General features: G+C 41.5%; 1 protein-coding gene across 3 annotated transcripts; it reads right to left on the bottom strand.

Moving 5' to 3' along the window:
- Positions 1 to 23,906: 23,906 nt before the first annotated feature.
- On the bottom strand, positions 23,907 to 87,142 carry NUDT14 (nudix hydrolase 14). 3 transcript variants are annotated; one of them, XM_055803943.1, is made up of 5 exons: positions 86,611 to 87,142; positions 57,702 to 57,745; positions 42,755 to 42,819; positions 37,668 to 37,905; positions 23,907 to 25,824 (listed from the first exon to the last, which is right to left on the bottom strand). In XM_055803943.1, exons 1-5 carry the CDS (start codon positions 86,689 to 86,691, stop codon positions 25,584 to 25,586), a joined length of 669 nt encoding a protein of 222 aa, XP_055659918.1. In that variant the 5' UTR covers positions 86,692 to 87,142; the 3' UTR covers positions 23,907 to 25,583. The 3 variants fall into 3 exon arrangements, with proteins under 3 accessions (XP_055659918.1, XP_027636758.1, XP_027636757.1); XM_027780957.2 differs by lacking the exon at positions 86,611 to 87,142 and adding an exon at positions 85,848 to 86,163; XM_027780956.2 differs by lacking the exon at positions 86,611 to 87,142 and adding an exon at positions 61,271 to 61,336.
- Between the last annotated feature and the right edge of the window lie 57,037 nt (positions 87,143 to 144,179).

The raw sequence follows: 144,179 nt of genomic DNA, 5'->3' as shown, positions 1-144,179 counted from the left end.
TGGCAGAAATCATACCTGGGATCCTGACCCAGGTGTAGCATTACATCGTGCTTCGAACAGGTTTGATTAGTTGCGATGTCCTCGTGAAGTTACCCAGCACTGTCACGTGTGGTGAGGCTCTGAGGGCTAAAAAGCTTTGATTTTGTCATCACAGGCAAAGTGTTGTGTCTTGGGTGCACACAGGCTGCCTGGCAGCACTTTGGGAGCACGGACTGCTCTTTGCTGGGCTGCCAAGCAAAGCACCATCGGCTGCGGGGCTGCGTGTGGCCCATCGCCACTACCTGCAGCATGGAGGTGGGCAACCTGGACAGACGCCTGAGATGCAGCTCTCCCTGCAACTGCCCCTTCTGTGCGGGAGCCCGGCCAAAAGGTCCCCTCTTGGTTGCAGAGCGGGTGTAGCAGCAATGCCAACCTGTGGGCTGTGACTGTGGGTACCAAGCCAGGGTGACCCCATGATTTCCCTCTGCACACATCTCATCACCCCCTCCACCCCTCAGCTCCTACAGCAAGGAGTTTAATGCCCCTCCTTTTGCTCTGGTTTCCTTGCATCTTCTCTTGTTTTCATTTGCGGTACACAAGCACGCTGATGATTTTAAGTGGGGACAGCAGACCTTCAATTCTTCAAACTTTTTACAAGAAAAGAGTGCACTTTGCCTAATATGGGCTGCTCCCTGGGCTCTTTGCTTACATCTATAACTTTAAACAGAAGGAGTGGGTTTTGCTGGTGGCTTTTATTCCCTCCTTGCTCTCATTTGTTTTACTGTAAGGAAAATGTGGCCATGTAGTCTCACTTCTTTGTGCAAAGGGTTCGCATTCAGGCAACAGATGAGAAGTAACAAATTAAGTTCAATAGCACATTTTCATAGACCTGATATGCAAAATCTGAAAAAGCCAGATTCTGCCTTCAGTTCCTGAGCCAGATTGAAGTAGGTGGGCTAACCAAACTAAAATCTAAATCAAACCTCTGACTTTGTTTATAGTAACTACTTTTTCCATCCTGAATGCTCTTAACATAAATTGTTTCTTTTTTTTCTTTCTTTCTTTTTTTTTTGGGTGGGGGGTGGGGTGGGGGTAATGTTTGCCTTTTATGTTTACATCTTAATGCAGCTGGGAATTTATTGGCAGTATCTCTTATCAGAACTTCTGGCATTGTGCCAAAAAATTATTGAGGCATTTTGTAGATACAGAAAAAATAACTTAATCTTGCAAGGACTCTTCCCTGTCCTGTAGCTTAATTTTTCATTAGAAGTCATGAAATCAAGATATCAAGCAGCAAAGTGGCTAATGGCTAGAAGTGGACTAAGAAAATCCTCTCCTTATCTCTTCCTCCCACTTTGCAACTGATATATTTTTAAACAAAATGAAGTTTTAGCTCCACTAAAGTATTTTGGCTTTTGTCAGAAAAAAAAAATTGATGACTTTTCTGGAATAGAGAAATGCTTTTTATGTAAAAATGACTGTTTCTGCTAGCAAAAATGTCTCAGCAGGAATATTTCAACTAAATTTACTAACAGCTGTGTGCCCTCTGTTCCTATTTATTAGTAGGATATATTCCAGTCAGTACTTGAAATTAAATAGGCAGTTATTAATACAAAGTAGTTTCAGCCTCTGAATTCTTATGTTCAGATGATTCAGCCTGAATTTTCTTTGTTCATGCAATAATCCTTATTTTCCTGTTTGAGAGATGCACTTGGTTTACCTTCAGTGTTCATTTTGCACTGAGGACCTAATCAGCCGCCACATGTGAAGAGCATAAACATGCAAATCCTTTTCAGCATCTCATCTCTCTGTTCCCTTGGTTTGTACTGCAGCAATACCCATGTTGTCATTATAGATACATATATGCCCTGCTGGTATATAAAGAGCAACAGCTAAGGGAGCATCAGGCAGTGTGAAGGAGGGGAGGTCACCACCATGTTGTCTCTTTTGGAGACTTGGAAGGCCTGCAGGTGTTGCCTGCATGGCTTGGTGCAGTGGCCCAGGTACCAGCGTGGTACTGCCCAGACACACCAGCCCAGGCCAGCGACCCATCTCCAGGCTCGTTAGCTCCAGCCATGCCGAGTTTCAGTGAAACCAACCCTTCCCACTCCTCCCTCCCCGTTACTTGTTCCTGCCCTGCTCCATCCTCTTGGCCATGCTCGCAGGAGGGTACCAGCATCTGTTGAGGACAGCGGCAGAGATCAGATTTGGCTGCAGGGAAAATGTGATTTATTATTTTTCCTCCTTCCCCACATTATTTTCCAGCTGTATGTTTCCTGAGCTGGCTGACAGAGATGCTGTGTGGGTAGGTACGTGGTGGGAGGGTTTCCCTGGTGCTGGCGAGGGACAAGGCAGGGAGAGATGCAGGGATGCTGAGAGCCAGCTGTGTTCTTGAACAAGACTCCTCACCCCTGCATCTCAGCCCAGGTGGCCAGAGCAGCCTCTGGTGAAACAGAGCCCAGCTGCTCCAACAGGCTCTTCATTAAGCCACTGTACTTGTGACTAATTTCTTAAATATCTCTTTTCCTTCTTATATTCTCTCAAGAGCCTCCTGCCCTGCAGTTGACTCACATGTGAGCAGGTGCTGCCGGCAGAGATGGTGCATGCCAGTTTCTCCACCCCTGCCTCTGTACTGAGCCCCAGTGCTGCTACCCCAGCGTCCCTCGTCTTCAGCACTGGGGACGGATTCTTCCCAGACTTGTCCTGCTGCCTGTGGGGTCAGAGAAATGATGTTGTGAAACATCTCACAACATTCAAAGACCCATCTAGGTGAAGAAAAAAGCAATGTTACTGTTTGCTTTACCTCTCCATGAGGCAGAAAGGGTTTTGCAGTGCACAGGGGGGGCTGGGCCTTGGAAAACAAAGCCTTTTCCACCCAGAGTCATCTCATAATTTCTGTGACGATATTTCTAAAGAAATCACTGTTCTCAGTGCTGAGTACTGCATGGTGCAGTTTATGGTATTGTGGCCAGGCAGTCAGGGTAGGCCTATGAACAAGCTGGTCAGCTGCATAACAGGGATGAGAATTGGATTTAGCCATAGCTGTCACACCACTGACAAATTAACCTGCCCTCCTAACCCAGTCAGTCTTTCTTAAGAGAATGACAGGAGGGGCCAAACTCACACGATGTTGTAATGCAATAATCACTGGAGGACTTGGTCAAAAATTGTAGATCTTGCATTGCCTGAGAGTAAAGTAATTCAGCAGCCTCAGCCCCCTGCATACAGCTCAATGTGCACCGAGAGAAGGCATGGACACCAGAACTGGACCTCATTTTGCATCGAGGGAGAGGTCAAGGAGGAAGTCAAGGGAAGGGGTTGCATTTCCTTGAGCCAGGCATGGGCAAGGGGATTTTGACTGTGGTGCTGCTGTGGGGTGTCCCCTCTGTCTTCTGGCAAAGCCCTTTTATTGATTAATGGTTAAGGCATAATTTGAGGTGCTGTAGGCTATGGGAGAGGAGAGGAGGCAACCGTGTGTCACACACATTCTTTGTATTGAGGTTCCCTTTGGTGGCCCACAGGTCACATCCTGGTGCAGCAGTTCCATCCATCCGGAGAAGACAAGGAACTGTGGTGTGAGCAGCAAACACTGCCCAGCTTCCCGATTGCTCTGCATGGACACTGGGTTTGGCCAGTGAGACTGAAATGGCACAGCCCAACTATTTTGGGAGCTACAGCTGCTCCTGTGAGCCGTTTGCCAGCCTTGCTCTGCCCTCTCTGCTGCTGGAGGCACTGCACGGTGTCAGCGAGGGCCATGAAAACCAGCCATCCCTGCAGCAGCGGAAAACATCACCTCAGAGCACTCTGCACTGCGAAGAGAAAGGGCAGCAGTTGCCTGTCTGCAAGGACCTCACACCATGTTGTTAATGTTTGGTGGCAAGAAAAACATCACTGGGAAAGACTTTCCTCCCCAGTGCAGGGGCACGGCTGCACTCTGTGTCGGAGCTGTGCTGAGCCAGCCAGTGGATCTATACAATTTCCAGACTCCTTTCTTGCTCGTCCTTAGCTTGGGAGAGCAGATGCAGCATCACTGAGCTCATTCCTGCTTTTTCTTCCATATTAGGCAGACCCCTAAGTGTTGTGCCCTTCACAGAGCTAACATGATCTCCAGATAGCAGCAGATGGCACTCGACGGCTTGTGTTGTGTCCGCAACTCCTCATGCATGTTTCACCCTTCTCCAGGCTTCAGTTCCCTCCCCCCAACATTGCGTCCCATCACATCATCTCTTGGGGGTGCACCCGCTAGACCATGCTCTTTCTCCTGTTCAAAGCTAGCCAGCTGGCACTGGTGGATGTGGGCTCCTAATGAGCGGGTACCACTTGGACCAACTACTGATGCTGTGGAGAAACGGTCCCCAAAGAGGAAGCAAAGATGTCTCTTTGCCTTGGCCAGCGGCCTCCCTGTGACCTGTGCCAAATGACAAAAAAAGACAGTGGAATAACTGAAAAATGCCATATAACCTTTGTTCACCTTGGCCTCTGCTGACACGTCGTCCCCCTTCCATGCTGTCGGGCTGCAGGGGAGTGAGATCATCCACGCTCTCACTTGCGGCGGGTCAGCCCTCGCTGGCCCACCTGGTGTTCATGTTGCTAAATATAACAAGGATGAGTGGCACCAGCAAACACATCTAATTGTCATGCAGCAGATTTCTGCAGTAGATGTCTCGTGCTGATTTACCACAGTAGTCATCTGAAAGATGGAGCGTGCACAGGATAAAAGCCTTGGAGATGCCTTACAGACACTTGTCTGTAACAAGTGAAACTCCTACAGAAACCCATCCCAGAAACAGTTGGATTTTGAGCCACCGCAAATGTTTGAAATATCTAGGCTACATATTTATCTTAGCTCACAGCTTCGGCACTGAGTGTGTTCTGCAGTCTGTAACCACGGGCCAAGGAGGTTTTGCCTCTGCCTGGCAGATAAATGACCCAGCGATTGGTTTTGTGTGATGGATTTAACCAAAAGTTAAGTGTGTGCATGATCAAGGCGTTGCTCATGCAACCCCCCCAACCCAGCAATCAACCTGGGTCAAGAGTTGTGAATTCACATGCTGGTAGGCAGATAGATAAAACCTGCTTTAATGCACAGAGAAGTGACTTAACCCCAGGTATGCAAAACCAGGCTTGATTTCATGCAGCTGATTCCCACAAACGAATCCATCATTTTGGCACTTGGTACAAACAAGAAGATGGGAAACAATGGGCTTGCTTGATCACAAAGGGTAGATTACGTGGGTCACCTTCTTGGGTGGAAATATGCCCTCTGCCCGTGTGGATTATCTTTGTTCCCCAGCTGCTCAGGAGGGATCCTCAAGCACAGATCATGGCAAAGACCAGCTGGCATAGCTCCCTGTGCCTCCTTTGCAGACCTTGCCAGCCCCACACCATGCTCTGACTTTGCTTTCTTATCTCTGATGGTATTTGGCTTTGGCACCCATTTCGTCAGAGCCTGGGCAAAGAGTTTTACTGCTACCTGCCAAAGCTCCCTGTCTTCCCCAGCTATCGGGAAGGGTGGTGGCACCCTGAGGTCTTCCACCCTAGTGGGAAGGCCATTTCACACCTTGTCCTTCATGCCTGCAAGGCTAACTTCAACGTGGATGCTGTGCAAGGAGGAATAACCTGAGATCTGGGACAGCATTCAGACATTTACACCTTCCCCTCCCATCACAGAGCAGCCTTTGCAGCCAAGGGGAGATGGTTTGCACTTAGCTCATAAAAATAAACAGTGTTCTCTGCTGCATTCCTGGACGTAATGTTTGCAGATCTGATATTCACTTGTGCTGCTCCGGCAAGCATTAGTTGGCTCAAATACTAAATATTTACATAGCACGTGTCACGTGCAGACTGTGAGGAGGGAAAGCATCATTGCTCCCACTTACAAGGGAGTTAAGTGATTTGTCCATGGCTGCTCTGGAAAGACCCTAGCAAGACCTAAAAACTTGCAGAACCCTGGGTCACAGGGCTGCCGTCTTTCCCTGAGCATTTGGAAGCCATCCTTCTGGGGAAAGGTGTCTCTTGCCAATGTGAAGGGAGCAGCAGGGAATTCAGCACAGGCAACTGGATAAATCTGTGGGTGCCCTGTGGAAAATCAGGCCCTTGCACACACTGTGACGGCATCACCAAGACCAGGCGGCTGGACCTGGTGCACGGCTTAATTCCATGCGGGAGGTGATGCCAGAGGCTTTAAAGAAGCAGCTGCCCCCTAATTCCAGAAATCACCCGGACTTCTGAGAAAACTCATCTTTTCCAGCCTGCACAGAAAACAAATTGTAGCTCTTTCTGTTGATGACATGCCATAAATTATCCCGTTATATAAAAGGGAACAGCAGCCCGAGGAGTTGTGCTCCGGCCAGCTAGCAGGCGTTGTGTTTTAGCAGGGAAGGGCAACCCCCTTGTGTTTAAGTGAGATGCCCCCAGTTTACCCAGGTTGTTGCCCAGCCGCCTGCTGCCTTTCTATAGGTTTCTACAGTAAAGGTCGCATAGATGGCTTGGGAATAACGCTCCCCTTGCTGCGTGTCATGTGGATGGAGCTGAAAGTCTCTCAGGACTGGTTGTCTCCTGCATGTTTATTTTATTCAGCGGTATCATGTCAGTGTGTCTGCCTAAATATAGCTTCTGTGAAGAGCATTTCTAAGTTTCCTGTTACAGTTTCACTCGCAGTTACCTTACAGTAAATGGAGGAAAATCAATGTAATCTCCATTACGCGCTGCGTCTAAATGTGCCTTGCTGGAAATTCTGCCCGGATCGATTCTCCTCTCATGAAAACCACCCATCCTCTCTGCCTCCTCTCCTCCCTCTCCCTCCTTTTTTGTTGGAATAAACCACAAATTTACCATTTAGAAAAACCTTTCCCTCTCCTTTGTCTGATGTGCCCTGCAGATAAGGCTCTCACAGGAACTGACAGTGCAGAAACCATGGAGTCACTGGACAGGGTTGCAACTGCAAAGCCCAGATTAATTGACTCTGTGGCATTTGGACATGACCATTTCAGCAGCTTCTACAGAGCAAATTGAGCAGAAGGGTCAAATTCAAGGTAATCACTGAACAGCAAGCATTAGCCTAGAGCTTGCTTCTTTTGTCTTTTTACAGACTAGACAATCTACAAGTAGCAAGAAAATGATTGATTTAAAAATGTATTCCCTTTGCTGTGGTGTTTAAACACAGCTCTTTTACCCGTCCCCACTGCCTTCCAGTACCATGTATCCACAGATAGAAAAAATACTATTATCAAATCCCTGCAGTGTCGGTGTCAGCTGGTCACCAGTAAACAATCACAGCTATAAAATGATCCAACAGATGTTATGCTAGAGATGAGTAGTCTGAAATAGAAAGTCTAAAAATACATCTGCAGGGCCAAATCACACCCTCTTTATGCTGTGCTCTGCCATTTTTGGCCCACAACTGGCTTCTTGGTTCCAAGTGCAGGTAGTCCCGCAGCCACCAGCACACACTGGGACAGGGCAGGGTGCGGGGATGTTGTCACATGGAGCTCTGCCTGCAGTGACCACCCAAGGAGCAGTCCTTATCATAAACAGGTTCATTTGAGTATTATTACTACTACTGCTATTGCTATTACTATTATTATTATTATTGTTGTTATTATTATTATTTTCCCCTCAGATATATCTGTAATCCAACACAAGGGCTTTGCTGATTCCCATAGACTTTCAGAAATGGTGCATATTCATAATATATATTGTAAAGACTTGGACCCGAACTAGGGTCTAATACCCAGTTGGGCTGTGCTGGTATGTGGAAAAAGAAAACCAAAAGCCTCAGATGCTGTACAAAAGTGGAGTGGGTTATGGCAGAGAGAGATCAAGTCACAAAAGGTGATGGTACCACTGTGCTACCCATGGCAGGATGGAGCTGGAGCCAGGGGTCCTGCACTCTCATCATGGGCCCCCAGTCCCTGAGTCCAGCAGAGATGTTTCATCAGGAGATTTTGTTTTTATCTTGCTTCCACATCCTGGGACTCTGAGCCAAAAGAAGAGCCCTCAGGGGTTAAGCAGCTGCTTTACATAACAGTATCTATCAAAGCCTGGAGGCAAATGCAGGCTTATTTTGTGCTTTTTTGAAAGGAGGGACCTAGGAGATGTGTCAGCAGCATCCTCTACACAGAAGGGTGCTGGGGACAGGAGGACCCCAAAGAGGGACCCTACAGACCTGTCACCATCGGGTCGTCAGGGGCTTTGTTCCTACAAGTGAGGAGCAGATGACACCAGCCGTTTTGGCCTGTGGTTGTACTATCTGGGGCTGTGATCCTATCAGACCTCGTGAGCCAAACAAGACCAGGCGTGGCAGCAGCTGGCTGGGACATTTCCAGGAAAAAAGCAGCAAGCAAGCAAGCAGCCTTTACAAACCTGACCCTTTGCTCAGTTCAGGGCCATGGGAGGAGGACACGGGGCAAGATGGGGCATTAAAGCCTCAAATCCAGGGTCAGTTCAAAGACCCCACTCCCAGCCCAGCTCTGTGACATGGCCTGAGCAGGAGGAAGCTTTTCCCAGCTATTCTGGGCTGTCAGTACAGTTTCTTTGGCTATTTAAAGGTTGTGTCTTCTGTTTGGACTGAACAGGGAGGGATGGACCTGACACAATCCCTGAGCAGAAATGGGACCTGCACAGCCAGAAAGGAGGGATGGGATCGGAGGAAGGGGGAAGAAGCAGAAAAGCTCCTGGGAGAGAGTAATATGTTCTGCTTTCGTCTCTGAAGGCAAGTGGCCAGCAGCTTCGATAAAAAACAGCAACAGCTGGAGAAGACCTGGCAGCTTCCATCACTGCCAGCCTCTGGGGCAGGAGGGATGATCCAGAGGACAGAGGCAGATGGCACAGGGAATATCTCAGTGCCCGGGGATGGGGCTGGCTGCCCCCCAGCCTGCTGTGTGATGGGCTTGATCCTCCCAGGCATACTGGTCCACACCAGCGTGGCACATCCATCAGCCACACATCCATGGACCAGCTGCCCTGTGTGCTGCCACTTCCCTGGAGCAGACATCTCTGCTGGAGGAGGTATGGAAGTGCCTGATCCCTTGGGCTGCAGACACTCCCCTGTTTCTACAGACAGGAGAAATGCAAGTGACAGGACATGAAGGAATGCAATGATGCTGTGTCAGAGGAAGTTGAGATTGGACTTTAGGAAAAGGTTCTTCACTGAGAGGGCAATCAGTCGCTGCAACAGGCTGCCCGGGGCAGTGGTCACAGCACCAAGCCTGTCAGGGTCCAAGGAGCATCTGGGATGAGACTGTTAGTCATATCATTAAGTGTTAGGTAGTCCTGAGAGGAGCAGGGAGTTGGACTCAATGATCCTTATGGGTCCCTTCCAACCTGAGATACTCTATGATTCGATGATTTTATGTGTTTTGATGGCTCTGGGGACATTTGCCTGTAGGAGATGGTCACCGTTGCTCCTCCCAGTCTGTAGTGGCACAAAGACAATTCCCATGTTCCCAGTCTTGGAATGAGATGAGGATCAGAGACTTAGCAGCTCTTTGCAGTCATTGCTCCAGTGAGTGCTGATTTCTTGTTTCACAGCTTTAATAGAGAATCTGATGTGATCACAGGGTCTCCCCCCCTTCTCCGCTGCCTTTGCCTGGTGGTGAACATGCTTGTGTCAGCTCAGTCTCAGAGACTGAACCATGAGAGCCCAGTCTCCGTGTGGCAATACAGGAGCTACCAAAGACATGGAGATGGTTTTGTAATGGAAATCAAATGAGATTACTTCTAAAACACACTGCCTGGTAGGGTCCCAGCTCAGCCCCAGAGGTGTTATATGAGCTCTCTCCTGCCCAAAAGACAGTGCTTCCAGGGATAGTGTGCTTCGACTGTCTGTATCCTTCATCCAACACCTTCTCAAGCTAGGGCACACAGTGCTAGCTAGGATGCTCATATTCCTCTGTGAAAGCAAATAATAAAACCAGAGTGAGTTTGAAGGGATGCCCAGCCTGTGTCTATTTTCTTCTGAGATGGCTGTCACACTTCTAATTTTTCACAGATTAATTCTTGCTCCCTGTGTTGGTTTTTTTTTTCAGTTTTACAGAGACTTGAAACTGAACTCATTTACTCTAGAAAGAATGCTTCTTGCTTCAGCTTCCCGACATGGGTTAAAATCAATAACATTAAAGTTTGTTTTAAACACTTTAGTTTATCAAAGCAATTTTCTTAGCATTCCAGCCTGCTGTCAGTTTTTTCACTGTTATTTGCAATGCATTAGGTGCAGTAAAAGTGTTTCACAATCCCGTCTGCTTTCAGAGACCTTTCTAACAAACCCTGCAATGAGGATATAATTCATTTGATGACCTTGGTCAAAAACAAACACAGGCCCCAAGGTGCAGCATGTGCAAAGGGGTTGATACACTCACAGGTTTTGTTATAGAAAAGGTTTTATGTGTCACCGTCTTGCTGCAGGTGGCTGGCTTTGTGTACATCCAGCAGCACCGCTGCTGCTGGCTGGGCAGCTAGCTATTTCTTTGGCTCATTTGGAAACCTTGAAATATATTTATGCTTTTAAATAAACCCCATAGCCTGGCAAATTTCTGTGCCCATGAGCTGATGTTTGCAAATACATTATGCCGTTATCTCATCAGCTGAATAAATGCATGTGCAAAGTTGCTCAGCTGCAGAACTTGAAACGGATGATCAGGCATTTTTGCGAGTGAGAAGAGTTTGGAGAAGGCAAGGTGGGCAAATAAATCTGCCACGGATGAAACACCTCTGCAGGTCTATGTCCCCTAATGGGAGGGCAGGTGGATTTTACCACTGGTGTCCTCCCGTGTTGCAGACCTGCCCGATTGGTACAAAACAGGGTTTAAGCTGATTCAGAGCTGCTACAGACTCAGCCACTTCCATGGAGTATCAAGCTGTACATGGACCAGACTTTGAAATTTCTTCAAAAAAAACCAAAACAACAGGTCACCTCTTGGGTGCTGGCTGTGGCATTAAAAGTCTAATTTTAGGCTCTTGGCTGCAGCAAGCACCCCTGTACATGCTCAGCTCCTCTGCCAAGCTTCTGTAGACTGCAGTGGAAATTTGCATCAGGGAGGCTTTACCTTCTGCACTCTGAGTTGGGAATGAGAAAACAAGATACAGAAGGATCATCTGGATAGAGCTGCCTCTGGGAGGGCAACACATGCAATAGAGATAGAAATACTTGATGTTTTTCAGCACAGTTTTAGGGCCAAACCTGTGACTTCCCCCATCTTTCCACCCTCCTCACATTAGCTCCTGGCAGCTGCAGGCTGCTGCTGCCCTGACCATCCCCTGGAGCCCATGGAGTGGTCCAGGCTCAGCGCCAGCACCAGCAGTTACAAGTAGAAACAAAACTGAACCAGAAGGGTGGGTATGAGCAGTATGAGATGCTGTTGACTCTGATGTCCCATCTCAAATCTGCTGCACATGGGGAGGGAGATGGGGACTGCAGAAAACTTGTCTTCTTGTGGGAAGGAGGTGGGAGCAGGAATGGATGGATGGTGGATGCTTGGAGGAAGGAGGGGACGGCTGCCTGCCACCCTATACCCATAGTTTCATATACATAACTGATACTCTGAGATGACCTCTGGGTTATCTGAGGATGCAGATTAGCTAAGTACTTGTTTGCAAAGGACAGTTCTTTTACAGTGGTGTGAGTTATCTGAGATGCAGGCTATATGCATGAAAATACAATACTTTGAGCTCCTCAATTCAAAGCACTGTGATGTGATAGTGAGATACATATTCTAGGGTCTTAAATCATGTCTACAGCACTGATTACGAATTCGCATAGTCCTGTCTCAGCATGCACCCGGATCAGGGTCAGACCTGGAAAAGATTCTTTGGGGATGGACTATTCAAGTGCTCTGAATTCCTGCTCGGTCTCTGCAAGAGGGTATTGCTTAAGTGATACCTTCATTTTCCAAGACTTTCAGCTGGGAGAAAGCCTGTGCCACTTGCAGAGAAGGTCCTGCCCATGTCTGGGACACAGCAGTTACATGCAGCCGTTGCTACGCTCCTTACACAGGATTGATTATAGACACAGGGCAGCTGGCACAGACAGATCCTGCCCCTACCAAAACCAGGGACTGACTCGCACATGCCAGCGTTTCACCAGGCACATTTCTGCTCTACTTCGTACCCTTTTTCGTTGTTCATTAGAACCTAAAATCCAACAGAGCAGACCAGTCAGGCACCACTCAGAGAAATGCAGGCATTTTCTAGTGTTTAGAGGAACAAAGATGGTTACCACGTCCCTTTGTCCTGGCTTTCTTGTGCCCATTTGCTAGGCAACATTTCAACAGCTGACTGCATCACCAGCTTCCCTCCAGCTGTTTATTCCACATTTTACAGGGAACATCTGCACCACTCCTGCGTTTGCCCTGACTGAAGGACTTTTTCCTCTCCAGGGATTCCGGAGGATGAACCTGCAACTGAGCTACCAGCCTGGTATGAATGGGTAGGCTGATTTTCAGAGGAGCTTTTTTCTTTCTTTTTTTTTTAATTTTATTTTTATTGTCTTTGTATTTAAATGGCAATATTGAGCTTTTGCCATAAGTTCTGGTCCAATATGTCATATCCAGGGGTGAGATTCATGGAATGTTTGAGGCAACCACTCTGACAAAGGATCCAGAGACAGCAGGTAAGAAAAGTGCTGTAGGTCCATGGAGATAAATTAAACAACGTCCTGACCCCTCCAGTGTGTATGCCAATACAGACCCATGCACAGGGATTGCTTTCAGCAGCTGCATTTTCCAGGACATATTTCTAATGGAGAGAAAAGAACTCAAATCTGAAGACTGTGACTTAAGGACAAAAAGCCTTCATCTCCCCAAGCCTCACTGAAAAAATCCTAAACATGTAAGGCCCAATACTGCTACCAGGATGCTCTTGTTTTAAATGAGCCTTACTTAAAGAAGGCCCAGTTGGTGTGCTGAGGATGACTTTAGATAGGGGAGTTAATTAGTTTGCAACCCACAGCTGCAAATATCAAACGTTGGGACAAGCTCCTTGTTTTACCCAACTCTGCAGCTCTTCAGAGGAAATGATGGCCATGCGCTGAAATGGGAATTGCTGGGGTAGCCTCAAGCCAGGGCTACTGATAAGCAGCAGCAGCAGTAGGGTGGTGAGGCAGGCAGAACATCTCAAAGAGCCGCAGGGCAGGGCCTTGCTGGGGACAGCCATGGGCAGATGCTGGAGACACTTTCCTGACCAGAAAAATGTCCTGGGGCGAGCTCAGAGCCAGGTATGGCTCTGGAAGGAGGGGAGAGAAGTTTCTCTGCACGTTTCCATCCCTGTGTCATTTTTCTGGTTGGCAATGTGGTCAGATGTCCTGGAAACCCTGCAAGCGTTCCTTTCCCTCAACAGCAGATACAGAGTTTGGTGTTGACAGTTCCTTCCTCATAAGCCAGACACGTTGGTTCAGGAGCTGTGCCAAAACAATCAAAGCAAAGAAAAGCCACGCTATCTTCCTGTGTAGTGTAAGTCAACACAGACTCTTCCCTGGCAACAATGGAGCTGTATTTGCATCCAACCTGGTTTGGCCCCGAGGCTGCAAATAAAGCCATGTCATTTCCAGCAGGACATCGAGCAGTTGAAAATTTCCCTCTGTTTTCAGAGACCCCTTGAAGTAGGGATGCTCACATTTCCAAGAAAATCAATGAAAGCTGAAATGCTTAAGCCACATTCCTTTATCATTACAGTGTGGGACACCTGGACTTCTTGTGGGAGTGGCAGGAGAAGGATATAATTTGATATGATCAGAGATGCAACCGTGGTTCCTAACATCATATCCTAACGTTCTTGCACCGGACTGAGGCCACTGAACCTGCAGGTGTGTTTGTGCTGGGCTAGGGGAGCCACCAGCCCCATGGTTGCTCCAGTCTGGACACCTCCATCCTGCAGGAACCACAATTTCACATGAGAATGGAGAAAGGGTTTTCATGGCAGATATTTATGGAGTTATGATCCTTTCTGGGGTCCCTTGGTGGTGGTGGGTGTTTGATTTGTGCTGTGGTACCCATCCATCTCCTCTAGGGCTCTGCAGGACAATGATGAGAGTGCTGTGTGCCGCCAAGCGCTTTCCTCCCAATTGCTGCTTGAGTGGACCGATCATTTGGGATCCTGTGTCTTCTTTTGTGATGATTTTAAAGCAGTTATACGATGACTTCAGTGCAAAAACATCCCCTTAGCTGGGTACCAACACGCAACTTACTGGGGAAAACACCTTCCTGAAAAAGAGCCTTTAAAACACAGCCTGGTTTCATTCTGCCCGCTCTCGATGAGGCAGCAAAGCTCCCACTGATGGCTGTGAGCAAAATGAAGAGCTTTTGGCTTGTGCATCTATAATTGGACTGAGCAGAGAGCAAAATATTCCATTATGACAACTTCAGAGTTGAAATAAATAGGTCTGGGCAAATGTTGATTTGTAGGATAAACAAATTATGTCAATTCAATTTAGCCCCCTCTACTGTTTTAGTCCTTTGTTCCTTGATTTAAAGTGTCAAATACAGCGCTCGTGCTGTATGCATGACAAAAAACACGTACCGGGAAAGACATATAAATCTGCAAATAGAAAATATATCCAGTATCCTGGTAGGTCTGCTGTATCTCCCTACTGTCTTTCAACCTTCCAGACCTCAGCTTTTACGCAGGGCTGGTGTCCTACAAATTAAAACTCCATTTACAAAGCTTGAGCAGCTTGCAGGTGAAACGATGGCCTTCAATGCAGTCACCTCTCGGGATTGCAGCGCTGCAGTCTCTTGTACTAAATAAGCAGACTGAGCTACATTTTCAGGTGAAAACGACATCCCTTATAAAAGGCTGTTTGGTGGTGTGATGCTGGGAGGGAGTCAGCCTGACCTGCACGCACAGGGCTGGGTGCTGAGTCCCTCCCTGCCCGTCCATCTGTTATCACCCGGGAGGGCACAGCCCTCGAGGCTGGGACTTTCCTTGAAGCTCTGGAAAGCCCAAGCCCGTAAAGCGTGTTAATACAAATCACTCGGAAATAAGTTTAGTTGAAAACAGACAAAATGAGGGATCCCTCCTGAAGCCACATACTCTTTCTGAAAAGCCGAGCCTGGGTTTAAAGGGCTTTACTTCCTCCAGAGGTCTCAGGGAGGTCTGTGGCTCCTCTGACCCAAGTTTAGACCGAGACATAATTCAGCCCTTTTAATAACTGAAAGGCATTTGAGTCTTCTTAGTCCAAAGGAACAGATAAGCAGCTTTCTGAGTACTCAAACTCAGGCTGATTTTATAAGGGGCATTAGTGCAATAGTCTTTCCGTGCTTAATAATGTGTTTTGCAGCCTAATAGGAATATTAGTGTACACACAGTCTTAGAAGAATTGTCTAATATTTTTATTGTTTGGCATTTACATTTCTTGAAATGCAAATGACAAACTATTGTAAGTTAAGACAGTATTATGAGCTGAGATTCATGATTTTTGTTGTGAATATGTGGATGCACCGGTACACTAAACGGCAACAGCTAAATATTTTAATTTGGTAAAGAAGAGGTGAGCATATTCAAAAAATCAGTACTCAAACATAGATCCCATGGGACTGTGAATGGATGGATCAAAGAAATGGGTCGAGAGGAAAATGGGATCCCAGCCTTCGTGCTGCAACACAGTCCTGAAGTCCTAGTGCTTCACCAACCACTTTTTACTTGTTGGACTTGTGTACACAAACGTTGAAAAGTTCAGAAATTTTAGAGGAATTAATGTGATCTAGAGCATCCGTGATCTGCACACAAATGGCTGCTGGGTGGGCTGAGCACTGCATCAGTTTAATGACCTGGAATACCACTGAGCCACTCTGTATCAGATGCTTCTGCATAGGATCTAACACCTCTGGGTGGCACAAAGGGGCAGGCACACAGCCCTGTGCCCCAGAACGACCCAGCTGGCCCAAAACTGGTTAAAGGGAAGGAAACAGTTAGTTCCCAACCTGCACAGATGGTTCCTGTTAAGTCCCCTGCCTCATCCCTGTAGCTCAGACTGGTGTTACATGGCAGAAAGTGTGCTGCTTTTCTGGCAAAACAAGAGGAGCCACAAAATGATCCAAGCTGCATTTGATGGCTTTCCTGCAGGCAAGCACTTTGCTTTTGTTTTGAACAGCATTATAGAATGGATATTTGCAGCTGACAGAGGGCTGCAGCAGTAAGCCATGTTGCATGAGATACCAGACTACTGTCCCTACAGCCTTGTGGACTCTTCCCAAGCTCCAAAGGCTTCCTCATGCTGTGGGAGTCTCAGCTAGAGGTGGGACCTGAGCCCCCCGAAGCGTGCAGAGTGGATCTGCCTGGCTCCAGACTCCCCTCCCAGACCGATCTGCTTCCAGAGACTCACCACAGGCTCTCTGCTCTTCTTGAAAAAAAAAAAACCAAACCCAAAATTCTTATGCCACATAACAGATCTAAATATAGTATCTGAGGCAGGGGGAGAAGTTCCTCATTTTTGATTCAAGAGTAAATGCTCTGGGTTAGTTCTGCAATGCTGCATGCACATACTGGAGGTACTTTACAAAGCCAGTGAGGCACAGCAGCTCTGGAAGCGCCAGCCCTGCAAAGCTGAACCACCACCACAGCTCCAGCTCCCGAGACCCTCTCTGACCTTTTCCAGAAACAGGACTTTACAGAATAACATTTCACAAGAAAACAACTTTGCTACATAAAAAGGAGTCACATTGTTTAATGTTAGACTAGCTGTCTTGTGTGTTTCCAACTCCTCTCCCTCCCCACCGGGCAGCCCTGGGTAGGTGCTGGAGTACAGATGGGAGAAGAAACTCTGGGAGAAACGCATCACCCTGTAAGTGGCAGAGCTTGGGGGCTGGGACCGTGGGATGCTTGTGGCTCGTCTCTCTCCAACAGCATCATTAAACCCACCCTGGAGTAACTAATCCATCCAAGAGGCAGAGGTGCCGGGGTGGGCAGTAGCCAGAGTCCCTGCACCTGGAGGCAGGTTTCATGAGCCCTGCTTCTTTGGAAAAGCAGCTAAAAAATGCCAGGGGAGACGTACCACAGCCTATGTGCCCAGTGCCAGGTTTGTTTTATATTGCAGCAGCGTTGGGACTTGGGCCCCAGCCATTCACAACGGGCCAGGCATTGGGGGCATGGGGCCGGACAGCCACAAGCCGTCACCACAGCTGGGCTGGGGCCAAATGCCATGCCCTGCGCTCTGACACCCTTCCCCCAGAGCTGTGGTCCTATCGGGTGCCATCCCAGCTCCTGTGGAACCCCCCATCCCCCCGACCCACACCAAGATTTGCTTGGGATGATTGTTAGACCTGAGGCGCTAACCAGGAGGATTGAGGTGGTCTCAGTTTCTTCATCCCTTGTTAAGAGGGTTTGCACCATAAGAAGATACCTTACTCCAGAGCAGCCTGGTCAAATGGAAACAAACACTATCTAAGTAAATGCTGATCATCCTGCTTAGAGACTTGAATTAAAAAGCTTTGCCAATCAGCCTTGATTGATAGAAAAAGGACAGGGCATTAGGATCAGTCATGCAGCTTTAGAAGGCAAGACCTTCGCTCCAACTGTTTTGCTTCCCCATTGATCGAACTAGGAACAGACCTGTATTGTTAACTGCAGAATATTTACACATTGCTTTGGCAGTGAGAAAAAACAAACCTACACGCTCATGTCCATCTAGGAATTAAATCCTGTGCTAGAGAGAGCTGTCACTCTGCTGTGATCAATAAACCTGTTAGACTTCACTCAGTGCCTTGGCTCTGTGAGAGCCCCTGGAATCAGATCTTATTATTTTGATGTATTGGTGTTATTTTTACTGTGCTCATCTGAGAGACTGGGATCAGATTGCATGGAAGAGCAATAAAAGCAAGAAAAAAATAGAAGACAAAAAACCCCAAACAAAGGCATTAGAGGTAAAAGAGTCATTAGAAAAGATGATGCTGGTAGCATGACTGGGAAGATGCAGCAGACAAGAACATCGGGTACAAGGCTGGTACCTGACTTAGGTGTCTCCTGTGCATTGCTCGGGCTGTGTGCAGCTCAGAAGCTGCTGAGTGTGACGCTGCTGCTGCAAACTGGGGCTGCTGCACATGGGGCAGCCTCCACCCTTACAAAACCAGCTGCTTGGGGATGCAAAGGATGGTGGCTGCTTTGGAGGGCCAGTGTGAGGCCGTGCCATTTCCATACATGCCCAGCATTGGCCTGACTCTTTGAACTAGGAGCCTGTTGCAAGCTCCCCTCCCTGCTCTTTAAAGATATTGCATAAATATTGGACAGAAGTATTGGAGGCAGAGGTTGCTCACCACAGCAAATAGGGTTTCCTGAAGCCCTTCCATGACTAAGCACAAATCTTGAATGTGACCTCGGCTGCTTTGCTTGTTCCTGAGGTGTGCAGATGCTGGTTCTCCAACTTCACCACCCATGATAGGAAAAGATAGGACAGATCCTGACACCAGTCTCCAAGACCAAGGAGACATTTGTGGATGTCCCCCTCCCTCTCCTGTTGCCTCTGGAAGGTCCCAGCTCTGGGGGCTGCACTTAGCCCCCCCACGCTTGGGGCTCCCCTGTGCTGCCACAACCCTGCTGACCCACCAGAGTGGGAGCAAGCATGCTGCAAACCTGCCCTGGGGCTCTGCACATGATTGATAGCAGCACGGAGCGGTGGGGCTGGCAGAGTGGATTAGCAGCTGATGGATTGCTGTAACTCAAGCCCTCGCATCCCTGCTGCACTGCCAGCTTTGGGGTCAGCAGTGCTGGGGCTGCTGTACAAACCTAGCCAGGCCAGTGAGCTGAAAGGCTGCTGAAATCAGGAAGCTGTGGAGGGGCAAACCCCAAGTTATGTCTCTGGGAAGACCTGTGGGGAGTGTTGAAGTCCTTACGAAGTCCCTCGCTTTCATATTGAATAGAAAAGAGGAGCTGGACAGAGCGTGGCATAGGCTTTCAATACCTCTTGGTTTGTTTTCCTGATTTTATTGCAAAAGCAGCACAGTGAAACCCCAGGGTGGGAGCGAGGGGAGCCTGAAGTACAGAATGAAGGAGGTTACGAAAGGAGCGGAGCGGGTTATCTGTGTGAGTGCATTCCTGTGGGGCCAGGCGGCCCTTGCACAAATGCTGGGGAGCTGTTTGCACAGCGCCCGCCGTTTGTACCAAGAACATTTCTTAAATTGTTTCTAGCACTCTCAAGTACGTAATTGAACCTTGTCCAGTTCTTTTAGTGATTGCTGCCACGAGCAGAAGTGTTATCCAAGCACCCCATCCCCACATACACGTGGCAGGGCTGCCGGGGGACCCGCGCGGTGGGCAGGAGCTGGGCTCACGTTTTATTCCCCACCACTTCTGTTGGCCAGGCACATTGGAGACCCAATTAGTGACTCTGGCCCTGAAACCTGTCCCCATCCCCAGGCTTGTGGGAGCAGCTGCAGCTCTGGAGGGGACAGCAGCCTGTAGCATGCTGTTTCCCATGGCCCTGGCCCCTGCCTGCAGCTCCTGGGGAGGCTCTGGAGGTGGTGGCTGGGCTGTGCCACCCACAGGGCACAGCGAGCACCCAGCCCTGCCCACCAGCACCTGTTGAGGGCTTTGGAAAGGGCTGGGGACAGGACCAGCACCATGCCAGACACTCTGAAGCAGTGGGGCAAAGCTCATCGCCCCTGTTTTCATTGCACCTGGAGCCAGGTGGGATGTTACCCTCCTAGGCTTATTTCAGGGACATCAACTAACTACTTCTTTCCCCCAAGCCCCTCTCCACAGCTCCAAGGGAACAGGGATAAAGCCAGACTGTGTTTACAGTGTGACGGACATGCACTTGGATGGCATCGTTTGGAGGGTTCAGGCTCTCGCACGGGTGGCCTTGACCCCAGGAGGTCCCCGCGCACACGTGATGCTCGGGGCTCACACAGCACCTGGTCTGTCCACAGCTGGGTGGAGGTGGCTGAGCCGGGGCTGGCTCCTGGCAGCCACAACCATGCCTGTAGTGATCACAGCGACATTTTCTTCTTGTAAAATGCTAAAATCATGTTTAGCTTCCTGTTGAATGCTCTACCCATTGCACCCATACCCCAAGCACTGAAGCACAGGTGGGCACAAGAACAGCCCAGGGATTTTTCTGTTAATGAGGCTGGGGCATGAGTATAGCCATTAATTGATGACATTTGGCAGCCATTCCCACATTGCCCATTGCCAGCCCATTTTCATGGTAACCAAGTGTCCAAAAGGGGTTTCTCGGAGCACTGCTGCTTTTGAATGTTTTATTAGAGACCGAAGCCAGCACAGGATATTGAGTACTTCAGCAGCAAAGCAATCCAGTGCACGGTTGGCAGGGTTTAATACGTATCTGATTGTATTTCCAATTACGAGAAATGCACTGAAGCCAGTCCTGAGGCAGGCCAGAGAGCTCCAAGTGCTGCAAATCTGGGCCATTTAGTTACATTATGACTTCTTATCCTCCCTCATGATTCATCTGGAGAGCAATTAAAGCCCTTGTAAAAATGTGTTCCCAATTAAAGAGCAAGGCTGGCTCTGAAGGATTAGACAAAATGAGGAGTATCTTTTGCAGTAGCGCAGGATTTGTGTGAGCATCCCTTTTTTTGTTCATATCAAGCAAAATCCTGTGTAAACCAGTGGGAATGGAAACTCCTGTTGAAAACCTGCTCTAAAGTTCACGGTGTCCTTCCTTAAATTAAATTTGAGTCTGGACTGGGGCTGGGGTTTTTGGAGCTCCACCTTACTGCTGCGCTCTTTGAGATGTAGCATCCCAAAGCAGAGCAAGTAAAATCCTTTCTGGAGAGGCTGAGCCCAAACAGGGGATGTTTTGCAAATTGCTGGTGCCTGAGGGGGCAAAAGATGCAGGGTCACTTGGCAGCATCCCTGGGACTGCAGAGATGGGGACCACACTGTACGGTGTCCCTGCACAGGCAGCAGCCCTGCCCTGCCCGTTACCTCCACCCTGGCGCAGCCACCGAGACCAAAGCTGCAAATCCATCCTGAGTGCACAGGCCTTATTCTGATCCCTCTGAAGCCACTACACGTTTCAGGCGGTGGCTCCTAACAGCTTCAAAGAACCGTATTAATCTGCGCCTGCCTCCCCTGCCAGAGCGCGCGGGGCGGCGAAGGCGCAGGGAGCACAACAGGAGCCGCGCAGCCAGGCTTTTATGGCCACAAAGGGCAAGTCGCACCTGCTAACGGTTGTGAATAGACTTGCAGACAGCACCAGGTGTGCCATTTCAACAGATTTCACAACTGGGTGTGCCTTTCATCTATGTATAGAGCCCCGGCGAGGGGATGAAGCGTGCTCGGCAATTGTCCTAATTTAGCAAAAATCCTATTTGTCCAGTGGGTCGCCCTGCTCGGTCGGCATGCGTATTTCAGGAGCAATTATATCACTCGCCCTTGGCCTGGCCCCGGCCATCGCCCTGCGGGGAGTCATCTTTTATCGTTGGGAGGGAGGGATGGTAATGAGGGAGCGAAAAGGCAAGCGGCCGCCTGCCAGGGGAGCCCACTTCGCAGCGCGAGGAGCATCCCAGCACACCGGGGCAGCAAGGGCGGCCAGGGACCCCGCGCACCATCCCTGCGCCAGCCCCCACCTACCCAGGGGTGTAATTCAGCTCATTTGTTGAAAGTGTCAGCCTTCTAGAGAAGGTGTTTTTAAATCACATTGCTGTTCAGTGTTTAATACCGTGAGACTGGGAGCAGCTCAGGGCTTGTACTTTCCAAACAGGGTAATAAACAACAATCATAAACAAGGTCCATGTATTGCAAGGTGCTGGGACACCTCTTCTGCCACCTAATAGGGAGCCTGACAGCAACATTACATTCAAGATTTTGTAATTTCAGGCTTCATTAGAAGCCTGAGTCATAATTTCAGGTTCATTAGATTATGTCTATATCCCAAAGCCATATCATAAAGATGAGAGAGATGCTAAGATTTTTTTTTTTTTTAAATGTGGACCACTCAATTGTATTCAATAGAAGAAAGACGCTGATCTCATGAGGATAGCTGGATGAGGTCAGATAAGAGTTTTGCAGGCTGGAGTCAGGATTCATTAGCAGCAAATGGGGACCCTGTTTTACTCTGAACTCTCTGCTCTCCATGGACATATGTGTGGTGGCACGTCCAAAGGATGTCTAAAATGCAGACGTGATTGCAAGATTCCATTAGAAGCACTTTTTTCCTGCCTGGGCTTGGCCAATGTATATCGGATTTACTCTAATTATGATCTTTGAAATGAGCCCTGAAGAAAGAAGTGGCACCTGCATTGTTCTCATTTTATTTTTATAAATATGAATCATCTACTGTTTTGAAAAAAGTTCAAGCCCTTTCTCCTGTGTTTTCAAACCTTCCTAATTCTTTAGAAAATTCTGCACCAAAACTAACAGGGAAAATGGAAAAGGATGAAGATATTTTTATAATTTATACTGCAAAGCCAACCACCAGGTAACAACATTGCTTTATGTACAGCTTTCACTATTATTGCATCACTGCTTTTCCTGTGGAAAATGCTCGAATTCTGGAAGGAACCCAAAGAAATCCCTTGATCATTTTGTTCCCATTTGAGAATTACAGATTGCAGGGACGGCCAGGCAGAGCATAGGGTGTAGCATCCCTAAGTTTTCAGAGCCGTCACAGTCCCCTGGGATGTTGTAGGTGTCTGCCCAGGAGACCCCTGGGAAGGAATGCACTGGGTGCTGGGGACAACGCTGCTTAGCTTCTTGCAGAGCCTTCTGGATCATGGCCAAGTGCTGAGGGACTGCCCAGCTCAGCTCACGCAACGGCCCATGGTCATCTGGAAGAGGAGCATCAATTGCACAAAAAAGTTAAGCCTGAAGCCCGTGGCTCAGACTGGCGGGGCTGCCTCAGAGCACAGCAGAGGGCTGATGCCACGTGGCTGTCCCTGTCCCCTCGCAAGGGCTGTGACTTCCCTCCCCACGTGCCCCGCTGTGCTCCAGCACTGTGCAGCCCCTCTGCTCATGCCGTGACTTCCCACTGTCACCCCACGCCTGGGAAACCACGGGTGCTGCTCTGGCAGTGGTGGCTCCTCGGTGTCACCTGCACACCCCCAGGGCTGGGCTGTGAAGCAGGCAGGCCTCAGGAACGTATGTCTTGCAAGCCCTCCACCTTGCCCCCCCAGTGATGGTGAACAGCCTTCCGCGGACCAGCAGCAGTAGTTTGGGCCAGATTTTGGCAAGTCTGGCACTGCCCTTGGTGCTCTCCCAGCACACGCTGCTGGGGAGGGACGGTGTCAGAGGGACAGCCGCAGTGCCTTGGAGGGGGCAAAATACACCTGCACTTCCAACTGTCCAGCTCAGACGCGCAGGCAAGGCACGACCGGCTGACTCCAGTGGCGGGATGCCGGGATGCACGCAGAGGTTTCAGGACCTTCACCGCCTGCCTCGCGGGGTACGGCCGTGCCCTCCCCAGCAGCCCGGCGCCCCGCAGCTCACCATGCCCATGCTGTGCAGTGGCACAACAGATCCAGCACTGTCCGCTCTCCCTCCTCCCGGCGTGGTCTGGAGATTTGAAGGCACTTCTAGCCAGACTCACCAGTGAAATGTGTATGTAGTCTGAAGAATCATATCTTGAATGCTTGTCACCCACACGGTTGGGTCAAAGCCACGGGCTCTCACCAAGGCTGTTAGTGCCACGCGAGTGCACCTCGTGAAGCACTGACTGCCGGTCCTGGATGCAGCAGGGGAGGGAATGTCTGACGGGGGAAAAGCTCTCAGCATCACACAAGGAGCCTCATTAGAAGTGGAGTTTTGGCCGTTTGTAATTCTGGGGCAAACAGTATAAATACATAAATGATGCTTTTTAAAGTTTCACGCTTTGACCCCCCTCCACTACACTGGTTTATTCTCCCGAATTACTACATTATACAGCAAAAAAGGTTTTTGACACGTATACACGCAGACTTACTAGTTTGACACTAAAGAGATTAACAAGCTACTGTGTAATAATTTGATGGAATCAAATAGATGCTTTGGCAACTACAGCCTGGAATAAAAGACATAATTTATTATAATAGTTCATAAAGGCCTTAGCAGCAATCAGGACACATTGCACTAGTCACCATAAAGATGCAGAGCAGTGGGGACCCCACCCTAAACTACCTTCCAATGTATATACAACAGACAGACAGAATTAATTTGCTTTTCATAACTCAGCCCTTGACTCACCCCAGACCAGGCACAGTCCAACGTAAATGGGTTTGAACTTTCACAAAAGGTGTCCGACCCCTGCAGACGAAGGCTGTTCTTTCTCCGGTGGCTTTCCAAGACCTTTTCCCTCCAACAGTAGGAAGTACCAGTTCTAAAAGCCTTTTTAAAAAAAAGTATTTATTTATACACCTCTTTAGATATGCAGTGATTTTAAGTCAGCCACTGGATACCATCAGGCATCTGTACTGCATTTATTCCAGTTGCTATATGAAAGTCTGCACATTCGCAGTCCTCATCTTCCAAACATACTTAGCACCTTAGTAAGCCTAGAAGCACATATAATGTAGGCATGTTAATTAAGACAGTAAATAACATAAACCAGTGTGTAATTAAATTGCCAGGCTTGATTCTCTGTCATTCATGCTTTTAACAGTTTCACATGACAAACAGTCCACATCTAAAGTATGCAGACAGAACAAGTAATGGAAGTTCTAATTAGACCACTTTATTAAATCAAATTGTGTTGCTCAGTACGTCTGTGCAGGTTGCACAGGCTTCAATGGAAAATGCACAAATGATGATAGAATCTCAATAAAGCACTTCCAATCATTAGATTGCAGGGAGTGTTATTTGAGGGGTAAGTCCCATTTTTCCCACTTGGGTGATAAGGAAACAGACCACAGAACACCTCAGAGAAATCACTTCTATTAGTCACCTCAGAGTCAAATTAAAAGAATTCAGCCCCTCAAGTCCCACTCCAGAGGACAAAGTTTGATCTAATTAATCAAGTATTACCCATAAAACAAACAAAGAAGCATGTGTTCCAGTAGAAGCCCCCATCATTCATCCCTCTATCACCATCACTGCTGCTCAGCATTATAGTGGGAACAAACAGAAGCACATAATCTTACAGCTGGTCTATTGTCAAAATGACACATTAGCAGAAGGGTTTTCAGACAGGTTTGCTTATGAAATAAAGGTCTGCATGTTCAGAAATGCAAACGTGTTCTCTGTACAGGAGCTGCGCACCACAGAGAAAGCTGCTCCCTGAAAGCTGTGCAGAACCCAGGAACATAGTTAGGATATCTGTGACTATTAAGGTTTGCTGCCTTCCCACCCCCCAAATATCAGAATCCACAGAGAACACACAGCTGCCAGCACATACAGACCACAGTGACAGGCTCGTCTGGCAGCTGCACTGAGGTCTTGAGCAACTCTTCAAAATAGTGGTAGAGCAGTGCCATGAAAAGAGACAAGTGGACACATTTACTTAGCCTTTGTGCAGAAATCAACATTTGCCTCTCAGGGGCAAATCCTGGCCCCTGTGAAGCCAGTAAGTGTTTTGCTAATGATGGAAATTAGGTCAGGATTTTAATTCAGACTTTACTTCCAGATTTATTTCAAGAAAGATTTGCTCTGTGAAAAGTTGAGTCGATCAAGGCAGGAAGGTTTGCAATTTTCTGTATCCACAGAACGAGCAGGCAAGCTTTTCTTAAAACCGTGGTACTTTGATTTTATTTTTTTGGTAGCTTGGGTGCTATGTTGTTTTGGAACCACATGAAGCTGAAGATAACACCCATTGTCTTTGGGAGAGTCTCATCATAAGCAAACTTCATTGAGTCTTCTAAAGGTATTTCTACAACTTCAATCAGCTCTCCTTCTTCAGGCTGGCCACCTCCTTCACCAGTTCTCATCTGGTCTGTTACTTCTGCATAAAATAACGTCTGCCTAGAACCTGTGACACCAACTCCAGACCTGGAAAAAAGCAGAGGAGAAACTCTGTTTTAGATAAAAAGGCGGCAGGTAGGAACTAAGAATGGAAACCTGGGTCCTTAACCTGTGTCACTAAGTTAACAGAGAAATCGATGGCAACTTTCATGCAGAAATACCAACACTTTAAATACAATTGCTTATGAAATGGATTTGTCTTCAAATATGTGCTGCAACTTTGGAAAGATGTTAGTTTGGGAGAAAAAAAAAAGTTTTGAATTGGGGGACTGTTGTTCTATGTATACTGAAGTAAACAGAAGTTTTTTCAGCTGACCTTGGTGAGAACTGGAGTGCGTGATGATTTGTAGAGATTTACAAACAACAGAATGAAACTCCTCAGTGTATCTGTATGCTATCATGCCACATTTGTTTGCTTGTTTTTACACAAATATTTAGATTTTTTACTCTTAAGAAGATTATGCCCATACACAGCTGGAGTCCTCTGCTCATGGAGTAGATGGGTACAATAACAGAAAGGCAGCCTGAGAGTCTTTCTCTATCCCTCCTGAACTTCAGCCTTGACCCAAATGGATGGACCACTGTAAGCACGCATCTATCTGAAGTAATTCAGTCTCCCTGCTAAATTTGCTACAGTGGATTTAGTTGAGGATATTTTAGATTATGCAGTCTTTCTTCAGCTAGACCGCTTGCTGTGTGTTGTACTTCTTATTTGTTAATCCCCTGTTTCCTTAGGACTATTTCATTTAGGTATTATTAAATAAGGGATAAGTACATAATCCACTCATTTAGTCCTTCCAAGAAAATATTCACATCGTAATCACAGCTTCCTCCTTCCACATGATTACAAGCAACTTTTTACATTGAATCTGGATCCAAAGTTCACTGCAACTATGAATGAGGCACTAGGGCAAGCTGAAAAATTAGCTTCTGTATTATTATTATACATGCAGAGGATTCTAAGGTTTGTAGCAGTGTTATGGTCTTAAGAGTGTATATCCGTACTTACCCAACCATTAGTCAACTAAATCTTTCAGTTAATCCAGCATACATCACACCCTATAGCAGGAATTAATCATTTGTCTCTCAATTTTCTAAGAACACTGGTAATTATTTTGTTTGGAGAATAAATAGTGATTATTGAAATTGGTTTCTTACATGAATATACACTTTTTTTTAAACACAGAATAGGGAGCAGACCTGCAAATTCTTTCCTAAAATTACTTCTAATACATTCTGTAACGTTGGACAAGATGTTTTACTCCTCCAGGATCATTCCTGTATGTCTAAGAAGAGAAACTTAACCATCTTCAGCACTTCCAGGAGCTGTGAATGCTGCTACAGGATTCCTTTCATTCTGGGCTCACCACTTTATTTCAGTGTCAGTAGTTTTTTTTAAGACCCATTTTAACCAAGAAAATGGGACCTACTAGCACACAGGAAGATGCCAGACTAATGGTTTTCCATTTTCTCTTCCACTTTCACCAAAGCACATGACCTCCTTCCTCAGTCAATCTGGTTCAATATTTATTCCCCCTAAGGACCTCTTTTCTGCAGCCACTGTCCTTGGTATTTGTACAGTGTTTGATGACCACCAGAGATGGTCTGCCAATAAAAGAGCCACCCAGGGCTGACAATCATCCACAGACTGTAGGTGCCACTGGCACCAGATCAAAGTCTTCTCGGGACTCCTTGTGCCAAACTCCCTTTTTCCTTCTCCGAAAGGGAGCTGCCAGGAAGGGTAATGCCGTTTGCTGGCCGTGCTGCCGCTCACCTCACCTCAAGCGAGGCTCCAGCCAGCAGACAGCACAACACTAACGCAGTCTGAAAGCAGCGGGAGTCGCACGCTGGGCCCACCGTGCCAGCTGAATCATTCTCATCTCATTGTGAAGGTAAGGGCCAGTTTTCATCAAGCTGCTATCAGCAACAAGCTCGCAGAAGTTGGAATGCCATTTTTAAGGTTAATGTGCTCTCAACCAGCGCCTTTTCTGCCGTGAGGATGAAGGCACACTTCACTAGATGCCCTTTGTGTTAAAAGACAATATATTTTTCTTGGTATTAACAAGCAATAATATATAATGTTAAAAAGCAACACTGCAAATGAAATACTGATTAAGAGCAAACAGATCTATTTCACAGTCCACCACGCCTGGCTATTTAAGCTCTAATCATCCACTGAGCAGTCTCCCTCAGCTTAAAAAAAAAGTGAGTCACCTTGGCATCTGTCACTGACCACTGACCCATGTGCTACCCACCCGCTCCTCACTGTCATAGCTACGTCCACTGGAAGGAGCCTCACTGAGAGAACATATTTGTGATGGAATAGTAGATTGTTCATTTTTTGTTTTCTCTTTTCCTTCTTTTCTTGTCTGAGGTGGCAGAAAGGATTTTTTTTTTTTTTAAATCAGCCAGAGATCCAGATCTGTTTTTCTCTCCATACAGTGGTTACTCATTCTTCAGTTGTTTCTGCAAGAATTGCATTTTTAGTAATTAAACAAACATAGGAAGCCCAGGGTTCAGAGACTGGGTTCTGGTAAGAGATAATAAGAATAAAAAACACATGTGAATTTATACTGTAAAATTTGCAAGACAATGAATACAGCTTGCTAGTCTCCACAGGCAGAAAAAAACACGGGACTATGTGTTATACATTTAATGTTCTGCTATTCCTGGTTAAGTGTCAAGTCTGAGCTTCATCTGGGGTGCCCCACCTGCAGAATGAAAATTATCCTAAATTGAGTACACCCATGACCACTTGATACTATGTAAATGCTATCTAGAAAAACAGAATCTTATTTAAGGAGCCCTTCTATAAGAACAGTCTGGCTTGATTATTTATTTACAGCATAATCTCCTTATATACCACCTGTGACCATCTACATATGAAATAGCTGCAGCTGTGGACATCACAGGAGTTCATTTTCCACACCTTTTTTTTTTTTTTTTTTTTTTAATATAAAGGAATATTCCTTCCCAAGGTGCTACACTGCAAGATTCAGTTTCTTGCCAATGCAGCTCAAACTGCACGGAGTGATTTCAATATGCTGTTATTTCATTGTATTTACTCATATGACATTTCTATTAAAGCAGTGTTTCTCTTCTTATGAACTAAATACATCAAAAGTGGCTACTAGCCTGAATATACTTTAAAAGATGAAAGCACAGAGCATCAATGTCTTTCCTTTATTATGAAGCCCAAACTTATGGCATTTCTTCATGTATACTGGCATATAATTTGGCACAGAAACCAATAAAATAATTTGCAACAATATATATTTAAAGGAGGACAGACCCACATGTTCATTTTTTCTTATTTAATTACCTAACTTATCTTTCTCTGGTGCCATTTTGCCATGAGTTATTCATTAAAAACTAATAAAAACTTCCAAATGAGCTATAAATAAAATCAGAGTGTGCTGGTATTAATACTCACGTTATTCGATTCTACTCTTCCCCCCCCTAAACCAGCAACCTAAATATTTCTAAGACTACTTACGATCCCCTTACTATTTAGATGGGTGACTTTGTAGACTATTACATGACATTGTTTATAAACATATTACCGCTTTTATCTATTGTCTAACTAAATGTCCATTTCAGTGGTTTCAGACAGAAGTTGAAAGATAAAGAAATATAACTAATTAAAAAGGCATATTTCTTACCTTTTTTAAATTTGATATTTCTTCCTCTAAATGCTTACTCTGCCAGCTGGTCATTTTTGCATGGATCCACACGGAATGTCCTTTACTAAATTAAATATTCTCCAATACTGCTTACTGCTGTCTGTCTTTCACAACATTTCCAGGCTCTTAGATACTAATGTATCCTGCCTGTCTTTAGAAAATTGTCCAAAAATCAATGCAATCGACATTTTGCTTGTCTTTAGTACCTTTGATTTTTATAGAAATTTGAAGTTAGCAGGTTTGTTTCTTTGAAGCTGTCCTGAGCTTCCAACTTATTGAAGTAATGAAGTGTTTTAACACATACCCTTGGAAAATGTGGATATATTTCAGTGCTTGTGGGTACTGGGGCCAGAGGAGGAAGACAGCAGAGAGGGAGAAGGTGGGTCTGACTGGCAACAGGCAGCTACTATGTTTTCAGTACGCTTTCACACTTACCTGTCACTAGAAACTTCCTGGGCTTTTGCACACTTTCACTTTCTGAGCATGCTGTTTAAGGAATATCGATGTGCCTTTAATTATGGTTACATTCCTTTTTTTCTGCTACCTTCTTCCACTATCCCAAGTCCGTAACATATGCTTTTCTTTGCCCTAGTATTTCACATTACAAATAAAACGCTTTTGCCATGGTCTGAAATGAGTCACCTATTAACAGATTACAGCTATATTCATTAGCTTTGCATCTGTGGAAATCACAGGGGTCAGCACACCCGAACTGCAAGTGATGAGTTTCACCCTGGGAAAACCACCTTCCTGATCAAGGTGCCTTCCCAGAACAAGAGAGGCTTGGTTTGGGGGAGGGCAGGCAGGGTCTGAAACTCACAGCACTCACCCACGGTGAGACTTTGGGCTTCAGCCTCACTCCATGGGTTTAGCACTGTGTTGCCCAGACCAGGCAGGTCACAGCTCATACTGACCCAGACCTACTAAGCCTGGCTTGACCTAGCTGATTGTTCCAGATGTATTTGGATGTGTCTCTACTGTGCTTGACTCTTATTTACCATTGTGGGACAAATGCAAATGATCTATACACAACACAGTTCTGTTTTCCTCATCTCTTTACTTGTTTCAATTAACAGCTACATGGCTGACAAATACCCTTTGTCAAATCTTTAGGGCTTAGGCTCACAAACCCTGTCGCTTCAACAGAGATAGATTTTTAGAACCAAACTGTGAGCACTAAACTTCTACCACTCCTTCACAGACAGTTAGAAATCTCCATTATCTTTGACAACAGCAAGTCTAAGAATGTAAGCATGTCAAAGTAAGGATACAAAAGTGGTATGGTTTTCATCACAACAGTAATTTAAATGCAAGTTTAACACATCAGAACAAGACTGTATGCTGCATTTTCGTATTTCACTTTAAATAAAACACTCAAACACGGTGATTAAATCATGCTATGGCTCTCAAAGCTACAGGCAACACACTTGTAGTCTACAACACAGTGGAGAAGCTGAAGGACTGCAGAATGACTGCAAAGTGCTTCTCCTCACCTCCTGCCCAGGGGTGGGACTGGCTGGCAGAATGAAGCTGTAACTAGAGTATTTTCTATCTACTTCCTTCTTAGACCAGGAAAAACACAAGAGACAGATTGTTACTCCAACCTGTTTTTGAAACATGGCAATAGCAGCTATCACAAAGCCTTTGTTTAGCTCTTCCCTTTTATTAAGTGCACAAGAAAATACTTAGCACATGAACTAGAGCTCACAAAATGAGACTTTTCACTTGTCATATCTAAGTGCGTAAGCATAAAGATACATACACGTTGTTTTATCACAAGTGGGCAACAGTATCTTATTGCTTTAAAAAAAGAAAGAAGTTTAGTAGTGCCTAAAAGCCGCCAGTGATACCGAGTCCACCTTGTATGTTTGCCAACGCTCAGTAACAGGGAGTTCCTTCTTCAAACTGAGCGTGTGCGCACACGTGCACATTTGTAAACAAGGTCAAAATTCAAAGCATATAGTTAAGATTAGCTTTGCCACCTTCTCATGCCTGGGTGCTCACCTATACCAACAAACTCTTACATTCATAATTATTACATTCATAAATATTATATTTTTAATTTGAAGGAACATGCACATTTGAGAAAATAAACAGTATATTATACTCCTCTGCTACAACATGGGGAACAAACAAATTGACTTTCATTGTGGAGAATTCTTAGTTAACTCAGATTTCTGATAGACAGCAATTAAAAGCTAAACTTTTCATAATTTCTTAATATTTAACAAATATAAAATCTATAAGCAATCAACACCTACCTGTTCCTATCAACACAGAAATGTTTTTTTTTGTTTTAACTGACATAGTTAATGTGAAAATTCCTAAATGCAATACATCCTTTTATAAGACGTAAGCCATCTGGATGCAGAGTTTGGGTATATAGTGAATACATAATTCATGTTTATAAATAAATACGACAAATCTGTGTTATTTCTGCTGAAATCAAGAACTATTCAGGCACACAACATGTAAACTGATGAACGGTGACATGCACCTCCTATTGTCACTTCTTAGGACTTCTGTAGAGTTCTGACATTATATGCAGCAGGTGCAGGAAAAAAAGTAGAGAAGTAATTAACATAAAATTATACTACATTATGCCACCACCCAACAGGTGTACTAGCAGGTGATCTTTCTAATTATAATGCACTACAACATTTTCAAGGCTATTATTCTTTCTACATAAAAACCTATGAATACAAACCATTTTTACCTCATTGTGCAGAGACTAATAGCCATGGCACAGTAATTGGAACATCCAAAATTAATTCTCTGAATGCTCTTCTTTGTTGTATAATTTTGGCAAAAAAAAAGTTAACTGTAGGAAGATTAAAGTAAGTACCTATGTTAATATAGTTAAGCCCTTAAATTAATCCACCTGATTTTTGCAACCAGGCTGATAAGCTACAGCTCCTAGTGTAATAAATCTTGGCTATGATACAACCTCTGGGAAAAAATAAAGATGGAATGAAGGGAAAAGTTCTGGTTCAGCTTTGTCCTGATGCTTTGAGATGTTATTTCACTCCAAATAATTTTATAAATATTCTTCAAGACCACCAAAATTTTCAAGAACTAAAAGAAAATACTGTAAGTTGCAATGGCAATAATAACATCTTTAATAGCAACAACAACATATTTCCCTGCCCCTGTCTTCTAAGAAAACAAGTCTCAAGGAAGATAGCCGGAAGTACTGCAACATAAGAAACTAACTCACAACAGAATTTCACATGGGATTCAAGCTGAAAACTGCTGGGATACCATGACAGATAGAAAATCTGTTATATCTGTTATATCTGATATATGAGTAAGTTCGAAGTCGTTCTGACTGGCAACATTTTGCATTTAGGGGGAAAAAAAACCCCAACAAACTCGAAGGAGTTCACAGATTTCTTTTAGAGCTTTGAAAAATGAACAGTTTAACTGGCAACCATTTTCATGGAGCCTCAGTCTACTGACTATATAGTACTATATTATTAGCTGCATTTTATTATTGAGCTAAATGGTTCATTTACACCCATTGCATCTACTATCTATTCTATTTTTGACTGAGGCCATACACATAGTTGACAAGAACTCAACACACTAGCAGGCATCAAAACTTTCAGGAAGCCTTCAAAAGTGGATTAGGTGCTCCCAAAATAGAAAACAAACTTTCTGTAATACCACAGGGTTACTTATTGTACACCAAGCACAAAGTAGCAATTTGTGCAGCCACTATGAGGAAACTCATCACAGAGGTTGCAAACAATAGAAGTATTTTTCAGAATTATTCCTGCCTCTAGCTACACAGCAAAATGAACAATTTGCATTTAAATTCAGCTTCTGGCTAGCATTTTCTATAAAAGGAACAGCTATTTCTGATTCCTCAAAGTGTCATTTCTCTGACCTCCTCCAGTCAAGGCCCTCTTAATATGTTTGTCTTTCTCATTATCTGCCCCAACCGGGTAGTCTCCTTCATTCACCCATGCCATACCGTCCTGCTGCTGGAACAACTTGTTCCAAAGACTCTTACTCACCTAGCGTAAATTCCCCAACTCCTGGCTTCTTTCCTGATTTCTCATTGACTCCGCAGCTACTCTGTGGATCATTCAAGGTAGTTAAGTCTGAGATCTGCTTAATTCAGTGTCTGGCTTCTATGTGATGAGTATAACGTCTCTGGAGCTTTGAAAGAACTTAAGAACAGGGTCCCATGGCTTCTTTGTATGTGCTTTTGAAATATCTGTAGCAATATTGTAGTTAACCTTTTCTGGTTAGCTGAGAAACATTAAAAAAAAAGACATCCCTCAAAACTGCTGCAGGCCCTGATAATAAATGAGGAAAAAAACCCCTATCTTCAGATTACCTCCAATCTTTACTGCTCCCACTGCCTAAGAACACAGCAAAGTTCTGCTTGAATACAGTCTAAGTACTTTATCATTTTGATAAAGAGATTTTTTTCTCTGCCACAATGAATGTACTTTCCCCAACTCCATTTAGTCCTCAGCCCATGTTTTTTACTCTGCATTGTTCTTTCATCTCCTCTTCCTCTTTTTCTACTCGAGGATTTGCTATTTGATTTTCTCCCCTAGCCTAAATCCTCCCTATGCACTGTCCCTGCCCTCCCCTTAATTCATTAGCCGCAGTACTGTACTGACCTCGCTAGCCAAAACTGTTTCTGCCTTTACATTTGGTGTCTCTTCTGCTTTCCACATCCTTCTGTCAGGTCTAGCTCAAGTCCTGCTTTCATTCCAGTCAGGCAGTTTCCTTCTCATGACCACGATTCCAGAAAGGGGTGTTGTCAGAAAAACAAGACAACTCCTTGCTTTCAGACCAAAGGATGTGACAACGCAAAACCTCTTCTTTGTCCGAAAGCCTTTTTCACTGTGCACACAACTCTCAGGTTTTATCTACAAAAATCTGATAGACTTAACTCAGTAATTATTAGTTACAGTTATCTAAATATTTTTATATTTTATTGGCAGTTTTACTGGCATCAAGAAAGGAACAAGAGCTAACAGATTTGTCAGGAATATATCAGGTGCACCCAAACAAATGTCAGCTATAACAGGATTAACAGGTCTTGTGGATAGGGACAATACCACAAACAATACAACTTCAGTTTACCAAGGTTTTAAACATTATCTAATATGACAGTTTCATTAAGAAGTTGGGAGATCATGATATACTTAGAAATCAAAGGAACTGTGAAATAGGTGGAAAACTAGTATGAAGATGGTACTCATGGAATGGATATTTTCAAATTGGAAATACAAATGAAATCAGATTCCACTGGGGACCATTCTCCACTCAATGTAATTCAATATTTTGTTTTAGAACCTGTATGTTGAAATAAAGACTGAAGGTAGCAAAGCTGAGAAAGATTATTTATAAGAAGCTAGATATTAATATTAGAACTTAAAATCATCCCAACAACTTGAGAAACAGTCTGAAAAAATAGGATGCAATTCAGTAAAGGCAAGTTCAAGGTTCTGCATTCAGGCAGCAATAACGAACTGCACAAATACAGACAGGAGGTGAATGTCAGTGCAGTACTGCTGCAGAAAACAGTTTTGAGATAGGGGAGGCATTGCAGACCATAATGACCTTTCAAAAAAGGCCACATCATATAAACAAAATCATCTGTAAGACTATGGAAATAATGCTTCCATTCTATGTGACACTAGTAAAGCCCCTGCTAAAATACTGTGCTCCACTGTGGGCATTATGGTTTTAAGAAATCTGCAGACCAGATGGAAAGAAGGCAGAGGACAGCAGAAGGAATAATCAGACATCTAGAAAACATGGTCTAAAGAGAAAGTGTAAATCAACTCAGATAGTTTTGCATAAGCAAAAATAAAATAAAGAGGAGACGTTCAAACAAGTATGTGGAAGGTGCAGAAGTACTTCATGTCCACTAGGAACAGGGTGGTCAGTCTCAGACTTGAAGTAAAGAAAGGGAAATTTAGGCAAGACATGAGGAAGAACTTGCTCATGATAATTAGATAGTTAGTCAGATACGTACAAATAGTTAAAGACACTTCAGACAGAATGCTGAAACCATCTAAGAGAGGCTATGAAATGATCAGATTTTAGAGAAAGCACAGATGTACATTTGTCAGAAGTGATTTAAATCTAGCTGAGCCTGATCTTTGGAAGAGGAGCAATCTAGATGAGATTCTCTAAAATTCCTTCCAATTCTGTTTTCTAAGGCTCCTCTCTAACCTGATGCACTGGATCAATAAATAATATAGCGCAGCTATTACATCGATCACTGAGATGGCAGATAATAGGAGTGGTGCATGATGTACTGTAATTATTAATGGCATGCATATGCATTGATGTAATGCCTTATGTCAGTGCTTTGCATTGACAGTCACAGCATGAACAGTGGCATAAGTCATTTGGAAAAACCTGTTACATTTAGAAAAAGCTGAGAATTTCTTATCTGTAATACAGCCATAATGGAAAAAAAACATCCTTAGCAGACCATAGAACAAATTAATTCCTGTCTTTGCACCAAATTGTCAAGGATCAGGCAGATAACGCCAGTCTTTGGCTGAAGGAAAAACAGGACACTCCTAATAGGAAGACCTATAAAATTCTAATACAGAGCACAGGAAATCCAACAAAAGAAACTGTAAAATACCATCTTTGAGGCTTCAACCTTTCATATTGATCTAAAAAAGTAAACAGTATAAGGCCCTTCTGACTTCCATGGATTTCCATGGCAGAAAGCTGTACACACATAGACAAAGCAGGACTGGGGGATTAACATATTAAGTGCCCTTTGCATGGGTCTTAACAGAGAAAACTCCAATTGTATACTTTCTCCACAAGTCAGTGCAATTAAAAAAAAAAAAAAAAAAAGAAACTGACAAAAAAACCAACAACCACCTGTAAGATACAAAGGTATTTATCGACCAAAAAATATATGGTGTTTTAGCCAGATGTAAATTGTTAATGTTGAGTCAAACTTCCACATTGAAGCTACAAACTTCTATAGTTGCAGAAATTATAATCTGCTTTTCCTATTTTGTGTTTGTATACACATGCATACGTACATACACATATGCATCTAACTGCATGCTATATAGCCTGTCAGTGTCACCCAATCTATGAAATTCTATAGACAGCTTTTGCTCATAAATCTAGAAAGCGCTTTTTCTTTCAGTAGAACAAACCCTTAATCTAGTTTCAATGAGTTGTAAAAGACAGCTCCTGTGATTCACCCCCTCCCCTCAACAGAAGCACTGCTTGTTAATCCAGCAGGAAATAACATTTGCCAGGATTGACAGCTGTGGATTTGTATTCAATTCCCAAATTAAAAACCAATGACAGGGCCTAGTTCAATGGAGATGTCAAGCAAAATAAAGAAAGTAAAAAACCTGCTGCTTTCTCTGTAAAATGCAAACATACATACATTTTGGATCACAATACTAGAAGCTGGGGAGGAGATATAATGGGATTAAAGCTGTGTGCAAAGTTTCTCTTGAAGGATTTGTGGTTTTGGTGGGTTTTCCCCCCCCTCTAACAACTCACATTTTATATTTTTCCTCTTACATATAGTTTTCCTGTTACTCCAAATATGTTTTAAAACACGTTAAATCTATTTCAATAACTAGTTGAAATTCTGCAAAAAAAAAATACAATGTAAAAATTTTCATAGTCAAATCAACAAAATCTTCATATATATAATTAATTATTGTCCAGTTTCAAGATGACTTAATTACGGCTCAACTACTATGAAGAAATCTAATGGCACGGGTTCTTAGGCTTCTGCAAAATTGTTTTAATGGTAAATCAGAGTCCAGCTTGGGCAGCTTCTACTGCTAATCAGGATAATAAAATCAGAGATTGAAATTGCCTGACACAGTAAAGATGAGCTGTTTTCTAGTGCTGTTAACAAACTGCTCTGTAAAGCCCAATGCAACTTTTCCCAGTTTGAATACTCTTTGGAATAAATTACAACTGTATCATTCTTACTGGGAATTCAATCCCATAATTATGAGTTTCTAATTCCTTAAGTCTCTGTAAATAATCCTCTCGCTTGCTGAAAATTACACCTTTCATATACTTTCAGATGTCTGTGTTTCTCCCAACACACTGCTTAAACAAGGGAACAGGGAATGTTACATTACATTCAGGCCACTTCAGCAATCTGTGAAACACCACCACGCCAAAGTGTTCTACCTCACTGCTATTTACCTGTAAGAAGTGATCCTCCGTAGGTCTGTAACAGGAACACGATAGCCACACTCTTCTAAGACTTCCCCACAGGCAATTTCTTCTAAAGAAAGGTCTGGTTTATCTACGATGCCAGCACAGAGTTCATAGGTCACTCCGACCAAGGCAGGTAAGGGTTCCTCTAGACGAGAGAAGCTCTCCTTGTCCTGATTCTGAAAGACTTCAGGATGCTGCCTTTCTACTTCACACATGTAAACAGCTTTTTTTTTTTTTTTTTTTAAAAGACAAACAAACAAAAAACAACACAAAAGAAAAAGAAACAGGGGGGTGGGGGGGTGGATATGTTAATGTATTCATATTAAATAGAAAGATGGTACACAAATTTTGCCCGGAAATTTTTGATCATCAAAGTATTAAGAGTAACAAGCTGTGTTATCTGTGTAAAATTATGACACACCGAAATTGGAATTTTAGAGAACAAAAGTTCCTTGCCATTTCTGTAAAATTATTCTTTAAACTATTTGTGCTTACATCATTCAGAATGAATCTATACACACCTTAAAAGAAATAAAAAAAGGAAGATAGTTTATCCAAGAAGTCTAAGTCCCAGAAGTGCCATACAGCTTCCATTTGTTGGGCAATGCGGATATCAGGATTTAATTTAAACTATGCAGTTATCTTGCAGAGAAGTTGGGTTGCAAAATTATGTACCATGTGCACAATGATGAGTCTTTCAGCCTGTCAACTCAGCTGTTATTTAGAAAGGGTATGAAAAGCATGTATGTTTGTTTGAAAAAAAAAAATAATCCTCTTTTGAACATATAGCTCCTTGCACAGATTCCTCTGTGGAATCTGAAAAAGACTTCTTGAACTAATCTACAAACAGCTGCCACTGTAAAGCACTCCTAAAGAAAGTGCAAATGCCAGATTTTAGACCTTATTTAAGCAAAACCTCTCACTGATGTCAACAGAAATTTTGCCTGAGTGAGAACTGCAGGACTGGATGTGAACACAGAAAGAATCACTGTTGACAATTTCAGATCATGGTAACTTTAATTTATAGGTATAACCTCACTTGTTTTTTCTTTGAAATTTCTTCATGTCTATCTCCTTGCTTTTCATGAAAGGTTACCATGAGGGTGTTACAAACACCCTGAATAAAACTATTTTAAAATCTGAAATTATTTTTATTCCATTAAAGTATTTTACATGCATATTTCATATACACGTAACACGGTTTTTAAATGAGCTTACCTTACATCTTGCATTCTAAATCTTGCAGAACTGGTATAAAAAAGAGCTCAAGTTTGATGGACAGCATTCTTCCAGTTACTGGATTTAGCTTATTATTTCTTAAAACTCTGACATACAATGAAGTCTCCACAGAAATGCTGTCACATAAAAGTACCACAATGACCTCTCAAGCACTTAGTCTCTGAGGAAGTCTACACCCCAGAGATTTGTGCCAGGGCTCCTTCTGCAATGCTTCTTGCAACACCTCAGAAGTGTAGCATAGCAAGACCAGCACTTGAAAGGGAGGTGTCTAGATCAGTCAAAACCTAATCTTTCTCCAAAAGTTAAAACTTTCAAAGCTGTTTGCAGTAGGTACATCTAGGCCTTTGAGATTCAAACAGTTAAGGAAAGGAGCCTCCATTTCCTACTTGAAACATAACTGGAGCATAGTTTTCTTTTTAAAATGCAGCATGTAGGCAGCAAAACAAATATTCCATGCAGACTCTGAGGGACAGATCCTTGTAGGGTGTCTATTGTCATTATTCCAAAAACTTCTAAAAGCTATGACAATTATCATAAATGACAACTACATCTAAGATCTCTCCAAGATGAGCCAAATATTCTTAAGGTTTTATTGCTTTTTTACTGCTGACATACCCGTATCAGTATTTACAAAAAGGAACAACACATGCATCCCACTAAAGGGCTTGGCCATCAAAACAGGATGCAGGTAAGAGTGTGGGGTATGGAAATATGAAACTGTGATTAAAGTAACCCTCTGTTACAAGTCTGTTGAATCCCTGAAACCCGTCCTGTCATTCCAGCAGGCACCTGCTGTTCTCCTTCTCCCTCAGCACAACTGGGCTCCATGTAGATCAAAACCTACATTCCCAGAAGGACCTAATCCAGCAGTCCTCTTCAGAGCAAAGTCCTGCAATATGCCAGCACTTAAAGCCCAGTAACAGCTTTTCTCTGCAGATGAGGAAGAAAAGCAGCGGTACCAGCCACTTCTGTAAAAGAGTCCAAATATTAGAGCATTCACCAAGGAGTCAGAGTATGAATTCAGGATCACCAGGCTCGCAAAGGTTTAAACTCAATTTATCTCTCACAGATAAGCAAAGCCTTGACCACCAAGCTGCCTGCTAATATCAGGGAGCAGAGAAGTCCCCCATACCTCTTCTGAAGGTGCAAAATTGACTGCACAAGTGATGTACCAGGGGAGATGAAGTACCGGAGGGAAAGCAGCCTGTGGCCTATAGGCTAGGGAACACTCTTCGGAGCGTAACCTGTGACTCTCCTCTTTCTCATTACAGCTTGTCAGCTTATTGCACATACACAGTTTGGGAGAGCAGAAACCAGAACCAAGAGCTTCTTTTTCAGCAGTCACCCACTCACTAGTACTGTGTCTGACTGCTCTTTTGTCTTCTGATGCCTTATGCTACTTTGGTCAGAAACTGCCACTTCATCATCACCAGGTAGTCTCCTCCGTCATCATGTGATGAGCAGCAGCATAGTAAGGACTCAACCAACCATCTAGCGCTCATTAAGCATCTTGACTAATTACCCTGGAGCCACTCAGCTGTAAGAAGTCTCAAAGTGGAACCTGATGTACTTGCCTACCTTTCTGCAAAGCTGGGACAAAGGATAGATGGCTCAACCAAACTCATCAAATAAGATCATAACTGTTATTAAAAGCACCCTCAATAGATGACTCATACAGGGACTTGTTTCTATCCCTAAAAAGAAGAAAACAACAGTATGGACTGAGAGGTTAGCGGGGTCTAGCTGACTGGGGAACATGCTTGCTTTTCTTTCAACTTCTGATTTCTCTTTGATTGCATCTGTGTTTCCTACTTCCTAAAACAGAACACAGCTTACAATTCAAATCTTTGATTCTGTTTATTTTAAATCAGTGCAAAAACATCACAATTCATTGAAAGGTCATTATACTCACAGTGAAAAAAACAGAGCACATGTTCATTGGTACTAATCCTAGCCTTTCCTACCAACACATTATTTTATTATATTTGAAAATGTGTGGTCAATTGGCTACCAAAATGAGCATTGCCCAAGACCATTGCCAGTCAGTCATGTGTGAGGAACTAATATGGAAACTACTGAGACAAATGTGTAACTTTTTTTCTCTCTGCTCCTTCCAAATGTGTGTTTTATGATCATTCAAGATGATCTAAGTCCACAATACATTGAAATTTATGGCCATGTCTGCCTCACCCTGGTTATGTGCTCCTTCCACCCCTCAAGCCTGCATGAACTCTTTCAGGCCAGTCAGATAAAATGCCTAATCCTCATTTTTTTATTATTTTCATTTTTTTTTCAGCCCTAAGATGTCTGCTGTGGCTGCGTAAGGGCAGGTGCTGCCAAAGGGAATGAGGTGGGAATGTACGTACAGGGAGTGATGACTGCCTTTAAAAGAAGCACAGACATCAGTGGGAAAACCTGATCACGACACCACACCCTAAAGGAAGGCAAGCACATATGTCAACCAGCACACGTGCAGGGAGCGTGCCTGGAGAGTGCAAGGCAGCTGTTTGCTCAAAAGTAACGTGCTCTCACCTTCCCGGTGGGACCCTGGTAGGAGCTAGCAATGAAAAAGGTCCCAGCCTTTATTTCTGCTTTATTTGTCTGCTTTATTTTCTGCCTTTTCAGGCACCAAGGCAGACAATAACCGTGCAATGGAAACGTAATTAAAGTGATGTGAGTACTGTCAGGGCATGGTTGTGATCACTGAACTGCTATGGGGTGTCTGACTGACCACTGTCCCTAAGGCGAGGTTTCTGAGCCGCTCCAACCTCTGGAACAGTTTAACTCCAACAACAGTCTAGTCTTCTGAGGCAGATATGACACCTCTGTACAGATGATGTAATGAACACATCACTGTTCAGTACGTGTGTGTACATATATATATGCATAAATATGAACACTTCTGCCTAAGATTGCCTCAAAGGGAGCAACAGCTATATGAGCCATTTCACTTGGCTGGCAAATAAAAAGCACTGGATTATTAATAAACAAATAAACAAACACTTTGTCTTTGTAATAGTCGATATAAGGCTTCATAAGAAGTATGTACTGTCAGTATAACAGTGCTGCACAACACTGAAGAGCCTGTCAATCACTGTCAGTAAGAAAGGACAGCACGACACCACCCAAGAAAGTTTCCTATAAAGTCTACCATGAACAGTCTTGAAATGGTTTCTTAGCAACAGTGGAAAATCTTGTGATTTTCTTTAATTAACATGCAGAGAATATACATTTCATTTTTAACTTCCAGAAAGTAAATCTTGCTTTGAATTACAATAACTAACACAAAAATTCAGAAAAAAATAGTATATTAACCTAAATTCATAATAACTGGTACAATGAAGCTGTCCATGTATTTATGAAAAAGCATGCAGTCCTGAATTTCCCTCAGTTTAAATTCCGAAGTATACAAGACACAATAACACATTAAAAAAAGAAATAAATATTTAAGAACAAAAGAAAAAAAAAGAAATGTGCTTCTGCACAGAAGCTGCCTACTAAATACTACATAGGTCTAGTAGGAACTTCAAATAAAAGCAATCTATTGCATGATCATTGTAGAGCTGTTTGTAATTGCATCCAAAAGATGACAGTGACTAACCCAATAGCAGAATGTAAGGCTACCCTGATCATTGGTTTCATCTGTAATGGCAATTTCCCTGGTGAGAAAATTCTGACCAACTGAAAAGTGGTTGAATAGTGGGCTATCATACAAAGAAACAGAATATAGAACAAAGATTTTATCACCACAGATGCACCAACTTTTAACTGCTAAACCCTGAAAAGCTTGCTTCACTAGAGAGCAAAAGTAAATCTAAAAAAAAGAGGATTACCTGGGCGGAACTGCTTCACTACAACAAAGCACTGCCGAGAAGTATTAAAGATCAGGATTGACACACTGAGGAAAAAGATAAAAAACAAAAGATCAATGCTTTATGAAGGATTAATGCAGAACTATTAAACTTACATCCTGTGAATTTAATGTTAACTACATAAATACACAGATTTATTACTAAAGCCACAATGCAACCAGATCCTTGTCCAAAATCCATCAAGAGGGATAGATAATGGGTAATGTCTCTAAAGCCCATGGGAATTTACCCAAAATTAAGTCATTTTTTTCTCCTGTCATGCAATGTAAGACAACGATCAATTCCTTCTCCCCAAAGCGAAAAAACAAAAGTCCAACCACAGAAACATTGCTACTAGATAGCAATAACAAGGAAAAAAGTCCTTAAAAATAAAAATACTTTCTTACCTTATATCAGTCCCACATTAGGGCAGTCTAACTCTTAGGCACAGCCTAGTCTCATTCAAAGCCAGAGGCACCTGCATAAGCACAGAGCATCTTCTATCTGTGGCTACTTGTTGAGCTTGGGCCTTAAAACGGACACCATCCAAGTCCAATTTTGTACAAATTTAAACCAGAAGCAGTTTCCACTTCTACTACATTCAATGGTTTCAAAGTCACATTTTAATCTTTCCCCTGTCCTCTTTGGTTGTTTGAAATGTATGTCACAGGGAAGCCTGAGAGCCTGAGTTATTTGAAGATGCTCTGAAAGTGTGAAGTACTGATGTTCTCTGCTCACCTTTAAATTACTCAGATTTTACTAGTTTAAAAAAATGCAGACAGAAGTCTGTCTCCTTAGCTGGTAGCCCATTAAAACCTGCAAAAACATGCATATATTTTGCTTATTACCATGGTAGCATTCTTTCTTTTGTTATGCCTCTTTGTATGCAGTTGGAAAGTTAATTCATTATTCTATGAATTCTACAATAGATCAGAATAACAATGGAATATTTGCAGTGTTGAGTCAAACTTTCAACTTTCCATGTAAAAGAGCTGTATATTTATTTTCACTATTTGATTTAATAATGAAGTCTCAAGCTGCCAGAGAAACTGCTGTTTGATGATTATTAAAAATAATGTTAATGTTTATTATAATAATATATAAACCCCAAAACATAAGGGAGAAGTCCAGATGTTAACATTTATATTCATAGTTGCTATTCTCAAAGACCCGTACTGCATATTGATGGCTTCCTGCCCCAGATGTCACTTACAGGCAATTTTAAAGTAAAAGTTTTAGCCTTTAGAGATGCTGGAGGAGAACATTCACTCCGTTTACTGGCATGGGGGTTCTTTCTGACCTAGCACTAGAGTATCTGGGAGTTACAGGGTAGGGCGCTAGAAGAAATGAAGTTAAACCACAGCCTAGCACATTTTTACATTTACTTAAGTATTATTCTTTGATTTTATTTTTTTTTCCTTCGCATGACTGTTCCTCTCCCCAAAGCAGTACTGTCTGAGGGTAGACATTGTGCTAAAAAAAGGGGGGGAAAAGAATTACTGCTACTGAGCCTTTGTTTTTTGTCCACGGGTTTAAGGATGTGGGGTGCTTGAAATTGGAGAGAGCAGCAGTCTAAATCTGAGGTTAAACAAAAGAGTGGAGACTTCCTGAAGCATACGGTTGCCCTTTACCTTTCTTTACATCCACCACTCCAGGCCCAATTTTTCACTTGGCTTGCCTTCTTCAGCACGTCTCATTAAATAACTCATACCAACTCATTAAAAATGGCTCAGCTATTAGACATTATTTTTTCCTAAGAGTCAATCACTTGAGATTTTTATGGAACAGATGGGAAAATTAAAAACAATCTGTCAGAATTAAGGAACAAGATCAAATTAAGCTGGAAAGGAGTAGCAGCAAGTTATTACAATTGTCTGCTTCTCACACCATCTTGAGATGAAAGGGGACAGAAATGGCACAAATCTGTAGAACTTTCTATTTAATTACTTCTAATTTTCTGAGAGACTGACAAACAATTTTGAACATAAATTTACATTTTTTAACAAACCACAACACACAAGTTCTAATATTTCTTGTCAGACTTGGAGAGCCATGGAGGAGAAAGTTCAGAATTACACCTTCTTAGGAGGAGTGTGACATTACAAATGCATTTGGTATTTTTTATTCCGCAAGAAACAATATAATGTGAAATATTTCCACAGGTCACGAGGTATATTACTTCTGAAAACCCATCTGAAGCCGCATTAGGGACAGTTATTTGCATACTATAGAAAGTTATGGCAAGACTCTTCAACTGATTTAAATGGAGGATGCCCTGAGCCACTGCTTTCAATGGGTTTCCTTATTGCTGCAATGACCCAAATGTGTGGGTTCAGCTATAAGGAAAGTATTTATCTTCTAGAGTTTTAAATCATTATACAAAGAATTCACTACAGTATTTCAAGATTACTATTCTTACAGATGATACAGGCTACCAAAAAGGATTACTACAAAAGCAGAATTCCAAATACATCTTTCACTGGTATCATACCACAAGGGTATTTGATGTTTCAAGGCAATTCCCTTTAAAATATTATAGCCAAACCTATTTCAGAATATTACATATGCATCTGCAAGCTTTAAAGTGATAAATAAAGACTAAGCATATAAAATAAAAATTTAAAACATTCACAATGACTTCTGGGAATATCTTCACAAATAAAAAGATACAGAAGACAAACAAAGCCCAGGCTGTATGTTACCAGAAAAATCACAAAGAGCCACTAGAAGGGGAAAAAAATACCCCAGCCATATTTCCTAAAAAAGGCAGGAATCCTAGACAAGGATTTAATCTGAAATGGACATCAGAGGTCCGAATGTAGCAGCCGGTTTCATTGTCCATGTCCCAGAGAGGAGCACAAGACCACTTTCTTGCTATCTTTTACAAAGGAAAAGAATACTCAGATGTGAAAGGATCACGATGGATCCAAAACTTGCCTCCACACCTTAAAAACAAGCTATTAACATGTCTGCACAAGCGAAGCACTGTCTCAGCTTAGACCTGCCAACCTTTTCATTTTGGGTGGCAAATGATTACTTTTTACCATGTTCCACAGCTGTACATCTTCGCTGGCCATTTCTCCAGCAGCTGACGCTCCAGGAGACTGCCGGTGTAAAAGGAGAGGTCATTAATGCAAATGCAATGCCACTGAGCCCCCGACCTGCACCTGGGACACAAAGAGCACACAGCATAACTGCTGCACACAAGCATCATGGTCAGTACCTGCTATGGCCAGTGGGCTTGCCAACGCTGTAGGCAAGAGATGGCTGAGAAGAAAACCCTTAGAAATGTGCTCTATGTGTCAATCTGGAGCTATCATTTGCTTCTCTAAAGACGTAAATCACCTTGAACCAAGGAAGGAGACTTGGCTCCTTCACACTTGCGTTTGTCGGTGGTTGGTTTATGACCAAAACAGAAAGACAACATATTAAGAGATGATGCAGGTTTGCACAGTGTCTTCCAGGGCTGGTGAAGACCACAAGGCTGCTCAGACTTCAGCCCAACCCCTTCTCAGCTTCCCCCTGCAGTAGCTCCTGCTCGCTTTATACATACAATAAATCAATAGTCTATTAAAATTAATTCATTTTCTTTTTCCCAAAGAAAGCATGCATGTAAATAGGTTACTGTGCAATGAGGTAGGATACTGTTCTTTCTGTAAATGTAGGAACAATTAGGGCAGCCTTAAAATATTTTAAGAAAGGTCAGTACTTGAAGCATCAGCAAGACGTACCTCAAAAGACCAGCTACCCTGCACCTGAGCTTTTCTTGTACTCAAGTTTGCAGTTAGTGTGCCTGGTCTTGGTATCTAACACAATGTTTTCTTAAAAGGGATTCCCAACTATTCAGTCAAGGATCTCAGGTAGCATTTAACCAATTAAACTTCAAAGAAAAGGCTGACTGAAATAGGCAAGTATTAGGATTCTCCAGTGGATATTTGGCTTCCCTGAAATGTCAAAGTCAATGTGGAAAAATTACATACAACTGACCCATGGACATCTACAACACAGGAGTCTAGAATTTTAATTCCTCTTCCACCTTTAGAGGTCTCACTGAAAGAGAAGACATCTACCTGAATACAACCTTCACAGTTGAAAACACCTCTTAGAAGAGTTTAGAAAATGGCTCCATTGTGTACCATTGGCCTAAAAACCAATTTCCATATTTTTTCCTTCCCCCAGCATAGCACAGCTGTGTATTTATTGAACTCACAGTAACTGATGCTTTATGACATTCCAGCACAGCAGACATTTATATAGAAATACTGCAGCTTCACACACTCAAACCCCAGAAAGGAAGGTGGTGCTTCTTGGAGAAATGTAACAAACACAGTATTTGACCACAGCAGTTGCAAGGTTGGGGACAGATGCAAACTGACATCCTGTTAAAATGTGCACACACATATGGATGCACAGAAAGTTAATTCTTTTGAAATACATCCTAGCAATTAAGATCAGCAAATCAGCTTTGCTAAAGCTACAAGAACATGCACTTCTGCAGCTCCAATACTTGAAGGAAGGTTTGGGGGGGTGGGGGTTAGGGGTTTGGGGTTTTTTTAGTTCTGGTTTGCTGGGGTGAGGTTTTTTTTTGTGTTGGGTTGAGGTTTTTTTAGGTTTTTTTCTTGTTGTTATTGGGGGGTTTTTTTAGGTAGAAATGTAATTTCACCTTGTAGTCATTGGTTTGGCAATCTATCTTGATGATTTGTCAGTTGTTGACCTGGGCTACAGTTAATCCACAAGCAACTGCTAACACTTACTAATTGCTTTTCACGAGACAAATTTTTAAAATCCTTTAATAAATACAATTGATTCAGTCTTTCATTATTCTTAGATGTGAACTTAATGCATACTTTACAAGTGTAAATTTGCAAAACTAAAAATAATATTTAAAATAATCACAGTACAGTAATAGCAAAGAAAAGGACAAGATTCCCTTGTGACATAAGACTGAAGACTGGAGATGAGGGCTTTTGATGATAATCTTGTGCTAATACTATAGTATGCTAAGCAATTGATGAGGTAATACAGGCAAAGAAACTGACCTCTCTTTAATCACTGTAAGAGCAACTCAGGATCTCCTTGCACCTAGCATGGGTATGTGTGTGTCACACACAAACTGTGATCAGAATTGAATAATGGAAAATAAAGCACCTAAAAAAAAGATTGACATTAACATTGAAAGCCAGGGCTTCCCACTCAGCCACTTAACCTCAGCCACTTCCACCTAATTTTAAAGGCTAGAAATTATCTCCAAATGAGTTTAAGATCTGTAATATTGTTTGCGCTGCTTACAAATGGTAACCTCGGCTCCATATTGGAGACTTTAGGAAGTAATGTTATTTTTAAAAAAGCAACAAATTCTGTGGCAAATCATAGCTCAGCAACCTACTGAGTCTTGCATATGTATATATAAATACATACAATTCTATATGTATGTAAAATATTTAGTAATGTATGCACATACATTCAAACCAAACCAAAACACCAAAACCCCCACAACACTATCAGAACCTGCGAGACTTCAGTTACCATTCTCAAAGATGACAATGAAAAAAGAATGGCAGATTCCAAAAAAGAAACAGAAAAATGACATGCCAGAATAAAAGCAAGTAATTAATTTAATCAGTCCTCTTGACTCTCAACATATATTTGATATTAAAAATCCCTTTGATACAAACAGAAGAAAATAATCAAATGTAGCGCACAACCACAGAAGTGTTTAAGGATGTATTCATCTCAGCTGGAGAGCACGTGAATATATAACATACGTGTAATATTTTTGCCTATTACACTTCATAAGGGAGAAAATGTCAAAACTTACGAATCATACTAGAAGAAAAGTTAGGAAGAAAAGAAATAAATCATTTAGAAGTCCTGTAATTAGTTTAGCTTTAAAATATAAATTTCTTTTTCTTCTTGAAGTTATAGAAATTTGGCTTGCTTTGTTCATACAGTGTTGAAAAACTAATCTTTCATACTGTTTTCCATGTCAAGACTATAATTCCATCTAGCCTTTTTAAAATATGGTTGCAAAACACCTCAGATCAGGATTAAAGCTTGTTAGTGTACGTGTCCTTTTCTTGTTCAAATCCGAAATGACTGCACTTTCAATTTTAAAGTGATAATAAAAGAAACCCTCAAACTTGTTTGAGAGCTAACAATCAAAAGTAATTCTTTGGGAGGATTCATCCTTCAGAAAGGTCTACTTCATCTTTAGTTATTTCAAAATTATTGGTGGTGGCCATGAGAAAGAATTGCATCTAACCACTATGTCACTTGTGTACTCAAATTAACCACCCATTTCACAGCTGGACATGTCCCTGAAAACTTCTGACGTGCTATCTAAAGTGCTCTCATCTTCCTTTTCTCAGAGCAGCACCTAGTATCTTAAGCCAGAGAAAACAGTCCCTTCGTTTTCAGAACAGACATGTAGTAAAGCTGTACCCCTTGATTATTCTCCACTGCAATTCCTTTAGTTTCCCAGAGCTTTAACTATAATGCAGATAGTCCTGAGATTAAATGTATGTGCTTACACAGTCTTTACTGGTTCATTTAAGTCTTCCTTCAAAGCGTTTTACATTTTTCAAAGGCCAACACCAATCCAATTGGCTGCTTAAAATGCAACCTATTACAAAAGCAAAGCTATAAGCTCCTGACAAAAACATTCAGCCTTTCATACTAATGACAGATAAAGTGGATTTGGCAAAAGATAATTAGAGAAGTCTAGAAGACTTCTGTATTCTGATGAAATTTGAATGCTTTCTCCAATATAACATAAATATTTAATACTAAGTAAAACCAGAATAAAGTGGTGGGACACGTATGCCTAAAAAAAATGAACTTTACTGTGGAAAAAATCAAAAGGAAGATTGGTTTCAGTAAACTGAACTGCATCAGGAAGTTGTTCGTGACACCATAAAGGAGGAAGCATATGTTTGGTTAATCATCGGACTGGTGGAAGAATGAATTAAGAAGTGCTAACAAATCCATATACATACATTTTTAAAATATAATCTCCTTGTAAAGTAGTGATTTGTACCCAAACCAGAGAATATGATGCAGGACAATTTCTTTGGAATAAACAATCCTCCCAGCACCCTGTTTTCATATAACAAAGAAAAAAATAGAAAGTAAATTCAACTGCAAAATAAATGAGACATCAAAGCACGTCGCTCTCAATAACATTCTTGAAGTGTCATATCTTGGCCGGTATCCCAGGATACCCTTAGAAATGAAACATTGCATCTCAGTGGGATTCTTTCAACAAAATATTTTAATAAATAAATTCAGGTTTTAAGCTAACTTATTTGATTAAATAAAGCTTTGTGGGCATTATGCACAACAGATGTCAGAGCCTGATGGGCTTTTGTTCCAATTCCTAATTATTTGTGAAACTGCCATTTATAAATACCATCACATAGTAAGACCAATAAATAATCCATCTAAAAGGCATAGCATGACTCCATTCTAAAATGGCAAAAATCAGAAGTTTTAAAACAATATCAGGTTTTGAGGACAACTCACAAAACAAAAAACTCAGTGTTCTGCCCTAGTTAAGGTAAGGGACAAACCAGCAAGTTTTCTTCTTGCCTAGCAAAAGCCAAATATGGAGTGAATAACACAACCTTTTGCCAAGTATAAAAGTATAGTCTCACTGTTATTAGTGAGAAACATAGACTGAGAAACTGGCAGTTGTTCACATTTTACCCAGTTTTCCCATTTCTAGAGTAACGATTTCAATAGTTCCCTCTTTTCCAAGAGGTATTTTCAGATACAATTCTAAAAATAGTTGCAACTCAAATTATAGAACGTTTTCTAGCTTTCCTAAGATTGTTTTTACCAATCCCAAGTGCAGACCATGACCATGCTGCTGTCTTTTAGACCATGTAAAAACCTTTGGCACTCTTCAGAGAGAACTCATTTATTTTAAAACCACCTGGAAGCAGAGGGAAGACTCTACTTGATTTCAGTGACTGTAAGAGAGTAAACACATTCACTTATTTTGTGTATTACTGCAAATACTATAAAATGAAATCCCTAGAAGTTGTAAAGACAAGATGCCTCTGATCTGGATACCAGATTCCTTTATTTAGGAATTTATAACTAATCAGCCAAAACTCTCCTGTACCTGTTAGTTTTAAGAATTTTTATGGGTTACATTCTCAAAATTAGGCAAACATTTAAATTTCCAGTGAAGCAATGCCCTCAATAAACACTTTATTGCCATTTTAGTCTACTTCAGTGATACAGCAGAGAAGAGCTCATATGCTATATGGTGCTTTCATATCACATACTTAAAAAGGTGAAATGAGAATCTTAAAATTTGGGGTTTGATTTTATGTTTTTCTCTGATAACTTTATAGCATCAAATAAATTTATTTTTGCCTTATTGCTATGATTTTATTTAAATCAGATCCTAAGGTAGCATAATAAGACATCTTAAAAGACAGAAAATATGCCTGCACAATTCCTGGCATGTAAGCAGAGGATCTGTCAAGTCTTCACTTTAAAAAGAACCCAAGAACGAAAAACAAAAAACCAAAAGCATTAAGTGAATTTTATTTGCAAATATCATATGCAAACAAATCGTGTAATTACTTGGACTGAAGAAAACTAATAGGCTACTTTGGTTTTTCCTTCTAATACCAGGAAAATTTTCATCATCCAGATAGCATCCTTGATAGACAGTTACCAAGTCTAGACCCGAGTGTTTTCAATGACAGTGACTACAAAACATGCCTTCCTAGCTTGTCTTACTGCCTATTGGTAAAAATGGTTCCTTAGTGTTTAATTTAAAAAATACATTCTACATGAGACACATTTCTTGTTCTGTCATTGACTATTGATAAAATTAAATTATACCAGCCTACTTCGTAACATTTCTTTAAATTTTTGTGATAGTATTTCTTCTCCTCAGTTGTGTTATTCTTTGCATGAACATGCCCAGCCATCATTACCCTCTCTCAGCTCTAATTTCCCTAAACTTTTCATCATTTTTGTTGTTTGTTGAACTGCATCCAGTGCATATCTTCTGCACTATCTTTGAAGATAATCAAGAAAATCCCACACCATTGACACCCTGCAGGAGCTGTTAAAAAGACAGAGAAGGTTTACAGCACAACAGCACATCATTGCACATAAAAGGCAAATGCCACCCAAGAAACTTTTTTTTAACCTATAAAGATATTAAAAATCTTTGTTTTACCTATTTTAAAGCTTCTGTGATAATTCTTGCATAAAGGAAGCATCTGATTTAAATTTCATGGTGTCTTATAATACACTAGGACATAAACCAGAAAAATACATACAGGATTAAGTTTCCATAAAGCCCAAATGATCTGGCATATGAAATAGGAGAAGGAATTTAATCCACTTCTATAATGTGGTCAGGGCACATGACTTCCACCCTGTCTCCATAGCTGCCTGCTACAGCCACCAAGCCAGAATAGCCACCCTGGTTCCTCCAGGCCCCTGGCGTGGCTCTAAGGACCCACCACCTGGCCAGCCCTCCTGGCCTGGGCTGGGATGCAGCAGGTTCCTGGTGCAGCTTTTGGGTGACCACGTTCTGCACTGCCCACTGCGCAGCCATGCTCCCCAATTTTGGCAGCGTGCAGAAAGCAGCATGCAGCCACATAACGTCAGAGCACAGAGTGACTGCTCGAGCATATTCATCTTCCTGTGCTGAGTGATGCTCATTTTTAACTTGCCTTGCGAACCTTTTTATATTTACCTCCAGCACTGGCACCTGCAGGAGACAGCACGCCCAAGTGCAGATTGCCTTGGTTTCCTTCACCCTGCAAATTCCCTCCTGACGGAAAACTACACTTTTCAATTGGCTTTGCCATAGATAAAGCCTCTTTTCTCGGCAAACAAATTAAATTAGGAATTAATTTGTTTTAAATGTGAAATAAATTAATCTCTTTACTTAAAAGAAGCCAATCTCATAAGGCAGGAATATTATTTCCTCCTCTTTTTGAGAGAGATAAGAAAAGACCGAAAAGTTTTTTCTATCAAGAATTTTTAAGTCAGGAACTGTTACTGAGCCACTGTGATATGTTTTTGCAGGCAAAACCACAGCATAAGAAGGGTGCAAAACACATGCACAGTTGTACGGTTTTTTAGTCCAAATGCCTCTTCCCTGTCACATGATATTTTCAGACTTGAGAGGAACTCACATAAACTTGAATGCAATTCAGTCTCCTCAAATTTGTTTTCTTTTAAAAGTAGTGTACTTCACAGTGAATTTTTCATACTTTTAAATAGAGGAGTGGCTATAATTTTGCTTTATATCCATTCACAATGCAATTGGAAAGGTGTCCTTTTACTTGCCAACTAGTAAAAGGTACGGTTACGTTCCTGTTCTTGAACATTATTACTCAAAGCTTGTACAAAAGTGAGCACATGACTGTACACTGACCTTCATCTGTTCCCAAATTATGTCTTTTAAAAGCCTTGAATCTGTTTAAGGGGAGTTGCTGAAACCTGAAACTAAGTTAGTCTATTGCTTTATAAAGTAGATGAACGTAAAACTTAAGTATTACATTTCAGACTCTTACTCTACTAAATATAGCAAAATTAGGACAAGGGAGAATATAACTGGAACATGAGCCTGGCTTTAGAGAATAATTTTTTGTTACAGGCATTAATGATTACTTTATAATATTTGGTACATTTCTATTTCTGACAGAAAACCACCAAACATTTGCAGATGGAAAATGTCCTCCTGATCAAGTTTTTTATTTTTTAAAGCAGTGACCTTAAAAAAAAATTAACAACTCCTTGCCTTGCAAATCACACCACCACATATTGCTAACTAGTTCTGATAGACCCAAGTCTAAGAAGTATCTTGAAATACACCTTGCATTTAAATTTTCAGCACTTGCAGTCTGCTTGATTTTCATAAGGATATGTTTAATAATGAGCAAACACATCCACTGACTATTCAGAGGGAAAGCAAACTTCATCAGAAAAGCAAGCAGTGCATAAAATAACTGCAGAAAGCATCTTTTGATGTGGGTCACTGCTTAACACAACAGGCCAGAATCATGTAACGAAAACACCATTTCAATAAACTTGTTCAATAATTATAACCAAAAAGAGGTAATCAAGGATTTTTATATTTCTTCATTCATTTTTAGTAGTCTTTACTGTTGTTTCTAATGTCATAAAACCTTGCATTGAGCTCTGATAATGTTCATCTGCATGTTTCAAACAAAGGTGAACTTAAATGTATCTCCACAGGACAAGAATATTATTTTCCAATAGAAAAATGGCTTATAACTTGACTGGTATCTTGGCAAATTTACAAATTGTTGACAGTTGTCAGATGGGAACTGTAAATTCATTAAGCATTTAATCTACTTAGAAAATCACAGAAACCTTGAAGTTGTAAGAGACTTCTGGAGATCATCTGATCCAACCTCCTGCTCAAAATCAGGCTAACTTCTAAGTTAGGTCTGATTTCTCAAAGCCTTGTCCAGTCAGGATTTGAATTTCTCTGAGGATGGAGGTTCCTCAGCCTCTCTGGGCAAAGCATTCCAGGACTTAATTACTCTCCACAGGTATGTCTTTGTGTCTTGGGTCTTCCTTCTGTTAAAATTTAAACCTAAATTTGGTAAGAAATGCTGCTTCTTTTGTCTATACTGACACTCAGTTGACTTTTCACAGCCAGGTTTTGAAGGTTTGCTTTGGTAACAGTTTATAGTGTCATCAATAATATTTTTGCACAGAACTTTTTTATTTTTCTATTTAAATGGCATGGAGGGATCATGAGTAAGCAATTATTTGTTCAGCATAATTTACAAACTATGTAAAGCAGAGGTGACTCCAGGACTGATACTCTAGCTGAATGGTCTTGATCTTAAGAAAGCTCAGGACCTACACACACTAGACTCAAGCCCAGATCTGCAATAACCAAGAAGAAAGAAAGAAAGAAAAAAAAGTACTATCCAATAAAAATTATGTTATTTTCAGCTTGTGCTAGTGTTATGCCAGCTTGCACACGGTTAAATGATCTTGTACGACTGCAATATAAAGTAAGATTTTAAAAGATGACTCACACTTAAGGCAAATGAAATGACTACTGCATGTCAAAAACTCATGTTTTTGTCTTTGTATAATTTAATCACCTGTTCATCTGAACAGTTGGAAAGGATAAATTTATACAAAAATAACTTAAGTTTCTCTTATTAAATATTTTCCTTTATCAAATCCATATTCTCATACAAATTTATTGAATATCGGCTTATGTTACCTTCATCTGAAATAAGAAAGAACACTGGGGTCCCAAAAGAACCTTGCACACAAGCTCTCAGTTCACTGTCATACAGCAAAAAAGTCAGTCTTAAGCACACATCTACTTGTGCTGATAAAAGAGGATGACAGATAAAGACGTGAGTTAGGTGCAATGTCTGGTTTTAAATGATTAACACAGCTGCGTTTATTTATTCAGCATCATTAAATTAATTATACATATCAATGATATGTAAATAGATAATATATACATAGGTGTATTTTACAGATCTGGCATTCCAATCTGTATGTGCAATTTAGGTAAACAGCCTTATTAAAAAACCTTGGAGCATTTAACAGTGTTACAGCATTTTCAGATGTAAAGTAAGTTCAAATAGTTTTGAAAAACTATTACGGAAAAGGGATCTTAATTATGGAAAACACCTACAGTCTTCCTGAAGATGACATACACACTAGGAAATCCTGACCAACAGGACATGTGTCCAGAAACCCCTCCTCTTCTTCCAGATTTTATCGTTCATTAAGAGTAATGGACCTCTAAAAGCCATCTAAACATGAAATCCTGTATAATCTTCAGCAACTAGACAACGTGATTTTCCATATAACTAGCATCATAGCTTTCCTATTAAAATACAGTAAAATGTAGCACTTGAATGCATTCTAAGGAATTTTGAACCTGAGTAATTTATCTGATAACAATTGGCTTCTTAATGACAAATAGGATTTATATAAACCCGTGGATTTCCTATACAGAACTTTCACATTATTACCTTTGGTGTCAGAAGTTGCATTGAATTTACTTGTGAAAGAGTGTTAGAGATTCTACAGTTCAACAGTAGTCACTAATAAGTTAGGATGGCAGCTGTTGTACATCTGAATCTAACAAATGTTATGTGACCAGAGATGACTGGCATGACATGTGGCCACAGCTTTTTTATACAGTTATGGTCTCAACTATTTAAAAAATGTCCACAAAAGTCCTTCAGAAATACTGCTCCAGAGAAGTTCATGGAAAACTGATCCTTTAATATTTGCCCCACTCAGTTAGTTGCATATATTCACACATTATCACAGAGCTATAAACTAAAGTTTAAACAAAAATAGTACTACAAATTATTCGTCTGGAAGTCATGTTCTTAGCACTGTGACTTGAGGCTGGATTCACTTGCTTGAAAGTACACGGCACGTATTAAATTTCCAGCAATCGATTATCATTTCAGCCTTTGTATCTGCGCTCATAAATTCAGGCACATGCTCATATGGATAGAGAAAGTGCAAAGACAGAACCGTCTTCCAGGCAAATTCCAAAAGCAAGTGTGAAGTTCAGTATCGAAGTATCACTGCCTTTTCTGTCTCATTCTCAAGCAGTACAGGCATTTTAATCTATCGAATATTTTCCCAGAACTTTTACCTTCGTAATCTTTATATTGATAAAAGGCATTGCTATCACTTTATGTCCATCCCAGGTACCTACACACAGAAAGATTCACTGTAAGGATTCAGAGGGCTCCAGCAGAGAAGAATTTCCAAAAATGCAATTGATTTTACCTACTTACGTCATGCACAAGAAGAATACATCTCTCAACGTGGTTCTGGTTACAAGTCACAATTTCTTTTGCCATTAAGTGTTTTGCTATTTTTTTACGTTTAATAGATTTAGAAAAAGCTTTCTCTAGGGAAAAGTTGTTACCTTTGCTTTTTATTTTATCTTCTAGTACCTGAATTTTTAGTGACTAAATTAAACATTTATACTTTAAAGAAAGACGTGAAGTATTTAATAACTCTCAAGACTGGGTCTGTTTCATATATACCCTATTTGTTATAATTTTGCATGAACTGATCTTTGAGGTCAGGAGTTAACTGCTTTTCTTCCTTAATAGGAGCATTACAATTGGAAAGACAGGACAAAATTGCTGACCATCCATTTCTTTTCATGTGCTTAGGAGAGGGTTTGGTGTTTGGAATGGAGGGCCTGAAAGGTTTCAGCATTTGTAAAGTTACTTGAATTTGGCTTTGCCTAAAATATCTTTATACAGTAGTGATGAAGAGGATTAAAATTAAAAAAGTTAGCGTAATACTAGGATTTACTCAAACATAAAACAGAATCTCTAGCTTATTCCAAGTAATTGCCAGTGAAAAAAAATAAAACAGTATGACCATAACTTTAGATTGCTTTTTAACAGTCTTTATACTAGTGCAATACCTGGGACTGTATATTCACAGGTGAGAGAGTATGGTCACATACCTGGGACTAGATCATTTAATGGCACAACTAAGAACAGGGTTATGTATGTGGGGTGCAGTGTTTTTCCTTCAGGTGATATATTCACACTCAAAAAAGAAAATTTCAGACAATCCACACTTTCAGTTCCATTTTCTATGTAATCATTAAAATTTACAATACATCATGTGCCAAAATTTTAACACTGGAAAATAAAAGCACAGACAAAACCTACTGAACACATAATCATCCATGAGGAGATTTTAAAATTTCTGCTAATTCTGTCTAACATGGTACAGAACTATTTGCAAGTATTACATAAGAAGTGAGAACTGAAGAGAAAACTGGAGGAAAAAGAAGTGACTCCACATCAACAAGATCTGACCAATGGAAGAGAATACAGTAATGAAATAAATACAACATAAAAACAAAAGGAAATAATGTGATTCCATCTGTTACCTGTCGTGTGTCCTCATAAAATCCCAAAACTTCTTAGTGCCATTCTGGGGGGAAAAAAATAAACAAATCCATCAGTAAAATTAGTTCCAAGTGAAAAATTACTTTAATGAAATTTAAACAGGCATTTCTTTAAAAACTTGGTATAGCTGGTTGTATTTATGAGACTATTATTCTGGATTTTGACAGTAAGAATTAAAGATGCTGAGAACTGCCTTAGGACAGTTCAAAATCTTAGATCCACAATACTATGCTGACAGCTAACTTAAGGCTATGGTAGTCTTCAGGCCCAATTTTGGCCGCAGTACCAACTTCAGATGCCCAATCTAATCAAGGTGGTAGGAAGCTATAAGCTGCTAAGTTTTAACCAGTAAAATAACCCACAGATCTATATTCTTCCATGTCCAGAAAGGGCCTTAACTTAGGAGGACTGGTCAGCACTTACCTCCTAACTAAACTCCTTTGGGATCCAGGAACAAGACATCCCTCCCTCTAATCCCTTACAAGGCCCAAAATAGCAGTTCTGTCCATGACACGCCTAACACGAAGAGATCGCACTCCGTTCTACACAACAGCTGTTATTCTGCACTGCTTTTGGTGGTGAGGATACAAACAGTAGGCTTGAAGTCACAGCACTCATCTAAGAACTGGAAGACATAAAATGCATTATTTTCTCAAGTTGGGCCAACTCCTGTCCTCTGCTATCTTAAGAAGAATGACATCCACTGCAGCACAGCTGAAACTGATCCCTGAAAACAAGCATTCTTCACAGTTATAATGAACATGTACGCACTTGCTTACATTTATATTCTATTTGCTATAATTACCTGTGCCAATTCATGCACAGCAGTTAACAGAGACGTTACACAAATAATCTGAATTTGTATCTGAAATACAAATCAAGATATTTCACTCCTAGGTCAGTTTTAAGTCTATATAAGGGATCAGCATGCCACCAGATGAAATTCTTTTGGTTGATACCTTTCTCTTATCAGCAAGGCAAAAACTAGACCTGCTGAAAACCCACATACCTAAAATAGGCTTAATGTGAAAAGAAGCACAAGCTCTCTATTATAAAGTATGGTTAAATGGATGATCAAACCCTAAGCAATTGGTTAATCATTTAAAGCAGGTCAATGTGAGGAATGAAAGAAGAATCAAGTTCAGTTGGTGGGTAAAGGTGCCAACCAATATAGACAGGCTCTTCAGCTCTATTACAGATGTCATGGCTACCAAGTACACAACAGCTGGTGGGGATTAGGTAACAAGCACTCTGGTTCAGAGATTAAGCTCCTGAGCTTTATGAGTTTACCAAGCTTTTGGAAGAGTGACTACTTGCTTGCTAGCTGGGTTCTCCTTCATTCCCACAACTCTTAATTATAACAGTTGTTCGCCTCAAAAGAAACTCTAGTCTACTCTTCCATTGGTGTCTGCACATACTTTCTGTTAGCATTGACAGGAATCAAACGTGTACATTAAAAGAGGAGCCCTGACATTGTTTAAATGCAATATAAAGTTGAAAGAGAAATAATGGCAGCAAATCTGCAGTGTGAACTTGAAATATTAAAGCCATTTTTTATCAAGCTGAGTGTGCATCCAATCTGTTCCACCTGGTGAGATAGAGGAACAACTTTGAAAGGACTATGACACACAGCTGGAACACTTGAATGTAATAGCATGAGCTATGCTGTGTGGTAAGACAATTTAAGGTATTAAATGTGTACGGTCCACTCAATGGCACACTGCTGTGCAATTTTCCATTTGACATGAGTGAGCCGGGAAACTGTGGACCAAGGATAATGTCTTCTGCAGGTACCTTCATATCACTTCCCCAGCTTCAACCTTTGCCTGCCCCAAATGGAAAGGTGTGCTACCATCATCCATTCTCCTGTTGGAGTGTCCACTTGGGAGAAATGTATGTGTCCAGCTGATGGAGGAGACAAAAAGCCTGAATCAAGGCTCTCCATGCATTAATTTAGGCTATTAGTCCTGTGATACTACTTCCTGATGTATGATCCCAGCAACAATCTTCTTGGCTCTTTCCTCTTGCCATCATTTTGCAAATTACAGAACCTGATTGCTTTGGAGCAATCACGAAAGGGTTTCAAATAGCTGAGGAAAATTACACCCCAGAGAATCATCCCCATCCAGATGGGATCCATCAGATTTGAATGACCTCTTCTCAAGGATGAGCTCCATTAGCAATAAGAGAATCTACCTCACAGACGTGCACATAATTTTTAACAGAAAGTAAAAGGGACTTAGTACCTAAAAAAAACCTAATCAGAAGATAAAATCTGTATTTTCTGTTTTCTAAGTGGCTGGACAGCACATAAAGCACTTTCTCTAGAACATGATTTGATTAGTTTAAGATCCAAACTCAAAACCAGCCACAGGTGAAATTAATTTGAGTCTGTTCATTTGAGATATTGGTTATCATCACACACTCTGACTGGACAGTATTTTTTTACTATATTTGAATAAAAAATATTGCATATGATCAACCTGCACCTGTTCAAACAAATAAATCAATAAATAAATAAATGAAACATTCCAACATCTTATTGTTTACAATGGCAGAAACCCAAATTAGCCCCATTCGCGCCCTATTGTCCAAGTCAAATGTAATTTGAACCCAACCGTACAGAACTGAGTTTCTATTGTACCCAACGCGTGGTTCTTTCCTAACAGACTAGTATGAAGGTTGCTAATTATTAATAGCATGTAAACAGTTACCAATGGTTCTTATGCTGCTTTACATACTTTACAGAACATTAATTCTAACCAGTTTCTAACCAACTATATCAAGCTGTATGTAATATCTCTATCTTATCTTTAAGACAAAAATATTAATTGTTGGAACTGATCAAATTCACACTTTTAAAAGTCAAGTAGCCATGATTACTGTTAAGCAGTCCCATACGAAATATATCTTAGCCTTTGACAATGTTCTTTTATCACCACAGTTACAGATAGTTGGAAAGAATTAAAGGTGTCAGGGGCCAACATCACTCCCAAAAAGGAGAAGTACCTTTGTAAAATACAAAAGCTTTCCCAAACCCTTAACACTCTTCATTTTAATAAACTTATATATTTGCATTATTATAAAATATTCCATTCTCCAATGTCTAATAAGGAACAATCCAGGTATCTCTCAATGAAGCAAGAGAAATAGTGTAACTGATTGCTGGGAGATCTAAACACTGACAATGGGAAGGAGAAAGGAGTGTATTACTACATTTGAGAATGATTTAAAGAATTATTCTTCAAATAGGAAATGTGTCCTGTGATGTTTTATAAAGACAAGTATGTCAAAAGTATTTATATTAGTATTTATCTGTTCAGAACAGCAGTTTTGATACTGCAACAACCTTGTATAACAGACATTTAATTTGGTAAATCTTTAATCATAAAGTAATCACACTGTAGTTCTGTGCTCAATGTTCAGGTTCTCTGATGTTGCAATGCTGAACTAGTGCATATAGTATGTGTAAATTAATAAACATGTATTCCAGGAGAGGCAGTATGTGAGACAGCTTCGTTTCACATGACACACAAGACAGATTACTTACATAAGTACAAATTGCATAAGAAAGACGTATCAGGTCAGATGAAATGTCCATCTTGCCCAGTATCCTGTCTCTAACAGTAAAAGGAAAATTTAAGGACACAGGAAATATAGGGCAATACTCTTCCAAGCCTTTAACAAAAGCCAGCTGAAGGGTGTCAAAAGATAATCCCTCAAAAAAGCATCCAAATTAAACAGAGTCCTCCCCCAATCCCCAAAAGCAAGCAGAAACAGCCTTTTCTATACTATCTGAATGTGCAGTAGTTTGTCACAAGTCCTGCGCATCCTGTCTGTAACACTGACTTGATAATGGCATTGACAACTTAGAATTACAACAGTATGCTACCAGCTTGACAGTGTGCACAGGGAGAACTCAACCCCTTTGGTTCAAGTGATTCCAGGACAACTACGCGCTGCAAAGAGCTCTCTGCTAGACAACTGCTGACAATGGACGCAAATTCAGCAGATGTGACTCCTACCAGCAGAGCCCTGTTTATGACGCCACCCATACTTGATCTCCACATTCTCTGTCCTGCTTCGATCCTTCGAATCATTTTCCTAAGACTCGTCCTGCACCTGCTCATTGCCATAATTACAGGCAGGAGCCTGCTCACACTGTCTGTTACGGGTAAGTTGGACTTGTCTGCAGCCTATAATCAAAATACTGTTCTTTTTCCCACCTACGCTCCGCCTGTGACTAAAATGCCTTAGAATCACTGCACCAGGGATATTGCTGTCCTCTGCTTTCCTCCACTACCTTAGGCAATATAATGTTTGAACAACATGGTCAAATTTCTGTCAGGATACCTACGCAAAGGATAATTTCTGCTTCCTAGAGAAACTCACTCAAGACTTAGCCCAAGCTAGCCAATATAAAAGACAAAAAGGACATGCTATGCTAATAATGTAGGAAGAAACATCCACTGGCACTGATCGTATGGTGATACTGGGTGTGCTCCCCATGTGACAGACCTTGGACATGATGTGACTCAAGTCACCTGGGAGTTTCCCTCTACTCTTCATTTGGGAGAGCTTGAATGCCTTCCTTTTTTCCCTGAGGGCAGCACCCAGATACGGTCTGCCACCTGAGAAGCTCCTGAACCAGCTCATACATCAGGTAAAAGTGTCTCCACACCCACCAACACTCAGCTCGGTGTTACACTGATACCACCCTGGGCCTTCAAAAAAAACACGGCCCAAACCAACCAACACAGCCCTCCTGGGATTCACAACAATTCCTCAGTAGATTCAGCTTTTCCAATGGTGGGAATAAGTTTTTAAACATTGTTTTAGAGAGCAAGCCTTCCCTCAAGGACCCCTCCCAAAGAATGGGGTATGTTTGTAAATGATAGAAGTGAATTAAAGCTGTGGTGCCCCAGTTACAAACAAGCAGACCTGCACCTTTCCAATGTTTTTTGGAAAAAAAAATTTAAAAAATTGGAAAAAAATTGGAAAAACAGCCAAAGAGTTTTGAGATGAGGAAGAGAAAGGGATAGTGGTGCAGTAGGCCTGCCATGCTGCTAATAGTAGTGTGTCACCTCAGGACAGTGCCACACTAAGGGCTGACATAGCAGAAGTCTGTAAAATTATGAATGACATGGAGATGGTGAATGTGAAACAGTTATTCACAATTTCTCATAATATAGAAGCACCATGTCATAGCTGGCTACCTGAGGACCAAGGCTAAGGTTTATCTGAGCGCTGATCTGTCTCTTTTCAAGGAACCAGTAGTTTTCCTTGCTTGTTTTATGCATAAAACAATTAACAAATAGCTTCTGAAACACCTACATGCAAGCTGTATTACATATATGTTTTAAATACATGTAATTAAAGATTTATACTTCTTACATTTTAATAAGTTTTATTCTGAAGAGTAAACGGAAAACATGTTAGTGTAACACATACAAGAACACTCACAAAACCTCTTTAAATGCTTCCTTTATCTCTACATAACGATTGTTTCACACCATCAGACCAGGGTGTCTAAAATAAATCGTCAATACACAGGTTTACAGCCACAGATTTCCTGTAGTTACTCTGTTGGGAGTTCAGACCATTCAACAAATCAAAATTTACACTGGATTTGCACCGATTTACATGACTTCTTGTAATAAGCTCTGGACCAACAACATGCGCCTGAAGCAGAAATTACCTTTACCCAAAATTTACTGAAAGGTTCTCCTATCTTATTTGCTTTATTTAAGTATTACAAAAAACAACCAAATTAAAGACACTGTCCTGTGTCATCTCCCATTTTATCAACAGAAAACTTCTGCTTGGACAGACAAAGCCAAACAGCCAAGAACGGTAAAGTCACACCAAAGCCACCTCCGAAAGAGGGTTCATACTGTGTATTATGGATTTTTGAGGAGACTGGTAGCAGGTCCTGCAGGCAAATCACTTAACATGCTGAAGACATATGTCCAAAATAAGCAAACTAACTTCACATATGCCACTAAGAGAGAAAAAAAAAATCTGTCCGTGACAATGATTAACTTCTTACTGTTTACATTACAGGAGAGACAGCATGACGTTTGGTGACCCATTGTGATAGGCACTAAACATATGTAGTGGGAACAGTTCCTGTTCAATGATCTTACAATTCAGTTAGAGTCCAGACAAAAGTTGGTGTAAACAAGCTGAGGCAGTTAAGGAAAGACAACAAATACATTATGGTATAGATAAGCTACAGGCACAAGTTATGAGGGTTAAAATGACAAACAACAGGCATGATCCCCTAGCCTCTACCAGTTGGACTGGGTTTAAAGCAGTCATCCAAGAAGTACATGTTCCATGATTGTGAAAAAAAGCAAACTTGAGAAGCTGAAGCAATTATAACATAAAAATAACTCTGTCCTCATTGCTCCCTTTACTCTTTTTTCACACTCCTAAGAAAATAAAACAATTAATGTCCTTAACGCAAAGGGATTATGACCATTCTTCATGCAATAAAATAATAACACTATAGGTAAAGAAAAACAGATAAGAGAATTAATTGGCAAATAACGGTCTTAAACCAGAGTCAGCAAAGCCAAACAAGTGTGTGGTCCCTGTTTAATGATTTACATGTAAAATGGCAGTAAAACTTCCTAGAGGAATAATCAGATTTTCCTTTTTTCTGTCCTCAAAAGAATTTTTATAAGCTATGAGGGTATGTTTTTCTTTCAAAACACATGTCAATTTTGTTTTTCTATTGCACTCACTTTCACATTCAACCAATCTATAAATTTATCTACACAGTTTAATAACGACATGCACAGCAATGCCTCTATCTGGAGATGCACTATGCATTCTATTGTTGAGATGTCTACTTGTTGCCCAGAACCGCATGGCAAGAAAACATCAAACTTGTCACTTTATTAGATGGATTTTTCTCAGATTAATCCAAAAGAGCAGCATGCTTGGGGAATCAAGTAACTGACTCATGAAGACAGACAAAAACCTGCACCAATGCAGCCACCTCCTGCAGCCTCCAGCCACATTTATTTACTTAAGTGGTCTTAGCTAAATGCTTTTCAGTCATATTCACCTTTTTATGACCAATAAAAGCTGCCAACAGGTAAATTCACAGTAAAAACAACTCAATAATTCAGTACTGTTTGGTTTATGAAATTTACACTCCTACAATGGGAAAATATGCCCTGAAGATGTGCATTAGCTGCTGCTTCCCCTTGAGTCACAGTTCTTGGGCTAAACAGAGTGGACTTCCCCTATGGTAAACGCAGCAAGGCAGGAGATACTCGATGCTAAAAGTTACACCCTCATCCCTCTGTAAATGAACCTTTCCCTTCCTTTCTCCACCCACTAGAGCAGAAGTGCTCCTATCAGTTGAGATTTCCTTGTTACATTTCTTTTTTCAGTTTAATGGAATCTGATGTCACATCTGTAGCAGTTTCCAGTGGAAACATATGAGGATTTATAATCTAATATAAACCATTGCTTGCCAGCTGAATTATTAATGCTATAACTCTTTGTTATATATAATCGATACATAATGTTTCCAGCATCCACAGTGATGTGCCCACAGAAGCTGTACTGCCAGGACAAACTCAAGACTGAACACTTTACACTTTTCACCTTCCCATTGTACAATTAGTGGCCAAATTACCTTACACTGTCTGAATATTTTTCACAGTATTTTCAGCACTTTGCCACATACAAAAATTATGTAAATAAACCACCAGGTTTGACCCAAAAAAATCCGTAGTTCGGGATTTTTTTTAGGAAATAAAGCATTAATAATTAACATTATACTGTTAAACCTGTATGAAGAACAGAGAAAGACAGCTAAAGCAAGTTTGGACTTGTGAAGTTTTCCAGATAAGAATAAAGTAAAATACCTGTTCTATACACTTTAAAAGTTCCATTGCCTCCTGTTTAATATTTTTATTGTATTACTAAGTTAGTGGCTGGTTTTTGTTTATACACGCTAGAGAGCTGCCATGCTGTACTTAAAAATCTTCTTGAAGCACAAAAAAACAGGGCAAAGGAACAGTTAAAAATTCAAGGGCAATTAATATTCAACTTTTTCATCTAAAAGAAAAACCCTGTCCTGAACAGACTATTTTGCATATGAAATCCGTTTGAAATAATGAATTACCAAAGGGGTTTTGTCTACTTTAAAGGTTTGATTTGTGGTAACCAGGGCAAAAGCTGTCTTATTTTTATGTAATTACGGATTTCACAGAAAGTATTACATATCTTTCATAATGAAAGGAAGCACTTTCAGCTGGCATAAAACCATGCAACTCAATTAAAAAACAATAATAAAATCAATAAAATCATTCTAATTTGCATTAGTTGAGTGCCTGGCCCTTTTTTCTTTCTTTTCTTCTGAGCTCATACATCAGTATTAGGGAACTGTCTTATCCTTGGCTATCATATTACATAACTACTAATTTAAATGCAAAGTGTTGGTCTTAAAACTCACTCAGTACTGGTGTGCAGTCCTATAACAGTGTAAATTGATGGAAAGCCAGGCTGCCCTTTTTCTACCCCAGCTGCATATCACCGCTCTACCCCTACCCCATCCCTGAGATTCCTGTAACTACACAGCAAGCTGGTTCTGGGAACTGATGTGGGGAAAAAAAGAAAAAAAAAAAAAAAGTGCTCTACAATAAAACCTGATGAAAAATTTGATTTTTAGTAGTCAACGTGAATGTAACGCCATTACATACATACCAAGTTTGCACCGATGACTATTAAACAGAACAGCCTTGGTCTATTCAAAATGACTCCAAGAAGACAGAGATGTACCTGATAAGGAGCATTCTACAGAAAGACACAAACACACAAAAACTGCCTAAATTACAATTTCAGTCCACACCCGCTAATCCACTCCATCAGACTGCACACGCTGGAGTAAATGAAGCCTCATCTTCAAAAGCAATTTGCAGAATTACTTGCTGATGTTGAAGAACTACTTCAAAAGAATGTAAGTGTTATGGAATTTTACTGTTTTTTTAAACAAGCCACTGTTTAAGCTCAAGAGGAAGGGGAGGGGAGTGTTTGTTTTTTAAACAAAGCTTGTAAGATTTCATTACTAAACTATCCAGAATATTTATTTTAAAAGCATCATGATTACAAATAATGACATTTTCAGTTTTTAACTTACCCATATTCAAATGTTTCAGTTAGAAATGATTGGTTTTAGTGCCTTTGTGGAATCTGCATCCAAAATTACACAAGCTGATGACTTTTCAACAATATTAAAAATGCACATTCTGTCTGAAGCACAAATACCACTGCTGCTAATTGGCTTTAATTGATAGTATTAACAATTTCAGAAGTACGACTAAGTGAGCAAAGTTCATGGGGACAAATCGTTCTATATGCTAAAGAACAACATGCCAGCTCCAGCTGACACCACAGTTCTGGGCAGGGCAGGACAAAGTTGTCCACTACACTAATTTTATGTACAAGGATCTTGAACAAGAGGCAGAGGTGCTCAGCTCTGTGTGACAGCAAACTCTGTAAGACATGGACTTGACTTCTTATTTGAAATTAGCTGGAAGGCATAAAGGTACTTCTTGAAGAAACTGTAATGTATACCAGTGGAGACCACACCAGGGATACCTCAAGAGACATAAAACCTAAGGTCATAGACTAATTTTTACAACCCATATCAATTTTCTCTTCAAAGTGAGGGTTATTCTGGTAGGAGTTTGTAATGAAACTGCAAACAGATGGTTATGGCAATAGAGTTTACTGTTCAAAGGTGCAATTTTTTCACACTTTAGGAGGTAAAATAAACAATGGAGAACACATTAATTTATTCAACTGTTAATGTAATACTGGGCCAAGCCACTTTGTTCATTTTATGTACATCAACTGCCAGAACAATTACAACTAAGATACTTGATGTGTAAGTAAACTTTCTTGTATAATCCTCTGGAAGTTTACTTTTCAAGTCACAGTTTGTTTTTTGTGTGTACTTTTCAACAATGGAGCTGTTGCAGTTTAGCTTGGCATTCAGCTATCAGTAAGATCACTTACCTTTGAATGAAATTTATAAAACATGACAATTAAGTGTATATAAATACACTAAATTAAGTTAAATCTCCTTTCTTGCCTTTTCTGGTTTTAATATACACCACTATTAAGAACAATTGCATATACATATCAAACATGCTTTATTCCAAGGCAAATACATAGCAGCATACCAAAATCTATACTACAAAGAATAAAGATACGGTGCTTGCGTTAGGAAACATGATATGCACAAAGGTCAAATTTATGACTTTTCTCACATCACTGTACTGCCAGGTCAGCATATAATTTAAGGTTATAAACTGATACACAGATGGGGCTTTCCTAGAACTCAGTTAACTCCAATTCTGTTGAAAGGAACCAATTGCTAATAGTTAAAGAGATTTCAGATTCTAGTGTTCTTGTATATAAAGGACAAAATTTAAGTATTCAACTGCTTTGTCTTTTACTTAAATTCCTGTCACATTATTGAATTTTGCTGCATGTATTTTCCCGTTTTCACTAAACTGTGTTTTCCCTTTGAAGTCTGGCACACTTTCTTATTTTGCAGGGATAAAAGGAACATACACTTTCCATATTTACAAAATTACTAACACCACTTTTTCCGTAAAGTCATAGTAAAACATGAAACCTGAAACTTTGACTGGATATAGTTAAGGAATATCTCTTAATAATGAAAGATTTTTTTTTAACAGAGGTAATATTATTTGCAAGCTGTGCATTCAGCTGACATTTACAGAAAAGTATTTTGCTGTGCCTTCAAACAAATGCATTACACACCTTATGCAGCTACTTATATCCATACTTGCTGAAAACCTGCACAGCAAGGGCCATTTTTGTAATCTTTTCCCAGTATGTTTGTTACTGTTAAAGAAAAAATCTCACACAATTTGAAAAAAACTATTTATTTGCAAAATTACTATCAAAATGACAAAACCTCAGGAAATTTAAACCATTAAGATTTATTCTGCCATACTTTCTGCTTAATCTGTATCGGCACTTCCATCAAAATCCTATCACCCTTTCCCTGCTTCCTGCATAGCCTCCTGTGTGCTAACACCACAAGGATTTCTGCAGTCACACAGAACCACACTGAAGATGTCATCTAGTGACTAAACCAACTCAGCACAAAAAAACTTACCCATTGCAGTCATCTTGCCACTGAGTAAAGGGATGTGCCACGCAAAAGAGGGGACAACTGTACCTGTAATTTCATGACTCACGTTCTACAATTCTAATCTGCCAAATAATTAAGGACATGCTAGACTTGATGATGTTCAATGGGATTAACACACGTATCTTTGAAGATCAGAAGCTAGAAGCAATTGAGACAATTGTCCTGGGTAAAGCATGATCAGAAATTGCAATGTTTTGTCTTCTGAATTCTATATCAGGACAAGCAGAAGTGATCCTAAGATTAAAATCACATCCCTGTGAAAAAGGAGCATTGCATTTTTTTAATTTAATTTTATTTTTTTAGTTTATTGTACATTACCCATCCACTGAACATTAAGGGAAATAATAAATTCCCTGAACAAACTAAGAGGCTGAGAAACAAAGATGCAGGAGGCACATCAGCTGGTTCCAGCTCAGAGAACAACAGCCAGGGAAATACCTCAATAAGAGGGCTGCTGAGAACTCCTAGGTATTCTGCATTTCATTTCTTTTTCTGGAGTTTTCTTTATTTGTATAAATTGTCACATATTCATTGAGTTAGAAACAAAGAAACAAACATGATCTTTGTAGTTCAGTAATAAATGAATCCAGGGAAAAAAAGGCATGGGTTCATATCCCTGCTCCAATTTATAACAATTTATGAACAACTCTAAAAGATGAGATTTAAGAAAACACTCTGTAGCATTCAATAACCTTAACTTCTAAGGCACTCACTGGAAAGATGTAAGATCTGAATTTAGACTTCACTCTGAACCACTGTCGTTTCAGGTAAATGCCAGATCCCCCAAATAACGTCTAAACATACTTATTTAACCATGTCATATTCTGTGGTAAGATTTAAACTGCAATATTTGTATTAAGATTACAAAACTATTTCTGTTTTGCTACCTGATGGAGCCTTAGTGAAATTCAGTGAGACTGATTCCTGCAAATTTGGGAAATGACACACTCCTAAGTCACTAACGACAACATTTTCCAAACTACTAAATTTTACTGAGACACAGCTAACTATAAGGAAAATAAACTTTGTTTTCTTTTTTTTTTTTAAAGAGACCAAAAGAATGAAAAACGTCTCCAGGAACCCCATTTTCATCTCTCCTAGTCTGTTGCCAGCTGCTTCTTTTAGAATCATAGAATGGTTTGGGTTGGAAGGAACCTTAAAGATCATCTAGTTCCACCCCCCTGCCATGGGCAGGGACACCTTCCACTAGACCAGGTTGCTCCAAGCCCCATCCAGCCTGGCCCTGAACACTTCCAGGGATGGGGCATCCACAGCTTCTCTGGGCAACCTGTGCCAGTGCCTCAACAACCTCACAGTAAGGCACTTTAAATCTACTCTGTTTTAGTTTAAAGCCATTACCCCTTGTCCTGTTGCTACAGGCCCTTGTAAATAGTCTCTCCCCATCTTTATTATAAGCTCCCTTTAGGTACTGGCAGGTGCTGTAAGGTCTACCCAAAGTCTTCTCTTCTCCAGGCTGAACAACCCCAACTCTCTCAACCTGCCTTCATAGGAGAGGTGCTCCAGCCCTCTGATCATCTTCACGGCCCTCCTCTGGAGTTGTTCCAACAGGTCCATGTCTTTTTTATGTTGGGGGCCCCAGAGCTGAAAGCAGTGCTCCACATGCGGTATTATGAGAGCAGAGTAGAGGGGGAGAATCACCCCCCTTGACCTGCTGGCCACACTTCTTTTGATGCAGCCCAGGATATGGTTGGCTTTCTGGGCTGCAAGTGCATACTTTCAGGCCATGTTGAGTTTTTTGTTCACCAGCAGCCCCAAGTCCCTCTGCTCAGGACTGATCTCAACCCATTCTCCAGCCTGTAATGATACTGGGGGTTGCCCCAACTCACGTGCAGGTCCTTGCAATTGGTCTTTTTTAATTTAATGGAAGGGACACTTTGGGAGGTGTTGCATGGAAGGGACACCTTTTGACCACCGAGTTACCAAGATAAAGCACCTGACTGTGAAATTTCAGACTACTGATATTTAATGACAGGCAGGGGAAATAGTTCTGCACTTGTCATAACGTATCTAGATCAATTATGTCTGGAGTAGCTGTTTCAACGTAGAATGATATTCAACATAAAGTATCTGTTGTGAGTCCAAGACCCCATAGTGGATGAGAAATCTCACTTAATATTCTTTAACTCCATTCTGTACCCATCCTCTGTGCTCATTAGTCAAAATATCCTTTCAACCCCTTAGGAAGGGGACTCTCCAAATTATACATACAGGACAAATGCTGCTTTGGTCCAAATCACATTCCCATAACTTGTGCTTCCCCTGACCACTTACTGGCATAGCACCCCGAAGAATTTTCGACTGCTGAAGACAACCTCGTGTAGAATCTCTGACTCGAAGAGACAGGGACCCCACTGACTGTCAGGATTTAGGGCTTTAACCTCATCTCTGCAGGCACAGCAGGGAGAGAAGCAAACATAAGTATAGTAAGGAGGAGAAAATGAAATCTTAAAATCATCAGTCCCAAGGCAACCACTACGCCTACAAGCATAATTTCTTCTTCTCTGCTACCCTAGGTCATGACCCTCATCCCAAAGAGGAAGGAAAGAAACTGTCCTTTCATCATTAATTTTGCTATGCCATTCAGGAAAACAACACTGACAACACTATAAAACCACAGTTTAAGATGCCACTGGTATTTCAGCCAAATGCTAATCACCACCATCAATTACCTAATACTTCTCATTACCTCTTTAGTAATTCTAACAAATTCCATTGCAACTTATACAGGGTCTGTTTAAAATCTTCCCAGGTTGACAAAGAGCCAGCAGAAAAAAAGCAACTACCCCTCTTCTACCACAGCACTGGACCACTCCATTTTTATATAAATAATCAAGCTGCATTCAGACACCATGCAGCTGATGAAGGCTGGGCTGACTACGTCACCTGAAGCAGAACACTGGTAAGAAAAAGCTTGTGTATAGATTTTTGTATCATTAAAACTGGATTTAAAAAAACCCAAGACAGTAAACAATCTGTCATGCATTAACTTCAAAGTTACTTGGTTTTGCAAATGCACCTGTAAAGCAATAGCATGGATCATATAAGTATGATTTTTAAAAGTAATTAGCAAATCTATTTATTTACTTAGAACTTAGGAAGGACAAAATATTTCTGATGCAGAGTTCAATGCAGGAACAATACAGCTCCATGAACTGTACACCTCGCATCACACACCAGTCTGGTACATGCCAGCAAAGAACCAGCATTAACAAGATTGACCAAGGTCAGCAAGCAGCACCTGGGAGACCCTAAGTTTCAACAAAGTTGGGAACAAAGCCAGATGCAGCACCACGGTGTCTCCATGGTGAAGTAAGAGTGGGAAAGGACGCCTCCTACACACCAGGTCTCACAGGAACTCAAGGTTACTGCTTACTTCAAGTGTTTCCCTAGACTAGATCGCAGGGTTCTGAGCATGTCTCCTCTGTACTGAATACCGTGAGCACGTTAAAACCATTTATTGCTGTTTCTTCTTGCTCCTTCATCAGAATACCAAGACCCCTTGAGCTCCAAGACTTTATCCTGAGCGTGCAATGGCATGCACCCTCCATACACGGAAGAGCCTAAAATCTTGGGCAAAGAATGAAGGTCAAAATTCACTTCCCAGACTCATCAGGGCTGGTCTGAGAATGAGGAATTAACTTCCACCAAGTGCTACAGACAATTACACACGTTCCCTTGCAAGAGCAAGACACACATTTCTGACCAGAAAGTTTACAAAACACAGCACCCAGAAAGTTGTTTCTTTTCTCTTTCATCCTCTCCCCAAGGCACAACTGTTAGGTGTGGTTTGTCATCCCACTTAGTGCAGTACTGGAAGGAATGCCACTGCTCTATCATAAGGGCTGCAGAAGAATGTACAGACAAGAGGGGAGGGAAGACACAGTGCCAACTGGCATTCAGCTGGGCTTTTTGAGAAATACTTCAAAAGCAAATACTCCAACAGTTTTTCAGTTTAGTGAAATAGTTTCCCTGAGTAACTTTTTTTTCAGCCCCTGGGTGTGATTACATCTCTATTCTTCACACACACACACCCCCAACACAATTCTTACACTTAAATCCTGTAATTTATATGATTACTTTTACAAATTAATCTTTCTCTATGGAGTGCACCATAATGCTCTAGGGAGGCTTGTATGTTCCCGTGAATCTTGTGAGAGTTCTGCCAAGAGGTTTTAACTCCTATACAGATCAAAGAGAAAGTAATGAGATAAAAAGAAACAGGATTCTCTAGACTGACAGGTCAACCACCTCTCCTCAACAAGAAAAAACGACGGTTCACCAAAACAACCAGGGAGACAATCAGGTTTCAAATTTGGAGGAACTATCCCATAAAGTACCATAGTAATAATTTCTGTACTAACGATTCCTGACTGGTTTCACTGAATAGGAGGCCATGTTATCCTTTAACTTACCTGAGTGGTACAAATCAGGCGAGTTACAGACCAAATTTTAGACTGTATAAACTGCAGTGCTATGGAAATGTCACTGAAGAGCGACACAAGCCTTTCAGACAAAGGAAGACAGAAACTGTCTACCTATGTCCAGTATTTTAAAGCGTCAGAAATGTTACAACGCTGAAAGCAGAGTGCTAAGTGTAGACATACATATGAAATTCTAGAACAGATTTGCCAAAAGATTTGATAGCCCTCTCTTCTTCTAATCCTGCTGCTTCAAAAGCTCAACAAGCTCAAGTGGCCAAATAATAACAAAGGTAGGTCTTAAAGCCAAAACTAAACTGAATGAAGCCAACAGTGAGTTATTTCAGCAGTTCAAGGACATATACAAAAGCTATATAGGTTCATATCCTGAACAAATTTATACATTATTTACCATGTTGTACCTAATAAACAAATTTACCTGTTTTCCCTATTTTTTCCATATCTTGATTTCCAGCTCTGTATGTCAAAGCATGTAATTTCTGGTCAAAAATCACTGAACTTCTGAGACTCCAATCACCTTACTTTCCAAGCAAAAAAAAAAATAAAAAAAATCCATTAGTCAAATTACTTTAGTCTTTGCCTAAACTAGGATTAAGAAGAAACGATGCAAGTGAAGACCTGGCCTCACCAATGAGAGCAGGAAAAATACAGTTTTATTCAGCAAGGTTGAAGTTCAACAGTTTATAAAAATACATGCTAAGGATCTTAGTGTCTGGCCAGACCCATTTATAGCATAGAACCTTTTTATGCAGCAAATCAAAACGGTACATCCATTCCAATTTCACAAATAACTAGTATAGCTAATTAAAACATCAGCTAATATGACAAATATCATTGAAAAGAATCCTTAAAACACTAACACCAAGTTCTGAAATTCTGTGTTGTTGCTTGCATAATGAGTATTTCTACCCACCTAAATCATCTTGTATGTCATGAAAATCTTACAGAATCACTCAGCGTTATGCTTTTTGATCACAATATACCATTTCTAGGCATATTACGAGCACAAAATCCGGTAACTGCAGTCATTGCATAATAAGCTCTTGCAAAAAACAATGTTCTACATAACAATCAGATCTAGGGTCAGAATTATGCATAAATGTAGCTATTTAACTGTAGAAAGAATTTGTGAATTAAAACTGAAACTACAACATTGAACATTTCTGAAATCTTAAGATAGTGAATAATGCATGCCGTGTGTTATCAGCTTGCTGAGGAATTCTAGTCTTTTAAAATAATTGTTTGTATTTGCTTACTAAATATGCACCTGGATCGTATGCAGCATGAAAGACATCAGAACAAGCATTTGCCTTAAAAGAATGAAGCCTCAGTGGAAATGTTTTCAATGCACACTCTGGGTTGGTTTTTTTTCACTATTGTTTTTTTAATTAGATTACTACACAATCAAAAACTGTACTATTTACTGACTGGCAGGACTGTGGAAGGAAAAGATGGTGGGGAGAGAAGAGGAAAGTGAGAGGACCAGGTTCTAGAAAAAACACACAATTACTAGGTGATATATAAATGCACTTTGCACACACTGAACACAGAATAAATCTTACATACTCCAACACAAAGAAAAAGAACTATTTCAGAAAGAGACATGAATTTGTAACCCTAGGTAATTAAAAATACCAGAAAAAAAGCATCCCTAAATACAGGGGAAAGAAAATTAAAAAGCACAGTAACCACCTACATTTTTATGCTTGTGTACTTTTCCCTCTGTGCATTATGAAAAAAAAACCCAAAACCCTTGGAAAAAAAAATAATCTTGCACACATGCAGAGAGTCACAAAAGCTGTGAAAGAGATACTTAGCACAGGTTCCAGACCAGATGACAAGGCATTAAACTTTCACCTTTAGGTAGTTATGATGATCTGATATCTCTTTTATGATAAATCCCAACTTTTTTAATTAAAATCGACAATGTGTTTAACAAGCAATTCTTCCATCAATCTTTGATGTGTTTTACTTATAGAGCAATGACAGTTTTCAGTTCAGTCTCCTTAAACTTCCAGAGAAATCATTTTCCACTCACTTGCTTTGAAAGCCATTAAAACAACTTGATGAAGAACAGCAGCAGGGGGCTAACAGAAGCCAAGGCTTAGTAACAATCTTTAGATTTTTCTCCTAAGACTTTCTCACAGACCCTCCTCACAAAGATTATCAGGGCTTTTCATCCTCTCCCTTCTCCACAACCCCACCCCCCCCCAATATCATTTCGAAGTGACAAATGCAACTAGCTCCAGGTTCTGATCTGTTCTTAATTTCACTTTTACCTCTCAATTTTTATTTACTCAACTTAAATCCGATTCCCTTAGTAGTGTCATCTCCTCATCATCTTCCTGTTTGGGAAAAATAATACACAGAATGATTCAAGAAGTAATTTGGGAACACCTAAACCATCATCTATTCCAAAGAGAGCACTGGTACAGAGAAATTTACCTGTTGCTTAAAAGTCATATACAACTGGTATTCGATTAATTGAATGAATTAATGATTAATTGATTAGTGACTTATACACAGTTCTGTGTTTTACTGCAGTATTTCTGAACCCTTCATAATGACAGTGACCCTGCAGCAGTTTAAATCTTGGGACAGAAAGTAAAGAACTATGCAGGCCAACTGCAAATAGTCTTCAATCACTCTTTAAAATGGGAACTGCCTGTAATAAATGTTAAGTCCTTTGGTTACAGTTTCATAGAAATGTAGAAATCAAAGTTTTATGGAAAACAGAGCTAACAGGATAGTACTTATGCTGATCAGAATCACTAAAGCACACTTTTAAAATCTATGTTTTGCTGTGCTCGCCACCATTTTATTTCTCTATTATTATGGCCACTTGAAAGACAATCTTTGTCGATGGCTAATTTTGGGGAACTTCTGGAACTCCAGAGCTCAATGGACTCTTCAGTTGCTACATTCAAGCGATGCTGCTGTGGTCCAAATACCACACATGGCATTTCTGCAAAGTGAACAGCTACTTCCTGAAGCAGGGTTATAGGACATACACCTATTCATCCCAGATTCTAGCTGCAATCCCTTGTTCTTTTGAAAACTACAGCTAGAGTTACAGTACACATGCTAGGAGCAAATGGGGACTAAAGGAGGCCAGATACATGTCTCCTTGTCCTGACGAACAGGGGCAGTACATACAGGAGATCTGTGGTCAGGAAAGACAGATGGTGGGCATTCGCGTTACAGCTAAGTCACCTCTTGTCCTTACACCATTGAGCTTTATGTTTTCCAGTTAGTGACTCTCACAGTTTGTGTTTCTACTTTATTTTAGCAAGCTCCTATTTGTAAAACAAAGCGGAATAATACATTGTGGAATAAACTTCTAGATGTCTAAGAACAAATCTCATCGATACTTTCTCAGAGCAGCACAAACAATCACACTTTCTGTATCTCCCCCTTCTGCTGAAGTAACACGCTATTAAAATGTTAATGAAAATGAGATTTTTCATGAGATTTTCTTTAAAAATTTAAATTAAAAAATTTAAATTAAAATTTAAATTAAAAATTCTAACACACAGTCCTACCAGTAAACACACAAAAAGTTTCTATTTGCTTTCTGAGATAATGATTCCAAATATTGGAAAAGCATCCATCAAGAATATAAACTAAAGAAGTTTGAGAAGTACAGAAATATCCTAAGGAACGGTTATATATAATTTACTACATGCATACAATCACTTTACAGAACTGAAAAAATGTAAGGCTAGAAGGACCTCGCAAGATCACTCAGTACAACTTTCTTAACGGTGGCGGGATCAAACGTATGTGACGTGAGTGCTATGTAATACACACCAGATACAGAATATGCGCCTAAGAATTATCCAGTCAGAGCCTCCATTCAGGCTGTTCCATCATTCAAATTCAATGTTCTACCATTGGTGCAGTTTTTAGGTTTAAACTAAATACTTGCATACTGTTTATGTAATAGCACCATAAGATTGTTAAATACATGACCTAGAGTTCGCCATGAATGCTACTCTGGAATACCCATTTAATAAAAAAATATCATTAGCATTACTTCTTGCTGTATTAGTTTTCAAGTATTAATGCTTACTTCTCCAGGAGGGTAAACTTTTCCTCTATTTTCTATTTTCAGAGAAAGAACATCTCTCACCTTTAGGAGTTTAGCCTCATTTCCCTATAATGTATTCATCACCGCTCAGCACATCTGTCCCAGCAAATCCCATTTCCTGTTCTATTCATGAGGCTCAGCAACCTGGAGCTTTAGTGATTGCCGCCACACTTTTCCCATGGCCTTCTCACCTCTCTCCCCCCCCACGCACCCCGCTCCCATTGTTTATCATCTGTTCTTCCCTGCTGCAAACTGCTGTCAGATGTTCACTTATCCCTAATCTTACTCACTGCCTTTGATATTCTTTCTAATCCAACAACCTGTCAACTGGGGCATCAGCCCATGTCCAGACCAGCTGCTCTGTCACAGGCCCTAAGATTCCCTCTCAGCTCCAAGAGGTATTTAAAGGATTTTGACACAGCAACCACAATGTGAAACAAATAATTAATGCTGTTTTGATCAGTGATCAGGGCTTTAGGGTGACATGAGCTGACCACTAAGAAAAACTGGGCTTTAATTTGTTTAAACCTCAGTAAACTTTGCTGTTACTGTATTAACAAGATTTTGATCAGTGTCTGAAGGACAGTACTAAAAAGCCGAGTTCTTTAACTTGTTTTAGTTAAAAATAATGAAGAATAATTAATCTGAATGCAAGTCAGAGGGGCAGTTAACTTTATATGCCTGCTGTGTAAAACATGTTTATTTATGCAACATCAGCTTGTGTAGAGTTTTCAAAGCACAGGAGCTGACCTTTTATGAGTTACAGCTGAAAATACAAATGTCTTTTACATATGGCAGCAGTTGAGGTAAAATTGTTATTTTAAACACACTCGTATTTTCAGGAATATAATAAAAGTATAGTTCCATCCCATATAGACCGTAAACACCAGATTTTAAAGAATATTCCCATTTACAGAAAATGTCTAATTTCCATAACATTCAGATTTGCTATAAACACTTAAAATGTTACAGTGTTCACCTGCTTTAAAACACACCAAATACACATAATTTCATATCATAGCTGAAATTCTGATTCAGATGACAGATTATTTTTTTTACTGGGAAAAATAAGTTTCTGCTATTTAAGCAAACATATGTATTTTGATCCAAACTGAAAAACAAATAAAGCACTTTAGTTGTTGAAAAACATGAACACTATTTTACTTCTCAAATCTAACTGCAATTACCACAAAAGAGACAATCGCAAACAAGTCAAAAAAGCCTACTTTATACCCCACAGTAGTTGTATTTCACACACAAAATATAAAATAAAATCCCAGTGATGGATTTTATAACATGGTTCATCCACCTAGAACTAAACCACTTTTATTCTTAGGGCTTGTCCATACCAGGCCATCTAGAAAATGAATCTGAAGGTAAGTACCTTGATGAACCTGAATTCTGCTAGTTAAACTCCATTAAACCCCTGTGTGGACACAGTCATTCAGTTTAGTTTACTGCTCCCTTAGGGCATGCACTGGAAAGTTAACATGGATTAAGGTAGGGTATGAATTCAAAGTGCAATCGTACTTTGAAAATGGTTTAACATAAACAGAACCAGACTCTTTGTTGTACAATGAGACATGGAGTTAATCAGGAAAGTCCTGTGTAGACAAGCCCTTGCAGATGAGGCTACTGGAGTGGTATTGTCAAAGCCAATGGTTTGCAACCTCTTCATCTGCAGAGCTGGAAACATCTTCCAGTGAGGCTGCAGACCTTGGGAGCACACTAAAATCTGCTGATAATTGATCTGCCTTTCTTAGTTGACTCACGTGGAGGACCTATAAGTCATCCAATGGCCCTCAATGAGCTATGTATCAGAACTTGAAAAATACTGGTTTAAGATAACTACAACTTAACGTACCTCCTCCTTGTAACTCAAGTAGTCTAGCCATTGATGACATTAAATGAGACTTTGATGTTCATCTATGCAAGTGTAGACACATTTCAGCCCTGTGCAAGGATGCTACAAAAGATGGTTGACAGAGCCTAATTCTTTCCAGTAAGTGACATTTGCTGTCATAAGTTTGTTAAATGATGAATGACTTAAAATTATGAAGTTTTGTCACTGCCAACTACTTTTCATGTATTTACTTCAAAGAACCCTACATTCCCTTGTCAAAGCATGCTGGATAAAGAAATTAAGACTAATACAATGTAATATTCACTGAAACAAAACCAAGTACTACAGTTCTTTTCAACTACTACTCTTACTAATTCTTTTCGTTTCCCCCTTTAGTAATTCATGTCTCACATAAAAACAACCTGTACAAATTTCCAGAGTTGAATCCAAGGTATGTGGCAGAGCCAGAAACAGATATGCCTAGATTCCTTAATTTCTTTTCTTAAAACTGTGCTCTAATTGCAAAGAACACCGTTTGGTATTTGACTCCCAAATGCTGTCATTGCAAAAACTTCAAGTTTCTTTTTTTTCACCCATATAAAAGAATTCTATTGCACTTCAGTTCCCAATTAACACAGCAGCAGTCAGATCAAAAATCTGTCTCATTCAGGATCCTTCATCTGACAGAAGCCAACATGCTTAAGGAAGAATATATTGCTCAAATACTCTCAGCGTCCTGCAATCTGCAGCTCAAGTGACTTCCTGAGCTAGAAGTGGTACGTTTGCATTTAAGATTAATACTATGTACTGACATAACAGACTTGACAAGTTGAAGAAAATGAGACAAATTTTGCAGCAAAAGCGGCATCTCTTTTTATTGCACTACTGCTTTGAAAAAACGAACTGCAAATATATTACTCAGTAGCATATTTCCTACTACTGCAGACTTTTGAAGATTCAACAGAAGACTTACTTGTTTGAACAGGTAACTTAAAAATCTGTTTACTCCCTCAACAGCATCATTTTTAACTGCCAAAATAGAAAAGAATGTTCTATGTTTGTAAAAAAGTAGACAGTAGCTCCAGAGAATATTTCAGGCAGCTGGGCACATTAATGTTGATATTACCATATTAAAAAAATTCTGAATGCAAAATCAGATTGTTAATATTATTGTAACGCTGCACTGCTTTGCTTTTTTGTCTTCAAAGTTTTCATGACATTAATGATACAGACCTCACTTCTTTCTGCATGTATACATATTTTAATCTTCATGACATCTCCAAGACAGTTAAATTTTAAGGCACAGAAACAGTGGTTGCTCATAGTCACAAAAGAAAACAGTAGCAAATCTAAGATTAGAAATACGAAATTCCTTCTTCACTGATGAATAGCACGCTACTCCTGAAGTACATTTTCTACCCATTACAAAGTTCATGATGTGTTAAAATCTACGATAGTCTTAAAAAATACTTTAGAATGACTGTAAAACTCAAGAGATTATAATTGAATTCCCTTAACACTGAATGAAAACATACATTAAAATGAAATTGAATAGTGCATTTTTCATGTTTTTTATTTAATGAATGATTCTAAACATTAAATCAATAGAGGAAATGTGATGCACAGGCACTGGACTACTACTCTGAATTGCGCAAGGAATGTGAAGTTCACAAAAGACCAAATAATTCAAATTTACCACTACTGACTGTAACATTCAGTTGATATGCATGGAGTTTTTGAGGTTTATCCCACATCACTGAAACAGATACTCATTCACCATTCCACAGATTCGGAATACAAACTTGCAGACATACTGGGAACACTACTGACAGTTGATATTAGTCTAGTAGCAAAGTTCTGGGCAGAATATATGTTACAAAATGCAAGGAAACAGTGGCAATAGCTCCCTAGCCAGAACCACCTTCAAAAACAAAGCTATAGGAGTCTGGGCTAGATCCACAAAGGCTTTGATATGTGATTTCTGGGCAAAAGTTTCTGTAACAGCTCCCAGACATTATTCCCCCAGCTAGATGCTTACCCCAGCTGATGCTCTGCCTCCCCTTGAAGGATACCATCCCCAGCACAGAGGTCACCAAAAAGAATACGCAAAGGCAATTCGCTCAGTTCTATACAAAGCCCAGTAATTTCGATTAAAGGGCAGATGGAGGTGGGTTTGAACTGGAACAGCAGAGTAAGAGCTGGAGCAAAATGACTTTCCTTTCTGCTGATCCTCAGAGGGTAATAATTGCTAGCACAGGGACAAACAATTGTATGCAATAACTTCTTAAATTACTACAAGATTCACCAGAGCTCTGCCTGTCAAAGACCTGTCTGAGGATCCAAAGCCAACATGCAGAACCCCTGAAATCCCTGCTCAGGTGCTGATTTCTTCAGAAGACTACATTGAATCCAAATTCCCATTTGGGTACTTAATGATGCCCAAAATCCTAACTCTGCTCAACTACTACGACTCAGAGTCTACTTCATGACTTAGACCCAGCAGAATTATTAAACCTGTTGTTGGTTTTTTTGTGTCTAATATACAGGCCAGTGCCTGGCTAACACACACAAAAGAGAGCTGAAGATTTACACACAAATGTGCTTCCCAGCAGTGAGCACACTCTGCTGTGATGTGGGAAGCAGCATTAATTGAAGCAAGATCTTGCAGCCTGACTCTACCACATCCCAGGGAAATGCCCTAGCCCTTGGGCATTGAGTTAATCTCTCATTAGCCATCCCTCTGGTCTCTTGAATAAATTATTTATGAAAAGCAGAAAAACTTCAGTAGGAAAAAGTGAAAAGAGATTTACCAAGGAGTTCCTGGTAAAGAAGCCATTCCTTCAGGAGGTGACACATATTTCAAAAGAAAAAGCAAGCCACTTTAGATAACAAACCAATTTGCACTTTGGGGGCAAGTACACATTAAAACTAGCCAGATGCTATCCTATATGTGAGCAAAATTAATTTTCTTCTTTCAGTACCAAACAGAACAAAAGTTTGTAAACAGCGTTCCTACTGACAAAATCAGGAGAATATTCATCAAACTAAGCAAGGTACCTTATCTATCTCTCACCCTCAGGCCACCACATATAAAACAACATGGCTTACTTGACTGAGTGTCCCACCTGGAGAAAAGAGTTGATAGCTGAAAAGCCCAAGTAGAAAGTTAGGTCCATTTTGAGGAGCCGTTAGATGCCTATTTTGAAGAACATAGTTTTAAACTGTATCTTACCCCTCTATATTGACCCTAACCACATCTGCCTATAGCTTGGTGAATTCCATGACTCCTTTACTGCACTTCCATTTCTACCTTTGCACTGTACAATGACAGAATCAATAATTTAAAAAAGTTATTGATCCGGTGATTTGTCTGGTGAGCCAGGCTATTCTCCATAGCTTGGATGCCTAACACCAAGCTGCATGTTGCCTCAATCCACATGGTTCAAAACCTAGAATTCTTTTAGAAGGGTGTACACTTACTTTTATGCTCTATAGGAACCATTCAGAGCTCATCACTTACATTTAAAATATGAGTGGGTAAAGGCAGAGGATGATGAAAGACCTCATATGAAAGGATCTCATGACCCTTTCATGGAAGAGCAGATCCACCACGGACACAAACTGTTCTAACTTCAGGGGCTTCTATGATTTCCAACAATCCTCACTACAGCTAAATAGCCAGAAACATGCATTTTTCTCAGTCTTTTGGAAGAGTATTTCTATATGTAACCAAATATAACAGGTTCAATCCAAAGGACAACTCAAGCTCTTCGAACACAGGGAACTTGAGACTTGAGCACAAACCTCAGACACTGCTGGAGTTTTCTAACATGATAGCAAGCGCCTGACATCACCTAAGCACATACACCTCTGCCCTGCATGTGTTCACAACTCCCTGTCTGAACATCCAGATACCCAAGAAAAACACTCTACTGGCCAAAACAGTAATCCAATCTTTCAGCCTGAAATTTTGAATGTGTGAAGTGCCTCTGAGAACAGGTAGACAACCATGAGTCTCTGGCTCCACTCTTGATCAGGTGTGACCACAATCTTCTTCAGATGATTAATCTGTGTGGGTTTACAACAGTATTTATTCAGCATTTTGTTTATATTTTGCCCCTCAAATGGATCCTGTTCTGAGGTCTTGCAGATTTCTGGTGGTCCATAAATCTGCTAGAACAGCAGTGGTTTACAAGTCAGGGGGGCAGCAGGCTGAATGGATAAAATCAGACTAGCAAACTGATATAAATCATCTGTATCTAATTAATGTTTAACTGCTGAAGACCTAACTGTTTTAGCAATAGCAATGGGATCCAAATTACCTCCATTCAAGTAGCATAATTTTTACATGAAATGTCTAGGAATCAATGTTGTAACATATGTACTCATGATGAAATGTCTAGAAATCAATGCTGTAATGTAAGTGTTCATGAATGCTTAGAAATAATCTTAAAATCATGTTTTATGCAAGAATTCTTTCAATTTCCTGTTTGTACAGAAAAACAGTAGTTGTAAAAAACCAAACTAATAAAATAAAAACCTCTTACACTATAGAAGTCCTTGGACAGAGGATTTATGTTGACTATCAGTGTCTATTTATAGGAATGGATCTTTTTGAAAATAGCTTTGAAGATTTCAATCTTCAAGGCCCAAATTATCCTTCATCAATACTATAAAACACACAAAAAAATGCATCAATGAATCTTATTCAGACTACAATGAATTATAGGGAACATGTTATAGTTTCACAAAATGTATCTGTAAGATCACCCCAAGCCTTCCAGTTACAGCATGATGCCACATACTGCATAAATTACCCAAAATAGTTTCAGTTTTCACAATGCAACAAATGCCATTATTTAAGTTTTCCTCATTCAGATTGTTCTGTTACTCAGACTTTTTTACTAGATTTGGGTTTAGTTCAGCAAGCAGGTGCAGGGAATTTGTGGAAGGGGGAAACTAATTTTACTCTAAGATACACCAAGATAAGCACCAATTAGGAACTGAGAAGAAGTTTCTTTTCTTTCTCCAGCTAGTGAATAAAAAAAAACTTTGGACTAGGGGAAGACCTACTCAGCATAAAACCATTAAGATCAAGGGCTAGATTTTGGAAATAGTTCTCAGTTTTAGATGACTGGCGGAATTTTCAAAAATTCTTAAGCATATCAGGCACCTAACACTCAGATTTTAGACACTTAACTGTTCCGGTATTTAGTGGGGTTTTCAGCAGGCCTAAATACCTTTGCAACAGTAAGTCAAATGACTAAAACTATTTAGTACATCCTCTGGTTAGTAAGTCAGTTTTCAAATGCAAAATATGTTTTTTAATAAACTTAGGGCCTGTCTCTCAGGTCAGGTGCAGACAGTTGTGCACTCGTTGAGCGTATGCTCTCAGTAGGCTGGACCCAAGCCAGCTTCTGTACAGATGCCATATAAACTATATTTTCACGTTCATTCTAAGACAGTACTACAGCCAAGAGAAACAATCTCTGCCCTCAGCCAGCCCCCAAACACTCATCCCTAACCACCACATTACCACCTCCTCTCTGCCAGCATAAGCATTTGAATCGAACCAAGACACCCTGTTTAGATTAAAACTAACTTCTTTTTTTGGCCAGATTAGGTTTGACCTGGACCAGATCCTTGATCCAGAGCACTATGTTGCCGCACAAACACGTGCACAAGGAGAGGAAGTAGCAAGATGTGCAGAAGGGTCAAAGCTACTTCTTTTGGTGGCAATGCTAGTCTCTGTCAAATCACAGCACGTGACCAAACGCATCCTTATTTCATCTTTACCATACCCATCACATTTAAGGCACCTGTATTCAAGTAGGTGTAATTTTCTAATACTGTTTTGTGCAGTTTAAATCCCATTTTTCATGTAAAGCATGACTCAGAAATGAAAATGAAATTAAGAAGTAAGACTTGTCACTTATAAACTAAGCCAGCAAAAAATCAGTACATGAAAGAATGTTCTTCAGGTTTTCTTCTGATAACTAAAAAGAAATAATTCAGTGTAAAGGTTTTAACTGTTCACGAATCAAAATGTTTTGCTTATCCCAACCAATGGGGAGAGAGCTTTCTTCAGGAAAGTCATGTACAAAATCTATCAAAAAAGGTTAAAAAATCCATTCATCTGCTTTGATGCACGCTATCTGAACCCTTGCTTTTCCTTTTCTGTATCTTATCCCACTGCTTGACTTAGATACACCTCCTCCATATACATTCCCTCTTCTGCCTTTTCAACCAATGTGTTTAGAAGCAAAGCACAGAAGGAATACGAGAAGACGTGGTCTGCAGCATGCACTTCTAGGGCTGTCTGAATTCTGCATTTCCATTTCCACCCCTCTACCTGGGTAGAAGCTCACCCTGGACCAGCTAATGCTGCATTGCCAGCTAGAGAAACAACCCGTGTGGTGCACGACCTCATCCGCAGAAAACATTCAAGGAACATGCGGCACATTACGCTGCGATAAGCAACTTTCCTTCCACATCTTGCACTCCTGCCACTGTTGGAGGTACCTGTTCCCTGGGCTCCGGTGAAAGGTGACTCACACTGACAGAAGCACGATAAGGACAGGGATTTCCTTCCCCACCTCCCACCTGCCGGCACTGAGGCTGGCCTGGCACAGCAGCGGCGTCACTTGTCCATGTAACAACCTGCCGCGCCCAGAGCTAGCCAGCGAGGAGCTCGACCTGCAGCCTACCAGCACCAAAACAAGACCCAAATCAAGAGGTGGCACGCTCAAAGGCGAACTGAAAAACCAGAACTGGGTTAAGGAGACAGCCCCGGACCCCGGCGAGGTGACGGGCACCCGGGGGCACGGCGCACCCACAGAGGAACTGGAGCGGTGGCACACCACGAAGCAGTGCCCTCCACTGGAACCGGTCTGTCGGGCTACCTGCACTGCCCACCCCGAGCCCACCTTCCCCGCCGCCAGGGGAGGCTGAGGCGGGCGGGCAGGGACGAAGCAGCCACCCGAGGGGCGGTTCCAGGCGGTGCGGGCCGGGAGGGCGCCATGAAGCTGAGGCCCACACTGCTCCGGCGACACCGCCACTGTCCCAAAATGGCGGAGGCGGGGGGGCGGGGGGTGCCAGGTCACCAGAAGGGCCCGCGGGCCGGCCGGCCCTTCTCCTTCAGCCTCCCGCCCCCCGTGCCGCACCGCAGCGGGGGAGGCCCCGCCGCCCGGCCGCGGCGGAGGGAAGGGGCGGGCGCGTGGGATGGCCCGGCCGTGAGGGAAGGGGCTGGGCGGGCGCCAAGGGGCGAGCTGCCGGCGCCACTCACCTGCCGGTAACAGAGGCGGAAAGGCCGCAGGTAGAGGGAGGAGGTGCAGGGTTTGAGCGCCAGCTCCTCGATGGCCTCCATCCCTGCGGGGGTCAGCGGCCGCCAGGAGGAGGAGGAGGAGGAAGGGGAGAGGCGCGCGCAGCCGCCGGCGGCCGGGCCCTGGGCGGCGAGCAGAGCAGGGCCGGGCCGGGCAGAGCCGGGCCGGGCAGGGCCCTGGGCGCCGGGCAGGGCAGGGCAGAGCAGGGCCGGGCAGGGCGCGGCAGGGCCCCGGTGCACCGCGGGCGGGCGGCCGCCGGCTGCTGCGCAGGGTCGGGCTCCCGGCGCGGTACGGGGCCCGGCAGCCCCTTGCCCGGCCGGCCGGCGCACGCTGACAGCCCGGGGCTGCGGCGCCCTCTTCCCTCGCAGAGCCGGGAGCTGGGTTTCACCCCGAACACGGGGACGCCACAGCTGCAGCACGGAGGGGCCTTGTCGTCTTTACGCCGCAAAAACGCTCATTTGTGATGGAGTTTTCTCAAAAGTTTGGCGAAGGTTGTCGGGGGGGGGGGGGGGCAGTTACTTCCACACATTATGCCAAAATTCACGGGGTGCTGCTGCACTCCTAGAAATTGGTCTCCCTCTGAGGACTTGATACAACCTGCTTACTGGATTTTGCTACAAGTCGTCCTGAACCTGGACGTAGGTCAGATTTTGCAGGAGAAGGACCTTTGTGTCAAAAGCACAATCTCTTCTGACTGCGTGGTGTTTTCATGTCAACAACATGAGTTTTATTCATTGGTAGCCTGCGATGCGTCAGTCATTTGGTGCTTCTTAAACTTTCCCTCTCAGCGTCAGCTTCCAGCAGCGACCCAGCCCGTGGCAGAGCAATAAATGCAGCTTCAGTAAACTCATCTGGCTGCTTCAGCAACAAAGTTACAAAAAAATTACCCTCTTCCCTTTTAGTCTCTTTTTTTAAAACAAATCACTATTAGATTTAATGATTTCCTGATTTTCGTAGGAGTTTGATCATTGTTATGCAACCTTAGGTTAGATTCCCCTTGATGTTTTAATATTCCTGCTAATGATTTTCTAGATTTGTGAGTTCACAATTCGTAGTGCTCATTATCTCTTGTTTGTGTTTACTTTCCATGCAGATTTCCCAGTGTACAGATTTAGTTGCTATATAAAGCAAATTATTTTGTCAATATATCAACCACACTGAGAATAATCTGAAATTTCTTGCATCTGTTTCTTTTTTCTCTTCTAATCCTAATCTACTTCCACTGCATCACTATGAAAGTTTATTATCGTGTCATGTGGCATTAAGAATCTTAGCAGTATGGCTAAGAAGAACAGATCCAGTAACTGCAAAACTCGCTAAGAAGTAAATGAGGCAGCACTTACATTGCAGAATGCTTACCATCAGTTTTGATAACGCAAGTGACAAAAACATGCTTGGTGGAACTGAAAAGTGTGTTTTTTAAAAGTGTATTTGCAAAGCTATCATAACAATAGGCAACTAAATGTGTTTGATTAGCTGACTGAAAATATTTGTGCAAGTCTTATTTGCATCATTGGATATGTCCCTATATTTCTGTTTTTTTCAGAAGGATGTTGAGGTCATTCAAAGCTCCTGGGAACTTAAGCTGGGGTTTTTTTCTATTAAATTATTTCAGTCATCCAAGTCTAATTTAAGTATAAACAGAGTTTCCATGCACAGCACGTTTACAATATCTCTGTTTGCTTATGTTAAAAGTTACTGGCTACCCAGGTCGGTTCAGCCAGTTAGATTGCCCTCTTCAGTAAACATTCTGACACCACTTTAAGGTTTTGAGTGTGTGTGTGTTTTGGGGAACGTGTCATAGTGCCTGATGGATTGCTTATTCCATTCTTAGTCTTAGGTGAGAAGCTTTCAGGGTTGTGATGTGTCACAGACCTATCTTGCTAATGTACCTGGAACAGTTGAGTGCAGCGTGGCAGGAAAACACATTTCAGGGTGCTCTAGTCTTACAGTTGCAGTTGAAAGTTGTAGACTTCTTTGTCGGAAAATGTTCTTTGTGAATATGCTAGCTGAACTAAGGATGTAACAGGCTGAGATTGAGGAGCTGACTTAGTGTTACAGTTTCACAGGTGAAATCTGAGTGAGAGAATAAATAGGAAAAATATGCCCTGCATAGTGGGACTAACATAAGAGCAGCTGGACCTGAATTTTGTTACTATTCTTCATTAAGGCCTAGGTACCCCGTGCAGCAAGTGTCTTTGCCTTTGGTAGTCCAGGAACAATCCTGAGAAGGAAATGCCCCTCAGCTCCCACTTATTCCAATGGACAATATCCAAGGGGACAACTTACTTTTGGGTGGGTGAGATGCACTCCGGCTTTCCTGTTCCCTTGCACTACTTCTGTGGCTTGCCCTTGTTGACTGGCACAGTGACTCCGACCTGACTCTAAATGCTCTGGTTTCATAGCAAGAATAACAAGAGGTTACAATGCAGGGAGGCTACTCAGCAGCTCGGCTGAGTGGTCGGGGGAGCTCTGTTCACACGTCCCACCATGGGACATGCCACCTTGTGCTCACTGCTTTGCTGGAGTGACTTGTTTCCAAAGGACATTGAGAGCCCAGGTGTGTTTGCTCAGACAGAGCGTTGCCCAGTATGGTTTTATAACCTCAGATAACAATCAGCTTGCAGATGTCTGAACTACTGTGTTGTGTGTTACTTGACATCCCTGTGTGTCTGCTCCTTTTTTAAAGCAGAAGTAGTAGTGGTGGTGTTCCACCAGAAACTTGTGAAAATAGACACTCATAATTCCAGAGTGTTCAAAGGACTGTGTTCATGTCTATTAGCTTCAGTAAGGTGATTCTGATACATAGGTCTAAGTAAGTCTAAGCCCATGTTTAATTGCTTGCAAAAATCTTTTGGTTTTGAGTAGCATTACTCCATAAAGGATCATTTAAGTTTCTGTGATACTGTACCTAGATGATCAGTTCCCAAACTTCTTGCACGCTGGATTACTCTTGGCTATCACAGTTCCTTTGCAGAGCACGAGCCATTACACTCCTAATTGAAATAGCTACCAGTGATATGCTTCCACAAACCAACTGCCTTGTGCCATCACATCTTCCTTGCTAAGTGTTACTGTTAATTTGACTCGCAAAAACCAGAAAGGTGTCAGAATGACAGGTTGCCTTTCTCTACATTAAATACATTCTTTTATCTTCCTTAGAAGTGGTTTCTGTATCGTATGTTGTTTTCTTGCCTTTTAAAGTAACAGATAAAAAGTTGTGAAAGTTGTCATGAGTGGTTTCCTCCTGGGTTCTTTAGTTTTCTGGAGCTGCTGGCCTCCTGTTGTAAAATACTAAAATCTAGATATTTTGCCTGCATGGGCTCTAAGGGTAATGATGTGATAACAGCCTAATAAAGAAAAGCAAAAAACATGAGTAAAAGTGTGTTTCTTTCCTGGAAAGAAAGATCAGCAGATTAGGTCAGCAGGCAGAGAGGAAAAATGAGAACTGTCCTCCTGTCTGGAGCTGAAGAGTCTTAAGGGAAGATTCAGTGGGATTTCTTATAAAGGATGAAATACTAACATTAGCATTAAAAAGGAATTCTTTCCACAAAGTAAAGTTCGTTGTTTAACAGACTTCTGTTTCCTTCAAAGCAGAGTTTTCTCTATGTTACTTTGTAACTTTTATCATCAGCAAAATACCTAAATAATTTTTTTTCTTACTGTTTTTTTAAAAAAAATATCCCCTTGAGCTTGAAGTTTCTTCCAATAACAGTCCTTCCCTTCCCCTTACAGACACACTGTCCTTGGGCATGTACTCTGCAGAGGGTCAGGTTGCATCCTCATTAGTAATTTGTTTTATTGCTCTTTGCTTTGGGACACAATGGGTATGTTTCCTGCGCAGCCTGGCGGTACTCCCTTCTCCCGCTCTGGGAGCCTAGCACACCCTCTCACCTCCACCTGCATGCTCAGGTGTGGATGTGCAGGGCGTCAGGACGGTCCCTTGCCACCTGTCCTGGCCCATCTGGCATGGCTCACTGCTTACCATGGGTGGCCACCCAGGAATGTCCCGTGCTCTCTTCCTGCTGGAGCTTAGCAAAGTGCCCGAGCTGCTGCGCTCATTCGCGCGCAGTAAGGCAGTGCATTTTCCGTAGTGATTTGTGTGTGGGTCTGCATGTGCTTTTGAATTCAGCCAACCCTTACCAGGCTCGCTCTGCTCTTTGACATGCCATTGCTCATGAGCAAAAATCATCACATCCTGAGCCCTTCTTATCTCCAGAGGGCTCCTTAATATGTTGCAGACTATCACTGCTTTCTCATACTTCTTTTGATATTTGTGAGTACTGTAGTTACTAAGATACTGTGAGCGTGAAAGCCTCAGCAGCTAGAGGTATGCTGACTTACAATTCTCAGTTTTAATTTTTTATGAATGATTTCTAACTCTCATGGTTGCAGAAGAAAAGCCAGGAAATGCACATGATGGCAAACCTATGGTTTGTGAGCTGTTAAGCACAGGTCCTGCACCAAGATGGTGCCATGTGTTTGGCAGAAAAGCTTTGATGTTGGGGTGATAGATAACCTGAATCCCCAGCTCTGGGCAGAAGAAAGCCAGCAGAGGCTGCTGAAGCCCATAAACGCTGGCTGACCCAGGATGCAGCTGCATGGCCGGTTCAGCCCCATCCAGCAGCAGACGGCTGGGGTGTCAGCAAAGCCATTGTCTCTCTGCCTGGAAACTCCTATCAGAACTTCCTCCTCCTCCTCAGCTCCCTGGGTCACATGCAGTTTTGATAAGGTCACATAACGGTATCAGGAAGGTTGGACACCTTTGCTGTACAGACTTAGTGAGAAGGATGGATGAAAATGTCCAAAATCCAGTATATTTTGTAATCACATATTGGGAATCCTTAGGGTTAGCAGCATGAGAGCTTATTTTCTTCATGGGGGCCATCCTTGCATTGCCACAGAGACGTTAATTTGGAGTGCCTTTCTGGGGATCAGATGTAGGTTCTTTCCATAATGAAGTCGCTGTTGTGAAGTTTGCCTTCTAAAGTTTACCCCTTAGGCTCCTGTGGAAAAGCAAGCCTGAAGCTGCCAATATCTAGCTTTTAATTATTATTCAGTTCTGGGGCATAACCACCCTGGTTACATTCATGAAGGTCAGGAATTGTGCTTATGCAATTCTGCTGGCATTGTAAATAGAGCCCTAGAGAAATTTGTTTTTATTTTAGTAGTAACTTTTCTGAGAGACAACTTGGTGGGTTTTTTTTTAAATTATTTACATTTCTATTATGAAATATAAAATTAGAGATCTGTGCTGCAGTACATTATATTCCAACAATTTTATTAACCATCAATTGGTTCAGAGCTGCTTTAATCTTATGAATAGCCTCAGTCTGAAGAACTCAGAGTAATTATTCATGTATGGGTTTACAGAATTTTGTTCATAAGGACTGACAGCATGAGCAAGAAAAGAATGGTGTGTGGTATTGCTGATGTGCACCACAGTGAGTTAGAGGAATATTTCAGTTTGTTTCCCTTAGATGTTTTCATTAGCTCCTCCTTGCTTTCAGAAAACCAAAGACTCCTTTAATGAGAAGCAACCATCTTGGTCTTTACTTTGCAAAGTCAAGTCCTGTCTCATGACTGTAGTGGAAAACTCACCTATGTCTAGTAGAATAGTTTGATTTCCCAGAAGAGCTGAAATTTATCCATCGGCCTCGTGAATTGAATGGCTGATACAAAGCGCTTTTTATCATTAAAATCCTTGAATTAAATATGGTAAGAAAAAAACAATTGAAATATATTCAGTATAAATACCGATATGGGTATCATAACATGTAAAATCAATCTCTAAAAATAGTGGAGGAAAACTCTTCATATATAACTAATATGTCAATTAGACAGTTCATAAGATATCCATAATGTATGGCAAGTTGCAATATAGTATAATGGAGAAGGAGGGAGGTGAGAACACGGGAAGCAAATTCTGATTTCTTAGTTTTCCAGCCGAGGGAAGAACAAACACATAGTCTGTGAAAAAATAAACAATATGCATGCAAAATTTAGATACTTTTATTTTAATTACTATCCAACAAATGTTGCCTACAGCTAACAGTGAAAATAATTAGAGGGAAGACTTCGGTTTTTCAATAAACTCCTCTCTAATGAGGGAAAAAAGAAAATGATAACACCTTGTTTGTATTACAGTACCATGTACAGCAATAATCTGGGTCTCATTATGCTAGAAACTGTTCAAATACAGGTAGAGAAATAGTGTCTTTCCCAAAAGACCTGCAAACAAATTCATACAAAGGAACAAACAAGACTAGCATACAGTAATAAGGAACAGCTGAAGTAGAGTAAAGGAATAAAAAGAATCTGCTTTTTGTTTGCCCCATATGTATGCAGCAGAGCTGGAAGGAGAAAAGTATTTTGATTTCTCAGGGAACCTTGATGTTCCGATAGTTTGAAATTGTCTGTAAAAAGGACTGGAGCCTGAGTCGTTGGATAGTTGAATGTTGGCCATGGCTCTAGCCATGACCCTGGTATCTCTGAGGTCTCCAATTGCCGTGACACGGTGCTGGTAGCCTGCCCTGGACTGCAGGCATCATAAGCCCAAGGGTCCTTAATCTTCAGGCAGTTTGCCTACCCAGATTTGTTGAAGCTGTGGGAGCTGGAAGCCCTGATCCTCAGGAGGCTACCAGCTGGGCTGCTCAGAAGCTGGGGTTGGCGTAGCTCCAGTGGTAGCTTGCCTGTTTTCCAGAGAAATTTAATTGAATACTTGCCTGTATGAAATGTTTCTGGGTTTGGTAAATTGAGAAATTCCAGGAAAAAAAATAGTTGGAAGGTGGGGTTTTTTTCACCAGATGTAGGGAGCAGGTACCTGGCTTCTATTTTGACATACTTAAATATAAATACAATTATATGTGATTCATGAGATAGAAAGGTAAGGAGACACAACTGGCCATGTTTCTGCCACTGTTTCATTAGGCATACTGTATTATTTTCATATTTATTTGTATTGCAACAGTGCTTAGGAATCCAGAACTTTATTGTGCTCATTGGTATCAAAACACAGAACAAACCAGCCTAAATACTTTTGTGAGATTCTTGTGATTAGAAGAAGTGAGTTGGAGGAAGGCTCTGAAGAAGGACAGGATAAGCTCTCCACAACTTAGTTTGAGGGGGTATAACTTTTCATCAGAGAGCATCATGAAGGACAGCATGGAGAATGGAGCCTGGGAGTGCTATGGCAGTGCAGAACATGGGCTGGAGGTACAGGGCAGCAGGATTTCAGTATAGGAGAGTTGAAGTCAAGAAGCATATATAGGGGTTGAACTGATTGAGCTGAGGTGATTTAGCAAGTAACCTGCAAGCAGTAGACCTGACCTGTTGTTGCAAGCTTGCTGGAAAGTTAGTTTGGGTCTTTAAGAGACTGGATCTCCGTAAGAAACAAAGTTCTGAAAAATAAAATCCTAAGCATCTTGCATTGAACTCTCAAAACTGTTGGCACTGACATTTCCTAGTTTTTGAGTGCTTGACTTTCAAACCTTGGCAATTACTTTTTTCTAAGTAAATGTTCCGCATATTTATACATTTTAAATTCTTTGGTTATAGTTCAGGGAAAAAAAAAAAAAAACAACAACAAAAAACACACAACCAAAAAGTCCCAAACACATAAATCAACTCTTCCCTGCCTTTCCTATTTGTGAACCATTTTGCTGGGTTTATTATTTTGCACTGTGTTCTTGGAGGCAGCAGAGAAAGTTTCCAGAGCATTTCAATTGGAGATTTGGGCATTAGTATGCTCACAGTAAAACTGAGCCCAGGGATATCCAACCCTAATCTCTGTTGATCTCCTGCAGCAGCCTATTTTCACTTTACTTTTGCAGTGCTCCCTCTCTTAATGTCTCTTCCTTGCCTGCAGCCACTTCATTTGAAAGCCTGCAGAATGGAAGAGGCGGATGTTTTTAATGTTCATATGTGTCAAGACCAAAGGAAAGGTGCTGTTTGTTTTGCTACCTGCTTGTGCATAAGGATGTTGCACCTCAGCTGAACAAGATGGACAAGGCATTAGGATCTGAAGTTGATTTGTGCTGTGCAAGATTTAAACTGATAGGGAGCTATTCACTGCATTGCTTTTTTGCTGAGACTAGATCTGAGATTCTAGTATGAAGAAAATGCTCTCCTTCATCCAGATCAGGAATTATATATATATTTTTAACCATAGTGTTCTACATTAACTACTACAGGTTTCTACTTGGTATTTTAAAGATATACAATCCATGTGTGCTAATATAACTGCATGAGAGATGGTCATCTTTGGCAGAAACAATAGAGCAGACTCACAAACAGGTGGTTCTCATCACTGGATGCATAATGCTGTATGTATGCATTTTAGCCTTTTGCCTAACACCCTGCTCCTGTAGAAAATGCAGTTGTCTCTGGGCATAGATATGGATGCATTTGCTGGAGAAGGTAACTAATTACTTCCTTCAATGAGGCATCCTGCTTGTTACCTGTATAAATATCTCTGGGCAATCACGTAAACCAATAGCACATAATCTGTCATTGCTAAGGACAGCGTTGCTATTTTGTGTACGTAAGAAAGGAAAATACATTTAGAGTGAATGTGGATGTTCTGTTCTTCATTCATGTGTGACCAAATTCTAATCTCTTTCAGTCTGCTGTAAATCCAAAATAACCAACTGAAGTCAGTGCAGTTCCTGGGGATTTGTGCTACTGTCAATGAGAACAGAACAGAGAATTTTTTTCTTCCTCTCTCTCATAGTAGTGAGAAGAAAGGCTGGAATGTTAGCCTGGTTATACTTCTCTACTTTTCTCACATTGTCATAAAATGGACATCTTTTAAACCTGCTTTATTTTTTTTAATATTTTGAGTAAAACAGGAGAGCCTTGATGGTTTCTTATTTTACAGGAATATAAACATTAAAAGTAATTTTTCTTTTACACATGAGTTAGAAAGCATAATTTACTTGAAAGGACCCTATTATATACTCAGTACTGTATTTGTTTATCTAATTGAATAGAAAAGCATTTACTGCAATTTCAAAGTTAAGCCAATAAACATTTGTCTTTGTTTTGCAGGAGCAGTGTTTGACAATTGGATTGGGCAACACCCATTTTAACTTGGGTTTATTTTATAGTATTGACAAAGCAAAACTCCAAGTACCTTTTCACTCCCTTGCTTGCACTGTTGCCACAAGTTGGATAGATGGCAAAAGATGCTAAAAGCCTTTCTTACAAATTGGCTGTGATATTTACATCATCCTCGTTTACAATGTCACTGGGTTGTCTCACCACTTTACATTTTGCTTCACATATCCTGGATACATTCTGTGTGCAACAAGAATAGAGAAATGAGCAGTAGGATTTTGAATAGACACACATGTGCAATTCCTGGTAAAATCAAGAGGAAAGCAACAGAAAATAAACTGAACCTTTCTGTTACATGCCGTGCTCACACCAAAACATCTGTCCATCCACTCTGCCTGCTCCAAATCCAGGAACACCATGTTTATAGGAGTGCTTAAAAAGCCTTTATTTTCACTGTCAGCTAGATGATGCTGATGGCATTTTTAGAGGTAAAAATATTTAAGATTGCTGTAATTTTATTATTTATATTTTTTTACTTTATAAATGGCATTCTGGGTTGTGCTGCCTGTATCAAATAACTCCTGGAACATCCCTCCTAATCAGATCCTTTTGGGAGCAGGATCATCACGTTTGTCCTGAAGTCACGCCAATGCCTGCAGTGCATGGGGGCTACAGACGAGATCTTTGTTACAGAAGCATGAGATCAATTCACCATTCTGGGCCGTGTAGTAAGTGCATTCCAGACTGAATGTTACATCGTTTTTATTTTCTTGGGACAGCCTTGCACTTTGTCTCCTCACTGAAAGGGCTATGTTCATTAGATACAGGAAGTCCTGCTAAACATCCATAACGTTACATTAACAGCTGCTGGCAGATCTTCGAAATCCCAGTGATCAAGGGAGTTTGCAAGAGAATTGTGGCTTCTTTGCAATAATTTTTTTCTTCAATGTGCTTCAGAATCTAAACTTCTGTGAAAAAGAAAAGGGCAGTTAATCATTAAGGTTGTGTGGAAAACGTTGAAAACATGCACCAGATGGAAATCAATGCAGTAGTGTCTGCAAGCAGACAGATGCTGAGAAGCAGTCTGAAGGCTGATGCTATTTGGATTAAAGGAAAAGGAGCTGCGAAGCAGTCATGCAACTTAGATACCACCAATACAGTACAGGGATCTGCAAGTCCACAGTGAACCCTGTCTCGTTCTACATCACTGATAGTTTTGTTTTTGCCAGTGGCTCAAGGGAAACCAAATTTCCTCTCCTGTTGATTTGTGCTCCCCCTGTTTTGTATGGACATCTTCCATTGCTTCCTTTGACAATGCACACAGATTCCTGACTCGGTAATGAAGCTGACAAGAAGAAAAGATTTCCAATCTATAGAAAATAGATTTATATTTCTCCACTTGTTTTCTGCACTTCCCAAGCAGGGACAACAGACTACTAAATGAAAACTGTTTTAAAAGCTCTGGGTGGAAGAAAAAAAAATTCTCACAACAAGAAAAAAAGAGAAAAAAACATGACTAATGAATGATGAGATGTTTGATTTGAACTGTTTTGATCTATATGAAACTCTTGTGTTGGAGCTGATAAACTTAGTGGCTGCTTTATGTGTAGTGATGTCTTCAGGAATCTGTCGTTCTGGGTGCCACAGGGTTACTCCTTTGCCCCAGCTCAGAGGCACCTCTCTGTGGATGAGATTTTGCAGGATTTCTATGATTTGTTCTCCAGAATAATCCATTGTTCATGTCACCAGGAGTGCTGCATGTGCAGCTCCAATCCAGTTTATGGGTGAAATTCTCTGCTGACATAGTGTTGCAGGTTTTAGTAGAGGAAAATTAATCCTACATCGTCCTGGATGTCACCTCTGAAATGGTCAAGAAAAAATACCAAGTGTTTGGGAGCAAAAGTGCATATTAAATTAAATCTTGTACCTTTGACTCCAGATGAATTCCCAATGTCAGCAGTGAGCAGGGGATGAGGTTTCAGGAAGCTGGATATTCCATGGGCCACAGAGGTGATGTAGGCCAAAAGCCTGTGACCTCCTGGTCCCTCCAACACAGGAAAATGCCCAGATCCATAACAACCTACTCAGGAGTGAGAGTTCTGCCAAATGAGTAGCGCAGAGCTGGCAACTGTTGATGGCTAAAGCAAGTAGGCAGCAGATATCACTGTGGACAGTGCCCGTGGAGGGCAACTGCCCTAAGAGATAGCAAAGGTAAAATAGAGGGATAATCAAGGAAATGCCCATCTGATGGTTGTAGATGTTTGCATGAAGCACCCTGCAACACACCTAGGTGACTGGCAGCTCTAGGTTCTTGATGCTCTTAATGCACATGCAAGACCATACATGGTACCATTTGCTTTAATAGTGGTAATTAGTGGGCCAGTAGAATGAACAATCATTTTATGAAAATGAGGACTGACCCATTCATGGATGGATCTGGGACAAAGATTGAATCCTATGGTTGTTACTAGTCAATGCCCCCTTCCAGGTGTACAGTGTCCAGTATGTGTTTTGCTAAATACTACTGCAAGATCCTTACAATCGACCATTTATTTTTGTACATTAGCTACATTGCACAGGTAGTCTGGGCATCAAAAGCAGCTCCATGCTGTCAGTAATACCTGCTGTATTCTCTAGTGCAAGCAGGCAGAAGAGCAGGTCCCAGCTTCTGCTCACACACACACACAAAAACAATGAAAAAAAATTGCAGTATCTTTGTGTGCCTCACTTTTGCTTAATTCACCTTTGCAGGGAGGTGCTGTTTGGCACTGTGATAGCAAGAATTAGCAGTAGGAAGCTATAGTGAGGCAAGTTTAAATGAGAAATAAGATGTGAGTTTCCAACAGTGGGGATCGTTTCTCACATACATATTTATATTAAATTTATATATTTAGGTGACAGATTAGTCTTTCTTATGATTATGACTTCTTGCCTTCATAACCATAGACAGCCAGTACTCCAGGATAAAGAAACTTACCGGAAGACTTGCGATGGTATCCTTAAAACTAGCAACACTGGATGCTATTATACCAGAGAATGGGACTGTTGTGAGACTGAAGATGAAGTCCTAGGTTTCGTTGCAGATCTAATTTTAACAGGCACCCACATGTATTTAATAAAACCAGATTTCCACCTTTCCAATTGCAGTTTTAGTCATAGCAGCACATTTTGCAGTTCGCACTCAAGCCAAGCTGTGTGTGATAGTAATGGCAATGTTGCTGAAGCAGAGAGTGTCAAATCAAACACTATCACAATCAATCTCTCACTTCTCAGCTACCAAACTGAGCAGGAAAGTGTTAAATCTCTTCCAGCAATGCTGTAATGGGACACCCGATGTCATCTTTACCTCCTAAGTCACTTGCAAGCCAAGTAAAGAAGTATACTCCAAATCAGATCATCTGCTTCATTCTGAAAGACTTTTATTAAAATGAAAAGTGTTTTCTTCTCCCAGACAGAAAACAAACATTGGCATCTAGAGTGGTGGAAGACAAATACTTGGTGCTGGGCAACTTGATTAAAGTGTATTCCTTGTAATGAGCGGTGCCTCCCTTATCCTGCCATTGTGTTCAGGCAAAAAAAAAAAAAGAAGGAGGACCTGCCCTTTCCCATTGTATAGTCACATTTTCCAAGTTCAGCCAAAATGGATTTTATAAAAAGCTCTAAAAAAAAGAAAGTAGAAAGATTAACTTTGTCTTCTAGTAAACCACTGAGGCAACTCTTATAAGAAAGCAATATTGAGCATCTTGTATATAGGAAATCTGCTGAAATTAGTTCTCTAACCTACCAGAGGAGGAAGATAATACTGATAAAAATGGTCATGGAATAAAGGTTATCTGAGCTTTGCTTAAAGGTTTGCTACTAAAATCTAAGCTGATTTTTACTTAAAACACTGCAGGAGGTAATAGAGGAAGAAGTAATTTGCAGCAGAAGACAGTGTGTTTATACTGTTACGTTTTTATCTCTGCCATCACCAATACTAACATCTACATTTATCTACAAGTGTACCTTAAATCAGCAATCCACCAATATATTAACAGGCATTATTAGCTGTAATAGCCCAATTCGGTCAGCTTTAATGGGAGAATCGCAGAATCTCTGCATCATATTTGCCATTACCCAGAAAGAGTTGCTTGTGGGCATTCACCTGTGTGCAAACTGGGCAGGAAGAATTAACATTGTGCATCATATGCTTACATTTTGGAAACAGTAAAAAGAAGCTGCAGTCAGTAGACAGATACAGGTATCCTACAAAACCCAAAAACACACACAAAGAAAAACCGAGTCTTAGGCTAAGCCATGTCCTCAGCTCTGTTTTGTGGCACTTTTATTTCTCTTAAAGACTCAGCATGGATTTTCTTCAGTCTCTTTATATGCTGAGTTTTACTGTACTGGTTCCACCACCACCAGACTCAGTAAACAAGGATGTGCCCAGGGAAAAACAGACATGGTTAAAAAGATCTGTGTTGCCAGCCAAAATCTGGTTAGGTTAGTGTGGGCTTCCAGCAGCCAAAATAAAACAGTTGTGCAGGGCCAAGAATTCCGAGATAGAGAGGGCTGGAGGAATTCTAAATATGCTACAGAAGTGGAAGCAACAGGACTTGGCAAAATCCTTGATCTAGTTAGCGAAACAACGTGTGTCACTAACCAAACAACAGGGTTGTGTCGAAAGAGAGAGTGGGATGGCAAAACCCCTAGGCAGAGACAACAGAGGATATCCAGGAAGGGGTGTTTGAGATTTGAGTCTGGATAGAGATTAAAAGTTGGCTCTAATGAAATGTCCATTTGCTCAGATTTTTGGTTCAATGTAAACAGAAATTCTTGACCTAAAATTCTTCTTTAGTATGATCAAGGGTACTGACCAAATAAGCCTGAGAGATTCAAGAAAAACACAGAATTCTTGATGTATACATAAATAAATGTAATACGTATATCTCCATCCATACTTACATATATGTTCGTTAAATGGAGATGTTTTTGACATAATAGTTTGAGTAATAGACGCAAATATTTCATACTGGAATAGTATTAAACAATTACAGTGAAGAATCTAATTTCCTTGTGCTTAACATTAGTTCTGTATTGACATATTTATTTTTAGGTTTTCTTCTTTTCCTTCCTTATTTTAGGGATAATTCCATTCCCCATAGCTGCTTCACTAATAGAAAGAAATTTATCTGTTTGTATAACCTGCATCAGAGAAGCTTCACATGTAAAAAATGTTTGTGCCTATTTGACAAGAGAATTAGCAAGTGATGTGGATATTTTTATAGTCACCAATTACACACTAATGCTTATTGATTGAGAGAAAAGCAGTGCACACAATTTCTCAGAACCAGAGACAGATGCACTTAGGCAACATGGCATTTTTGCTGTATGATATTCTTTGTTTTTAGCACCAAGTTCAATATAAAAGGCAGGTATTTTCAGTTAATTAAAATTAAACATTTTATCCAAGTACACATCAATAGATAGGCGTGTAAAAGGTAGAGATTTTATCTCACTCAAAGAGAACATGGGTTTGGTTGACTCTTACTCTTTGAATTTGTGTTTGTGGCTTATTACCATTGTAATCAACAAAATATAAATCTCCTAAGTGCTCGCTTGAACCTGACAGCTCTAAGGGAACATTTTACAGCAGAACCTTTCCACCCGAGCCCCTGGCCTGCTCAGGGTCTTTTTTCTTCTTGCATTGGAGCTGTCAGAGCTCGCTGATTTAGTATTGGGGTGAGTCAGCAAAAAATAACTGCATGTCGCTCTGCTGGCGTCTGGCATCCAGAGCCTGGTTTGCAGTAGCAGAATTGATGCACGTGCCCCAGCAAGGCCTGGAGCCCGCCAAAGGGCGGAGACACAGCTCATGCCAAAATATGCAAAGAATTGAAATGAAGATTCTCCTAACCCCATACAACATACATTTTTTAAAAAAATGCCTAGATCTCTCATCAAAGTAAAATGTAATTAGGGATATTATTGCATGCCTTCTTAATTGGAACAGCTTGTGACAGAGAAGTACTTGGGAGGATTTCAACCTGACAACAAAGTGCACACATTGTGTTTGCTCCGCTCGGTTGGAAGTGCTGCCCGGCAAATCCCTGTGCACGTGGAGCTGCTGAATGGCAAAGGTCAGTGGGACTGCCCAGGTGCCCAAAGTGAGTCATGTGTGGAAAAGTTAGCTCAGAGCTTAGAATGTGGTCACAAGGCACTGTTAAGATTCCTCTGGACTACTAAAACAGCCTGTCACTTCCCTGTAAGCAGTAGCAAACATGTTAACAGATCATGTATAATTGTAAGTAATATCTTTTCTCCAGAAATATAAGGGATTGAACAAAATTTTGCCCTGTATTGCAATTAGCATCCCAAACTCAAAGCCAATGGTGTCAACACAAAAACAACCTAAGTGTGAAAAAAACTTTATTCCTGTGATACCCAGCCATGAGAGTGAGACACTGACAAATGGATGGGACGAATTCCCATGGACAGGGCAGTGGAGAGAGACCAGCAACATAGACAGGATCCAGGCACAGTTAGCGAGGGATTGACACCAGGGGAGTAAAAGATGCCTTTATTCTTCTGGTGCGATGGCGCTGCACTGCCGTGGCCAGAGGAAGAATACTCCAGGGTGCTACTCACCCAGTCTGGCTACAAGCCAGGTATTAATTTCTCTGAGTTCCTGTGTGGGAGCAGGGAAAGTGAAGAAAAGTGTTAAAAATCACAATGAGATGAAGGTGTTAATGATGCCTGCCATAGGGTTTCTTCTTGGGCAGTTGCACTGCTCGCACAGCCCCAGAGTAAGTGTAGAAACAAATTTGTTGTATTTTACATGTCCTACTAGTAATTTTCATGAGATTAATAAAATAGTCTTTTTTTTTTTTTTTTTTAATACATTTCTCGGTGGAAGGGGAGTGTAGCTGCAAAGATTTATTTTAATGCAGTGCATTGAGAAGAGCTGTTGCCTGACATTCAATAGTTAAGGTATGAAGTATCAGACACTGGAGTAATAAAAACCTACTTGCTTTGATCTTGTAGTTAAAAAATGATTAAAGTATAGAATTGCATGTGCCGACGTTAGACCTCCACCCACAGAGAGATTTAAAGCTGTCGGGGGAAAAGGAAAGTTGAAAGACAGCTTAAATATAATAATTCAGAAATTGAGCCGCTTTGTTATTTCAAAGATGGTCAGAGTATGAGGGATTTTTCATACCCTATTTGTTATACTAGAACTAAGGGCCTTCTCCCAAGACATTTCCTCTTGCACACAACCAAAAAGCTGGAAATTGCTAAGAAGAGGTAGCATGTCAGAGATCTGCGTTTCCATATTTTCTGTTGAGCTGAACTCAGTGAATTTGCAGCCTTGAGGAGTCCCTCTTCCCCTCTTGGTACCTGCACACTGCTCAGGGTGACCCTTGCCCTCCCTTCTGCTTGCATGCTACAAATAGAAAAGACTGGAGTATTCAGTAACAGAGTTTTCAGGGATGAAAAGCTTTTTTTGTTGGGTTTTTTTTTTTTTTTAATTGTATGTATATTGTCATCTCCCAGGCACACAAAATTACCTTGTGGAATTGCAATTATGAACTTATTATTGGTTTATCTAATTGTTAAAAAATACAGGGACTTGTTGAGTTGAGTTTCTGGCCCCTGACATGTAAACTGCTCCAGCGAAGGCACACCCTTACACCCACACACAATCCTGATTTAAGTCAGTAGGAAGCCTCTGTTTTTGCATAATCATTTTTTTAGCCAGTGTAGAAGACTTGAGAAAGTGTTATAGCTGATGCTTGCAGGATTATATCTGCCTAGCCAGGCTTCTTAATTCTTTTCTAGTGATGGCTTTGCTGGTGCAAAGTCAATGTTTGATCTTGCAGTGTCCTTGATGATATTAGATAATTTTGATTCTTTGTCCAATTACAGATACTTAGCATTTTGTCAAACATTCTTCAATAAAAGGAAAGGCTTTTATGGTAAAAAACTGCAGTAGCATTCATTGGAAATGACCCTGGAGATCAGACAGATCATTAGATCAAGGACAGCCATCGCTATGTTTCACTAGTGCTGCATTCATTACTGTAGACATGATTATCCTGATCAGGAATTGCAGTCTGATGTTAATGTTGCTGTTCTCTGAGAATAAAAACGCAGTAGACACAGCATATCACCTCTGAGACATGGGATATACTAGAATAGGACAACTCGGCTTTCAGGAGTCAGCTTTCATTTACACAGGAATCATTTTTGCATTTGAATTGACAACCACGTTGGCAATGCCCTGCTGCTCTTCTACTGTATGCTTTACCAGATGTTCCTTGCTGAAGCACACACTTAGAAAACCTGTTGTTTTGAGGGATCAGTAGGATTTTTGTAACCCGCTGTTTTGATACAGATTGGCCTTCTCAATATCAAAATGTGAACAGCATGAGCCTGGCTGCTAGGGTGAACGAGAAGCTCCTTTTGTCCTTCCAACCAGCAGGGATCCACTTGCCATTTGAAGGGGTCGCAGACTGCTGCAGGATGAGCTCCTGAGGCACCAGTGTTGTCTTTTGGGAAATTCATTGTCCACATTCATCTTCCCCGTGTGGACAAGGGAACCTTCCAACAGTGTAGAGTTTCCTCAGTGTCATTTCCTGGAAGGATCATTTCTGTCCTGATCGTCAAAGCACACCAAGATCCACAGCAGGAAGCCACTTCAGATGAGAAAAAGAGTGTTAAACTCTCAGATTCTTCTGTCTGAAGGTTTGTTTCCTGGACAATTTTGAATTTTCATTCCTCCATGAGACAGAAGGTGAGACAACAACCTAGCGTGACCATGACGAGATAGGGTTTGCCTCTTGCAAGTGCAGATGCATTCTCCAGTGTCTCGGTCCCTTTGAGGTATTAGTCCTTGGAGGGCCTTGTGGGACCAGTTTAGGGTATTACAGAACCTTAAGTTAGTCTTAACAACTGGAAGTAGAAGCATAAAAGCATGATGTAATAGGGGTTGTAGTGGAAGTGCATAACACATGGGTTAGGTTTAAACGGGGGAAAAAGAGACAGTTGCACAGGAGAGCACGGCAGAGGAGATCACCATGTCTCGGCCAGCTTCATCTTCAATGGCAAATGTTATCTGGCTATAAAGATATGTCCATTGGGAAATGGGCACTCTCCAGCAGAACTGTAAAAGAGAGCTGACCAGTCAGATTCATGGAGAACAGGACATTACATGCCTTTGGGTTCCTCTGAAAATGGGTAACGTGAGGTATTTATAGTTCATTTCAGAGGGCTAAGTTTTCACTTGGGGTTTTACCACAGCATGATGGAAGTAGACATGTTTTAAATGGTCAAATCCTCTATGCCAAATACAAATAAATAATGCTTTCATGTTAAAATAGCAAATAACATCTTGAAACATATCTATAGAAATAAGCCCTTTAGCTAAAAGTAATTGACTATTTATAATTGCCTGATGGGATGCCTGACATCAGATGGTTGTACTAGTAACATGAGAATGGTATCTGACAGGTTGGGAAAAACACATGGCAGGAGATGAGAATATTGATTTGTGGGCAATATTTGGAAGGAGGGGGAGGGAGAGAATGGCCAAGAATGTGCTTTACTTTTTAAGAAAGTGACATTCCTACCACCAAAACAAAAACCTGAGAAAGAAAGCACATTCCACAATGATATCATCACATTCTTTCGATACGGACAAATATGTGGCACTGTAGCTGCTGTTTCCTGCATTTGTGATTTCCCTCAGAGTATTTCAGTAAGAGATGTTTTCAAGTAGGAAGAGAAAATCAGTTTCAATGTCCTTAGGAGCCTCTTGGCAAAATCAGACCTTCTCTCTGAGGCCAAGACTGGCTTAAATGAATGTCTGGGCTGGATAATACACCAGCTTGTAAATTTGTGATGTAGGTAGAAAGTAGGTTTTCCTCTCTTCGGTGACACTTTATAGGGAATATATATGTATTCTGAGCACCAGCTCTGATTTCTGTTGGATGCTTTAGGCTGAGCAGTAGACCAAACAGGAGGTTTTTCTTTGCGTTGTACTAAAACAGAATCCACAAAATGTCTTGGTTTCGAGGTTTGCAAGTAGGTAGGATGCCTGTGAGGCTAAAGAGGATTTGTCTTAAAATGACTCACTGAGTGTAGCAAACCACTGCAGTACCTGACCAGGGATGTGGTGATTCTCCACCATCAGAAGACCGGAGCAAGCCATAGTTCCTAAACCACCAAAAACCACAGACTGAGACCACAGAGTTGTGCAGGAGCTTCTGCATGAATTTCCCTGCCCTGGGTTATGCCAAAGGTCAGACTAACAGATCACGAGATCATGACAGACTCTCTGGCCTTAAAACCTGTATGATTACAAATCCGTGTGAATTGCAGTCATTGCCTGGATTTATTCTGCTGCTAGAGAAGGCAGTCAGGCCTGGGGAACGGTGAGTGCACAGGCTGCCACAGCCAGACACCAGCGTGGAGCTTCGCCTGTGCTGTACCCTTTAAGATGGGGAGAAAGGGAAGAAGGGGCAGATTCAGATTCACATGGAAGTAGTTTACATGCTAGCAAAAATATCTTACAACAGTAATGCAGGCAGGGTCTCACTGCGACTGCAAGGCAGGCGACTAGCTGTTTTTCTGCTTTCTGCTGAATTCCATTCTGGTATAACTCAGTGGTTTTCCACAAAGTCACCCCTGGTGTAACCGAAGAAAAAACAGACCTGATCAATTTACAAAAGAAATGCCTGAGATCCCTATAGTTATTTTGGGTATAAACTGGAAAAACATAGGTCTATGTATGTTATTGACAGAGTATGTTATTCTGAATTTTATGAATGTTGTTGTTATGAATAAAAGAGAATGATTTTCAGAAGCCCTGAATTTTATTATCAACTAAGGGATGAGCTCTTGGGAGATCTGCTTAATTATTTCACCATATTCCTACATTTTAACATTAGCATTCTAAAATCAGCATTCAGGCACTGCCACTAACCTCTTGTGTGATTTCTGACATCCTAGTTCTTTCCTTTCCATTTCTGTTATCTTTGTCATACCACATCTCTCTCTCTCATTTCAAATGCAAGTCTGGAGGGGCAGAGCCTGCCTCTGTAAGTATGAAGCGGTCTTGTTCTCAGTCAGGGTTGCAGTGCAAGCAATAATAGTTTTTATTAAAAAAAGGGCAGACTTTTACCCAATCCTTGACTCAGGCCAGTAGCTCGATCCTCATTCCAAAGAGGTCCATTTTACACAAGTGATGCCAAATTACAGCATCTTCACTCACACCAGGGTCATTGTAAAATCTTACTTGGCTTCAAGGAGAACTCTTTGGATGAGGAACCACCTACTGTGGCAGAAACCTGATGGTCCAGCAGAGACAATTGCCATGACCAAACTGTGTCCCTCATAGCCTTCTTAAAACCATTCTCTGCTGATCGCAGTTTAACTCCAAATCCTATTCTGCTTTTATATAGTGTGTGATCATCCTCCATCCTGCTGCCCCCAGACTGCAGCTGTTCCTTCTGTCCTTGGAGCACTGAGGGAAACATATGACTGGTGTGTAACTCTTCCTGTCCTCAAAACAAATGACAAGGCTTTATGGCAGTCGCATGTTTCCTTTGTTATCCTTTTGTTTGAAGAAATAGGAATTGCACCTGACTAAGTCTGCAGAGGCATTCAATTAAACAAAGACATTTTATTTTAGCAACTGTTTAATGAAGAGGAAACCAATAGACAATATTGTCTTCCTCCAGGCGAGTAAAGCATTGACAAATGCTATATTTAGTTGTGAACTATGCAACCTGCAAAAGGACTTTACCCAACTTACCAGGAAATTAATCCCCTTTCATTTCTAACAACTTGAACTTCAGGGAATGTGAGCAGGTCACACCACACTGGAAACTCATGTTCCTAAATACATTTGTGTTAAAACAGCAAAACAACAAAACAACTGGGGGTGGGGAGGGGGGAGCAGGAAAGCATTTTTAGGCAAGCAAGTCTTCTATCTAGGTCATAATTTGGGATACATTTGCTGACATAGGAAGGCAAGGTAGGTTTTTTCTCTTGTTCCTCAGTGCCAAGATAGCCTAGAGGCAGTGATGGCTGCACTGGTCTGAATGTGGGACCATGCACAAGGAATAGCATGTTCAATGGAGCTCCATCTCCAGGACTAAGTATTGACCTCAGTTATGTCAGACAGCCCTCCTGAGCTGCAGGACTTTGATGTATTTATTGCTGCTGATGATTCATAAAACACTTGAGAAGGCAAGTGGTTCCTCACATCCCAAAACAAGTTTCCAAGGCTGGGTAGTATAGCTGTAAACTGAGCTAATTAAAGGTAATTTTTTGTATGTGACAGGAAAAAGCTGATAACATCAAACCCTAATGAAGAGATGGGAGAATTTCCCTGAGCTATGTGCTTTGCTGCTGAGAAAGCAGAGCTTGGCAGAGGGAGGAAGATGGAACTGATTTCCAATTTAGCCTTCTATTAATGTTTTATGATTTTAAATTTAGCAGAGTAGTTCTGTGTTCTATAATCTTTGCAGGGCTCCTATTTCCTTTCTGTGGACTGCTAAAAGGAATTCTGTAAAAAATATCTGCATATACACATATCAGAAGTCTCTCGTCCAAAAGAACAAGAAAGTCCCAGTACAAATTCCACAGCAACTGCCCTTCCTACCAAATGAGTCTTAACATCCTCATTCTGTCAAAACTTCCTCTGAACACTGTGACTCAGATCCAGATCTGGCTGGATCCTGCTTTTCAGGTACAGATGGGTAAGAGAGGAGAGGACACAAGTTGTTCTTCCTCTCTTAAGCTGGCTAAGCAATTAGGCTCTTGGCAGAGAAAGGGTGAGAGATGCAGTGCAAGTACTTTCCTCCCTGCTCTGCATGGGCTTGAGCTATAGGCTGTAAGATTTTATCCAGTGCATTCTCATGGTGCATGGGGAGTGCTCCAGCATCAGGCCATCAAGGCACACTGATGGCATCCCAGGATATCCCTTTAGAGAAATGCAGGGAAGTAAAATACATATCCACCTGCCCTGGGCACTAAGGGCCATCTGAAAGATGGATGCTGATTCATTCTGCCCAAAAAAGGTACACAAAGTGCACAGCATGAATTGCCTTCTGCCTCTCTTTTCATTGACTGTAATTTAAAATGTGTCACATAGAGGTCTGGCTTGGACTCAACAACCTGAGGTTTAGGCAGATAAAGTTGGGCAAAAAGCATTCAGCTCAAAGGACCAAGATGGAAACAATAAGATCATTTCTCTTGGGGCACATTTCATCCTATGCTTGATACAGCATCAGTGCCTCAAGCTTAACCCCTGGGAGCATACCCATTGCTTCCATACCGCCATCCCCCATGTAGGCTGGGGGGCCATGGGATGAAGAGTTAGTGTGTGCTTGCAAGTTAATTGGGGTTTTGGTTATACTGACACGGATCTAGAGCAGCTCTTCCAAAGCCAGCAGCAGTTGCTCTCTGTTTATGCTGCTGACACTCAGAAACCAGTGAATGAAACGCTGTGAATTTGGGAGCTTCAATTAGCAGTTCTAAAAATGATGAAATCCTATGAGGTAGGGTGTCAGCCAAAAGCAAGCAGAAGGAAACCCAAAATATAAGTATGATTCTGTAACAAATCAGTAGGAAAAATAGACTGGGGAGGGAACTTTGCCCAGCAGGGTCTCCCCGCCAGGAAGGGAATCTTTATTTGGAGAAACACGACTTCATTGTGTCAGTTGCAGCCCTTTTTCTTATCTTGTGCTGTTGCACAAAGAGAAAAGAGGCGTCTGCAAGAAGGCCTAATATGCTGTGCTAATTTAGGTGTGACTGGGTGTAAAAACACAATCATTTTAGAGCTGGGGTAAAGTACTGCTGGCGATTTAGCACTGCATATCTCAGGCTCTCAGTCTGCTGGGGCTGGCTTCCTGCTGCTCTCCGCCATTATGTATCAGCAGGAAATTACACTTTTATGAGTGATTTACCTTTAAACAAACACTACTACACAAACAATATGGTATTGAATTTGGTGGTTTGTCTTTTAAGTATTACAGTGAAAGACTATAACAGCTGTCTAAGCTGATAACTACTACTAGGATAAGAATATTGTTGACTGAGTTATTAGTCGATTGTTTAACTAAATCTAGCTGCATCTCTCTCTTTTAACTGTGTGACATTTACAGTTTCTTTAAACAATATAGTTCCTTGAAACACACATATAACTGGTTCCTTGGGTGGGAACTTTACGGATAAAGAATTGTTTGGGAGATCAGATCACACTTTTCATTTAAATTTTTGTATGTTTGTTTGTATTTATTTATTTTTCTTGGCTGATTCCTGGAGGGAATAGTCTCCTAGAAGTGAATTTCCACGTGACTTTCTAAGTTCAGCAGATAAGCCGCAACCACAACTTGTGGCTAAAGACGACTAAACTGAGACAACTAAACTGCACAGCTGGATGAATTTTGGCAGAGAAAGATTGAGACAATGTAATGAATCCACTGCACATCTGCTGCTGTGACTTTTGTAAAAAGGTTTGTTCTAAGATGGGGCTTTTTTGCGACGTGCTGAATGCTTGCAGCCTCGGTGGAGACTCTCAAGTCTCCAAAATAGGACACAGCATGTGTGGATAAGGTTGACCTTGCAAAATTCTTATTCTGTTTTTGAACAATTAGAACTAACTTCAAGCCCAGTTGAGACTTCCAGACTTTGAGGCTCCAGAGTTTGGACTGGATCCAAGGCCCAGTGAAGTCACCTGGAGATTTTCCATTGACTTGACTGTGCTTTGGACCAGGCATTTTGAAAGGCTATTCCCATGAACTCAAATGCCTAAAGCCAAACATAGTTTTACACAATTGAAAATCACCTGCTTTGTATGTTTTCAAAGGCAGCTCCACCACTCAGCAGTAACAATATAAAATCGGGTTGAAAGGATGAAAATAGATGTGGATGTGGAATGACTCTTCAAAAAGCCCATGGCAATGCTCCAGTGCTGCAGCACTGAAAATGAGAATTTTTAATGCAGACCTTTTTATGAACATTCCTGCATTAGATTTGAGGGGAAAAAATTCACGTCAATATTGCAGAACTAGAGCTCTCTTCATGTTTTATATATTTGACTAATGCTCACTGCATTATTTGAAAGGAGAAATACCTTAATGCTTCAAGGCATTCCTTTTGTTGTATCAGTTCTACTACCATTTCAAAGCCAATTTCTTGATATCAGCTCTGGTGATTCTCTGGAATTGATCTATACCAACAGCCCATTTTCATCAAATCACACCTCATGTGGGTTTGCCCATTGCATGAAGATTCAGTGCTATGCTTCAGAGACAAGCCGTTCTCTGCAGCTTTGCATCTGGCAACCGTCTAGTTCCAAAGAGCCAGGCTGATCCCTGAATCCATGCTCAATCTACGAATAAAGGCAGTCTCATCTCTTTTGTCCCACCATTAGTTTTTTGAAAGCACAGTTCCCCTTTGCCTTTAAGTACTCTTTGTAACCCTGACTTTTTAGGTCAAGCCAGTATCACCATCTTTATGGTGGGTTTTTTTTTTTCAGACAAGGTCAGTTTTGAAAATTCTTTGACATTTGTGTATAAAATATGTGGGTCCTGATGTGAGTGCCCAAAAACTTAGAGCAGTAGGCCCTTCTTTTCCACATTATGTGGATGAAAAGGAAGAAAAGAAAGCTTACAGAAGCTTTATATAGCCTTATAAGCCTCATCATCTACTTCTATTGCTTATTTCCTGCCTGCGTCTAAGTTTTCAAAGGTCCTTTCTCTGTTAGAGGGCTAATTATTTTGGCCAGTAGGCCAAAGCATAGATGCATATTGGATTAACAATGCCCATTAACTCTCCCTCAGCAGGTGGAAGATTTGATTCTGATCTGCTTGATGCTGGTGTAAAGGAAGAGTTACATCCTGGAACCAAATGGATGCACCATGGTACAAAGGAGGATGAGATCAGAAGCAAGCTCTGCTACTACTATGAGCAGCTCCCTGCTGATGTATCCGTCCTTGAAAGAAGCATAGGGACTTACGGATGACTTTTCAGCTTCTCACGTGTATGGGGCACAAGAGCTATTGGTCACAGAGAAAAGAAATGTTCTCTTTTCAAGCTGATTTCCTTTTTTGTTGTTTTTTGTTTTCAGTGCATACCAAAGTAGGAAGAACTGCAGGTAATGATGTGTTTGAGGTTCTTAAATGCACGAAAATGGGACAGTCTGGCATACAAATAAAACAGAGCACTTATCTGTAAAACAAGTTGTCAAAAACAGTGCCTCTTAATGTGGAGCAGTAAAATAATCTTTTCAAACAGTTTAATGGTCAGGATGAATGAAAGAATCTGTGTATGCTTTACAAATGGCCTGATTACTGCCAGCTCACATGCTTGCTCTGCAGTTGTAGTACATTAGAATTTGAAGTAGGATGTTGTTAGCAACTCTTTGCGTGGGGTGGAATTTGAATCAAAAGCTATAAATGACCTGTGACAGCAAAAATGAAAGTGCAATTGCTTTCTCACATGACCTGTTTCTTTTAGTGTCATTAAACTTAATCAATGATTAACCTTTGGTTTAACAGTGCTTGTCATTTCATAGCAAATCAAGTAGAAAAAGATGTTGTCTACCTGAATAATTCCCTAGAAAATGTCTCTGAGGTATATTAATAGTTTGAGAGGTGAGAGGCTGGCCAAAACTTGAAGTGCAAAATCACTGAGTGCAATTGAGGGAATGAGAAACATCTGACTATCCATTTGATTTGTAAAAATCCTGTATGCAAACCCAGGCTATAGGAAGATCTGGTGTCCTCCTGCATGAACAGGACAGTGTTCAGCTCACTAATAGCACATGAGAAATAGTAATGAATGATTTCACAGAGCCTTCATCTCATTTAGGTCGGTTTTGCATAATAACTTCATGTAGTAAATATATACAAACAATGTGTCCTAATCCAAGATTGTCTGGATACGGTTGTGTTTTTTGATCTTCACTGAGATCAAATGAGTTACGTTACTTTACACTGAATTAAGTTCTAGCTGGAATGAATTTCCTTTTGGCAACCAATTAGGATGTTTAAAGAATTTACTTTCGTTTCTTGATCTCAAAAGTATTTGTGGACAGTTCACATGGACTTTGTATTACTGTGCCTAACTGCTATCAGCCTGTGAAATTATCTTATTTGCATATGCTAACAAGGTACATTATAGGTATAGTTTTTCACATGCCTTTTATCCAATTAGCTCATTGTACCCACCAGTCTTGTGTTCCCCCCTTCTGTCACCAAATTAATAAGAGTTGTGAATTGAAAATGGTTTCATTCATATGGTGTGTCTGTGCAGACAGACTTCACTCAGAAGAGATGTGGCTTCTGCTGTTCGCAATCTTTATTTATTTATTCATTACACACGTAGGGAAGGTCTGTAGGGTTCCCAAATAAGCTGGGGAGCTTGATGTGGTAGATGCTGAGTGAATTCAGAATTTTGCAAAAAAAAATTTGTGATAAAAAAATCAAACTTCCAGAACAGCTTCTTGTCTTCATCAATCACCTTTCATCTGAGGGCACATGGAATGTTTAACCTTTGCTTGCTTTCATTTGTTTTCAAAAGGAAAAGTTGCACACAGTAGGGATCTCTTTCCTCTTTTTTCCTATTTCCAAGTGATCCATTGCACTCTGTTTTGTATTACTAGTTCAATCCCACTGAACTGGAATTAATTCGGGTGATGCAGCCATCCTCATGTGCCTTCACGTGCAAAATCATACCCATCTACATTTATTTTAAAAGAAGAAAATTTGCACCAGGAGGATGAAAAATTTAAGAAGTAAATTTTCTTCCTAAAATACTGGCACAAAACATGTATGGTCATGGCAACCTCATTACCCTGTTAATATCATTGCTACATGATGACTGGCTACTTACCTCATAGCCTTGTTGACAACAGTTTGCCATACCAGCATGCTGCAGAACTGGCATACTCGCATTTTCATGTGTACTTGCTGTAGACCAGCTAGACTGCATTTCAAACTGCCCAACTTCCATTTCAGCTACTGCTGGCCAGCATCAACCAGGCCTACTTTGGTTATTGTCAGTGGAGTCAGAGCAGTGCCAGGGAAGTATAACAGAGAACAAGGTTAGGCTTATTATCCCCAGTGCTCTTTTGTATCTCACCCTTCCGTAAATCAGGAATATTCCCAAGGAAAACGACAACATCAGTTTTCTTTGGGAAGGAAGGGTGAATTACACTGAGGGGTTCTCAGAACTGGCTGCTTTTGCTAGCATATTCAAATGATCTAAGCCATCAAGTAGGAGATATGTTGAATATATTTAAGTCCTATGTTTTGAAAGACCAATATGAAGGCACTTTAGGAACATCTCATGATTTATTGTCATGCAATAAAAACTCACTAACCTCATTAATTCAATGATAGCCTAATCGGTCAATGGAAAAATGAAAAAGAGATAAAAACATGGTGCAACAGCAAGACAATAGTATGCAGGTGAGAAAGAAATGAGTAAAAGAAGCATGGAGAATATGGTTTTCAGTTGCTCTGTTTTCTCCTTTTCCCTTCTTTCTCTCTCATCCATGTCACTCCAAGGAAAGCAGCTGGCATCTGTAGCCTGTTGTGCAGATGGGTTGAGAGGAGCACATATTCCACTATGTGTCTGGCACGCTTCAAAAGTGGCTGGTGGCTGATTGTGTATTTGCCAGCAGCTAGTGATTAGGGAGAGTGGCTGTAGCCCTGGATGTCTGGCAGCACACGGGGTCAAAGGGACTGAGAGCACGAGGAAACATCAGATTAATACCTCCCAAAGCGCTGACCACATATGCTGCCACTTAGTAGACATAGCCTGCAGGGTGAGCGGGTTCCTTATCAGGACTTGTCAGTTTTCTAGGAGTCCTAAGTTTCCATTTTTGTTGCTAGATGTACACACTGTATGTACACCTTATGAGAAACAATGCTTCACCTAAATAACTTGTAGTTTAAATAGGCAGAAGCAGCAAAGGATGGGAGAAGGAAAGTGAAATCCCCAATTCCACAGGGAAGGAAGGGAAACCCGGAGAAATAACATTCTTTGGCGACACAAGAGAGTCATGACAGCAGTAAGAACTAAATCCTATTATTTCAAGTCCTTGTTGAGGGTCTTACCATCAAAATATTTCTTTGCCATACGCACAAGGCATACATCTGACTCTAAGGCAGTTGACTCTCCCGCAGTAAAGCAAGGCTCTACTCACCTTGAGCATAGATACAAGCCTCACTGGGATTTTGTGACTCTCCCCTTAATTTCCACTGTAGCATCCCTGTCATCATCACTCTGCAACACAGCTGGGACACCGTTCTTACTATTTGCAGGAGACACAACAGCCACTTACTCCTTTCACTGGGCTGCTCCCTGCCCACCCAGACTAGTGTAGGACCAGGAGAAGAAACAAGGCACAGATGGGCAGTTGGCAAATGACACCGAGAGAATCCTTAAGTGGTCAGAGGGGCATTCCTGCACAAAGCCAGCTGCTGGCAGGCAGCTTTGTCACTGTCCTTGCCTTGGAGGTGGGAGCAGGGCACGGCTCGGGGGCTCTCTGGAGCCCCTCGGTCTTTTCTCTGGAACGGTACCAGCACAAAGCTACAGCAACATGCTGATGATTCAGGCCCAGTGTGAATGACGGGACTAGACTAGTAGCTTTGCTGCATGCCAAGAGGGACTCTGCCAGAAAATTCTCTGCTAGCAGCATACTTGCACCACATTCGGCTTTATGGACACCTTTCCAAAACAAGTATTTCTGTTTAGAATGAAATTCAGGTTTTTGTGAAGCTGTGTCAGGCTCTGCTGATAGGGGGTGTTTGCTGAAAGTCACCAGCTCTCCGGTATTGAGGTCTCCAGCATCAAATCAAATCTCTGCATTTCTCAGCACAAAATTAAGAGCTTTCTTGAACATACACTCAGGAGTTAAGCTCGTGGTGTTCCTCAGGAGACACCAAATCAATAGCTTCCTCCCTTTTACACAGCATCGGGTGATTTTTCTTATCATATGACTTACGCACTTCCACTACTATGACCCTGGTGAGCTGATACGGTGATTGGTCACTAAATCCACTTCTGGCCTCAGTTTCCCATCAGAAAATCCCAGCAGCAGCTTCTGCTTAACCATTAGGCTGTGATAAAAGACCCATGGGCTCTGACAGGAACTCAGCCAGCGTCAAGTTACTGGAAACCAAAGAAAGTTTTTCTGACCCACCATGACACCTCTTCTGCACTGACACTGCTCCCAGATGACCCAGGAGCTGAAGGAGGTGTTTGAACACCAATGACTAAAGCAGCACGGGCAGGTGGGTGTCTGTGATCTTCATGTGGGACTGAAGTGCCCAGGTGGTGAGGGCTAGCTCACAAAGATGAGGAGACCACCACGGCAGCACATCCTCCTGAGCAAGAGCCAGGACCAACTTGCACTGTGGTGCAAGAAGCAGAGGAATGAACTAAAATACTTGCATGAACAGAAGTAAAATGTGGGGCAGTGAATGACAAGAGGCCAGGATTTCTCGTCAGTGTAGACTGACTTTCTTGGCAGTGGGACCAACTATGCGATTCAGGCATCTTTGGTCATTTTTATACATTCTTCATTTATTATAAATTGCTATTGTGTACCCTGCTATTGCAACCCCCTGTGAGCTGCCACTGGCAGCTGCAGAGATGGGTTTAGATGCCTGGTGATTTCATCTGCTGTGATGGCTGCCAGCAGCCTGAGCCCTAGCCTGGAGGCCTAGGAAATCCAGGGGCTTCACCAGGGGCTTTTAGTAGACAAAATTCCCCACAGACAAAGCTTAAGTGTACGAGGAAAGGAAAGGAAATGAAAAGCTGGCATAGCCTAAACTTGGAAAAACTGACAGACAGCAGTCCCCAGGGAAAATATCCTGATCTGAGGGAGCAGGAGGAATTGCCGGGGATTGGTTTTGGTGCAGGGCCAGGACCATGGTGAGGCCATGGTGAGAGCAGCTGGGCACATCCCTGGCCCGGGGAGGACAGGGGATGCAGAGGTGGGGGCTCCACTTGGACATCAGGTGTGGCCTGTGGGTCTTGGCATCCTGGAAGAGCAAGTCTGGTTGATCTGAGCAGTAACACAGAGGGAAGCAGTGTGGGGGATTTGCTTCAGACTTGCTTTCTCCCTTACAGAAGTAAACTATTCAACCCTATGCATTCCAGCCCCCCAGGGGGACATGCCACCCAGTTTGAGAATAGGTGCATTAATAAACCAACAATATCTTTGTCTGCATCTAGATCTAATCTATGACTGCTAAGTGAGATTCACCGTTTCCCACCCCCAGCAGCATTTTGGCAGTAGTTTTTGAGCTCAGTTCTCCACCTGTAGTTTGAACATCCCATACGGCAGTGTTCATTGAGTGCTTGTTGCTCCTTCACGGCTCCTGTTGGCTGCCATTGAGGAAGTTTGGATGATCTCTGGCCCTTCAGGGAAGCAAGGCCTCTCCTGCTTTCACTGGTTAATTCAGCCAAGGTGGTTCTGGCTTGCTGGATAGGCAAGCCTTCGCTGGATTTTCTCAGCTAAGCTGCAGTCCTTGGCTGTTTCAAAAAGAGCTCTCCACTGGCCATTAATTTGGCACTGGTGTTTCCTCCTGAGGTTGCTGTCAGGTTCATCATGGTTTTACAGACTGATCTCTGTGGAGTCCTTCAGAGAGAAGCTTGATGGCACACAGGGCCAAGCAGAGCCTCTGCTTCCCCAGCATGCCTTCCTGCCACTTCTCTTCCTCTGTTTGGTCTGAGCTCCAGCTTTACACCACAGTGTTTAGTACCTTCAGATTCATTATTTAGCTACGTTTTGGCCAAAACACTCTAAATATTAACGCAAACAAGGCCTGTCTCTCTTAACTGTTTCCCTCTGCTTGCTGATAGAAACAAGAGAAGAGCTCTTCCCTGGGGACAGGCTGCCCATCTGGAGTATTTAAGCTTTTAGGGGCTGCTTTTCATCTTCTTCCCTGGCACTTGCTTCTTTCAGGGCTGGGCTACATGTTCACAGGTATATGACATTACTGATAATACCGCAACAAGCTGGCATTCATCAAGCACTTGGATGAAGGCTGTCTTTAAAAAGGCAGGTAGGGACCTGTGCCATAGGAAAAATGACCAGGTTTTCTAATCACTCATATGGAGTTATCTGGACACATGGCTACCTTTCATCACTTATGCTGACGCCAAAAAAAGGGGATTATAAAGCCAACGTGCCTGTTGAAATGTCTGTGTGTACTAAGCTGTCATGGACTTGTTTTGGGTCAAAATAGCACGTGTACTCAATAATTTCTTTGTTTTTAGTTCTCCCCCCCCCCCCCCCTTTTTTTTTACTGTCCTGAATTTCTTGTGAAATTGTGAATAAAGAAGACATAACTCATCCACTGAAAATGTAATATTGCCACTAACCAACACTGCTTCTTGAAAGCTATGCATAACCCAAAACATAATGTAATGGTAGAAATAAATACAAATATCGAAGTCATTTTTCTCATAAGAATTAAACACTTCAGGAAATACAAACTGATTCACAACTCCAGTCTCCTTATCACTATCTGTACCACAAACATAAAACCAGGAGAGTAGCCATACCAGGTCACACCAAGGTCCATCTACCCTGGCACCCAGTTTTGGACTGTAATCATAAGCAGATGCCTTAGGAAGAGAAAGGAAAGGACAAACCTATAAGATACGTTCCCCTGATACTCTTCTAGCATTCGGCTGTTCTCAGGGCAGGGGCTCCCAGAGCAAGGTGTGTTCTGTATGCTTAGTAACTTCAGTGCGTTTCTCTACTGCACACTTATCCAGTCACTGCTTGAACACTTACAAATTTTTTATCTCCCACAACATCCTTTCACAAGCAATTCCATAGATCTGCTATCTATTGCATGAAAAACTACCACATCTTGTTTGGTTTTAACCCAGTTCACGTACAGAAAAAAAAAGAAGAAGAAAAAAAAAAAAAGGACAATTCACCCCTATACACCTTTTTTGTGACTAGATTAAGTGATCATGCAAATTATCACCAATGACATAATTCTGATTTGGCTTTACATCATTAATGGAGCCATCCTGACATATTCCAGGCTAGCAAATGCTCATCATCTGCAGATCTTGCTTGGAAAAGGCACAAAACCCTTAATAGCTAATAAAGAAATGCATTCAAAAGGCTTTCTGGCCTATACAAATAACCAACCAATTAGAATAAGATGTAGGCCTTGGGTTTGCATTGCATGGCACTAATGGAGTTACTCTTGGAAAAACCCTGTGTAAAGCTCCATGGATTGGAAAGGAAGTAACTGCTATTAAAATCCTATGTAAAAAAAAAATAAAAAATGTATGGTGCAGTACTGGATGATGTAATTTTCAAAAGTATGCTTCAAGAGACAGAAAAGAAAGAATATATTGATTTTTAAAATGTCATTGTTCTAGGATGTAACATTAGTCCTTCCAGTTTTTCCTGATGGTGGTGAGTGATATGGCTCTGTTTTGCTCCCCAGTGAGTCAGTGGTGTGCACCACCCCCAACAGTGATGTCTTTTCATTTATCATTGTGCAGCATTTTGTTCCCATTCTTGTGTGTTTTCCTTCACTACTGCCACTTGTGTCATTTCAGTTGGGGCATTTTTAATTGGGATGCTAATAAGCAGCAGCAAAGCAGTGAGACCCTCAGAGAAGGGAAGCAGCATCTCCTGTGACTCCAAGGGGAGATCTGTAATGAATTCCAAGGAGGATGCCAAGCCAGCTGGAGCTGGGAGAGTCACTATGGCAAGGGAGGAAGAAGAAAGGGAGGAGAAAAGGAGAGAGCTTGCCACCTTTCCCTGCAGGACTCATGCAAAGTGCTGATAATGTGTATTTCATTCATTCCTCGCCTTTGTTCTCTAACCATCTCTTGAGAGACATTTCAAAGAAAAGGAGGTGAGGAAGAGACTAAAAGTCTCCCTTTAGATTGAGGAATGCACGCTCCACCCTTGCTCCCAGCTCCGTCCTTTTTGTGCTGCTGCAGCTGGGGAGTCTCCCTTGAGGCTCTAACTTAAACCTGGGGTTGGTCCTAAGCCAAATGGTCCAAGGATCAGGGGAGCCATGTTCTTCTCCAAGCTGAGGGCTGGCCTTTCATTGCAGTGTATGAAGCTGAGGGGGTTAAGGAACCCTCCAAAAAGAAGAGGACTCAGTTCCTTGCACTATAAGGGAGCTGTAAAGATGTAGGGGTGATGGGAAATAACCAGATAAACGTCAGATCCTTGTGTGGTGCTGCTGTGCAGAACATCCTGAACACTCACAGGAGGAGCCATGACGTGGATTTATTTCTGTGCACAGAAGCATGGGGCTACCACGGGAACACTCTGTCTTTTCAAGTCCACACTTCAGAAAAGATGTTGACAGGTTGGAAAGACATCAGGGAAAGGTATATGAGCAATCTGAGATCTAGAAAACTTTACAGTAGGAGACTGAGAAATCAGTGGAATTCAACTGTTTGAAAAAAGGCTAAGGGGTGACTTGCTTGTGGTCTTCAAGTATGAGCATGGGGAAAATGCAACAGAGGTTTCAAGCAGAAAATAAACCCATAACAAAATCCAGTGTTTGGTTGTGAATGCTAGACATCCAGAAGAGAAGTCAAGTAAAAAAATTGAAGGTAATTAACCACTACTTACAAGAATAAAGTTGGATACTCAGTTTCTCTTTAAATCAAGGGTGGATCTCGTCTGCAACATCTGAAGATGGAGAAGAGTCCATGAGAAATGATTTTTATATCAGGGTTATATGCAGATCAGATGATCATCATGAAAGCTCCCAAGACAAAACTGAATGTACAACAGAGTTGATCTTCCATGCCAATCCCCTTTAGTCCTTATTCTGATAACCTTTGTGTGACCCTGATTGCACTGGGAAATCCATATGGTCCGTTTTCACATTGTGTTTCTATACCCCAGAGAGATGAATGAGAGAAATGTTTCCATACTGGGTAATAAGAATGAAATCTCACTGAGATTACAGCATTCAACATCAGAGCCTCAGAAACAGAGATAAAGAACAATAATAACAAAAAATAGCCCCCCTTTTTTTCACACAATAGGTCTGCTATCAAAAGTAACCAACTTGCTAGTAATCGTGTTAAAATATATTGCTATTTTGAGGAAATGTTGTATTGCTTTTGGTTGTAGCGGGTACCCTTGCCTAAAACCAGCATGGTCTGGCCTACTGGGAGAGGTGAGTGTTAGAAATCGTCTGGTCGCTTGAGCTCTGGGGAGATCCACTGTGCTACCTGGAGGCTTTGGCACTCTTTGGATTCAGATCTCCATAAGTGTAATTTTTTTTTTTTTAAAAAAGGCATAACGTGCTTGAGTTCCTCACTTTGCTTATTTGACTTAAAATGGTTTCTAGGTGAATGCTCACACATCCATCTGCAGTGGCCTCTGCTGGCAAGGGCAGGACCTGTAACCTGCCTTCAACAGCGCGATGTTGAGCACATCTGCAAGCATATCTTATTAGCACCTTTATCTGAACCTACCCTGTTACACTTGATGTCGTTAGTGCAGGGCAACACAGTTAAGGTTAGGGAGCTGGTATGGAGCTACAAATGCAAAAAATGCCATGGGGCATATGAAGGTGGTAGTTAGACACAGATAGTCAAATCTGATTAATAGCAACGATAAAGGAATGTCAACATACGCCAGTCTCGATGATTAAAAAAGAAGGTAGCTGGAAATTAGCAATTGTTACAGGTAGCTTAAGGGTATTGTTATTTTTTTCACCTTTTGAAACATCCCTACGGGCTTGCGTCTGCCAGTGAAATCATTGAGATATTTCTCCAGTGTGTAAGGAATTACTGTCATGCAATTTATAAATATAAAAGATGCCCCTTGCTCTTCTGGAGGGATCTATGCTTTTAATGGCAGAAAGTCTCTGTTGCTGTAAATCAAATTACTTGCAATTTACTTCGTTGCTTGCTTACCCTGCCAGAGAATCTGGATCCAAATCTTTGCATTGCAGTTGTCCAAGAGCACCTACCAACATGGGTTAGTTTTTGGCCTTTAGACAAACCCCCACTGTTCACTGTTGCAACTTGCCTTCTTGTATCTGATTCTTCTTCTTTTTTTAAAAAAAAAACAACTTGTTTTTCTTTCTGTGATCACCATTCTCCTGCCATTTCAGAAATGCTTTGCAGCCCTACCTGTAATCAATCAAGCCATATTTCCATGCAGAATGCAGAGAGGAGCAGTGTTTCTAGGTACCATCCTCAACTTCAATGCAAGTGGAAATGTTAAAGACTCAGCTGCCTGCCTGTCCTGAACTCTCCTCTCCTTACCATCACTCTCTAAATATGCATGGCTAGTTCTAACTGTGAACAGGAACTCAGAGCCAGAGCACAAACAGAGCAAAGAAAGCAAAATTAGCTTACAAATTAACATCCAATGTGTAACCTGAGCTTTGGCTATGTGTTGGTGCTCTCTGAGAGCAGCCAGGGACTGGTGTCTGTGGAAGAGGATAATAACAGGGCAGCAGATAGTGGTATTTCTCCAGACTGCTCTGCTAACCACCAGTGACTAATCTGACCCAGGTGCAGCAACTGGTAATATATAAGATGTTGATGAAAAATTACTCATTTTCCAACACATATCTATAATGCAAATGATGGCCCTCAGCATTTGGAGGCATCTTGATCTACAAGAAGGAAGCTGCAAAAGCCCTTCTCCAAAGGGCTTCCCCTCCCTAGGCCAGTTTTTGCCCATCTCTGCAGGGTTGCAGCAGCAAATAGAGGTGGGATGCATTCCCTCCTCTGCAGCGGATGAGGCTCGTGTGTAATTGTGTTCCCTGAGGACACTGCGCAGGGCCGAATGATGGAAGGCAATGTGAAAGAGGGAGGCCATATGACTCCACCATGCCTTGTCCAGGATGGTTGAAAGCACCAGCAGGCAGGTAGGTTCATGCGTGCAGGATGTTTTCACCTGGTGAAGCCTTTCTGGAAAACTCAGGTTTGCCCCTCCATGGCAGAGTGCCCTGCTGTGTCCAAACCGCTCCATGGGAACTACCGGGAAGAAGTGGCTCACCAAAGCATGAGGAACATGACTGCCCCATGTGACCCCCATTAGACAATTCCCTGGGCATTCTGGTCAGGGCCAAACCACTGTGCTCCCTGTACTGGGAACAGGCCATAGGCCAAGCAGCCTCAGCACCTTCTCCCCCTCCTAAGTGACTCAGTATATTTTCTGTATCACTGACAGGCTGGGTTAGTTCATGGGGCTCTCCAGGGGCTCAGAGAAGACTCACAGCTCTTTGGGTCTCTTCCTGTGAACTCCTGGAACTTGAGGAACTCACCCTTACTAACCTCGCAGCCAAGGTTGAGGGGAATCTTATAAATCTTCTCCAGCCCTATTGTATGTTGTTTAGTGCATATTATCATGTTTGAAATCTCTAGTTATAGTAATCACTTTTAAAAATGTATTTCTGCAATGTCAGTAATTAATCAAATGCTTTTGTTGCATTAGCCATAACAATATCTTTGGTTTCATGTTCTTAGGTGTTCCTCTTTATAAACCTCTCTCATGATGAGTGTCTCCTCCTTAGCACTCAGTCACTCCAAATGCTTTAACATCACTGATAAGGTGTTTAATGGAAAGACTATGAAATAGGTTTTTTTCTCATATCAGACTGGGATCTAAAAGGATTGGGATCAGCATCAGGTCTGTTTTGCAGCTGCAAATATTGGCTCTGCTCTTTGAGCCCTGTAGCTCCTGACTGTCTTCGGAGAGCTGTTAGCCTGTGCTCAGCCTCCACACCCTCTGCAGTGCACAGCTTCCTCAGCAGCTCCCATTCCAACCCCTACCCCTGTCCCACACCTCATGTGAGTTCTCTTGATGGTTTAATAAGAATAGGATTGGTCCTGAGGAAAACTCTTGACAGTCTGTGAGAGAAAAGGTAATGAGCGAACAGGCAGTGTGGATTTTGGTGAAACTGGAAGAAAAAAAAAGAAAAAAAAGAAAAGAAAAAAAAAAAAAAAAAGGATGTCCAAACCCAACACTGTATCTGTATTAATTAGAGAGAAACAAAGGTGATGATACATCTGCAATACATGTCATTACATATTTCCCACACTGAGAGCTGGTGTGTTGGGACTTCATCTATCACAGCAATGTTCACCGAAGCAATGTACACCGACCTGACTGGCAAAGCCTTTTTATTTTGTATGTCTAACTTTGTAATTTGTGCCACTAAGGCTGTTACTGTGGACTTCAGAGTCATGCTATACAGAAACTTTCTTTTCTTCTCTTTTACTTTTTCCCCTGGGCCAATTCCTTTTTTATTTTTTAAATCAAGCAGAAGAAAGTAATTCTGGCATACTTCTGGGAGTAAAATAATTGTATAAAGTCATTGGCAAACAATCTCTGCCCAAACACGCATGTAGAAAGCAAGTTCTCACAATTATGGTTAATACAAAATGAAGTCAGGTTATAGAGGCCTCCAGCGTGATTTCTAGCATGATAGTGATGAGAAGAGAAGATTAGGCTTATCACAGACAAAGCTCGTAGTGCTGAAATTTTTAGTAATTCAAAAACAGCCATGCTGCTACAATGCCCTTAAACTACTTATCTGCAGCAATATGTTCACAAATCCTGTAGCTTTGCAAAGTGAGGGAGAGGAGGCCTTTTCTGCACAATTTTACAGCCTGATACAGCAAAATGCTGAAGTGCAGGCATAATTTCCAGCATGTGGAGCAGCTCCACAGGCTCCACTGGGAAGCGCCATGTGCCTAGAGGTGCACAGGTGCTGCTCATTACCTGGGTGCTCAAGTGGTTTGTTTTTGTGAGTTTGTTTTTTGGGTTTTTTTTGGATTGAGGCCTTATCTGAACCTCCTGCAGCTCTGCTCTGTGCATCTGCCATGGGAAGACCAGGAAGTCTCAGAGGAGAGCCTGGCAGAAGCCCAGAGCAACACTCACCCCCTTTTTTGTTTAGTGAGGAACTGCAGTGCAAAACCCAGAGCTGTTATACCCTGGTAGAAGGTGAAGTTGGCAGAAAGTAGGTGCTGGGCATGGTGTGGATCCAAAATTCCTTACACATCCATATTCCCAACTTGTGTGGCAGAGGTTGGAAACAGAGCCTGTCTCAGAAGAAATGGATCCAAATGATTTCCTACAGCTCAATGAGGTCCCGCTGAGTGATGTAGCCACTACTGATCTGGCCATGGCAGGCACAGGGTCTCTCGCTTTTCCTTTGCAGCTATGTCAGGACCCTTGACCTCATAGTACCAAGATCCTCAGGTCTGGTCATTGTGTGTGAGAACTTATGCCCCTTTGACTTGATCCCAAAGAGGGTCTGCCCCCACTGGCAGAGACAATCCTCTCTTCTGGATAACCTGAATAACAACAACAGCAGGACATCGAAGAAATAGAGCCTCCAAGCAGCCATCACGTGAATTAGCCCAGCTGGAAAAGAGCCAGGCTGGAGGAACAGCAGTGCTGAGTCAGACTGAGGGGTCACCTAGACCATATCCTGTCTCTGACCAGCCCGTAGCGGATGCTTAGCAAAAAAGCACAAGAGTAGGGCAAGTACAGTGATGTTTCCTCCACTTCATCCTTCAGGTTCTGGAAATCTGGAGTTTAGGGACTTCCTGAGCCAGGGCTGTATCTTCATCTCTGAAGTCAAGGCGCCTTTGATGGAGTTTTCTTTCAAGAACTTTCTAATTGCTTTTGGAACCCATTTACACTTTTGGCCTCCACAACATCCTGCGGCCACGGGTGTCACAATGTGGTTATGCCTTGGGTGTGCTTGTTTTAAACCTGATGCTTAATCACATAAAGGCTCCCCAGTCCTCACACTATGAGAGACACGTTTTTATCACATTCTCCAGGCCATTCCTGATTTCACATACTTCTCATCTGCTGTCCCAGTGGTCTCTTTTCCAGCTGAACAGTCCTAGCCCCAAAGATAGTTCTTTATTTTGGAGGCTTTCCATCGCTTTGATTATCCTTGTTGATCTCTTCTGAACCTTTCTGGTCCTGCTGTTTTTCCTAGGCACAGCAAACAGCCCTGCCTGCAGTGGTGAAGAGGGCACACACCATCAGTGTACACAGCAATGCAGGGATGAGAACAGGCATCTTTTTCTTTTCTCAGTTTCTTTCCTAACAGTTCCTGATGTTCAGTTTTTCTTTCTGAGTGCTGCTGGACCCTGAGTTATATACTTAACAGCACTATCCACAGTGGTTACAGGGTGTCTTTCCTGAGTGGTAATAGCTAATGTAATGTCCATTACTGTATAGACATTGTTAGGGTGGGGTTTTTCCCTGTAAGCATGAGTTTGCAGTTGCTATTATGAAATTTTTATTTGCTGTTTTATCATTGACTAATGTGAGATTGCAGTCACCGGCAGAGTGAGATTTCCTGCAGCTCACCACAACCAGCATTAGTTGTTATACTGTTCACAGTTAACAACACCTGGACAAGATTAATACAGGGCTAATGCTTAGAGTCTCATCCCTAAGGGTAGTATTGGACACAAGTCATCAGGCTTTGGGTTTTGTGCCTGTATGATGCTCTTCTCTGGACCAAAATTGTGTTGGACATCTCAAAAGGATAGATGACACCAACAGACTCCCTCATTTCTTGAATTAAAAACACCAATCCTTACCTCATCATACTACAGGGAGTACCAAGAGTTGAAATGCCTGATGAGTGAGATGAGCGTATGCACATGCTTGGGGCTATTCCAGGCACTGGAGCTAATCCAGGCTGTGGGGTACCGTGATGGGCCTGGAGCTATGCGAGTTGAAATTAAGCTATTGATTTTCTTTATAAAGCTTTAAACATCCCAGAACACTTATATTTTGAAGGCACACCTCTTCTGATGCTGGTGTGCAAAACATGTGCAGGTATAACCTTGAATCCCACAGGTTACTTGTCGATTCTGTGTCATCCTGTAAGCTGGGATCTTCTTTCCCCTATACCAGTTTGACTGTAGGTCCTCGGGGTGCTGTGGAAGGCCCACTGATTGACTGCTGCCTTGGGAGGTAGGGACACAGTGAGGCTGGGGACGATTTTTGAGTTTACATTTGATTACGATTGGCTGTTGCAGGGTGAGAAGAAGTTGGCTTTCCTTGCAACAGATGCTGGGGAGGCAGAGCCAGGATAGGTCGTTTCCGATGGGAGCTCATGGTATGAAATAAAATAAGGGGAAAGTGAGAGTGAAAGACACATTGTATAAGATGTACAACTGGCGAGATGCCAGCATAAATATTCATTGAGTATGTTAATTAGCAACTATTGCTGTTACTCATTAACTAATTTATTCAACAAATAGCATTCAGGCCACTCTAGAACACTGCATACTGTTACTGCTAAAAGGGGTATCAGTTTCCCTGGCTGTCACCTGGAGACATTGATACTCCCTCATCTTTGCAAGTACTTTGATACATGGAGCTGAAAACTGCTGCAGGGCCAATGGAACAGAGTATATCACTTATAGAGTAGCAGAAGTCCAATGTTATTCCCAGCACCATGCATAAGAGATTTAATTCATTAGTTCAAACTCAATTGGAGAGGAATGGCAAGTCTATGACAAGACTTCTTCTGGACGACAGGAACAGCATGTAGGTTGCAAAGAGTCTGCAAAGAAATGGATGGGCTTCTCTGAACTGACTTTTTTTAAGAGTCCTCTCATTAAAGGAACCAAAAGTGGATTAAAACGTCAGCATAGAGGGTTTCCACCGAATCTGGTAAGACCTGGCTGTCAAAACTAGAGCTGACAGCAAAGAGTTGCAGAAGAGGTTGGCATTACTGAGTGACTGGATGATAGAACAGAAAATGGAACTCAGTGTTGGAAAGTGCAAAGTAATGCATTTCAGAGAAAACCCATATGAATATTACATATGTAATGAGGGCTTCTAATATACCTATTGCCAATCAGGAAAGGGAAACGAGCCACTGGGGACAGAGATATGAAACTATCACACCACCAGTGCTCAGTAGTGATCAAAAAAGCAAATGGCATGTTAGTAATTATTGGAAAAAGAATATGGGGGGTGGGGGGTGGGGTGGGCGGGGAAAGAGTTATTAAGCCATTACTTAAGTCCAAATACATTCAAACAGCCTGGTCCTCTCATCAAAAAAGCACAGAGCAGAACTAGACTAGATCTGTAACTATAGAATAGGGTATGATAGTTATGGAAGAATAATTTCTATGCAAAGACTGAACAAATAGACTGGAATCTTCCTTATGGAAAAAAACACTGATGAAAGGCAACATCTGGGAAAAAATGTTTTAAATCCCAAATGGCATAGAAAAGGTAAATAAAGACAGCTGTTCTTTGCGATAGAAGAACTGGGAGACATGCAAAGAAATGTTAAAGCAACAAACTCAAATAAGAAGAAATACTGTTTCATACCACATCTAATGGATTTGTGGAACTCCTTGCCCAGGGTGTTATGAAGGCCAAGAATATAACTGGTTTCAGAAAAGGAATTCATGATGAAAAATTCCTTTAGTGTCTATTAAATACAAAGGCTTAGGAAGCTGTTGGTTACCAAAAGCTGGGAGGAGGCTATGCCCACAGAAGGATTACTGTATCATGCCCTACTTTGGACTCTGTACAAACCTGCTGCAGGTCAGTCAGAAACAGGGTCCTGGGGGACCTGGACTTGTGGGTGACCTTGTGTAAGAATTTTTATGTCGATACTCTGCAGTGAGAATTGAGATCCCTTTGAGGCCCCTTCCACCTCATCTTCTCTAATTAAACATTGGAGAAGAAAAGCCAAAGGATGAAAAATCCTGATCTATCTACCTACCTGCCTATCTATCTATCCATCCATCCATCCAGATAGTGTGTATCATTTAGCAAAGGCTTAATCTACATGGTGTATCTTATAGTAATTAAGACAAATGTACCTTGACATGCAGTTGAGCCCCCAGTAGTATGCTGTCATACAAAGCAGCTGCGGATTGCACCATGGTACTAGCAACCTGCCCAGATAAAGCAGGGGGCTCATCCTTATGGCCTACTCCCACAGCACCATTTCTGTAGCAAGATACTCAGGCAGCAACAGCTGTGCTAGTAAATTCAGGTATGGCAGTAGCATCTCCACGTGCTGGGCTGTGACTGCATGCACTAGCAGACTATTAGAGTATCCCTGACATGAATTTGGCCCGTTCTCTGTTCCTGGGCACAGCACTTGGACCAGTCCAGGGACCATTTCCAGTAAGCTGTTACCATGTGAACACTTTTAACCAGGCAGTTCACTAGCACAGACACTGCCTTTTACATGCCAACTGGCCACAGCGCCCAGGAACACTGCTGGGCATGTTTAATTTACCAATGTACATGCAGCTTCTGTGCCTGGATCCAATTACAGGATTAGGTCCACAAGGACAGGGGAGATGAATTTGTGAATCAAAGCATTGCAAATTAGTTGCCTATGAAGGGCAACAATTTCACAAAGACTACTCAAAAAAACCCCTGAAGATTCTTATCTCAGCGGTAAGAAATGTGCACATTTTGGAACTGCATCACTGACAGCAGTAGGATGCTGAGCTGGAAAGTAAAGGAGATGGAACAGAGGCTCAAGGACTCTGAACCTCAACAGGGTATGGCCTGGAGGGAAATCATAAGGGGAAAAAAAAGAAAAAAAAAAAAAAAAGGAAATAAAGGAACAAATGAAAACATAGCTGACATTTATGCAGTACCGGAGACTTTGACCTCCTAGCAGAGCGTCTTATAGCTGATGTATTTTAAATAAAATATAAAGTGAAGTAGCAATTAACCAAAAAGACAATCCAAGTCCAGCCCCTACAACAAGTTGCAAGATGTAGAGAAATATGTATGAAATTCTTTGATGGGGTTTTAAAGTATAAAGAGATAAAAGTGGTGTTGAGAAAACAGTATTCTCTCTCCTATCTGGTCCATCATCACCAGTGACTGTAAGTTGGTCGTGGTAACTGCCTAGCATTTGGTACTGCTGGGTTTTAAGGTGGTTGAGACTGAGGAAGAAAATGTAGATGCATGCTGTTCCAAAGTGTTGCTTGCATTTTATTAAAGCATGAAAAATACCAGTGAATTGACATTACTCATGCTCAAGCTGACAAAAAGCACTGCATGAAAAGATAATAGCTGGCCCTCTTCCTGCATTAGCAGGTTGCAATGACACAAACTTAGACTTTTGGATGAGCGTGAAGCTTTTCTTCCTAATCTGTGCTATGCTTTAACTTTGGAGCAGGGTAGTCAGCACTGAGTTTCATGCACAGAGCCGTCACATTTTCTGGTGTGGGGCAATGAGGGCAGTGGGATGGATCCGGCGTGCTGGTTCCTGTGGCAAAAGAGGCACTGTGTGTGATGGCAGAGAGCCAGGAGGTCTGGGAGGACTGTGGAGGACTGTGTAGCATGAGAACAGGAGTGGAAGGGCAGAAGCTGGGTCAGCAATGTTCAGACTTTGCCCTCAGAGATCCTCTGGGCTCCACTTCAGGAAAGCTTCCCCTTGCTTTCCTATTTTAATTTGGTCGCAAAATGTTTTCTCACACCACGCAGGTTCTATTATTATTATTATTATTATTTGCAATATTTTCCAGGTTTATTTTGATTTTGGTGCATTGGCTCACACCCAGCAGGACTCTTTTTAATACAATGAGGAGTATTCTCTCTTTGGATAAAGTCCTCATGGGAGCAGAAGATTTTAAAGCAACCCAGGGGAGGAGGAGGGGGGGCAGTTTCTTTCAACATGTATCTATGAATCAAAGAGATTACTGCAGCCTACGCTTAAAAAACCCTGGAGAGTCCCTTGCAGGGAGGATATCACCTCAGGGAGAGTCCAAACCTCCCTCCCTCCAACCCCCACACATGCTGGCTCCGGGTGCAGATGAAGTTTACCTCTGCATTCAAATAGCTGCAAGCCCTGGCTCCAAACACACCCAGCCTCTCTCGTCTCCTGTGGGAAATTGCCTCCCAGCTCGGCTCCCTGGATGTGGGCACTGGCTTCCCCCATAGCAGGAAAAGGGGGTGCCAAAGCCTCCAGGCAAGTGAGCATCTGGAGGGTGCCCGTAATCCAAGCCCAGGCCCCCATCCATCATGTGGTCAATGTGGTGAAGCCTCACTACTGGGGCTGGAGAAAGAAGACAGGTGGGCAGTTCACATCTGAGAGGTTTCCAAGGATATCACAAATCCTAGAGGATCTGCAGAAAGTTAAGCCCATCCACAGGGGCTGGACACCCCACGACTCCCCCCCTGCTCCCCAGCAGAGAGCCTGGAGACAGAGCAGGAGATGTGGTGGGGCTTTAGTCTTTTCTGGCTTTTCCAGATAAGCTTTGGAAGGCTGTTCTGGGGACAGAACCACTTGGTGGCCCTGCCTTGGCCCATCCAGCCTGGCATCCCATAGGGGAACCATCTGCAGGCAATGTCTTCACTACGGTCCAGAAGGAAATACTTGGGAAACATGGGATCACATTTACCTCTCTTCCCTTGGGAAGGTCCCTTCAAGGCATTACTTCTGTGGATGAACCCAGGCGACATAATTCCGTAACTGTGTTTCTAACAGAGGTGAGGGAAGTGAGTGAATGCTCTTACCATCCTCCCAAGAGAGATGTATTTCAAATAATGGCAAATACTGTAATTTCTAGATGATCTCTATCTCTATTGCATATCCTTCCTCTGTCCAGTTACCGGAATAAAGCATATCCTTTGGTAGCACTGAATATAAAAAGCAGCCCCATTTTCACTCAGATCAAAGATCGTGATGTGGTTGTCTGTTTTGTCTAGTGTAATGTGTGAAGACTTTTTAATGTCCCACAAGGAATATCTCTTTAAAGCACCCTGTCAGCTTTGCACTTTAATCTATTAGGTTACAAAATACAGAAAAATGAACAGAAAAAGACCTCTTTTTAAGCTACTGTTGCTTAACTTATTTCAGTATTTACGTATTTAACAGCAAACAAATAATGGGCTTGCTCATCAGCAAGGAGTTTGTTTAGTGCCATTTTTATTTTCCTCACAGCTTTGTTGGGACCTGATTGCCCATGAACAATGCACTGGGGAAAAAATGTCATTTTGTATGAATTAGCTACAAGGCACATCTTGGATTTCAAAATGCTTGCATGCATTGTTCCATTCACAGTATATGGTGTCCCACTCCCTTTTGAATAAGGACAAATATTTTTACATATGCAGGTCATCAGACAGCTCAAGCCCATTCTGTTTTGACTGGATACTGAAGGACCATACTCAGAAACCAGTCACATGGATTCCTAGTCCCGCCTCATTGTCCACACTTCTTTACAATCAGTCAGTTGTCCTTCTTGGCTTTTTTTGCTTGGAGCAGCTGAGTAAAGCCACATGTTCTCTGGATAATCAAACAGCTGATCCTCGAAGCGTGCATTGCCAGTCGTGACTCAGTAGATATGGAGACACTGTCGCTAGCTGGCCTTATGATATGCTCCTTGTGGCTACTGAATAGGCTATAGCACAAAGGGATGAGGAAAGACATTCAGGGCACATGCACAAACCAAAAGTATGGCGTGGCAAAGTACATCTTTGTTCATAAGGGATGTGTAGCGCTCAGCCAGGTCTTCATATGTTGCACCTGGATGTCATATCCTTGAATACAGTAGGCCCGCATCTACCCATTTCACTCACAGATCCAGCTCTTCTACATCCTCTTTTTCAAATGCTCATCTTTTGCAGAGAAGACTTGCTGGAGATCCATTGCCCAGACTAAGAACAGAAAACATGCACAGAGACCCCATTCTTCCCTTTAATGAGATGCCATCTCCATTTAACTAGTTTCTGGCAGAATTTTCAAGCGTTGCAGATCTCACATTCCAATTACATCAGTTGGTATTTCACTCTTTGGCAGAGGCCACCAACTTCAGCAGCTTTCTGCATTCACTAACAGTAGCAGAGATTACCTACAAAACAGGGCGACAGGCCTAAATAAGCAAGTTACACACAAGGAGCCAGAACCTTGGCCCAGCTGGGGTTGCTTTGCCCAGCTCCAGCAGCACAAAGCTGTCACCAAGCCAGCCCAAACAGCTGTTGGAGGATTCCCTTGGCGCAAAAGAATTCCTGAATGGCAAAGAGCCACTAAAGCAACTCCTACACAATCTCACTCACTGGTCCCCAGAAATCCCTGACAGCTGGGGCAGCACAATGGGGCCAGAAGCACCTGTTACCATTCAGAGCAGCCTAAAGGCTGCTCTATAGGGCAATGAATGACAAAACGAGCACCCAGTATCTTTGGGAGCATACAGAAGCCTGTCTTTATCACCTCACATCCACAACCGGAGGTGCACCGTGGGAATGTTTTTTCAAGGCACTGCTATGGTAGGGTCAGAAACTCAAGGCACTTGGTGTGTGCCCATGCCTTCTGATATTTGTATTTGTGGAGGCTTGGAGTGAGGGAAGAAGCAAGTCTGAATCCCTGTGAGGGGAAGGAGACTGGAAGCAGAGCAGGTTTCCGAGCTCAGCACCTCTCAATATGGACCCGCTGGAAACCTCAGATGTGAGCCTCCTTACAGAAATTTAGTGCCATCTATTCTGAAAGCAAATATTGGCACCTCGTTTAGTTTGGTGTTTCAGGTCAAATCTAGGGTTTTCTCTCAATCTCCAGTCCCAGCCAGGACTACCAGAACCTTTTTCTTCATCTTGCTTTCCCTTATGGCCAGCTGGCCCTTGCCAATCCTCTGTTGTCACTGACCCCAAAGAGTCAACTCGCTCCCAGCCCTCCTCTCAGACTAATACAACCCCCTTTTTATTCAGTGCCTACCTGCCACAAGGTTCCCACTGATGCTCTTAGGCATTCTGCTCTACTCAGATTTTGTGTGTGATGCCTGAACTTCATTAATCTTTTGGCACATGGGAACTGATGAGTCCCTTAGAAACACAGGCATATCCCAGAAGAGGATGCTAGTTCCTTCAAATGGCCATAGAAGGCTCTGTGTTGTAATAAGAGGTGTAAAGAGAGGAGGTGTAAAGCAGAATGAAGCCCCTGATTATGCTCAGGTTTGAAGGCTAATATTTAGATCAATTTATCTTTTTCCCAGGTTTGAATTATGTCTGAATTTCTGAAATAAAATCTGTATAAATGGTACATAGTGAAAAACAAAGGAATAATTTTTTTATTTCATCATGCACACACCAAATTCAAAATAAATAAATAAATAATGTTCAGCTCTGTTAATAATCCTTTCCTAGTGTTCATCATGGAATTCATCCCCAGTCCTAGACAGACTTCACTCAAATGACAGTATCAGCATCAGGATTTCATGCAGCATCTGAATGGAGCATTGTCTCTGTGCTGTGCTTTTAACATGCTCTTGCTCTTATTAATTGGGCACTTAATAAGAATTTGTGATGAATCCACCTTTCATATACTGCCAATGTGAAAGGGATTAATATTGAAGAGATCTAACAAAGGACACAAAGACAAGCCCTGACCCGGAGACCTCCTAATCAAGGATTTAGACAGTACACAACAGGTGAATAACCCGGTAGGATAAATGGAGACAGGAAGGAGGAATGGAAAACAAGTGCATTTGCCTAAGCTAATAATCACAGTGGTCTCAAGAGTCACAGGTGGTCACTAGCTGAACCCATGATTGAACAGCCAAAAAAAGTTTAGTCCAAAAGCTTACAAGATGAATGTGCTCTATGTGAACACAATTCAAAACATTTTAAAGCCACTGGAAAGACTCACATTAATGAGGGGTGAGGAGCTGAAATATCTACCTCTTCGTTTTAATCATTATTGGATGCAAAATTTGTGGATGGAATAAAGATGGTGTTTATGGCATGTTCTAATCCCTCAGTAACAATTCTCAGCAAATACCTCTGTGTTCCTCAGTTCCTCAGGTGATAAATTACACACCTCTTTCCCTCTGAACCACATGGGCTAATGCCCTTCTGGACTCCACTGTTAGTACAATCCCTTCTGACACCAACAACCCACAGGCACCAACTACCTTTCACCTTAAGCGATAGTGCTTCCTGATGTATTAACTGAATTCAGAGCCATAGTTTTCAACCTGTACCTAGTTTTCAAGATTGGTACTGTCTGAACTGAAGTTTGGTGGTGTGCTTAAAAACTTGTCTAACCCTTCCAAGCACAACAGCTGGTCTCATAAAAGCTATGCCTTCTCCTTGCAAATATCGTCCTTCCCAACTATTTATTGGATGCTTAGAAATTGTGGATATTTTTCCTTTTCTGGAAAACTTGTTCAAAATGCAAAGCAAGCCTAATATTTTAATTTGTCAAGTCAATGATTTTCTATTGCAGCTCGGAAGACAGTCTATCAGAATAATGTAGCTGGGATCAGGTAAGCATGCAATCAGGGAGAGATCAGAAAAGGTGGGGGAGGACAAACAACATTCTGTTTAAGAAGAAAAAAAATTACTTATTCCAACAAGGATATGTCATCAAGATGTCACAAGATCAGGTAAAAAATGGTAGTGTGACCAGCAGACCTCTGGTTTTGCAGGCAAGGAAAAGTTTGCAAGTATCTTTGTTTTGAGTAGATTATATACTCCCTCAATATATGCCAGAGGGGCAATGCTGCCACAGAATCAACCTCTGAAAATAAATTTCTCAACAGTTTTGTGTAATACTGTAGCAATATGGTAAAAGTAACCAACAGAAGTAACCAAATGCAAAGGCAGTGGAAATAGACTCAGAGCTCATGTCTGCACTGCAAAGGTCTGCTGGTATAGCCACATCAGGCAGGGCACAGACGTGTCCCTTCCTCACACAGGTCTTACAGACAAACCTTCTTGCTTTGCTCTTCTGGGATAACACATTTGCCTGTGGGCTGAGGGTGGACATGAAGCAAGTCACACTGCCAAAAGCGCAGTTTTCCTGATATAAGCTACATTCACAATAAGGCATTTTGCTGGTGGAGAATACTGTTAAAGTTGTGTTGGCAGAGTACAGGGATGTGGACCTGATCTGAGAGAAGCTGGCAAGTTTGCATACTGGGTATTATCCCTTTCCAACCTTCTCTTCTGAATAAAAAATGCTGTGGAATCTAATTTCCTCTCTGAATAAAACATGAATATAGATAAGACAAAGTAAGAACCCAAAGACCACAGCAGCATACTTTCTTGTTCTTCTTACTATTCAACATCATGGCAGCTCACATATAGAGCAGCTCTAGAAACCATCTGTCATTGAGCAGCTCTTTATTCAAATGAAATCAACTGTGAAGTAATCATGGTTCTCATTTTTATTATCTCTCCTTACAGTGAACTTGATTAAAATCCAGCGCACGGTGTGCAAACAGGCTGTTGTAAATTTGTACTCTGACAAAAGGGGAAAGAAAGTGATCTGCCCACATGCCTAGAACGTTGTCATTATACATGGGGACAAAAAAAGGAAGGGGCATACCGGGTTGCATAAACAAGTTTGTCCGGACACAAACTGTCCTAGCCCTATACAAAGGCCACGTCTGCTGCGTGACACCATCAGAGGGGCTGAAGAGAAGCTAATTTTACTAGCACATATAAAAGGCTTGGACATGTTCTGAATAAACTAGATAGCCTGGTTTCAGCAGCACGTGCTTTTAAGTCTTTTGCCCAGGAGGATGATCTGAGCTTCTGAGGAATGAACTCAAAACAGACGTGATTCTCCTTTCACTTCTGGCAGTGTAAATGGGGAGTGATTCCATTGTATGGCTGGTATGAATGAGACTGGGAAACAGTCCCAATCAGTCAATCATTCCCTGCTTTGTCTATTCATTAAACCCCTCTTCTCCTCTGCACAGATGGCCAATGTACTATTGTACTCTAAGAACTGGCCAAGTTAAAAAAACAACAAAAAGGAATATGCCTGACAAGTCAGCAATAAATGTTTGTTTTTCAAAAAAAGGGGCATATTAGCCTGCTTCTAGGCTTAAGCTATACATATCGACATATATGTAAGTAGATACGAGATATAGATACACATAGATATGCAGAATATATATTACATAGATACATACAAACATATGTGTGTATGTGTATATATATATATATCTCACTCCAACGCCCACAGATTTCCCAGCACAAGGCAAAAGGTGTGAATTTTAAAAAATCATGGTAGCTAGCACAGTGTTAATAAACTTATCTCTGTGCCTTGGAAAAGGCACAGCCAGAGAGGGAGACTGCAAGTGACATGAATTTGGTAGAGCAGTGTTTTACAGGCATGCCATCTAAACCCAGGCGCACGGCCAGGAGTACAGCCATGAAGTACGCAGGCTGTGCCGCAGGTCCTGGGACTGCCGGCCACAGAGCAAGAACCGGGCTGGAAAGGTGGAGGATAGGGAGAAGAATGAGGGGACGGGCAGACAAGGGATGCCATGTAAATTCTGCCAGTTTCCCGGGGTATAACAAGAGAAGAGATGGTGTCTGTCACGCAGCAGTCCCCAGCCCATCTACGTGACCCATGCAACAGAGTCTGTGAAAGACTGGGCATTAATCCTAGCTCTCCTTAGCCCTAGAGTGCTCAAGTATCAAATCTCTGTACCTTCTTGTGGCAAAATCCTGTAGAATAATTACCTAGGGTTAATACCTACACAGGTCTCGGTTCACCCCAAGAATTACTTTCCCACATTTCCCTGAGACATGCTACAAAATTCAGTCCGGACTGAAATCTCAGAGCTCTGGCTAGCCACAGGGACCCAGAACACATTTGGCGGTTATAACATTCACACACGGCACACTCATATTTGCCAAAGTGTTTTACAGTATTCCCATAATAGCACACTGCTGCAAGGGTGATGCAGGTCACCCTCTGAGTGCTGTACTCTGAGCAAATGCACTCATCACCTGCAACCATCCAGTGGATTCTTATTAGTTGGCATGCAGAAATTCATGGACAAACTTCTTGGACAGCTTGAGTGATGACAGTGGTGTGCACAAGCCCATGTGCAGTGGGCTATACCAAGCCTGTCCAGGAGGCACCAGCCACACAGGTGGATCTGAGCTTTTTAAAGCACTGTCTGGGGCAAAACTTGCTTGTGGTATGAAAGACCAGGATTTGCTTCTTGAGCAAACCTCTCAGAGCAATTGTGTTTGGTGCCAACCCCTGCTTAGGTCTGCCCTGAGTAAGTCCCAGGAACAGATGCTCTGTCTGTAACGTGTTCAACTCAGACAACTTGCCATTGCCCGGACTCAGGGTGTCTGTAGGACCTGAAGATGGACATGTCTTCCTAACCTGTGTACTTCTTAACTTGGCATCCAAAGACTGATAGTGTCAAGAAGCTGGGCACAAGTCATACATCCGTTAAGATGCCCTTTCTCATCTCGTACTGAAAAGATCGTGGTTTTAAAGATTTGGAGTCTGTGTAGGTGTCAGAAGTGTATTCTCCACTAGCTGTTCTTTGCAGAAAATGTGCTGAACCTGGGGCATCACTGAAACAACTGTGCATGTAACAGATGTACACAAGGAATGGAGTGCTTTATGCTGCCTGACTGGCCTCTGCTTTCCAGTCAGGGCACTTGGTACAGGTGTCCCTGCCTAAATCATGAGCTGTGAGGTACAGTAAACTTTCTTCTCTCCCTACAGGGCCCTCGATGCCCTGTAGGGATAATTTGCTGAGGATGGATTTGAGAGCCTTATTGTATTCAGAATATAAGGCCTGATAAAGACTGGACAGCTTCATGCTAACTAATGAGTTTTCAAGCTATTTCAAGCAATTTTGAAATATTCTTTGTGAAAAACAAGCATAGGGAGTGTTGCTTACAGATAACAGGATGTTCATAGTAGCTCTGGTATATGTCATTTTTTCCTATGCAAACAAAATGTTGCTGTAGTTCTTCAATGAGGAAAATGGTGCCAATAAAGAGAAAAGAAGGGAAAATCTGAGAAAGCATGGGGCACCTCTGAGTATACGGGATGCAGCTGCAGGAAGAACAAAATGTCTGTTTTGTCTGTGATAGGTAGGAACTCAAATATGCAGCACCCAAGAAATAAAGGATTTTACCCAGGCAATAAACAGAAGAGGGTGATTACTTTGGAGCTGCATACAAATGTTGAGATTCCTTGGCAATGATTTCACGCCTTTTCCTGAGGCATGCTCTCCTGGTACATAACACCAGTATCTTCCCGTGTCCCACAGGGATTTATGGTTTTGTTAGTCACTTGAGGTGGGGCTGTGGGCAGGGTCAAGCAATCCACCTAGAGGTGAAAATGTGGGAGCAGCTCTCCCTCCCGCTTTTCTGGGGGTTTCATTTTCTGCTTTTTTAATAATGAAAACCAAACCAAAACAAGAATGCAGCATCTGAAATGTTTAGAAAACACAGAGCCCTGCTTTGATGAAAGCAAACTGTGCTCCCTCATCAGGTGAATGGAAGTCTGTGCCCTCCTATGTTTATCTGCTCCCTGCTAACCTAAATTCACCTTCATGGCATCCAGGGAATCTTTGCTCCAGGGCTTACGTATCAAAGGCTTCAGTTTCTGAGCGTCTCATTGCCCCGTGCTTCATCAGATTAGGTTGTTGCACATCCTTCCATTGATCCTGTGGGCTTTGGATGTGGGTCCTTTGTGCCTTTTCCAGCCAGCAGGTTGTGACTTTCCTCAGAACTGCTACCTTGTTTTAGACGTGTATAGCCCACCCTTCATGTAACCTTGGATTCTTTAACCAGCACTTGGAAACAAGTCCCACCAATGATTTGTCCCTTAGTTAATCCACACAGATTGAGAGACAGCAGAAGAGGGGTGCTGAGCTGCGTGGAGTTGGAGACAGTCAGGAACCAGAGGAAAGGAGGCTTTGGGGTTCTCAGACTCTAAACATATAACTCATTCTGCTGCTGAATGGCAGGGACTTTTTGATAAAAAATCTCGAGGGTAATCTAAGGCCAAAAAAAATAGGAGGTTCAGATTTGCCCAAGCTATAGACCAGCCCCGACTCTGTCAGACAGCTCTCTGAATGCAGGGTACATACAGCTGCCAGAGAGCACTTGGGAAATGTCTTAATGTTGAAGAGTTGAAGAAATAAGACATCTCTAAAAAAGCAAGGTATTAAGCCTGGCTTCTTGCTTGAAGTATATATAATCTGGATACATTTATTGCTTGTGTAAAAGCGTGACTCACAGGGCTGGTGTGAGGTAAGCACAGCTCTAGGAAGCTCTTCGAAGGCCATCCCTGCTAGCAAAGAACTTTTTAACTTCTGACCTGAAATATCCTCTGCTGTCCCAGACAAGGGTATCTCTTCAGCAGACACCACCATTTCCAGTGAACTGAACAGCAGTTTTACACTCTGTGCAAACCAGAGTATCCCCAGAAAATTAAACATAAACCTATAACTTAAAATTACTTCTGAAATCCAACTTGTAGAATTCACCTATACACTGTATTTTATTTCAAAACAAACTCAATGCTCCTTTTGCTTCAGGCTGTACGTCTCCTTAATACACATTTTAAATATTAATCTCACATTCTTCATTTTCTTGAGTAATTATATGCATAGAGTCACCATCTCTCCATAGTTCAGCACTGAAGTAATTATGATTATTTACAAGATCAACTGAAGATGACCTGACATGAAAAAAGCAGACCTGAAAAAGGCTTACATGCCCCAAACCTTATCTCTGTTTTTCCACCCTTATCAGTTGGCTTAATAAAAAGATCCTATCTTACCTTCCAAACAACTGCCTTGTTTATATCGTTAGATCATGACTTTAGCAACTTTCACATATTGTCCTCACCTTTGGAAATAGAGACATTACTCATGTTGCTGCCTATAGCTTCTGTACTAAAGCATTATCACTTTCTCTATGTCACTCTAGCTATAGTAGTAAGTATTTTGAGCAACTTCAGAGAAAATCATAGCACAACTTAGGTTGGAAGGGACCTCTCAGTGTCACCTGGTCCAACACCTACTCACAGCAAAGCCAACTTCAAAGTCAGATGCAACTTCAAAGTTAAATCAGGTTGCTCAGGGTCATATCCAGCTGAGTCTGGACTATCTCCAAGGATGGAGACTCCACAACAGTCAATGATCTGAAGCACTCATTGCTCTCTTGAAGTTCTGTGATACTTAAATACATCCCACCATGCAGCTATTTAGCAGTGAACTAATGGGAGTTCATGTACTGGGCAATATAGTGCTAGCCCTTGGTCCCATGGAGATGCTGCTGTTGCACATGCATTCCTTCTTGTTCCTCATGAAAAAACAATTGCCCTCAACACTGGAGTGACTAGTAAGGGTAATGTGAGTTGCTGGTACTTTCATCTTCGTTTGTCTTGGTTTCAGGAAATATTTCCTGCCAGTTTGTCTGAGCATTTACATATTTTGATATTCTTTTTACCCAGAAAAGAAATAAACCCCCCAAAATCCCAATAAAACCTCAAACACTGGAGCTATAATTAAAAAACCTTATAAACTTCAAAATGAACCTGAGGCAAAATCATAGAGAAAAAAAAAAAAAAGAAAAAAGGTGTGCTTAATCCAAAGACTGTTTGCCTGCCTTTGCTTGCCTCCAATTTTACCTGATCTTCATTGACCTGAAGAGCGTTTTCAGTTATTCCACTGGCATGCTGTGCGTTTGTGTTTAGAGCATTATTTGAGGTCCTATGGCCTTACAGCTTTTTTCACTCATCCACAATTGCTTTGTTTTGGTTTGAAACATCACTAGGACATCACCTGTGGAGACTGTAGTATCCAGTGAGTGGATAAGAAGCAGAAATTGTGGGAGTGATCAGGAACGGTGTTGCGGAGAGCTGACTTTGGCCAGGGGAAGGACTTTACACATGATTTATAAGGGGAAAAGTGTGAAGCGTTCAAGGGTGTGTCCTGTTCTGGAAGACCACTATTAAAGCAAAACCATATTTGTAAGTGGAAGTAATCAGATAGATGTAAAAGAGCACAGTTTGCTCTTTCTATCATCAATAGTAAAATGAAAGCATATATATTGTTTATAATGTTTGCCAGTATTTCAGTGTATTGATTTAGGTCTGTATAATATACTTCAAGGAAAAAAAATACCCAAAAAAATTGCATTAAGTCCAGGTAAGAAATCTTTTGACGTTTCTGATAGATTGTTGATTTCACCTAAATTAGTTTGAATTTTGATGCAACAATTCTTCTGCTAAAACCTTCCAGGTTTTAAGACAGCAGCCCATATTTTCAAATAAAGGAATGCCATTTTCCACTGAACATTTTGTTAAAAGCAATTTCTTTTCTGCTTTTGTCAAATATTTCCAACAAAATATTACCAGATTTCTGCTGACTTCTATTTGGCCCTGTGTTTGTGAGAACCAAAGCCCATTTTAAGGGATTTGGATAAGAGTCTAATACACTTGCAATTGCTTTACTCCCACTCAGCTCTCCTGATTCCTGTAGTGCAGATCTCTGGCCCTTCCTGATGAGTTGACTGTAACATGACTCATCTCCTTCTTGACCTACCCAGCTGTTCTTATTTCATTTCCCTTTGCTGGGTCAAAGACAATCAGATCATTCATTTCAACCTTTCAAAAATGAAGGAAAACTAAAATTTTTAAAGGGCAACATGTCATGACCAATGACACAATTACATAGCCCCATACACAGATTTGTTGACGGGGATTTTGAGTGGACTCAGTTATTTGATGTTGATTGATAACATATGTAGGTACTTGGATTAAGATAATACCAGAATAAGTATGACATATCTTGCTGATTTTGTAAGGTCAAGGAAAAATTTCCTCTGTGTAGCATTACGCTAGGGCTCAGTGAGCGTGAACTCTCAGTTTACTGCAGTTCCTTTGTATATCACTACAGAAATGCCAATATAGCTTAAGGCCAGCCATTCAGGCTTCTGTCTCCCTGAATATTCTTATGCTCTCTTTTTGCCAGGTCTTCTCTTGGAGGAACTTATTCTGGTAGGCATCACACTTGTCTTGGGTGAAACATCATGAAGATAACAGGATGAGAGAGTTAAGCTGGGCAGGAAAGAAGGATTAATGAGGGGAAAGGAAACAGACTGGAAAGAGGAGGTGATTTGTTTCAATAGGTTGGCCAAGGCAGGCAACATAATTTTTTTTGTTTTTTGATGGCTCAGTGTCAAAAAATCCATTATCAATGAGCAGACAGGAGAAGAAACAATTTGCAAAACACGAACACCTCAGCTTTATGTGTCTGGCATAGACCTTCCTGAATTTTTTCCATCTATGTTATTTTCCTCTTCACCAATAAAAAACCTGATGTAATGAAAGAGAAGTAGCCCAGGACAACAAGATTGGTGTGATGTATCCACCAGTCCTTTCTTTGAAAGCAGAAACCTCTGCCTACTTGTTCTATCACTTAAAAAAGAAGAAGGGGGGGGGTGTCGGGGCGGGGGTCGGGGGGGAAGAGAGAGACCTTGCTCATATGTGAAGGCAAGTAGGAGGCCAGCTCTTGCTTTTCTTACTCCAATGAATAATCCATCTGAACTTGCATATTTGGTGTGAACTCAAAGTGAGTGAAGCTCTGGAATGTACTCCTGATTTGCAAAGGGAAGTCAATCCCCAAAAGAACCAAAAGAAGCTTCACATGGATCCAGGTGCCCCACGTGTAAATACAGATGCAAAAGCAGTGGTAAGCAAGCCTCTTCTATTGTGTAAATTAGCTAGTTCTAAGGTGGGGATTTAAGGGGAACTTTGTCCTGCAGCGGATAAAAGCGGGTGAGCTCTTCAGTACAAAAAAAAAAAAAAAAAGAGTCAAGGAAAGAATGTGCAGCTAATCCAGATGAAAGACCTACAGGCAGTTTTTAAAAACATGTTAGTACAACTGCTTGGGAAGTTTCCAAATGGATGCCACATCTTGAACAACTTTCACAGCTTTATATCTGCCTTCAGTATGGAAATGAGAGAAGGGAAATGCTGATAGGAGGGTTGAGAGGAATAAGTTGGGTACTTCGAAATGCAGTTGTTGTTCCCTGGTGTTCATTCCCCCCATCCTCTTAAGCTCCCCACAACAGTTTCTCATTTTTACAGAGCTGAATCTGTGCCCTGCCAATTGTCTACCTCTGAAGGGCAGGAGTAGTGACAGGTTTGCGGTCCTAGATCTCTTTTGAGATGTGAGTTCTCAGCATCAAGGTCAAAAGCAGGGGTCATGATCCCTCGCCTGCCTATCTTTCACAGTGCTCCTGGCTACATGTACTTCTTTTGAGGCATGGCAGATGGTGAAATACTGAAAGTACAAAGGATTACCCAATCCTATTCAATAGCTGAACTATCTGTGTATTATTGTTATTTTGGAGCGGGGGCAGCCTCGTGACACCCTGACTATGTCTTTCACTTTAAGCTGCCCTTAGATATGTGAGTTTGGAAGGCTAATGGGAAAGTGTTCTTTGCTCTCTTTCAAAAGGCTGCAAAGCATCCCCAAAATGTCTTTTCTGCAAATTTTAACATCAGCAAAATCTATGACTGTTTACCACAGAGGCTATATCATTGCTAGTTGGAAATGAGCTCTGTGTGTCCTTGCTAATAATGCATCAACCCATGTCTTCTTTGGGCCAGAACTCTGAAATCTGAACAAGGTCCTAAAACTTTACTTGAGACTAAAACTTAAGTGAGTTCTTCACAGACTAGAATTG

This window comes from Falco peregrinus, chromosome 1, assembly GCF_023634155.1.
Source record: "Falco peregrinus isolate bFalPer1 chromosome 1, bFalPer1.pri, whole genome shotgun sequence".
In the NCBI taxonomy this organism is placed as follows: Eukaryota; Metazoa; Chordata; class Aves; order Falconiformes; family Falconidae; genus Falco; species Falco peregrinus.
This window is presented reverse-complemented; position numbering and strand designations above follow the sequence as displayed.

Excerpts from the sequence above, each read along its gene's own strand:
- NUDT14 (XM_055803943.1), bottom strand. The coding sequence starts at position 86,691 with ATGGAGGCCATCGAGGAGCTGGCGCTCAAACCCTGCACCTCCTCCCTC. Across the intron at positions 57,746-86,610 it reads TCCGCCTCTGTTACCGGCAG|AATGGCACTAAGAAGTTTTG; the intron begins GTGAGTGGCGCC and ends TTTTCCCCCCAG. Across the intron at positions 42,820-57,701 it reads TTTATGAGGACACACGACAG|TGTGTCAATCCTGATCTTTA; the intron begins GTAACAGATGGA and ends CTTTTTCCTCAG.